The 135,611-nt window shown below is 38.0% G+C and overlaps 1 long non-coding RNA gene across 13 annotated transcripts; it reads left to right on the forward strand.

Moving 5' to 3' along the window:
- Positions 1-13,139: 13,139 nt before the first annotated feature.
- Positions 13,140-109,483, forward strand: LOC137843238 (uncharacterized). Of its 13 annotated transcripts, XR_011089428.1 has the most exons (11): positions 13,140-13,317; positions 19,391-19,655; positions 34,295-34,400; positions 39,257-43,511; positions 48,998-49,113; positions 75,103-75,482; positions 77,940-78,038; positions 87,986-88,130; positions 89,486-89,548; positions 90,067-90,268; positions 105,114-106,431. It is a non-coding gene; the product is annotated as an uncharacterized lncRNA (long non-coding RNA). The 13 variants fall into 13 exon arrangements; XR_011089421.1 differs by lacking the exons at positions 75,103-75,482; positions 87,986-88,130 and adding an exon at positions 107,911-109,483 and having other exon boundaries at positions 105,114-106,207; XR_011089423.1 differs by lacking the exons at positions 75,103-75,482; positions 87,986-88,130 and adding an exon at positions 14,538-14,611.
- The last annotated feature ends 26,128 nt before the right edge of the window (positions 109,484-135,611 follow it).

A 135,611-nucleotide genomic window follows, 5' to 3' on the forward strand; every position in this document is an offset into this window, starting at 1 on the left:
ATATGCAGAAGGGTAGAAAAGCTATTTGATTATATTCAAGAAATTTTGTTCTGTTTTGTTCTGTTCACTGTATTTATTTTGCTACTCTTACACAAACAACTGTAGAGTTTTTGCTTTTACATTTCTACATCCAAAAAGCATTATTTTGAGAAAAAAAAAAAAAAAGTACTCTTTGATATGTCATGTTGGTTTTTTAATATTTATTTTCCTATCTGATGGCAGGGTTTTTGTTGGTGTGTTGTTGTTTGTTTTTGTTTTTTTTTTCCTCATGATTATTTTTGTTACCTTTGGCGGATGAGATTTATTGTCTTATTTCTCTATAGAAAACAAAATAGTCTGTTCAGTTTTGAGTCAGTGGAAAGTCTCCCACAGATATCAGTTTTGGACTTTACTCTTACACCAAAGTAACACTAATTTAAAAACCTGATACAGGAAGCCTGAACTTGAATGACTCTTAAAGTACGTTTAAAGAATGCTAAATTCTGCATGACCTTGTAGACTTATGTGGTTAGCTTTTTTCCTTCTTTCTTCATCTAGTTTTAACTGAGGAGTGTCAAAGTCTTGCTTTCCTATTTTAAGGGACACAAAATTGGTAATGTCCCTCCTCCAATGTGCATTTATAAATTTCAGGATGCATGGGAAGGAATTGATCATGTTATCTCCAAATGGATGGAAACTGTAAGAAACCCAAGGGGCATACGCATAGAAATTCTGCTGCAAGGGTTCATCATGGGTTTTGTTTTTATTTTTAATGCAGTGTGAAATAACTGTGTTTCTCTGTTGCTTGGATGTACGAACAAATCATTTACATTTTAAAATCTACTTCTATTAGTAACCTTTTTATTAAAATAGTTTTCCAATTCAGTCTGTTATGAAGATACTTACCAGTTTTTTAATGGAAGGTTATACATTCTGTAATTATTATAGAAGGAGGAATTAACACAATCACATGGAAATTTTGTTTCTTAACTGGAGATTTACATTGATGGATTGAAGGTTTAAGGTGCAGATTTACATTTAAATTACATATTACATGACATTTACATTTTAAATGATACTAAAACAATTATTTCTACTGTCTCCTTGGTGCCTTCTGAATGTATTTGTAAAATTACTTCATTTAAAATATAACCTGCTCTACAATTTATGTCTGTTTAACCTATGAGATTGGTATGTTTTTGTATGGATGCTCTCTTACTTGGTGTAAATCAAACTGAAGTTGAACATATAATATTCAGGTGTACACATTTAAGATGTTATTTAGTAGTTATCTAGAGTGGTGATTACTTTCTTTTCTGTAACACGAAGTGCTCTCAGGGGGTCATATTTAACAGGATAAAAGCAGTAGCCATCAAGTGCTTGCGTTTCTTGCCCCAAAGCGCTTACAGGAGTCAAAACTTAGTGCGGCTGAAGGCAACCAGATAAGGAATAGCACTTGACTGCAGATACAGCCAAAAGAGAATGAGGTGATCTAGGGTTTTTCCTGAGTACAGAAAAAGGCCTGATGTGGGGAAGAAACACAAATTAAAAGGTGGTTGTGCCTGTCACTAAGAGCAAACCAACTGAGTGACCACAGAAGGCATCTGAGCTACTTTGTCTCATCAAAGGATTTTTTTATTTTTTTTTTTAAATCAGTTTTAACTTCATGAAGATACTTTCAGGCATATAGAAGATAATATATGTACAGGCATGTATTTGCTGGTGGTGAATATTTCATCAGTCTCTGCCATTGCAGCCCACACCTCACAATCAATTTTAGCAAGTTAGAAGGGACTTGGTGTGCACATAATTCTCTTCCCCAAATAGATTTATTTATGCTGTTGGTTGGATATGGCTGCCTTGCAACTATATAAGGTTATGGGTTGGACACAGAAGCACTACAATTCCATTATTGTCAAAATAATTGCTATAATCGTTTTAGCTTTTGAAACCTGCTAAGCTGAATATATTAAAGGGCACGTACCTCTGTGGTGGTGCACCAAAATTCACATGGAGAAGGAGGTGAGATAGTGAGTATCAAATCCCTGAATTTTTTAACTTTGGTTGTCATATCTCTTCTTGAGGTGCCATCTAACCCAAAATACAGATTAATTAAGGGTTCAGGAAAAAGCACCAGCAAGCTTTCCTGAAGATCAGTCTGAAAATGTGTGAAAATTCAGGCCTAACTGTGCAGATAGTGGAGGAACAAATAGAAAGTCTCACAATTCAATTAGCATTGAGAGATCAAGCTGGAAAATTACTTTGGCAGTGCACTTGCAGAGGTTGTTTCAGCTCTGTATGCATATTTTTGAAAAATGTTCATAATGAAGTTTTATCCAGGTGATCAATGGCTACATCTTACATTGATTTTAGTGGCTATTACTTCTAATAGCAGTTTTTTTTTTTAAAAAAAAAAAGTAAAGCCATTCTTTGCAGTTTGAATTTCAACTTTTTGCAGATTATTAGTTCAAGGCCAACATAGCGTTGAAGTCCTACTCAAGACAACTTCAGATAGTTCACAGTACATAACATAAAGAACAAATAAAGCTGTGCACTATTTCTGGAGAAGCCACTGGGAGAAAGCACTAAGAACAATTTTTGTTGTGCCATTGATTTCAATTGGGTTAATTTTGTTTATGATCAACAACTGAAACTTTTATGTTTACAATCAACAGAAGCTGCAGTGCCCGGAGTTTCTCTATTTACTCTTCTGTATATTGTTTATTTTGTAAAATATATTTCTTAAATATGTTGTGGTCTTGAAACTAGGCCACAATGAAATATTAATACATGTGAGTTGTAGTGCCCTTGTCTGGAAGAATGGGTGAGAATGGATAAGAAGTTGGGAGATGCTTTTACACTGTCTTGGGTCCAACAGTGAGAGCCTCTTCAAGCTTCCTCTGGCTGAGCACCTCCAGAGCTGGAGTTAGTTGGAGATAATAACTCTGACGCTGAGCACAAGATTTCTTCTGTGACAATTGGCTGAGGTCTGAATATACCAAGTATGACATAAGTGTGGAGAATACCAGATTGAGAAGGGTTCAGTTGTGCCCTGTTTTTGAAAGGCAGTGCTTACAGAATTGGAGGGGTTAAATACTGCTTTGCACGAGGCTGCATCTCTAGTCTAGGTCTGCGCTGCAGCTGCTGTTCGAGTCCTTTGAATGGAGACTCCCTCAGAGCTTCAGGAGGAGAATCCTCTGCCTCCCAAAATTCAGTAGTCTTCTTTACCAAAGTGGAAGGTTATGTGCCGTACTTAGTTGTCACAGCGTTTTTCTCATCACCACTGTCTTGTATGTTAGTTGCTCTGTTTTTTGCATTCATAAGTAGTAGGGAAGGTTGTAACATGCACAGAAATCTGCATAGAAATACCCCAAATCCAAGCCTCAATCTGATCAGAACAGCTTGTAGGAAGATGCTGTGAAATGGCCTGGCGCTTCCGGTTTAGGATTCTGCTGTACAAGTAATTGAAATCTAGTACATCTTGAGATTGTATGGAGAAATTAATTAGGTCATTTTGTTGGTGGTGGTGGTCTTGTTTAAGTCAAAACAAAACAGAAAAATAACCTTACAGACTGCTAAAAAAAATAAATCATGGAAGTGAAAACTTACAAATTATAACATTTTATGTGCTCCCTACAGAACAGCAAACTGGGAAGAAACTTTTAAAAATAAAAACATATATTTAAATCTTCTTCTGTTCTTCTCTAATAATTTCATTATTTTTATCCTACAGTGTAGTTTAGGATTTATTTATTTTTACTGCAACCTCTGCTCTGTTGGTACTGTGAGTGTTTAGTTTACAGAAGACATAAGTGTCCCTAGCTTCTGCAGTACTGGCGTTGTGTAGCAAATGACTCTCAGCTCAAGTGAGCAGGCTTTCTCAATCACTGTCGAAATTTTCATTCTCATCAAGGCACTGCTACACCTGGGAGTGCCCTGGACACACATGATGCACAGTGTTGGGAACCAGATGGCAACTGGAAGGAGTGCAGGGAGCCGTGCTGGTTCTGCCTTGTGGACAGCTTCAAGCCAGCTAAAGCTGTGCTGCTTCAGTCACTGCAGAAGGCCAACTCTGTTTTAATCTGTACTGTAAAAATTAATATTTTCCTCTACATTTCTAATAGATGTGTCTGAGACAATCACATCCTGCAGATGTATATGCATAGGGCCTGCTTCTGCACCCACTGGTAGTCTGGTGGAGATCTTCAGCAGAATTATCATCGCATTTGCCAGACTGTAGAGCTTGTTTGTCCTCTCCCTCTCCTACTGCTGCTTCCCCTCTTCTTCCATCTGCAGCTGGTAAGGAGGGTATAAAGAACAGTCTCCTGTATTTTGACTTTTGGCTCAAAGCACTTATAGCTGGAGTTTTCTGAAATGTTCCCTAGTAATCCTCTGCAAGTGCTCCAGTTTGTTCGTGCTTGTTCACATGAAATTTTTAAACTTTTTTTTCCACCACCCTTTCTTTCTTTCTTTACTCTTTACGTCAATTCACATATCCAATCTTCCCAAAATTACTGGTAGGCAAGGCTATTATGGCTGCTGTAATTGTTTTGGGGTCATGCATCTTTTCTGTAGTCAGTGCCTGCCTTTGCCTGATGCTCAGATCAGAAAGGAAGACAAAATTAGAAGTTCCCCTTTCCTTCAGGTAGGCAAATGGTATGCTTAAAATGATGAGCGAGTTTCAACACGGTGAAGCAAAGACATGGGAACTCACTGTATCGCAGGCCATCTGATGTGTTTTGAATGTACTTTTTGAGAAACAGAGACGTTGATTGCTCCAGGAGCTTATTGTCAGTTAATGAGTTCTGCAAGTACATTAGAAATCTTAGCTGGGGAGAAAATCAACAGTAAAAGAGAGTTTCAATCTGTGGTCTCTGTATGTCATTTACTTACTTTGATGTGATTCTTCTCAAAGGTGACAACTTTTCTATCAGTATTTCATTGAAGCATAACATTGAATATTAATTTAGTGCTGGGAAGGATTTTGTTTTTGTAAGAAGCTTTTCCAATACCTCCCCAAACTCTTCACAGCTACTTTCTTTGTATCTGATTTAAAAATATAAGAATTTTTACAGGATACATTTTAATTCTACCTCACAATCAGTAAAAGGGTTCTTCGTTAGCATGGGATGCACACAATACAAAATGTGTTTAACTAGAAGTCAACTTTCATTTTGAGTATATATTTTGTGAAAAATTGCTATTATTTTTTAGTCTTCCGATGATATACTGCTGCAGATAATGTGGTGACTTACAAGGACTTTTTGCAAGGAGTAGCACCATGAGGAATTTTGTCTGTTATGGCATTAAACCTCTCTCCAGAGATATCTGGGCACTGAAGATACTAAACAGTAAAGACATTATTTTTTTTGGAAAGAGAGACATGGGGAAAAAAAATCAAGGTAGCTTGGTGAAATGTTTTTCTGTGATTTAAGAGTTCATATTTCATTTTGTCTAGCAATCAGGATGTGTTTTTTCTTTTTAGGAAATAAAAAATTATCTTTTTGGCTTCAAGTTTGAAAAAACAGAAGCCCTACATTTACATATTCCACAGAGTAGAATATTTTCCCCAGTGTTTAATTTTTATATTTGAAAATCATAATTTATATTTAAATTTTGATGTTGAAATCAATTGCTTCTGTAAATTTTTCTGTAGAAAGGATAAAAATATATTCTTGTGTTCAGAGACATAAAGTAAAAGACATGACTCCATGGCTTCTTGTGGTGAAAGAAAAAGTACAATAGCCTCTGTAACTGCAGCATCAGACCCTAAGTAGTTGTCTCTACAGTAGCATTGCATTAGGGCAAACTTTGATGGAGCTATACTTTTTAGCAGGCTTCTGTTGTGTCAGAAGGTGAGAGAGGCTTCCATAAATAACCTTGATTGATTATATTGTCACTAGTGATTTTTTTGGAGTTACTACAGAAGTCAGTATGCTTTTTTTTTTTTTCCTACATCTTAAATAGCATGCAATGCTGTACCATTTACTATACCTTTATTTAATTTGTCTCTTCTGTGACAGGCTCTTCTGAAGAGTTCAAGCTTTAGATTAAAATGTATTTCTCAGGCAGAAAGAAACTGCAGTAAAAGTAGTTGTACTACTAGTTCATCCTATGATTAATAGCAAGACTTGCTTAGAAGTTAGTCTTTGATTTCCTCTGTTTAATTGTAGCCCTAAGTGAAATGGTTTTTTGATTTATAGAAAATGCAAAATTGGGTACAGAAAGTTTTAAATTACAGTAACAGTAAAAAATTTCCCACAATAATCATCCCATATTGTTTCAATTCAAAAGAGCTAAGGCTCGATTTGTGTGGGAAAGAACCCATAGCAGCCAAGTTCCACATTTGAAACTGAGGAGAGGGGAGGATCAATTACCCTCTTTTGAGGGTATAAAAATACGCGTGATCTTCACAGTGTAATACTTTTATCATATATTCCCTCTCTGGAAGGGTGCTTGCCTATTAATTGAGGTAGAATAGCCGTTTTCTTACACAGAGGCTGTGTAAAAGTAAGTAGAAAAAGTTCTGTTAGAACATAGTAAAACAATGGGGGGGGGGGAAGCAGGACCTTTAGGAAAAGTGAGGTCTTCTAATCATGATTGAAAACTAATAGCTACTTTGGGGTAATATTTATGTTGTACAGAATGGTTAGGATACTATAAAGCTTTAATAACAGTAGCTTTAATAATAGTAGTTTAATTCCTAAATACTTTTTGGAAGTTCTGCATGGCTGATCTTGCTTTTGCTTCACCATGTTTATGTTGACTTTTTCTTTCATTAGACCACAATCACTATGCATGTTTACAGCACTAATCCTAGATGTTGAAATTCTGGATAGTTAAAAGATATTCAGTATCATTGAAGCGCTTTTGGGTGAAATGACTTAACTTTAACAGGGTGAGACCAAATTCTGCTCTGTTTACAGGGGTAAATCCTGAACAACACTATTCCAACCCATGGAGGTTTACATCTGAGTTCCTAAGAAATTAGTTCTTTTTTTGTGTACCAAAATACATTTTGAAATCATTTGAAAAATAATAATGCAGTTGTTACTCTCTTGGCCAACTTGATGATCTTTAAAATCCTGCTTCACAGTCTCTCTCACATACAACTTTTATTTGGAACATACTGAGTTTACAGTTTGCTGTTAAAAATGATGCTTCTATTGTATTTGATTTGGCATGACCAAAATTTAAAATTTAAACGTAGTGTAGTATTGATCTGTTCATAAGGTTTTAAAATTGTACTGTACTTCTTGGATAATTTATTGTAGTAGCATTTTAAAGTCAGGTAAACTCTGCTTTTGTGCTATAGTCTGACAGTTTAATCAAGATACAAATTTAGAAACAAATCAGCACTGTCTTTTATATAGTGCCTCTAAATCCATGGTAATTGGTACCAGACCGTGGTAAAAGAAAAGGATCGCCCTTTCATGCTACCAATACCAGTGGGTGTTGCTCCACAGCTGCATCATATAAGATGAGAAGATGCAAGAAAAATTAAAGGATCCCCACATGCATTTTTGTGTAATATACCTTTTCCAGAGTACAAGGTTGGTGGAAAATTCCCTTGAATTCAGTTTGTTCCTGAAGTAAATAGAGCCATATGTTCTGCACACTTTAACTCTTACCTTTTGATAGCACTGGATAATTTTAAGTCAGCTTTCTTGACTTTGTATTTTGAAACATTTAAAAACTAAGAAGCCTGTTCTTAATAAAATCAGAATAGGGAGGGTTGCTAAAAAGTGCTGCTGGTGCATTTGGATTATACTGCTGTAAAGTAGCTAATTTAGGACTCTCTAGAAAGGCCTATTTTGGCTAGTTTTGTTATGTCAGAATGCACATTGCAATGTGAGCTATGGTGCCATTTACATTCCTGCTCTCTATGCCTCGAGTATTCATACTCAGAGCATATACAAGCTATATGAGGCTGTATGCTCTGGCAGCACAGATGGAGTATTCTGTCATTAGGACTGTTTGTTGCTGGTTGGAACACACAGCATATTTCTACCGTGGCATCAACAGTTTCTAAGAACTGAGGTCAAAATAAACAGGTTGCATTGGATACAGGAACAATCTGGGAAACAACTTAAAATTGCTGCTTAGACGTAATCGTATTTCTAGATACATGGGTATAAAGGCACTTTTATAGCAAGGCTTTGTCTTAATTTATGCTGGTATATACAGATTAGAATCAATTTGTATGAGTACAGTTAGGAAGTTTTGTGTGCATGTTGGTATATGCATGCAGCATTGACCATATTTTAAATAAATGAGCAGTAATTTCTCCTAGCAAACGTGTAATATTTTAGTAAAGTGAAAGTGATGTTATAGCACACATTTTAAAAAAATCCGTGTTTTAGCTGGGCTTTGGTCTCGTCTGCAAACGCGGATGTCAGTAATTGCACCAGTGCACACAGTCCCTTTGATGTCGATAGGATTCTTTACAGGAGCTGACAGACAAGCTCTGGCAAACCTTGAAGTGGTTTAAGTTGTTCCTGCCCCAGACTCCCTACTCCACCCTTTCGCTAGGGATTAGTGCTTCCTCAGCAGAATTTGCAGAAGGGAGTATGAGCCCACACCTTAGCTGCCTCATTGCAAAACCCACAGGTTCAGCTCAAACCCTGCAAAATTCATGGCTTTATGCTGCTGGAGCATGCATCGGTCTGCGCTTGCTGATTCAGCGTGGAGAGCCATAATCTCCAGCAGCTGGGAGGAGCATACCACTGTGAAAAGTGACTTAGATTTGTGACAGCAAGATCCACCACAGCACAAATGTCAGTGTCCCTTCTATCACGTGCAAGTATTTACAAGATCAATCCCTGCAGAGACTCAAATTCTAGGTGAAATTTTGTCCCCAGAGGGATGAACAGTGTTTTAGCCAAGGATATCAGTGAAACCATAGTTTCATTTGCAGTGTTTAAAAAGCCAACACTTTTTTATGTAACAGGACAAACACTTCTGATGATTTTGGCTTGAATAGGGACTCAAACAGTTTTGCCTTCTGTCAGAATCAGCAACAGTCACTTACAATGGTTTATTCATATTTGCCTAGTCACCATTCATTTATGTTCAACGTAACTCTCTGTTACCTGTTTATTGAAATGCAAAAACATACATGCATGTCAGACTGCTTGAAGTTAAGCTGTTACTTTTTGGTGCGAGGGTTAAATGTGACTAAAGTTTCAGTAGTTAAAATTGAAAACATAAAATGGTTATTTTTCTCCTTTTCAGAAATGAAATGTTATTAATCTTTATGGCATGCATAGTAGCAAATAGTTAATAGGCATGTATTTTGTGGCAGAAGTGAAGAGAGTTGTCAAGAGCATTAAGAAAATTTATAGGATTAAACTAGAAAGATGTATTTAGTTATTTAAAAGAAAAAGTAAAAAAGAAAGTCTCCCCAAATTCTCCATTAGTACCGGTTTACTGCCATTGCCATTCTTACCCCTTTTGTTAAGGGTTCAGTGTTCTATGTTACAACCAGTATAATAATATCATCCTTTCTTACCTTCCTCCACAGTAACAGGGAGAGAGCTCGTACGGAAAACTTCATGAGCTGATCTTTTTGTCTTGGCCATGTTTTCTTTGTTTGTGTTTCTCTGCTCCATGTACCCTTTTCCCTCATGCACACTGTGTACGCAACAACGTTTTTTGCACCCTTTACAGTGACAAGTATTGTACATCATTCCTCATCCCAATCCACCATCTCTCCTGCTCACAGGCAGCTCCTTGGTCTCAGAATCCTCACTGACTGTGAATGCAGCTGGGAACACGGCCTCCCTCCAACTTTTTTGAATCTGGATCTCGGAGCCCAACGCAGATGGTCTGTACCTTATACATAATAAAGAGTTTTTCTTCTGAGGCAGGCTTCCATAAATGTAAGAAGCAGACACTCTGTCTAGTTTAGACTTGTGTTTCTGTATCATTTTTTTTCTAAGTGAGCCTTGGGAGACTTGTTTGGGACTTCTTAATAGTTTATGGAGCTTGCTTCTACCTTGGTGCCAAAGGTAGAAACCTGTTTTGTCCACTTGATTTTTTTCTTAGGGAAAAATATACACATTAGCAAAATTAATCTGGGACACAGACAAAGAAAAAGAAACAAAACAAAAGCACTCCAGGAACTGATGAAAATCATTTAGGTTAGGAAGATGTCTTCTCATAAAAGTACAGCAGGTTTAAACTTACCATGTTTAGAAATACTTTGGAGTGGCCTGCTTGGATTTTGTATTTTGTAGTAGGAGTTGGGTCTGACTCTTTTTTTTTTTTTTTTTTTTGAGTTCCACTCTGCACTATGTTTAGACTTCAGTAATAAGCTATAAGTCAAGATCTATCCAAATCTTTAGGTAAGAACCAAACCAGAGCATTTTCGAATGTCAGGTGGTTGCAGCTCAACTGTCTTTGTTCCCAGCTTGTTTGTATATTGTCATATTTGCATTTTCAGTCTCTGCATTACAATAGTCATGCAAACAGGTACTTGTGTAGCGATCTATTTAATAGGTCTTGCTGTTCACGTGCTGTATTTTTCTGTTGTGTATTTTTCTGTGGAAGCTGCCTGCCTGCCTGCAAAGCAGTGTGCTCTGGGAGCTGAAAATGTAGAATGCAGGCAGGAAAAAATAATGGTAATACATTTAAACCAGTAGTTTTAGCAGCTGATTTGACCTCCACAGGAAATGCTTGTATGGGGTAGTATTCCTTGAAAAGATAGGGAAAAATGACCAGAATTAAGTTGAATTGTGATGAGGCAAAAAATTTTACAGGTATTTTGTTCCTTCTCTGTTTTGCATCTTGATGCTGTAGGATTACTTATTAGATAGTAACAATTACAGTTCAGAATCAACTCATGGATTTCAGAGCATTTGCTAAAACAATTTGAGATTCAAGTGCCTGAAAGAATAGTTCTCGCAGAAAAAATGCAGCAGTGTCAGATAAGACTCTCATTTGGAGTGTCAGTGCATGAGCTCTAAGGAGTGAATAGAGGGATTGAAATCTCCTCAGTGGAGGTTAACTCCAGAAAAGATGCCAGGTAGGCAGTGGTAATGAGCAACACAAAAATGACAGGATCCTTCAGGCATGGAGGGACCTCAGGTGGGCTCTAGTTGAGCAAGCTAAGGAGTGACAGGAGGCCTATTGGGGCATTGCTGGGCCTCTCACATGCAGGTCCGTGTGATTGTTGTAGCCAAGAAAGGGTTGGTGGCTGCAAGACAAAGATGCTGTTCTCGCCCTGCGTGCCTAAGCTATATGGGTATTTTTGCTGACCATCTGCTGGCAGCACTAACAGGAGCTGGCACTATTGCCTGGCCTCGTCTTGGTCTTCATATTAGGTTTCTGGGTTAACGATGTAGCTTTACTGATTTCAGGTCAGTATCCTGGATTCAAAAATCATGACATAGTTTAAATGCTGTAAGATGTTATCATTTCTTTAATTTGCTGTGTGGTTTTTGAGTGGCTTAGATGCACGGTTTAAGCATGTATCCATAACAGTGAGGGTTAGAGGTATATTTAGCCTTAAAAATTGCCATGTTTTGTAATTGCATAACTGCAGGAGACAGGTCTTTAAGAACAATACCAAATACCATGAAATTTATTTCATTATAAAATTAAGCAACACTTATGAGATCAAGTGTCTGATGCTTTTCTGTTTAGTTGAAACTTTTGTAAAGCAAATATTCATCTAACGAGGATTTTTTCAAATCATGAACTATGTCTAAACTTCTAAAATGGTAGCTGCTGTTATGTGCTCATCTTCTTGGCACAGTAGTTAAGGTATTCAGTAATACTCAGGGACACAAATTTGGAAATATGAATTGAAATTAGTCACCCTGCCACTATATAAATTGCATGCCAAGAATAGCAGCATCTAGTTTCTATAGAAAAGTATGGTTCTATAGAAAGTTATATGTTTCTGTATTATGTGTAGGTACATTTTTAATTTTAATTTTAATATTTTATATTTTAAACGTATAATTTAAATATAAGAATGCATTTAATTTTATCAAATATATGTGGATCCCTCAGTTGTCCACATGCATCTGTGTGAGCAGTGTGACAGGAATTCCTTTCTCTGCAAGGTTTGAATCATCTGAAATGATGAATTTCCACAAACACACTGCAGATGGGGATGAGTCTCCCACGGCACATCAGGCTTGGCCCTTCTCTGGCAAATTGCAGAATGGATTTTGGATTTTTACCTTGATAGCAGCCTCATGGAGAAGGCCTTTCTCTTGTTAAAAAGCACGATCGTTCTTCAGCTGTTAATTAGTCTTATCTGGAGCTAGATTCAAGCCTGTGATGATGATTCCATCTCTGGCTTCCTGAATGCTGCATCCTCAGGATATCTCCAGTCTGAATTTACGGACTGCACGGTTACTGAGCAAGGTACTGGCACTGTCTGAAACACAGCCACTCTCCGTGCTGGAAAACAGCCCTATAAGAAATAATGCATGGCATGTCTGAGAAATGGTTGTATTACTTCTATGCTGGACAATTTATCAGATCAGATTTACTCAGTTATTTCTCAGACTACGTGACTTGTAAGTCAAAAAGCAGGTGTCTATCCTTTTCATGTCGATGAAATGCGTGGGGCGTACAGTTCAAAACAATTCTGCTGTCCTACTTTAAAATGCAGATAACTTCTTTTCTTTTACAGTTTGCCTCACTGTATAGAGAGCAGTCTGAAATATATGTGCACACTGATTGATCTGTTGCATTTTCTTCAGTGGTGCAGGGCAGCCTTCTGACAAAGGCTGTCATTCTGTGCAGTGCGATCACAAAGCTAATGGATTAAGATAGAGAAATATCTGGCAGTGTGGTGATAAAAAGGACACAAAAAGAATAAAATCTTTGTACAGGGAGCTGTGTGAGAATTTCTGCCCTTGCACAGTTCAAATGTGTGCACTGGAGAACATCTTGTGCTTTCCTGCCTACACTTCGATATGGGACCCAATTTTTAAAAATGGGTGTTTCTGTAAAACTTTTATTCTTAGATTTGTACTTTTGTACTTACCTCTTTATATATTTGAGATATAAATGCAATGCACAAGTATCCTTTTTATGGATAACACAAAAGCAGGAAGAGGAAAACCATTATAGACATTTGCTGATTCAGTTGATACATATTTCCATGTTTATGCATAGTGAAATTTTATTTTATTTTTTCGGTGCCTGGATGTAGCTCCCCCGTCTGTGTGAAATCTACAGCAGCAGAACTACAGTTCTGAACTGAAAAAGCTCTTCCTCATCAGAATCATCTTTCAACATGCAGGAAGAAAGTATCTGAAGAGAAGTTTCCTATTGCATCATCTGCAGGACTCCCAGAAAATTATTGTGCAACTTGGGGTAAGATTATAAACAAAACAAAACAACTTAGTTGCAAAGTAGAAGCTGATGTGAAGTGTGAAGGTATAATTTAGGGCAGAGAAGAAGATACTGTTTGTAGATTGACCTTTGTACTGAAATGTCTTTCAGAGCAATTCCATGTAAGAAAATTTTCATGTGGTGTTTCTTCATATGATAAAAGCAGAAGTAACAATAAGTCCAAGTTTATTACCAGGATTACATATATATATTTTAAAAGTGTTTTATTTGCTATTCAAAAATGAAAATATACATTTGTGTTTTCTCTATTTTTATGGTATATTTCAAAGTACAGAAATACTGAACTACAAAATACAACTTTTAGTGGAAGCATGGAGAGCATGAATCTCTAAATAATGCTGTAAATTTTGGCTTGCTTAGCTCCTGAGAAATAGCTGAAATTTTTGCATTTCATGCAGTTAACATCAGTCTCATTCTTAGTGTTTTTGGTTTGTGTTCAGTGATAATATCCATTATCTTACATTTGGTGAATTAAATTATCATAGAATCATATGATAATTCTTCTGGTTTATTTGCTTATTGCAATATCAGTTTGAGGTGTCATCAGGATACCTTCTATGTGACTGCAGTATGTCACATGCAAAATATTTTCCAAAGGATAGTAGTACTGCAGGCATTTACATTCATGGTAGTATAACAAATAATGGAATGATCACTTTATAACTTTAGGAGTTTGGCTAGGGCATACAAACAATTTATTTTTCATTTGTTTTTAGTCAGACAAGCTTATAATTAAGACAGTAGTGGGCAAACGCATTCCTGCAGCCTTTGCATCTCATCTTTCTTGCTGACATCAAAGGGAATATTTGTGGTAGAAAACATTGCAGTTGGTAATAAGTGTTTGTGGGAGAATCAATAGTATGAGGATCCTTTCTTGTAATCTGATTATCCTCTACCCCCTATCATCTGTATGCCTGCAGTGAAGGAAAAGCATGCTTGCATTTTTGTTATCATTCCAAATGCTGTAGATAAAAATGATAGCTGTACACTGGTACTACATTCTGGGCACTCCCCAGACCACCAGAGATATTAAGGAAAATGTGCTTATATAAAAACACATTATATTAAAAGACTTATATAACCATTACACAGTGTCTGATTTTTTAGAAAAGTGTGGTGTGAGTTTCTCTTTTGCTTATGAATTTGTTGCACTGATTGTTGCCTGTATGGTCCAACTATAGATTAAATCAAGAACAGAATAAAACTGGAGGTGAACAGGAATCTTGATGCACTTTGTTTAGTACAGGAGATATAGGTAGGTGAATACATGTGTGTGCATGCTTATGTGTGTATAAATATATAATGGTTTAGATTCACTGTGTCTGAGGACAAAACCCTATATGTAACAGGCCTTGTACCTTAATGGGCTGTGCATCTTTTGCGTCAGTACTGACACAGAGGTTGGTAGATTGTCCTGGATTGTCACTGGTGTGCGAGAAAGAGGGTTGCTAGCAATGCCATTTCTCTAAGGGCCGTTTGAGTCTATGATTCGATTCCACACTGCTTGGCCCTAAACAGCATGTGTTTGTTGGCTGTGAGGATCATGTGTCTCTGCAAAACCTAGGGATGATTTTTGTGGCTTGGATCTATACTTGAAAGGCACTGTGGGGTTGAGTTTCAAGGCTTGGAAATATTTGGACAGAATATTTGGATATTCTGTTGATGAAATGTTATCAGTTTGATGATTTCTCTCAGTCTATATCCTGAATTACATGCCAGTGATGTTAAACAGCTGAGATTTGTGTCCACCTATATTTTACACTGAATTTGATATATAAATAGCTCACCATAAGAGTATGATTATATTAAAAAAAAAAAAAGAGAGAGAGAAAGAGGAAAAACAGTCCAATTAAGAGGTTCATTGTTCTTATTAAAAAAATAGGTATTACCAACATCTGTGGTGTATATAAGTCTGCTAATATATGCATCTCTTCAGAAATAAACCTCAGAATAAATTGGAATATCAAAGACTAGACTGCAGTCTTTTAAAACTTGATCCTTATATGTTTAAAATGAAGCGATCTATTACAAGAACTCTAATGGCATGAAGTTTTGTTAGTGTCTGCAGATCAAGGTTCATTCTCTGAGGAAGAAATGTACCTAATGCTAAAAGGAAGTAAAGCCCAGTGATACTGCCACAAATAATTAAAATAAATTTACCAGCAAACCATCTGCAATTGCTACAACAGATGCTAACTTGTTGAGCAGTAGAGTAACACTCTCTCTCTTTGTGGTTATTTTGTATCACAACTTTCTTAGTAGTAATCTAGTTTCTTCCTGAAAACTAACTACTGTATCTTTGGTTAACTGTCTGACAATCAATACTCTTGTTACTTTCTCATTCTGTTGGTTCTCCCGATTATTTTTTATTTTTATTTTTTTTTGTAACATAGCTCAAAAGTCTTTTAATGCCCAATGAACTTTCTTCAGACACATCTGCTGGATACTCTCAGGGAGGAGAAACTGTTCTCCACACTTCAGGTTTCCTGAATGGGTGCAGTTGACTCTGTCAGCAGTACTGCTGTTATTGCATTGCTCCACGTAAAAATAGAAAGCGAAGTCAGTAAGTCCAGTCTTATCTCACCTGTTGCAAAGTGAGAAATGAGGCATTTTGAAAACAGATGCAAACACAGATTCAGTTTAAGTTTGTTTACTCTAATTTCTCAGTTTTTTTACTGAGGGACCACAATGTTCTTAAATACTCAAACCAGGAGAAGGGAAAGGCTGACTGAAATAAATGCAGCAGTGCTCTCCAATATATAGCTACTTTTTCTGTACATTGTGCCAGTGGAAGAGGACCCTTAAAAAAAAGTGGTTCAGCTATAGTTAACTTTTAAAATAAGAGATTTATTTTGAAGATTCAAGGAACAAAAGGAGCTTGCAAGATGTAAAGTAAAAAGGTAATTAAATTCACTATATAACCAGAAGAAAAGAAGAAAGGCAGTTTGCTTTGAAGTATTTTGGTATAAGTCATTCCTTCTTTCATTTTCCATAAACCTTATCTTTTTATAAATTATCAAACAGTACTCAGAGACTGAAAATATTATTTGAGTACTTCCAAGAATTTGTTTATATTAGCAATTAATGAGTCAGAATTATTAAACAATGATTAGCATATATGAATTCCCGTAATTGGAAACTACATATCAACCTAAAGAGGAACCTGAGGTAGATAAAAATCAAACGTGTGTATAGTTATATTTGAAGCACTAGATGTAATTTGTGTATGGAATGAGGTGAGGTAGGTGATTTTTTGCCACCTACCTCAAAAAGCAGTTGTAGATGGTTTACTAGGAACTTTCTTTGCTCTCATTTACCAATCAGTGCCTAGCACTGACACTTAACTTCAGATAATCTGTCTCATAAGAACCACCCAGAAGCTAGCCTTTATTTTTTCCTTTACTTTCAAGCTTTGATAAGATCAAAAGTAAGCTGTCTTCAGCTGGCTTGAGAAAGAGGGACAGTTTAAATATGCCTTTAAGAAACCAGCTTTAGATGCTGGGCAGGGCTCTAACTATATTGAGGTCATCATTCTGCTGTCTCATTTTTGAAGATGCTAGATGGTTCCAGCCTGATGTGGCTTATGGGGGACTGCAGCAATTGAGATTGATAGGATACTAAGGAGAGGGTGGTTATGTTGGAGATACTGGAGCCTTTTTGCAGGTGGTATCTGGTTTTCTTTGATTAGATCTAGACATGATTTTCAGGATATGTTTTGTGTATATTTTTAATGAATTTGTTTTGGTTTTAATGGTTGAGAGCTGGTCTTGCTAAGTGAAGGCTCCAGTCTGCATGACATTGCTGGAAAGTAAATTTAAGGGCATGTTATTTCTGAAGGCAGTTCTACATTTACATGGTCACAGATGCACAGACTGCTCTAAATTCATAGGTTCATGCATCACTACTGCTCTGACTACAAATACTGATAATACATGTAGATCAAAGAATGTAAAGAAAGCACAGTGTGTTCTTTTCCCATTTTTATGTATGGTTTTGCAGCTAGAAATGAAATTAATGCCATTTGTGGACAAGCTTCACAAGTCGGAAGTGAGTCTGCTAAAATGGTTGACATAATCAGAAGGCACATCTATAAATCTGATTTTTTACAACACAGGATCAAGGAATTATCTGGCTTTTCTGCTCTTTTCTGATTTCAGTTCTCTGGAGGTGGGCATTGCTGGGCAATGAAATTATGTGTCTACAAAGATCAGATTCTGAAAACTGGCCACAACAAAAAATGATTGATATTTCATTATTTTATTTATAAATAATTTTACATTTATATTAGAGTTAATTGCAACAATTTTTTCTAGGACTCTAGAATGAGGCACTGGAACTGACATAAGTTGCTCTGAGTATCCACTGGATTTAAAATTCTTGCTGTTTGGATTCTGTCATGAAATGGTTGGCATCTCAATAATCATGACAAGTGTGTATGTTGGCAAGGAACAAAAAATGGTGGTGCCTCTGAAGTTTTGCAGGAAGTATACTGCCTGGAGATGGTAAACAGTTGAGCCATTACTAATGCCATTCTGTTGGCTGTGTTGCAGCTAATCTCTAAAACAAAGAACACTGGTCACACATTCTAGTTGGTAATAAGAACTACTGTATTTGTGTGTTTTTTTTTCAAGTGTCTTCTGACACTGGAGTTCTCATGTGCCCACTTCTTTTGTTGTTCTTTTGATAATAAAATAAATCTGACTACAAGCTCTCTCTGCCTTTAAACGGAAGTAGGGACTGCTTGAAAAAGCAAGACCCTCCTAAAATTTTTCCCTTCTAAAGGAAATGTCTGATTTTTCATTTGTCTTTGATCCCGTCTCATCAATGCAATTTTAATCCTTCAAAAAATTGAGCCTGCAGTTCATGATAGTGCAAGACCGGATCCCTTCTATTATCATATTTTTAGCAACAATTATTTTGAGCATTTGCAAAATGAAAGGCCTGCATCAATCTCAAATCTTAGCCCTTAAAATTTGCTGTAACTTGTGCAGGAGAGACACTGGAGGATTGAATCCAACACCTTTGTTCTCCTCAGAAAAGACAAGTTAGATGTGAGCTTTTTCTTGTTTTGGCTTGATGATTTTCTCAGTGGCTAAGTCAAATTAAGCGTACAGTAGCCTCTCAAAACAATATCCATTCTCACATCTTTGTTTTCAATATTTCAACTTACACTCTAAAGAACATTAATCGGTGTTTTTTCTTCTTTGAAACATAGCATGTTTACTGACCTAAGAATGCTGTATTTGCTATACTGTGTCAAGCCTTCTGGGGGTTAAGTGTAGCACATTTTGATGTGCTGGGTGTCATGGGAATGGTAATGGCCACCTCCACATCTGAAACAAGAGCCCAAGAGTGATGTGAGGCTGTGCCTGACAGGTGCACCCTCAGCTGGAGGAGATGAGGTGCTCAGCACCTGTGGAGCGACTCCTCCCAGTAGGGAGGCACCAAAGGGGAGCCTTCTTCCTTATGGGTTTTACAATCTTCTCTGAGCAGAGCTTCTTACTGTTTTTCAGAAATTATATACTTGATTGAAACATAATTTTCCTTCTGCTTATGGAGCTCAAATTCTCTTAGAGGCACAAATTAATGGGGAGATAGGTTGTTTGCTGCAGAGTTGAGGAGCTGTGCTGCAGAAAGAAAAATCATTGCTAGGTGATTTGTTAGGCTTAAGCAATGCTTCCAGAAATTTTCAAGAAAGAATGTTTACCTGCAATTGGGACTGACTGTCACATTTTCTTAGGACACTCTCCATTAGACAATATTGAAGTTTCCTTAAATGTGGTCATTATGTTTCTTTTCGTAGACTTCTAATGTTTTACTTAGGAGGGAGGTGAGGGAGACTTCAGAAGATTTGGAGGTTATTGCCAAGGTTGTCAAGACAATCTCCTGCCCCTGTGGCTGTGGCAACTCAACTGGAACTTGGAAAGAGGAGCACAGTTTGGCAGTTAGAAAACATGGAAATTTTATTCTCATTGCACCTGACTGATATACCTATGTATTGTATGTATTAAAGCTCTCAAAATATCTGTTTTAGAGAGAGGCTGCAAAGATATGGAGTCCTCGTGTTATTTACCTACTATGCTGTGCACAGAAGGATGGTTAGCATCAGGCAAGCTACGAAAGACCCACAGAGAAGAAACATCTGATTAACAGGACCTAGAAGTGGGCTAACGAATCCCCTGCAAGGAACTGGACCATTGGGAACACTAAACTTTCAGACCAAGAGAACTTCATACATATATGGGAGAACTGTGGCTGTTACATGACACCAACAATGGGAATAAACGTGGAAAATGCAGGTATGTTTTTATATATATATATATATATATTTCCATAGGATAAAATGAAGAAGTAAAATCAGGAACTCTGGAACAGCTGAGAAAAATATTTGGGGAAAATATATAGCAAGGTAGCAGCAGGATACTTTTCTCTAAATCCCAAAAGTCTGAAGCGGAGGAAAGGAGATATTTGCATCATGGAGCTGAGAATTCTGGCATCCACATGTAACTTTAGAGACATAAAAGATCTCCTAATTAGAGACAGGATTATTTGTGGGACACGTGATTCCAGTTTATGGAAGGAATTGCATCTAATCCTAGCAGAATGAATCAAAAAACAAGAGCAGCTTAACTGTCCAGGGAAGGGAGTAAAACAATGACAGCCACTCCTGCAATCCGCTACATACACTCAAAGTGAAAGCAGGAGACATGACAGAGATAGGCACATGGAAGATGCCACTGTGACAGTGCACAGGTACTGTCTTATGAACGGATAGTGGAAGGAATGTGGAAACCATCCCTACTCAGGCCTTAGTGCTGCATGCAGCCTTTTCTGTGAAAAAGCAGCTGCACATGCAGTTAGGGAGAGATAGCCAAGATATGGGAGAATATCTAAAGCAAGATGTAAGTAAATTCAACATCTTGTTGCACATGTTCACTGCAGAAAGGGCAAGCTGCCTCATTTTTTCAGCTACTGATTGCAGTAACTGCATTTGCGTAGTGTTACTTGATCAGCAGCCACTCGACAGCAGTAGGAGCATGGAGCTTGCAGCGCTGCTGCAAGTCACAGCACTCTGCTCCTCTGTGCTGAGCTGTGCTGAGGAGCAGAGGGCACTACAAGTACCACCACAACACGGTGAGGCAGTGGGGAAATAAAGGCAGTGAATGGTATGGGAAAGGTTTGTGGGAACGGATTCACAAGAGTAGCTTAGCAGTGAGCAGCAGGACTGTGGTGCATGTATAGCTGACACCTCATGGACTCTTCCACCCTCAGTCAAAGACAAGGAGGTCAAGAGCAAAGCCAACAGGCATTTCAGTGGGATACGGATGATAGTTTCAGAGTTCGGCATGTATGAAGGAGTATGAAATCAAATTGGTCAAGGTGGGCTGCTGGTAAAAGCCAGCTTGTAGGTGTCTTTTGGTTAGCAGCCCCTAGCCTGGCTAGTAACCAAACACTTGCTTGAAAGTCACAACAGCAGCTGTCAGAAGGGAAGTTGTGGTGACCTGCCTACAGCTTGGAGAGGACAAGTAGGAAGATAGCATTTGAAAGAGGCACCAGGAAGTTCAATCTGTTTGAGCATGACCTGAATGTTACCCCCATTTGCTGTGTTTCTACATGCCGTTCTCTAAAGAAAAGCCAATTATATCTTGGAAGAATAGATGCCTCTCATGTTGTTATTCATCATGTGGTACATGAAATGCTAACAACAACCAGAAATTGTGAGTTAACCTTGTCCTTTCATCACATATGGTCATCTCAGTTCCTAGACTGGTGACTGCTCAAAGCTGCCGGAAAATAGTTGGGCTCCAGACAACTAAACTTTTATACCTCAGTACAAAAGGAGTAAAGAAGACGAGAAGGAAAAATGATTGTCTCAAGGGGCACAGCATAGTGGTTTGAGTAGTTCTGCTTAGAAAGTCACTTGTGGCTTTTATAATGAGGAACTTAAGGTTTGAATTTCCAGACTTATTAGCTGTACATTTGTTTGTTTTTTATTAGCTTAATATACTGTGTGCCACATTTTCTTTGGGGTATTGAGTCAAGTGATAGATTCATCCAGTTTAGCTCTAAATGCACGTGCTTTCTTTTCCTTAAAATTTTGAACAGCTATGTCTCAAATTTCCATGATGACTTTATTTAGTGCCTGTGAATTTTTGGTACAGCATCTAATGTTTTCTGTCAAGTTATCTTTCTAAGAATGTGCTTCTGGCTAAAGTAGAAGGGTAATGTAGCTTTTGTTTGCTCTCTTTCTTGAGCAGTGAGAATTGTAATTGACTTCTTAGGTGAGCAGACACAATTAAACCACCTCAGTCTATGAAAGGATCACTGGAAGTTTTCAGCCCCAGAGCTCTCTGCTCTAATAGGAAAGAAAAACAAGTTTTAAAAAGTCTGAGAAAGGCATGGCTATTAAGCTAATACAGTATACTTCATCTAGCTGCTAAAACCCCTGACTGTTAACAGTGATTAAATATAATTGCATCAATAGAGATGTTGTTTAAAAAAATATAATTAAAAAAAAAAATAAATCACCCTGAGCTTCGTTAGAAGCTATCTTTAGGAAACCCCAGTTCCTTGAGTTTAAAGAGTTGTATGTAATACTGGAGTTTGATTTTGGGTAGTGCTTTGAAGTTTTTTTTAACCAAGGAATATGTAGAAAGAATAAATAAACCATAGCAGAACAAATACACGTTTCTGAAGTATTCTGCTAGGTTTCATTATATATCTACAGTACACGTGGTATTTTCAAAAAGAAAGTTGTGCATAAAACTGGAAAATTAATGGAAAAATACTCAGACATCTTAAATCTCTGACCAAATAATAAAGATATTTGGAAGAATAAACAAACCACCATGTGCTGGATAAAATTTTCATTGAATGGGATGGAAGGGCTTCCATTACTTTCAGTTAAAGCTATTGAATTCATTCATCAGCCTGCACGTTTCTAGAAGCTATTTGATGTTACTTGATATGTAAAGGAATCAGTTTATTTCACAACCTGCAAAACAAAGTTTCAAATCTTTTTTCCACAGATTTAAAATATGAGTTCTGTCATGTACATAACTCTACAGAGTCTTCCAGAGGTGGTACAATTTCTCCAAATGTATGTGCTCTGAAAAAGTTCTTCATAGACAGTACGCTGTTAACAAATTAATCAGTTTGGGTATTATGCAGAATACCACATGCTCTTGTGTATCTTTGGAGCTGAAGTGGATATTTGCAGATTAAATTTTATTGCACAAATCATAGGAAATAGATGTAAAGTGAAGGGGGACTGTAAAACCTCCTTCAGTAAAATACTTAAAAGTTATGAAATAATCTAATTCTTACTCAGTTTTGTCTCTGCCAATGTTAAATATTACTGCAAGTATTTGTTGCAAGAACCTCAGTTACTACTAAGACAAAAGTATGATAGTGAGTCCTGTTTGCTAAGGGAAATCAGATACTACAAATGTGTTCCAGAGGAATAATCGTGTGTTATTTGTGGGTATTCAAGAGAAGCGATAATTTTTAAGCAGAGAATGCTATTGATAATGTTTTTACTGGGAAACACTGTAAAAATGTATATAGCTATTCCTCTAAAACACCAGAGTTTTATGTCTACATCTTGAGGTGGGGTGAGGTGCTGAACTAAATTTAACCATTGGCAAGTCTTTTTCAAATATAGGCACATTCTGTTCTTTAATAAGTTAAATATATTAAAAAACAAACAGAAAAAAATGAGAATGTGTTGATACTTAGGGCATCTAATGAAATGTTCAAATATAGCTGTGTGGATACAAGGTAGATATGCACTATACAAAATGGAAAGATAGTGTAGATAATGAAAAATGAGTCCCTTGTGAATTTATTATTCCTATTCTGCTTAACTGTTAGCCCTTTATTGTGAGAATCTCACTGTGGAAAAATATTTTTATAATCTCTGTTTGGCATTTTTGGTCCTCATGCAATTTTGATTCATAAGTTGAAATCCTGTTTCCATGGAAATCAGCTGAACTGTTGATCAGCTTTGGATTTTTCCCAGAAATCAAGGCAATGGGGGACATCATCTAGGCTGATGAGTTGCAGTCATCATCACAATTTATCTTTTAAGTTTCTGCTATCAGTCAACCTAATTTTTAGTGAGACTGAGCTGCAGATAATATCCTTTTTGTGTTCCAGAGACTGTTAGCATATTTCAGAGACACCTTTGAATTGAAAGGGACTGAGTGGATGCTTGCTGGACATAAACCTTTCTAGTTACTTTCCCGATATACTGAGCAAGAGGAAAAAACAATGTGTGACTAAGACATGACAAAAATAAAATAAATTCTTTCAGTTTTCTAGAGGAGGAAAAGCAATTTTAGGATTTGTGGGGGAACAGGGTCCACAATTTATCCTGATCACCAGGGTTAAAAGCTGATAGATATGACACAATCAGGTAATACCCAATTGTCCCAAGTTCTCAGGAACATACCACAGTGATCACACAGCTGCGATCTCTCCTTGTCGCTCCTGTGAAGAACTCAGGTACACAGAGTGAATCTGCTCAGATGCTTGAACCTGACTTGTCACAGCATTCTCAGCACTTTTGACCAAAAGTAGTTGTTTGTGGGCAGTTACTGCCTGGTTGTCAGCATCATGTGACTTCTTGTGTGACAGCTGTCAACAATTTCCTTAGTAGGAGCCAGATGATCTGCTTCTTTTCTGTGCTGTCATTGCTAGTAATAGGTGTAGTTATTCCCTGATTACTTTCAGAACAGCTGAAATTACAATAAACATTTTACCTCTTGGAAAGGAGAAAGAAATCAAATCAGTGCTTGATACATAGCTTGGGGGGGGGGGGGGGGGAGGGCTAAGCTGAACTAGTTTTAATTGGAGTAGTAAGGAAAAGTGAAGCTCAAGATGCCAGCTTTGTCATTCCCTTAGCTCAAACTCATAACTCAAAGAACTGGATGTAGTAGAAATTGGCTACTGTGGGAAGGGTGGGAAAATAATACGATTTTTTGCTGCTTTGAATGTGTTCTGTTAGGCATTTGAGTGGGAGGGTGTCAGTGAAAACAGACCCTTCCCTGTACTGGAAATGCCAGGTGCTTTACTTCAGCAATATTCAGATTATGAATTTATTTCTGGCTTTCCTAATCTTTGATCCTGCCATTGAATCCGCAGGGGTGCAAAAATCCACCCACACAGATCCGATTTCCAAATCCTGGCCTTAATTATTTATGGTTTGGTTTGGACAAATTACTGTTCTCCTAGTAATAACCACAGTTATTACCAGAAATATAGAACTATCTAAAATGTATATACATTATGTATGTACATATTTTTTAAGATGTTGCCTTTATTAAAGTGTTTTGAGGCTTCACTGAAATTCTCATTACTCAGTCTTGCACCATGCTGCTTTTCACCTGACCACACTGGCCTGGATCCATAGCAATTAATTTTCAGAAAAAAACAGCACATAATATTTATAACCCAAAAGCAGTCCTAGAACAAAAAAGAAGTACCTCTAGCTTTAGACATTGGAGAAAAGATCCTAGTGTTTTGTTAAACTGCGAATGGGCTGTGCTATTCTTTCTGCACAAAATGGATCCCACATATGCACCTTTTATTTTTTTTAATATCTCTGGGTCCTGTTCATAATACCAACTTATCTCAAGCTAGATGCTTTTCATCTGCATATAAATTGAAGATGAATCCCTTACAGGAAAAACAAACAAAAACTTTTAACCAAGGACAGTATTTCATAAAACAAGAATAAAATCAGAATTTACTGAGCCTAGAAATGCCAACCATTCTTACTGGAGTATGGCAAGTTCAGTGACTTGTGTTTTTCTCAGAGTCATATTTTTCCTGCTTTTTCCTGAATTTCTAATAAAAAAAATAAATGCTACTATATGTGCTGTAATAATGCTTAGGTATGGATTTCCAGCGTGCAAGTGTTGCTTTAAATTTGGATCCTTTGTTTTGTCCCTTAATAGGCCTGGGCCAAAGAAATACACTGTGTTCAAATATTCATACAATTGGACAATAGGGTTTCCTTCCAACCCAAGCCTAACCATTCAGTGATATAGCAAGCTAGGTAATTTCAGTTATCCTCACTTGAGATTCACCTGAAAGTTAGCACAAACCTTCACATAAATCCTGTGTCTGCATAGAATCACGTAAAACAGAGTTATATTAGTAGTTAGCAACCTGAACCCGAGCTTTGAATGAGGTGCAGTCCAGGTATTCTAAAAAAAAATTCCCATTCCTCAAATAGCTTGTCAAGTGTTAGATGGATAACCAAACCTGGTAACAGCTGGACATGTTTTTCTCTCTGTAAGATTTTGAACAGTTGTCCTCCTAAGTGGTGAGGTAAAAGACTTCTCTGTCACATGTCCTATGCTCTCCAAACAGGGAAACTGATTCTGAGGTTAAAGCAATGGGCTTGGGCTGGGGTGGCAAAGGCTGAGCTCCCAGCAATGCTACAGACTTCCTGCACAGCATTGTATGGCCACTCATCTCTCTGTACTGTGGTTTCACCATCATGCTACACTACTAGTTTGTGGAAGATCTCAGTGTTAGTGTTTGTTGAGCACATGGACGTTTTCAGGTGGAGAGCAGTAGAAATGTAAAATACCATTCCTGGGTGTTTTTTTGCTGCCTGCAATGCGCTGAGAAATCACATGCAATAAGTCTATTTGCCATTTATGTAATGAGAGAGAAACATTATTTTGATTTTTGTCAAGTTAGTGTATGTTATAGGATCTGAGATCTCAGTCCAGTGCGTGACTGCTGTGGACTGCGATTCCAGACTCAATGTCCAGGATACTTGCTAAAGTTACAGGCAATCTTTGTTTTGCACATTTTGTTGAGGAAAAATAAATGTCATTAAAAGTGTACTAGAATGGGAAAAAAAATCCAGTAAAAATCATTTTTTGTACAATTGGCCTATCTGAAAATTCTAGAACCTCACATAGGACTGCATATTTTTCTCACAGAAAACAATGTATTTGCCTTTCAATAAATAGTATTTTTTGTAATTAAAACATTAGCATTTTACCAGGTTATTAAATAATGCAAATGACTTTTTTTTTTTTTTCTGTATAGTTAGTTCATATTTCCAAGGCATCTTTCTGTTTAGTATTCCTTAAAAAAAAAATCCCAAGCTTTTGCAGTTGCCAGTTCCATAGCTTTGGTACTCTCGGCAACCTGTGGTGGAACTAGCTGTGTTCTAAGTGTAAAATACAGCTCTTGAAGAGATTCTCAGTTCTCTCCCGGTGGAAAGGAAAAGTAAGCTAAATCAGAAGCTCTGTTTTAGGGCCTTAATGATGAGAAGTCAGTTACACAATGGGGAAGAATTTTGCCCTTAGTACATGCTTACAATATTATTTCCCTATGTAATTAGCAGATTCCCTCCTGGGTTGTCATGGGTATTAGGAGACTTTTCTTTAAAGATTGTGAACCAAGGTTTAAAAATGACTAGCAATTCTGGAAACATCAGTGTTGGGGAGCCTTCCAAAGGTTTCAAAGCATTCAGCTCTTCCTAGGAGTTTCACTGATGAGGTGTCTCAAGTTGGGATACAAAAGTCCGAACTTTTCACTTTCCATTTTTTTTTTTTAATAAGAAAGTGCCATAAATGTATACTTGCTCATTAACAAAAAGCAATGTCTTCTATGTTTGTTTTTTGCATTAAAAAATAGTCCACATGTGTTTTTGTATGGGAAATGTGGGAAATGTTATACAAACAAGAAATGTTTCATCTTTGAAGCTACGAGTAGATTATGGCTTTTCAAAATGTGCAAATTTTCTCTATAAATTAATCTTTTGCTATCTTTTGTTAGTATCTTTCAAGTTCTATCAGCTTCCAGCTAGAAAGCTAATCATAAAGCATCAGAATTGCACCCTTTTAAACAAACAAAAGAAGGGTACGCATCTGTAATATCAGTGTAATGACACCAAATTTATGCATGTATGGTTTAGTATTATTTACCTAAATGCTTGTTCATTGGCATGTAGACAATTTCTTCAATACTTTATCTTCATGTTATGTTTTGCAACACCAGAATGGCATAATTAGACATCCACCCGCAAGCATTTTAAAGATTTTTCCACACAGCCATAAAATTGCACCTTCCTCATTGAATATAAAATCAAGTACACCTGTAATAACAAAGCAGGGGAACACTATGCATCTCTTCCTGGATGTTTAACTGCATTGCAGTAGAGCTGTGGTGGTTTGGCTTCACAGGCTCAGTGAAATTAAAGGTCAGGTCCTAATGCTATGTCTTCCTGTTTAAAATGAATAGCTTGTAAATGTTTATCTCAACTAGAAGTGAGAACGTGGTCTACATTTGTGCTCTCCATTTCCCATTTTGAGAAGCTGTGCCGAAAAAGCCGAAAACCAGCTGCATAGCCTTTTATGTCCTTCTCTTGCTATTAAACATTTATATCTTTGATTTCGGTTCTTTGCTGGGTTTCTTCGTCCTTGTGTTTGGATTTCTAGTTGAATCTTACAGTAGTGCTGTCTAGATTTACACTGGGTTACATTGTTTTCTTCAAAAAAAGAACAAGAGAAAGAAATCCAGTGCAGAAGTACTGAGAATTCATGTACAGCATCATACAGTATATGGTTTCTTTGTGTTTTGCCAATAAGTATTTCAGTTTAAAATGTCTTGAGGCTGGTTGAGACTATTTCTATAGAGAGAGGACCAAAGTATACAGTATATTGGCTGCCATTTTGCTGTTTTTGGACAGTCAGGGTTGCTTTCCATTTCCTACAATGTTCCAATATAACTAAATCACATATACACTGTAACGGAGGCTTCTGAGACCTGAGGCTTCTGTAAAATGTAAAAGAGCAAAGTAGTATTTATACAGTATAATATTTTGATTTGCTAATGAGCTGTGAGGTGGGTGTTATCATGAACTACTGTGCAGCAAGAAAGGTTCCTAAAACATGCATCAGCTTACTCCATCTCCCAATCATTGCAGATAACACAGTGTTTAGTTTCTAATTAGACTTGTGTTGTGCTAATTCTCATGAGTAGTATAAGTGATTGACATTCTGTGTTTTAGTGGCAAGTATTAGAGCAGCTGACTTCAACTCCATGACGAAGCTAGCATACAGCTGCAGAGAAAAGCAAGCCACTTGCAGAAGCTGATTTGCAAGATGAACACGTACTGATTGATACAGCCTTATTCTAAGGGGTAAGGAGGAAATAAGGCATGTAGTCTTGAATTAGACTAATGATATTCTAGTCCTAAAAGGATTAAGAGAGAAATGTTTAACTGGAAAAAAAAAAAAAATCCTATGCATAACATTTCACAAAATGTACTTTGAACAGTATTTTTGCAAGTATATTTGCAATATTTCTCAGGACAAAATGAACATTTTTCTTATTCCATGCTTCAGTCTGCTATATTTAAAATACAAATGATATGTCTTAAGTCTTGTTTTCTAAACTTGTGAGTAATAAACATAACCTACAAGGCAAAATGTTGTGAACTGTTTCTTGAGGGAACATGCATAGGCATTTCATATGGCTAAAATTATGTCTGAGGGATTTTTGCTAACATGATTAGTCAGTGGCCATCTCAAGTGGGGAAATAAAAATAGCAATATGGATTTGATATAGACTGTCTCACTGAACTAAGTGTGCGTGTTGTACAGATTGTGTTATTGTAAGGTGCATTTTCTGACTTGTAGGTTTCCAGTCAAGTCCTAACCCTTTGGTCAGATTCTAAATTGTAAGGTTGGCTTTTTCAAGTAACAATAATTGCATTCAGCAATAATAAAGACTGTGCCTGTGGCTCTTGAATGCCGTTCTTGTAGCATTTGAGTTTTTCACAGCCCTTGAAACCTTACTCATATCAAGCACTGGAAGTGCCTTGTGAGGCAAGACAGTGCAGTTACTCTGTTTAATGGATTAGAGACAACTGACTACGGTTAGCTCCCTTCCATGCGTTACCATGACAGGCAAGGAAGAGGCTGCCTAGGAAGTGCCATTCTCTCAGGATGCTCAAGCTGTGGCCTGCTGCAAATCCCATCTGCCCTCTCTGCATGCAGTGTTGGAGGCCCTTCCTGGAACAAGCTCCTTAGGTGGTTTATCGGCGTGAGGTTGCTGGTACGGTGTCACTGGAAGGGCAGATGGGACGGATGATGGCAGACTTGGACTCTCTGAGTTTGGCAGAGAGCAGATCTATAGATTCAGACAGTAACATTATGGGTCAGATTTTCTATTTAAATGGTATTCCTTGTGGATTTCATCACCCAGTCTAGGATAAGTATCAGTAGTACCACGCAGCTGTTGGGTTTTGAGAACTGCTAGGTGTGCACTAGAGGTTGCAAAGGGTGTGTTTTTACAAGTCATGAAACAAAGGTATCCATTTTTGTCTGGGTGCTATGGTCTGCCAGTAATAATTTCTTTCAGGCTGTTTAAATAAAGTCCTGATTTTGCTGTGTCAGTTGATGTTGGAGTGATTTAAGTTAGACTTGAAAGCCTTGACAATACCTTCGCTAGTAAAACTTAATCACGAGATCAGAATGATAAAATCTGTCATCTGCTATAAAAGGAAGGTGCAGGGTAACCCAAACCTCCCATTAATATCCTCTCTGACCCTGTTTCTTTCTAGTCTCTATTAGAAAATGAAAAAAAATAGAAGAAAGCTGAGGACTATGTGCGAGCATCAGGAAACTTGAAAGCAGTATCATATGACATAACCATTTACTTGACCCAGCTATAGTCAACAAGTTTTAACTATACAAAATTACAGACTGCTAATGCTTTGTTATATTGAGTAAAGATCTGCTGCTACTTTCTTTGCAGATGAAACTTCTCTTGGACTTCACCAGTGGTGGAATCAGGCTTGCCACAGATCCATGTTGTAGATGAGGTCATTTGCTTACATTTCAATTATGTTTTTTTCCAGTTTCTCTTCTGCCACTGTTCTGTTAAAGTAGTAAGTACAGCTGGCTTGAGGGCTGTAGGCAGTGAAAGGGTTGGGGCATTAAAAATACAAGCTTTGGTTCCTTTTTCGTAGTCTATATCCCAAGCATAGTACTTTCATGCTGCCCAAGGAAAAGGATACTGTTTGGTGCACTTAGAATAGCACAAAACTCATTCCAGTGATAAAACTCCACCTATTTTTAATGGGAATTTGCAAGACACATGCTGTAGTTTCTCCCAGAGTAAAACAAAGCTGCAAATCCGTAATACCATGCAAATGAAAAAATGCACACATTCCCTTCTGGTTTTAGTAGAACTAGTTCTTTGATATATGTTTCAGGGAATGTGGAAGTGGTTGGTCATTGAAAACAGCTATAACAAGGATTTGCTGAACCATCCTTATTCCTCCAGACAGATGAAGGGATGGTCTGTAAAACAAGAATTTGCTGTTTCTAGAAAGCCATGCCTGTTCAGTAAAACATTCATGGAGAAAGAAGAAGTAATCATGTCATGTCTATTCTATTTATTACCATGTCTTAAAATGGAAGGACACTGATGCAGGTTTTACCAATAGAAATATACAATCCTCATAAGCAAGGTTTACAGTTCTTCTCTAAACTAGATATTGTAATGGAAAACATAAACGAATCTGCTTTTGGCACCTTCTCTGACAAATCTTGTGTACTGGTCAGGTCTGGGTAGAGGGTGGGCATGAAGAGCATTCTGAAAGTAATCTCCACTCTGTTACCATGCAGAATGTGACTTCGATCAACTACAGCCTGCTCACTCAAATGCCTTTTTATATGTAAACTTCAGGTTACCCAGAAAGAATTGATGCTCTGAAGAGATAACAGATCACATGGCAGTAGCTGTATCTCACTGTGAGCAATGAGCATTGTTACTCAGCTTTTGCCAGTTAAAGTCCTGTTATCTTACTGCTCTGCTTCTCCCGTGGCCTTCTCTGTGCATTCCTCATTAGAAGGCAAACTGTTTTCCTGAATGTCTGGATCAGAAGAGAGTGCAATTGTTTGTGAAGTAGATATACTGAAACTCTTTTTGAAGATGAAGAAGGATCTTTTGATATTACTGATGCAATGTGGACTTCTGTATGTCTTGGTGCCGTATCATTTGCATATTTCAGAAAGAAGCTGCTCTGTATTTGGAGGAAGAGTCTCATAAACCTGTTACTCAGGCACTTACACATCATCCAGAAAAAGACATGAAGTGTGTCTGCATTTCTACCTGGTGTTCTGAGTTTGTATTAGAGTTTAGGGAAGGAAGGACCACCTTCTCTTCCAAAGAGAAGGACCACCTTCTCTTCTTACAAAATTGGGTGTTTCCTTCAATTTGGAAGGTGAGGTGTCAGCAACTGGTTCAGTGTAAAATAATCACAAATAAATCTCTAAATCTAAATATTTGCAATAATGAACTGAATGAAAATGTATCCTGAGTAAGGCTTGGGCAAAGCACAGATTGAAATGCAGAAACTTCAAGGAGGAGATACCTGTCTTTAGAGTTTTCCCATGGGCTTCTCCACCATGAGACAGCAGAACTTGGGCTCCATCAGCAGCTGTTTTTTGTGCACCTACCACTTACTGTGCCTGAGAAGAGATGTAAAGGAGAACCCAACAGTGAAACTTCAGCATTGCTGTGGCTTGCATGAAGGGAAAAGCATGTAGATAAGTACACCTTCCATAAACCCACATCAGCAGCATGGCAGGAGAAAAAAATTTCTCTTGTTCTCTCCATATGAGGTCATCCTTAAAATTCTTCAGAACAATGAAGCTTCTCTGCAAGCTGCAAAGAGCCCTAGGGCCTTGTCAGACGTTCTTGCGCTTCTCAGCTTATTTTGTTGCACCGTGATAGAGATAAGACCAATTACTAGATCTTCAGCTTTAGATTCCCCGCAGTTACCCAGTGCTCAGAGTTTTCATTATCTATTCTTTTCTACTCAAGCCTCACTAGTTTACTTTAGTGTGATTATATACCTGCTGCTAATGGCAGAATTTGGTTACAAGGAAAGGATAGGGCTTTGAAATCCATGGGTTGTTATTGATGTGTAAATCATCAGATCTCTTCCAAATATGGTCCGCTCCAGAACATTTCACAACGTATCAAGCCTTGAGATTGGAAAATAATTAGTGAATTTGGGTTGTCAGCCTCAGGAATCCTCAGAAGGCTCTAAAATCTTCAGAAATTGCTGTAATGAAGATTGCATTTTTCAAAAGCTCAGTGCCCTGGGTTTTGAAAATTTTAGGCTTGCAGCAGTATTCATGAGAAATTCAAACTCACCAGTATTAACGAAAGAATACTCTTATGGAAAGTCCTTTGCCTGCATGGTGGATGCATTTTAGAACCTGTTTGAAATTCATGTGCAGATTCTGATGTTACCATAAAGGCAAACCTAAGCAAACAGAAGCATTTGAAACTGGGAACTGACATGTCAGTCGTCTGGTACTGGAACTGGGTTTGAATTAGACCTACATGCTGCTGTGTGACCTTTGAGCATGTAAGACATCGATCTACCATCTGTTGAAATCGGTATCTAGTGATAAGGAGAGGCAGAGACCTTAAGCAGCAGCAGGTAGTAGAGACTTATATGTAGGCTTGTGCCTGTTACGGGCCCTGGTTGTGCCTAATATGGAGGGCTGCTTACCTTCAATGACAATTAACTTTTGAAGGTAGAAGAAAGCAAGTATTATACACAACTAGTAGTTGTGATTGCAATATGTATGTTTTTTTAACGATGTACTTGCAGTAGATACGAGAGTAAGGAATGTTCAAATGAAGGTCACGTGGATTGCTATTTTTTCAGATGAACAGGAACCTTAAATTGATAGAGCATGTCAGCAATAACTGCTTCTGTAGGTAAATTGACACAAGCCGTCTGGAAGTGATTATGATACACACATGACGACTGGTCTAGCCTGCTGACCTCTGGTGGGGGAGTATTTCAGCTCTGCATCAGGTGATGTCTGCTAACTGCTCTATACCACAGGCTAGCAGGATTTGGAGGAAGCAGTGAGAAGGGGAGTTGTGTTTTATTGAATGATCAAAATTTTGTTTTGACTAGGTCATACCCAAGTTGCTTCCATCAGGGAAAAGCTCACAGTGGCCTGAGGCCCAGGGATGTTGAAGGGGAAGACAGGTTTTGGATTGGGTTTCTGAAAGAAGACAGAAGTCAAGGAAAATATAGGACAATCAAGATTTGCTTGGGACACTGTAACACTTTCATCCTCATCCAGATCTATGTGAAGTTCCAGTATTTGGATTTGTGCTGATTTATCTTTAAGTCAGGGAACTGACTCTTTCACAAAAATTTTCTCAGTGTCCTGGAGAGAATAGTGTTCTCTTTGGACATGTGTTTTTTGGTGGTAAATGTAAAGGTATTTCACAGAGGTTTTTATACATTCAGTGACCAAGTTCTCTGCTTGTATGAACTGTCAGGCCATCATTCTACTCAGTGCAAGCTTACACCAGTTTACATGGAAGACAGTTTGGCCTTGGCATACAGCAAATGGTTTCTGCTTCTCCCAGTTCCTGAACAGAGGAAAGTTTTTTATTTGTTTTCAAGTGTAATTATGCCCTAATGTGTATACTCTGGGTCAGTAGTCTGAAGCCAGGGATGTGTCTGTATATGAAAGGGAAGATGTTGTGCTTGAGCTAATATGCTTTTCTGGTTCAACTGAAGAGGGGGGAAAAGAAGGGGTGGCAAAGAAGCACTGATGAAGCAAAGCATCAGGCAGTGACAGTAATCTTGAATGCAGCCCAGTTCAGAAAGTTCAAAACCCTTGCTTAAAGGAACAGTGAAAAAGTTTTCCATCATTTTCTATGAAATGACATGGTTTGTTTACTGTTTCTTGTTTATCTGCTCTGTATGATATATCACATTTATCAGTAAAACAGACTGTAGGGTGTAACAGTATATATATATAATGTGTTTATTTTATGATGTTTTGGCTTTTGCTGTGTTTATGCTGCATTTTCTGACAGAATTGGTACTCAGCTTTTTCTTCTGCTGTTACAGCGTATCTATCTCAGGCTGCCCCTAAAAAGATGAAATAGTAATCTGGCAAAGTGAACTCAAGAGGCACAAAGAGAAGACATCAGAGACTGATCCGCAAGGTGTTCAGGTATTTGTGACTTCATTATGTACATGTATACCAGTAATTGGTGCACGGTGTGGGGTACTCTGCAGTTTGTGCACTTAAAGGCTTGAAGGAAAATATTCGTGATGACTCACAAAAGGTGATGATAAAAACAGCATAAAATGAGTGAAATAGTTACAAGAAGCATTAAAACTTCAGTATGCCACTATGCAACTTAAAGATGAAGCTATGATTTAAAAGGTACTGTGTAAGAGTTGCAGCTTGAAGCTCAGTACATATTTATGTTGCTGGATATTCCATCCAATCTGTTAGCTAGGTCAGATTTTACCCCGTTACTACCCAGAGAATTGATGGCCATCCTTGGAGCTGTGAATAAAGCTGGCTGTTTTCTGACTCCCACTGTAGCAAAGTGAACAGGCTTACACTGCTGATGGGCTCATTCAGCACCTGAAGAAGGCACTATCAAACTCCCAGTAATCTTGTACTGAATTAGATTCTGGGAACTGCGTAAGTTGTAGGCTACAGTAAGGGTGAAATTGCTGTTGGTGCCCAGAAGGTCTTGTGTATCTTAAGGATTTTATTGAGATTTTAATAGCATAAATGTATTATATACAGTTGGAAAGAAATTAGGCATTTACAGTTATTCCCAATGTAGAATTGGGACTTTGCAGTTGGATAGGAAGGACAATTTGCAGAAAGGTTGTGAATTTATAGATTATAGGAAAAGAGATTTTTTTTATCAGTATGTAAAAGGAAAAGTAGTAAAGGTGTCTGTTTAGTCTGTGCTAAGCATCTTGAAAGCAAGGAGAACAATTGTGTGATTACTTTTCAAAGCTCCTTGTGAGCATTTGATGACAGGTGTGCTATGGATGTGCAAACTGATAACTTAACACTAACAAGTAATAACATACATTTTTGTATTATGATAATAGCGTAGAGACATTGCCTGCACGCAGCTAGGTCCATTTATAACTGATTAATTTAGTGAAGCAAATGGGATTGCTAACAGGCTTAGAGGTAAGAGTTGTGTTTGCAGAATGCATCAATACAAAATACATTCAAAGAAAACGCTTTACTTTTGTAATCGTTACAGTCTTATATTATCTCAGTACAATCATTAAATCATTTTAATGAACATTGCAAGCTGTTGTTCATAATCACATGCTTTAAACAAAACCACAGAAGCAGAGGGTACCTCCTAAGGGTATATATTTAACAGTTATGTCACTAATATGTGAAAAATCATCCTTGTTAAATGTTATTCCATATGTGACTGTTTGAAAAGTAAATATGAGTAAACAGCAAAGTCACTCTAAATATTTTTTTTTTAATTCCTGAACTACACACTGTATCAGCTTCCAGATATTTATTCAAGTTTGTATTTTATTATGTGTGCATTCCAGTGGTTTTGGCAGTGTGTTGGTACACAGTATATGGATGTACTCTTTTGGATTTTGCTACTAAACTGCTTGTTTGACTTTGTACAGTTTATTTCATCTGAGTGAGCCTCAAATGCCTTGTATGCAAAACTGGTATTAAATCCTGGAGCACCAGATCTTGCCACACATATTACAGATGTAAGATGAGGGACTAGTGAGCGATGGTGCAGCATTAGTAGCACTTCTCATTTCACTGTTTTGTCTTTACTGGCTGTTTTTGTAACATCAGTCCTCCAGTGCAAGCAGTTCATAGCAGCAGCTTCTTAAAATGTCATGTCAGTGGTGAAAAATCCTGTTTTACTGCCAAGTGTTTTTGAACCTTGAGCCAGATCACTGGCCTTCAGAAACATCCTCAGTCTGTTTTTGGAGCTACAGTTTTCTCTGTAAGAACAGGAAACTGCTGTCAGAATCTCCTAATGCAGACTTAGAAAATGTTTCTCTTCAACTTTGAAGAGTGATATTGTTTTCCTATAAGAAGATGAATTATATCTAAATAATTTTAACTTTAAAACCTTAAGTATACTTAAGATTAAAAAAATGTTAAACTACTCAGTTACATAATTCCTTGAGAAGAATTAACATCCTAAAATAGGAGAAATGACCCTTATCCAATTTCTATTGACAATAGATAGGAAGAATAATGTCTGAGAACATTCTTTAGCCTGAAATTAAGCATCAATTCTGTAACCAAAGGTGAAAAATTGGTGGTCAAACCAAACATCCAGTATTTTAGACATGAATTACTGATCTTATTAGTTCTAAAAACTCATAATTATGGGGAAAATAGACTTGACTTTGAATTTCAGGTTGTGATCATTGTAGCACATCTGATTCCCTCAAAATAAGAAGAATCTAAAAGTCAGATTTTCCTTTTAGAAATCTCAAAATATATATAACTTGAATAACTATAGGTAACAAGCTACTTTAGAAAGGAAGATTTTTTTTTCTTTCTTTAAGGAAAAAATTACACTTAATACTCATTGCAACCCTTTTCTATTTCTAACAGTACCCCAATACACTATTTTCTAAATAATTTGCGATTATAGTATAACAAAGCTACTAACAAGTGTTCCTCTATTCTAGAGGTGGAAATTTTTATTAATTTTGCTTTTTAGAGAAGGAGTACTTCTATTTCACAAATTTTCTGTAATTTTGGGACCTAAACAACTTGAAACCGGTATATTATCACAGTATTTCTAGATGATGGCATTTTAAAAGGAACTTTTCCTATGTGGAAAACTTTGTGAAAGAAACTCTTAAAGCCCTCGTCCATCTCATTTCAAAACACTCTGCACTGAGTGTAAAACGAATTAGCATGAAAGTACTAATGCAGGACGTGATACGGGATTATTCCAGTTAATTGTATTAACCACTGCTTTCATTCCTGTTTGCTGCATCTTGTAACCAAGGCAATGGTTTCAAAAAGTGAGGGAGTATTGGTTACTTTTTTTTTGAAATTGATCGAGTTTTGAATGGTAACAAAGCTGTCTGGGTGCTGTTAAGCTGATGATGATGTTCAGATAACTCTATTTTAAAATGACACCTTTGCACCTATTATGCAGCCCAAGCATGAGCAGATCTGCAAAATGAAGGCTAGGTAGCAGTGGTAGTTAAATTTCAGCTGTAAAATCCGAATGCAACAGACACTGGGGAAGAAGAAAATAAAAATTAAGCTATAAAGATGATTTAGTTGAGTGCCTTCATGCTGCAAGTTCCTGAACTTGTGGTGTAACAGTTTGTTTTCCTTGGTAATGTTCAAAAAGATAAATTAATTTTACCCCCTCTCCTTTTTTTTTTTTTTTTTTTCTGGGAGGCAGGGCATTAATTGGACCTAAGTATCATCCACTGAATGGTAAAGTGTAATGTGGGGATGGAAGAGAATTTCAGATGTGAATTAAGTCTGACTTATAATGACTCATAACTGACAACAAAACACCCAAGAAGAGACATGAGACAGGATGAGATGAAATGAGACGACATGAAAGAAGGGGCAGATTTATGAGTTATCGGCCTGCAGATGGAATGTGAAAATATATGAGTGGAGAATGAGATCATCACAGGGAAGTACGCTAGGGGTAAAGAAGGGGGTTCACAGGACAGATCCCAGTAGCCTCTTACGGATGGTGGGAGGATTGATTTAAGCCACAGGAAAACCAATATGAAAAATGATATAAAGATGGGTTAGATTCCAAACCTCAGAGGGGCACGCACGCACACACACACGCGCACACACACACACACAAAAAAAAAAAAAGACAGGGTGACCCTGAGCCTCAAGCAGTATGTGGAATCTGTGCACCTTGATGGTAATCCCACCTAGCTAAGATCTCATAAACATGCTTTCAATTTTGGTAATGAAAGGCAATTTTCAGCATTTTAAGGAAAGTACTGCATTGCTTAGAATAAAGACAGGAGGCAAAATTCTCGCTTTCAATCTAAACAAAGCAGTAGATTTCTTAAAACGTTAAAATTTGCCTTTCATTCCTGAAACTGAAAGCATGTTTCCAAGTAACTGTGTCCTTTGTGTTACACTGCAGCCAAAGCGTTTCTTATGGATTATAAGTGGTGGAATTGATTGCCAAGTCTATTTGAATGAAATTTCAGTTGGCACAATTATAATCCATTTCAAGATTCAGCATCTTAAAACTTCAACCTAAAAGATGAAAATAAATACTTGGCTGCTTACAAAGTATTAAATGGCACATACAGATCTGTCAAGTTTCTGTGTTCCTTTAGTCCCGTACCCCCCCACACCCTTTTTCTAATTTTATTCTCATATCCTGTTAAGAGTGATTAGGAGGATCTGTTCGGAGAAGTGCACAGAAGTCTGTTATTTAGCTGAATCTGCAGAATCAGCTGGCAGTCTTATGAGGAAAACTTCTGGTAGAATTTCTTCTTATATCTAGTTCTGATAGGAATAGATTGGCATTTGGAAGAGACAAAAGAGTGATTTTCACATATTCAATCATTTTTACTCCATGTTGTCACTAAGATATTATGGGATATCTGTATTGCTGGTCAAATTGACTTAAATCTCATTAAACTTAGTAACTGACACATATTATGGGATATCTGTATTGCTGGTCAAATTGACTTAAATCTCATTAAACTTAGTAACTGACACATAGGACTGAAGGTAGTCAGTAAAGCAGTTTTGATTTTTTTTTAAATGGCATTGACTTTTGTTTTAATCTTCATTTTGAATATAAAAGTGAACTACATTTAAAATTCATGAAAATGTATTATTCTAAAATTGCATCTGGAGCTACTTATTTTTGGGTGAAACTGAAAAAAAAAGATAGTCTTTTTCTGAAAATGGGAAAATTAAAAATGCTGAAATATTTTGGTTAATTTTAACCAGTAGGCTGAGACAGGATTGGTTAAGCTTTAGTCTTTAGTATTTTACATTTTGTTTATCTGTTCCTCATCATTCTCTCACAGATGGAAGGCGTGAGCATAAGCATGAGCCTATGAGCTGAGTCCCAGGACTCATCCAGCAGAGAGGTGGACTATCCACTCCTTCTGACTGTCACCTGTCCTCAGCACTGGCCAAAACTGAATTCCTAAGGAAGCATGTAAGAATGAGGAAATTATATATCGTATTTCTAGTAAGTAATCCCTCGGTGTTCAGCCATCCCAGAGATGTACTCAGGCAGGCATAGTTTCTTTGTATTTAGTAACCGCAGTGGATTTCTGTTCTGTAAACTTGTACGGTCTTCCTCTGAACCCTGTAAACTCCAAGCATCTGCGTTAGCAAGGAGTGCCACAGCTTAACACGTTATGAAGAACCACTTCCTTTTTGTTTATTTTGAAACTACCTCCTCCTAGTTAAAGATGGAACAATACATTATGGAATCTGACAGCAAAGCTGGTGTAGTGTTTTGAGATTATATTTTGAAATGTGATTCATTCTTGGAAGATGTTAGATTAGTGGTGTAGATCAAGCACAACTAAGTAATCTATGATAGTGTAGCCTTGGAAATTAGATAACTACTAGCTTACGAGGTCTGCACTCCAAGGAAATTTGTCTTAGCTGCCATATTAATTCTAAGCATGGACATGCTTGGAAACAGCAGCAAAATTCATGATAGGTGCTAGTTAAAGGAAGTATTTAAGCATGCCTAGTTCCATTGCTGTGTTTCAGACTAACGATGTTCTAGGGTAGTTTACTGAATCTGGGTCTTATTCTTGAGGTATTTCTGTATTTCTAAAATGTAATTTTGCTGAAACATGTATATTAAAATTACATCTTCGTACCTGCTTGATAAACACCATATACTTTGAACTTTTTGTTAGATTTCCTTCCTCCCAAACAGTTGGGATCTTATTGAGAACATATTTAGTAATTTCCAGCTTTCCAGTGATTGAGATCTAACCAGGAGAGAGAAGTGGGAAGAGGAAAGGAAGGGTGCATCTTGAACACTGACATTTGAAGAAGATAGGAAGGACAAGAATCATCAGTCTGTTAAATACTGAGACCAGATTTCCCAGGGATGTGCTAATATATGCTTAAATACTACTTAAATAGACAAAGAAGATCTGAGAGACTTTTAAATTAACATTTTTTTCTACTTTCTAAGATGGTGGTAGCTTTTCTTTCCTTGTAAAACAGATGTTTTATAGACATATTCATGGATAGTGAGTTAGGACGTTGCCAAAAGTCACAAAGCATGTTTAAGGTGAGACTGTTCTTAAGCTCTTTGGCTCATAACATTAGAATCTGTGTAATGCTGTTGCCTCTGTCCATCAATGAACTCTTAGGTTATGGATAGAATGAGTGAGCAGGTTTATCTATCCTTTGGAATGGGCATAGTGCAGAGCTTGAAATGAGCTGGCTGCAACTGCCAGAGCTGCTCTTTGTTCTCAGACACAATAAACCCTTTGTGGCATCTTTTGCTAAATAAAAAGAATGTGTCTTTGCTGTGTTTGTAAAACTTGTTAAGAGCATTGAATGCAAAGCAGTGTAAAGAGCAAAGTATTAAAATTACTATTTACTCGCATGGTTTTTCAGACTGCTAAGATATTTCCTGCAAAACCAAATGACCAGCCAAACACACATCCTTACAAAATCATGACATTGAGAGGCTGATTTTAACTAAATCACTGTAAAGTCTGTCTGACTGTGGGAGTTTCTCCTTTTTTTTTTTTTTCATTTTGAGAAGGTTTCTTAATGCAAACAGACTTTGCAAGTTTTAGTGCACTGAAACTGAACTGTCTTAAATGTCAAATGCCTTCTTTTTGGCAAATTATTATAGTAAATAGAACATATGACATTACATTATGTAACAGTGGTATTCTTACATGAGTCTTATAGTAGAGTTCCAGGTTGAAACTCAAGGCAAGCTGTGTGTAGTACAATATTTGATCATCTGTATCCTAAATTCCTTTCATGCAAAGATAAAGCCTGGGACAAGGCAAATACTGTTTTTTTTATTTTCATACAGCATACTGGAACACTGAAAGATTAGGACCAGAGTGTCAAAAAATTTGAAATCCTATTTAGACAGCAGAACGAAAGGCTGAACTTTCAAAAATGCTTGGCTCTACTGGCACTGTCTGATCATAAGATTTGAAGCTGGAACTAGTTGATGCTGAGAGCTCTTGAAAGTCTGACATCAGCAGTGGGCTTATAGCACTGAAATATCGGCCTGCAATTAAACTTCCTCAAAAAAAACATAAAAACTATGCTTCAGTGCAGGAAATGAACCTAGACATTCAATCCTATATTTTAAATAATACATTTTTTTGTTTGTTTGTTTCTAAGAAGCAAACAGTAATGGAAATGCCTCAGAAGGAATAGAAAACCATCATAAAGATGGAAAGAAGAAAAAAACAACTGGAGAAAAATGTAAGAAAATGCCATGAGCAAGTACGTTGTTGGCAGTGAAAGATGGAAACCATCAAAAGAAATGTCAAAATTAGCTAAAGATTCCAGGAGAGATAAAAATGGGGATTGTTACTCCTATGATGTGTTCCTGTTGAGGGGAAATCAGAAGGCAACTGTGAGGATCGATAGATTCAGAAAATGCTACTGCCCATCAAGACACTGTAAAAAGACACCATGAAAAACATGATTGTGAGATTGGTTAGGGCTAGAAATGACCAGATTTGTTGTCTAAGGAAGATCACTAATTATTTTCAAATAAGGGAGGAAATGAATTTATTTCAAAGTTGAATTGTTAAAATACTCTTTATCAGCACAATTAATGCAACCTAAGCAAAAAAAATCTCTAATACAAACTTCTAAAACCAGTGTCTTTATATATCTTCTAGTGAGCATATGTCTCATATATACTCAAGGTCTGTACAGATACAATAAAAGTATCTTAACCCAGAATACTTAAGTAATTGTCTGTTCATTTTCTTTCTTGAAGCTGTTTGCTGCATTTAGACAGGTTAAAATGGAGTGTTTTTCTGACTCTTGGGACTGACATTCACCTTCCTATTATGTCATATTAAAGGTTCTGTCAGGTTTGAAAATCACTGATGTTAAAATAAAAACAGTGTCTGGAGGGAGAGGCACAATATGCTTTAGTTTTCCAGCCTGGTTATTTGCAAAGAGTGGGAGGAGAAGCAGGGTCCATCGCATGACTTAAGTCTACATTAGATCCTTCTTTAACTAAAAAGGGAAAAACTGCTTTTTTTTTTGAGAACAGTCTGTATTTGTGTGTACTCAAAATACCAATTGATTTGCTGATATAATCGACAGACATTGCATGCATTTCAAGTCATTGAACAACAATTTGCAGTAATTCTGTTTTCCTTTGTGGAGATAATTAAGCCACACAACAGCTGTCTAGCAAACATTAGCGCTCTGCTACCCTGTCCCTGGAGAACAGAGGCAAAGCAGGAGTGCTATGACCAACCGGCTACAGTTTACTGAATGGCAGAACTGGTGTGAGACTCAAATCTTACCAACTCTTGAATTATAAAGTCATATATGCTACCGCTGAGGAGGATGGGCTCATGTTGTTTATACTTAGAACATCTCAATCAGTGTGCTTTGTGACTGCAGAAGAGTAAGTCATTTTATGTCTGGAGAAAAACTACATAGCCGTGCTAAGCATTGTACAAACATGTAGAGGTAGTCCTCATCTCGGCTCTGCTCAGTCTAACTGTATCAAAGAGACAGAAGTCTTCTGTAAATTTCATTTAAACCATAATACAAGGTAAGCTCTGTACAAATTGAGGGAGATTTAAGCATATGTCTCTATGTCTCTTTTTTTTTCTTGAATCAAGATCATACATTAGCTAAAGAGAACACCTTTCAGTCATAAGTGTACTTTAATACCATTTTTGAAAATGTAGTAGTGTACATTGCATTATTGCACAGAATCACAGCACCACTTGGGTTAGAAGCTAAAGCTTACTGAAACCTCAAATGGTTCGTACAGTATCATCCTTCTCTATAAATAAATAGTATATAACCTTTGTACTCTAGAAGCCTAGTAAAGACCCTGGCAGGACATCACACAACCTCTTAATTTAACTTCCCAGCTATTTGTGGAACTCTGCCTCGGTGTCACTGAGAAACAGAGTTGGAGGTGACAGTTCAGATTTTGCATCCTCCTTCCGGAAGCCATTTCAGTCATGCAGCCAGTTATGTATCTTACTGTGCATTTATAGCTTAAGGGAATCATTTGCTGATGAAAATAGTCCTGGGCACAGCAGAGATGGACAGAGGGTAAAGGCAAAGGTACAGCTTTGTTATTACTTTAAGGATATTGAAATTGAATGTATAATTACTAGCTTTCTGTTCTAATGAAAATGATAAAGATAATAAATGTGAGTATGATATTGTTCAGAGAAGATGCAATTTAGAGTGTTGAAATATTTGTGTAAACTCTCAAATACCATCCTAAGCAGGTATTATATTAATATTGCATATTAAAATACGAATTTTCCCTTTCCCACATACTGTTAGTTACTGTCACTTTGATTATTGAAAATATTCTTAATTATTTTTCTGTTGCTATTTTTTTTCTGCTTAGATAAATAAACTTACAAATCTAATGAATTTAAACTTCTAAATTTAGATGCTTAATCTTCTTTCTCCTTAGATAATTAAAGTAAAAATGTGTAAAATGCAGGTATACCATTTTCACAAAGCCATACTATTTTCAGATGTTCATCCACATTGCAGTATTCAAGAGCTAATGTGTTAATATCGGAAGAAAACACGCGTCCAACTGCAGGAAGGCTTTCTTGAGTCTTTTCATTGGGTGTCAGGGCTCAGGTAAGGTGTTAAAGTTGAGAGTATGACCAAACCTGGCACATGCCAGTCGATTAGCTTTTGTTTACAGAGGTAGTTTTGAAACTCTGTTTGTACCTGCAAAACGTGTTCCCCAAGAGGAGTGGATACTGAGATCCTCCTAGGTTTTTAGAAAGGCCGAATTTCTGCCCAGCATGTATGAACTTGCTCTCTGAGCCACCTGCCATAGAACTCATTCTGTTTCCTCCTTGGGCCACAGATCTCACACCAGCCATGTGGTAGGCAGTGATAGTCTCAGCAGCCTCTGAGGGATACAGAGGCCAGGAGGACATAGTTTTCTAAGCTCTTCTGTACAGACCAGCACGTAGGCAAGCACAGCTTGCTTTTCTTGGTGGTGGAATTGAAACTGGATTTGGGCAACAGATACACTTGTTGCACGGACTTTCATTTTTCTTTTGGCCAGGGTTCAATGGCTTTCTGGTGACTTGCTTCTATGAGATGTAGAGGACCACTTAAAGGCATAATTTTAGTCATATGCCTAACCTCTTCGAATCATTCCTGTGTTGTGCGAGTGGTGAACAGTACAGAGTTTATTGAATTTACCATTTGCATTGTACTTTTCATGGCAGGGGTACAGTTTAGGAGAATGTAGAAGTACAAACGAGAATAAAAGTTCAATTTGCATCACGCTACTTCAGTGACACTTGCTGAAATAATATTAGAATGCAGAATGCAGTTAGAGCAGTTGCTAAATTCAGTGTAATATTCTGGAAAATGTAACAATATTGTGTAAAGCAGTGTTTACCACTAGCTAGGAGAAAGCAGAAGGTGATCTTTTTGTTAACTGAATTTTTCTGGATTTCTACCTGTGTTTAGTAGTGCATATTAGTTGATACATCATTTAGTTTACATATTTCATCTACATCTTTGGAACTAGATAAGGGTCTGTTAGTGTCTAGTAAGTGTGTACTCAGACAAAGACAATAGAAATTCAAGATTTTCTCTTACACTTTGTGATTCTTACATTGTTTTGCTGTTGAATTAATGAATGTTCTGTGCAAAATGACAACCGAAACATTAAACAGTACTGAAAGGGAAACTCCAGTGTATTTAATGGATAGTTTGCTTTTTTTCTTGGTCCTTAGCGGTTATACAAACATTGTATTTTGGGGAGGATGAGAGAAAATGCTAAGGGGGGATCTTGGAACCAGGACACAGACTTCTTTTAGTCTTTTGTCTTTGTACAATTTGATTGCTCTTGAGTTCACTCTCCATCTCTGCTGCTTGGAGTTAAAAATGGTTAGCAGTGTTTCAGAGTCCCAGAGTATGTGGCCTCAGTTATATGGGTATATTCTGCGAGAATTAATAGAGACAGTGGAATTGAGAGTTGTTAAATGCTACTACTATTGTACAATTACATATTACATATTAAATGTTACCTGCATTACCCTCTCAAGACAACACACTGCACTCCCATGGAAGAAACACATAACATGACATGAAGAAAATGAGTACATATTTAAATAGGATGTCTCCAGAACAAACAGTCTAGGGAGAAATTAAACTGGAATTCAGTTTAAGTCTCATGTTAGGTAGATGTACTAGTGAAAAATTAACAATATGGAAGAGCTAAAAGGATATGCTTAACTTGCCATTTTCCCTCAGCTGTTTGCTCTCTGTGTTTGCTCTCTCTCACTTTGTTTTGTGATGAGAGTCTCAGTGATTATTTATAACTCCATGAAAACAGCATCTATCTGCATGAACACCAGGAAGACACACCTGATTTAGTTACACATATGAAAAAAGGGAAATACATAAAATACTTTTAATTCCTCTTGTTAATTCCTGATTGAAATTCATTAAGCATTGCTGTTCTTCTGCTAGTAATGCACAGACAAAAGAGCGGACTGTCACCAACAACAGTTCCTTAATTTGTATTTCAGAGGATATCTGCATTTTATGGATATATATGTGCATAAGTGTATGTTGGTTATAATGGATTGTGATATAAATGAGTGAAGCAGAAGGAAATCTCCAGCAGCATTGCAATATGCACATGATAATTACAGTTGGAGAAGACCTGTTTAATCTGTGAAATGAGCACTTGCTCTTTGTAGGCATGCAAAATACAGTGTAAACACCAGCATCCCCTTTTTTAGGAAAAGCAAGAAGTTATGGTACTTAAGGGGTTGCAGGACACATATGGCAGTTGAAGGTGATAACCATAACAAAGCTGGCTTTGATTCTCAAGAAAAGGCAAGGCATTTTAGGTACGAAGGATCAGGCTCATATTAGGTTCTCAGTAGTGGTGGCATAAAACTATGATTTCCTTATAGAAACAGAGCAGTTAGAGGTGATAGCCTTCATGGTGGATGCTAAGTATTGGTTCTCTTTTTAATTTATTATTTATAATTTAGAAAGTTGTTATTTATTTTTATTTTACAGTATCTTTTAAAAATACTGTTCATTAAAGATAACGTTTAGAATATAGATTTTCAGAAATACTTATGAATCCATTGTGAAAAAAAATGTATGAAGAAAATTTGAGACTTTGATTTGTTCAACTTCATATTGTATGTTTAAGAAAACAGTTATTCTTGAGAGCCCAATTTGTACTGATAATCATAAAACTGATTTTTGGGAGGGAAAGAATGTATCAGAAGCAGTTTCTGGAAAATGTCATTAGCAAAACTACTTACTCCTCCCTTAAAAATCAAATCACAGTAAAGCAGCGGTGAGGGTTTTTTTGTTTTTTTTTGTTTTTTTTTTAGCCAAACCATAACTGTTGGTAGGTAACTACCAGAGTCTAGGCAAGGAATATACAAAAATCTCTGTCTGGATGAGACAGAAGTAGTTAGATACATACATAACCTCATGTGATTTTTAAATTCATATATGTGTTTTCAGTGCAGTACTTTGAGCAATAAAAAATGTTTTACCTATTAAGTACCTGCAGCAGCAGGTTCTTAATGAAAACTGTCATAAATTATATCTTAGGAGTCAGGATCCTGGTATACTCCCTTTAACGTGAAGGACACAATCAAACTAATTGTGAATGATTTTAATACATTGTAAGGTGCATCAGGACGTTTTTTTCAGGTGTTCTGGTGAATAATAACAACAGCTACTGTTTAGAGTATTAATACTACTTGATGTCTTTAGAAACAAGGAAATGAGAGAAAAAGAAATATGAATGCAGTTATTATGTTTTGTTGCTGTAGTGCTACTTAAACCTTTTCCTTTAAGAGAGCAAGCTACATCAGATTATTTTTTTTATGAGGCATACCTTGGGAAAGGTTGAAAGAACATGTGAATAATACAGCAACTGGAGCTAGGTGATGATATGTTAAAAAGCTGTAATGCCTTAGCAAAACGGTAAGCACGTCATAGTTTGAAATTAAAACTTCACAATTTACTAAAAGTAGTAAAACACAAATCAGATTCCGTCATGTGTGTGCTTTGCTTGTTAATTAGAAAATATTTTAGCAATGACATTTACAGGCTTTTTTACTGTTGGATTCGCTGCTGTTTCCATTAGCGGCAGGTTTTTTTTTTAACAGCTCTCACACAGGAAGAATGAGAAAACGTATTTCCGTGTAACATTCTAAAGAGGTATAAGGTAAGAGTTCAGTCACAGAAAAAGGAGGATATCATGTCCTGAATGGAACTTAATCTGTACAGAAGATTTTTAGATTTTTTTTTTTCAGTGTAGATTTTGGCACTAGTTCTTTCTTGAAGGAAGGTTTATTGTTTCTTTTCTTCCTAACAAATTTACAGATCTGAGGGTGACAGAAAAGACTAGTGCTATAATGTGTCCTTACTTACGAAGAGCAGTCCTGGTTCCCTGGAGCTAAAACTACATTCACAACAACTTTCTAGCAGAGGAAGAAGGTGTATTTTTGGTTTTGGTAGTGGGATGTTTGGAGTAATTACAAACATAGCAAACATTTTTGTCTCTATGATTTGATTTTGCAGCTCAGTGATCTAACATTAAGTGCACTGAGCAGTTACGATAGAACCTTTGAACAGTTCTGAGAGGTGGTTTGGGATTGTTCCTAGGTAACAAAGCATACTGTAGAAGTTAGGTGATTTTTTTTTTCCCCACAATCTACATGTAGTTTCTTGCATGCAAAGCAACAGGATTTCTTTACTTCGCATACTTGTGCCAGATATTCTAGCAACTAAGAAAACGGTTGATATAAAATAGAATGTGTAAATTACATACCTGTTGAAGGGATTATCAGAATATTTTATTCTTTCTACAGAGTCCAATATTGCTGTGCAGAGAAGGGGATTCATGATCTGATTACCAATTCTATATGTTATCTTTTTTGATTTATTTAAAAACAGTGGATCGAATTATTAAGGTATCAAATCAAGACCATACAGCACAAGTAGATTGACACTTAGTGTTGCTGCCTTGCAGGCTTACCTGATTCAGACACAAAAAAACTAAAGCTTTTTGCTTTTATTAAAGTATGCTGGTCAGTACGAAAGTGCATGAGCCATGCTGTTCATAAATAAAAAATGTGGAATGAGGGATAGTTTTTGTAATAGTCACAGTGAAAATCTGAAACTCAGAAATTGATATTTTTCCTTTTTTTCTTTTTTTTTCTTTCTTTTTTTTTTTTTTTTTTTTTTTAAGCAATGGTCATGTTTTTAACAGTATGTCACTGAAAGCACGTCTAACAAGAAAATTAATTGAGCTTCAGACTTACTCCTGGAAGTAAGCTGAGCTCTAAGTGTTATGGTTAAAAAGCTTTTGTAGATGAGACCATATTTTAAAATTGCCTTCACTTAGTTCCATCTTGTATAGACTCATTTGGAACTGGATTCTCATGATTTGGGATGTTGTCTTTGGTATCCCAGTGGGATTTTCAAATGTCACTGCTGAATTTTGACACTGCTTATGTTCCTGGAAGCATGGAGAATAAAAATAATTCTGAACAAAATAATTTTATTTATTTTAGGTCCACTGATAAGATGCAAACCAGAATCTGCTTGCCATTGTCTATTCAGTGTCAGATGCAGTGTCAAAGCTAACAAGGGAGCCTGAGAAGTAGCATGACTCCAAAGAGAAGCATTGGTAAGTCAGTCATCTAAGTCCATTAAGAAGTTGAGAAAATGACCTTTCCCATGAACAGATTGTTTTTCTGCTGCTTTGTAGTTAAAGCATACTTTTAAGAAACATTGATAAAAGCATAGTAGGCTATTCACTTTTTGGAAAGTGTTTATGCTTTCTGATAGGTGGCGAATGAAAAATGGCATATTCCTCCAAGGTATGCTTAGTTAGAACATTTAGCCAAAGCCTAAACTTCTAGAAAACTTAACAGCCCCTCAGCATTGCATTATGGTTTTGTTTAAGCGTAACACAATGCTTTTCATATTTATGCAGCTTCCACATTCTTTCAGAATTAATTATTTGCATATTTCTGTTACACAGTAATGTAGGCTGGCCAAGAAAGATATTGTATCTTAGAAGGAATATTTTCATTCATTCAAACTCCATTGAATAATATCATCTGCTTGAGGAGTTTCTCATTGACTTTGAGTTTCTCATTGACTTTAGACCTATGTATTGACTACTATACAGCAAAATTGAAATAAAGCTACTCCCACAACACACACCTAATTCTTAGGTCTTCACTATCTAAATATGCTTCACAGGCTTTTAAGCTCCTTCCTGAACTCTTAAAAGGTTGATTTTTAATGTGGTAGCCATATGGTTTGTAATGATATTAGTTCTTAAATTTACTGATACTCTTATACTGTCATGCACAAGTTCCCTTACACCTTAAGGATTGTTTAATTGTGTAAATATAGCTAACAATGTTACTTGACTTTAATAAAGCCTACTAATGTGTTAAAAGGGATTGAGAAGTCACATGATTTCCCTTTACACCAATAGCAGTCAGTTCTGATCTGTATTTTTACAAACTTACATTAATGTTTATAGCAGAATATATATACACAGGTGACTAAAAGAAAAAGCTTTAGCCTTTATATGTTACTGGAAAGTAGGGTACAGGTATGTACTGTACTCAAGTCAGCCTGCATATGGATATATAGCAATTGCCTAAAGATAAATTTAGTATATGTAGATAGTTTCTTGCTATGATGCTTGAGAATGAGATAACTATGTTTCTGAAGCAAAATAACCCTGTCTTAAAAGTCATCTGGATAAATTCTTCCTTACTTTTCCACTCTGTAGAACTCTTGTACAAGGATCTATCCACCCCACCCTTTTCCAGAGTTTCTTTCCATTTCCCGTTTTGATAACTGCTGCAGTTTCTTGGTGTTCTTTACCCCTATTGGGCCCAAGTAGCTAGTACAGACTTTCCATTAATCATTACATCTTACTAACGACATTTTTGTAAAAGCAATGGAGAACAGATGATGTCTGTTGGTGTACCAGACATGGGAGTATCTTCCTACACTTCCTCGCCTTTCTGATTTTGTTATAGTCACACTGTTCCATAACCTATTCTAGCTGATATTACTTGTCCTCTGGACTGTTGTATATATGTGTTTCCTTCCCTGTACATGCTTTACCTATCTAAATCTTGTGTATCATAAAATAATGCTTCTTGGCAGTGCAGCTGAAAGAACATGCCCGACATGTACCATAACCTGGGATGCAACTAGAAGAATATAGGCGAGATAAGAGGATTCTCAAAATATTGGTGTATTTCTCATGGTTCACACATGAGAAAAAAACACCTGAGAATTGCATCCAATGCAAATGCAGACAGAATTGGGACAGAATTGGAAACAGCTGTAAACCCTGCCTCAGTGAGGTACAGCTGTGGTAGTACGGTAAGTACTACTCTGTAGTATAGTGAGGTAAAGCTGTAGTTCTGTTTCTATAGGGATGCTACCCCAGCAAAAATAAATTGGGCAATACCTGATCTAAGATATTAACGTTGTATTGTCATGATGTTCTTCTGACATCCACACACAATCATTACATTACTACTGCATCAAAAAGGTCATAGTTGCTTAAATAAATAACATTGGTATTTTGCAAATGAGCAATTATAAAGCTTATTTTTGTATAGCTGCTGGCATTGATCCTGCTTTACATTTTTTGACACCAAAGACTCCAGAGTGAATTCCTTTTGTCAGCCATGCAGTGTAGCTTTGCTGTGGTAACATCTTTTGTGACCTTCTCAAGGTCAGAAGACCTTGACAGACACAGAGCAGACTGCAGGCTAATAAGAGTAATAAGTTCTGCACTTATTTACAGTGCAGTTGCCTTGGTTGTCCTCACATCCTCTCTATTCTCTTCAGCACTGGTTTCCTCTGGTTCATAGCACAGAAGTCTTTGGTGTCAGTGCAGTGTGTGTCCTGTGCAATAGCTGATTTCTGTCTCAAAAATCTGCTTTTACAAGACTCCAAAAACATTTGCTGCCTTCCCCACACCTCCTTATTTGTATCTCCAAAGCAAAATACTGCACAAAATTTTGGCTTGACAGAGGTCCCATTACAGTAGTTACCACAGAGGAGAGTGGTAAGCCTAACTTCTGAAGTTGTAAAAGCCACTTAACAAGTAGTAATATTGCAGTTTATCAGAAGGGGTTCTGAGAGGGAAAAAGTTAAAACAGAATTCCTGTGAAACTCAGGATTGCATTTGTTTTTTAAAAAGCATGAGTCAGTGTTTACTGTAAAGTTCTTTTTTGACTACAGGCTGAACAAGGAAGGAAACAAAGTATTTGAGCTCTCTGTGTAAGGCAGCTACTTTCTCTGTGCCTTTGTCTTTCCTCTGTTTAATTCCCAATACCCTAGAGATACAGTTTCCTCCCTTAGCAGGGACTGTGACCTTAAAAATAGCCAGTTCCAAAATAAACACAGCAAAAAGGCCACTTCAATTGTTTTACATACATGGTAAATAACCAAATCTGAATCCTTCCTAAAGCTGGAATTCATAAGCTTTTGGAGCTTTTGTTTCTTGGGAACTTTGCATTACTTTGTGCTCACACTGTATGTCACTGTTTCCAAAGAAATTTGTTAGATCTTAGGGCGCCATTTGCCTGTGATTTGTTTCTATTCTCATCTCTCTTGCAAATTTTCCCAAGGATGTACTTTCACCTCAGATGAGAGCGGGGTGGGGCTCACATCACGCAGGGAAGTGGCAATCCCAGGGCCCTCTCATGCTGGTGGGCATCGCTGCTGCCCAGGGCCAGCTGGAGGAGTCGGCAGCTTATAAAGCAGAAACCTTTTCTGGACACTTTTACTTCTAGTTTTAAAGCTCTGTTCTCTGATGCGGTTGCATGAGGGAGGAGGCAGGCCCGCCCTCTGGATTGCGGCCATGGCAATAACCCCATCCAGGAGACCTCTGGGCTGTCTCATCGCCGCCACTGCCACCGCTGCCTTCATTTCCGTCTGCAATTGGACCAGAGTTCATGTTCATGCAAAAGCCTTTTCCAGGAGAACTTACCATTAAACAGATACAATGGGGGAAAAAACAACCCCTAACTTACTGCATTATCGGAAGGCTTGTGGGCACATGTTAAAGCTGTTCCCAGCTCCCTTGTTGTTAAGGGCTGTACCGATCATTCGGGAGCTCTCCAGTAGTGTACAACCAACCAGTAAGAAGAGAAGGGCAGGAGAAAGGACATTCAAGTCCACTAAATAAATCCCTCTGACAGGCAAGAGGGATCTTTTTCCAAGTCTGGCCAGGGAGCTGTTGTCTTTATGCTGTTGCATGGAAAAGTTAGTCATGTCTTATGAATACTGCTCAGGGGTCGGAAGCTTCTGACCTTGCTTAGAAAGGTGGTTTAAATCTAGTAGAGATTCAAGAGTAACAGGCTGTTGGGTCTTCTGGAACATTTCAAGCCTTTCTCCTCACAAACACCAAGTAGTGCTTGTGCAGACTGTCACAAAATGCAGGTATTCATGGTACTTTTCAAGGCCTGAGTTTATATGGCAGGAATGAATTTTCTTTCTCTTCCCACATGAATATTATGCTAGCTATATCTGTGTGGTATAGAAAATACTTTAGCACTGGAATACTTTTCTCTGAATATAGTCTAAAATCTTTTGTTTACTTATAAAAATGTATTACAGCATTTTGAAGTCTCAGGACAGGACTATGGAACTATTTTGGCTAATGCAGACAGCTTGGTTCTTTAAGGTGTAGGGGAAAGAGGAACAGCTAGCAAATGAGTGGAGGGAAACAGCACAAGAACATTTTGTGTACTTTTCCATCTAAGATGTAACAGGGTTTGGGAAGGTTTTTAACCCATTGTGTTACCCAAATCCACGGGGAACTCATTTTGAAATTGAATATACCAAAGCATTTATGATTTACAAAGAGGGAAAAAATAAGAGCCTTAAAAAATATCTTGTGTTTGATCTATTTGTCACTATGAAAATATTGACAGAAGGCAAAAGAATGGCCTTCATTTAGCTTATTATTGTTGGCTTGCTTTAATGCTTTCTTATTAAGAGCAAACTCCCATTTAGATGTGAGATTAACTCTTTCACTGTTGCAAAGGAATGAAGACTGAAATTTGGAACATAAAACTCCTGCAAGTAAGGATCCTAACCTAGGTAATCTGTATGTGATTCCTTCTCAGAAATGTGTACTGTATGAGAAAGAACCTTTTAAAAGTAATATATATATATATATATATGAAATAGTTTATGCAAAATGTATGTTTCAAAATATCTTTAAAAGCAGCCTCTTCTGTAAACTTAGAAACATGGTGTTAATTACACATTCATAAAAGTAGTTGAGAAAATAAATATTTTACGGGGAAAAAAGGAATATAAAAAATCTTAAACAGAGTTTGCAAATGTAGTCTCAGGATAAGTTCTGAAATAAATAAGGATCTGTCTTCACTGAAGTGTTAACTAGAGACCCAATTCAAATATTACTGGTAACCCATTGTCAGTCACCCACAAAAACCTCCAGTTTTGTCAAGTGCTTTTCACTTGAGTCAGCTAGTCCTTCAGCTTCGGAAGCCTGTTTGGAAGAACAAGTGCTACTGATGTTTAAATTGGTAATGCAATAGAGAAGTGGCGAGAGACTTCAAACTTGAGTTAACACAGTGCATCAGCTGCTAATCCAGTCATGCTGTGCTGCTAATCAAATCATTCTGGTAGTCCAAACTCTGTTTTCCAGTGTAGTCACTGTCACACAAGTAAGAACTAGGTTGAAGTCTGTGCCAAAAATGCGTCTTAGCAATACTTACCCAAACCAGCTTCTGGCTGGCCGGTCTGGGTCCCAGAAACTGTCTGCATGTGGCAGTGCAAGGGATTGGCTTCTAAAACAGATAAGCCAGTCCCTTGCAAACGCCATGCTGCAGTTGCTGTGTTGCTGCTATTAGTAGCCATGCTTGCTAGTTTGAAGCCCACTCAGGTTGTTAAACTCATTAAGGTTGGCAGGAGAATGATTAACTTGCTCTGGGTTAGTAATGTGATGCCTAACGTTGCAGAGGAGGTAAACCTCTTTAGTTTAAGCTGTCTGTTAAGAAGTTTAAGCTGTCGGTTGTTGCTTTACAGAGAGACGGATGCTATTGCTGCCATCCCAAAATTCCTAAAAGAAATTGGTAATTTGAACTATTTATTCTATTAAATTCCCACTGATTAGCATTAATAATAAAAGTAGCTGTATTGTTATCACTGGAGTATCTGAGGAAGCCTTTTGGCTAGAACGTCATATGAACAGGAATGTCTGTTGGGATATTTAGTTTCATCTCCATGGACAATGTGTGGTTGTTCTCTTTTGTAAATTTTCTGTTAACTGTTAGTGGACTGTGTAACTTTGTAGAATAGGTAGCAGTTACTACAGGCCAGCACAAAGCACACAAAAGTGCTTCTGAAGAATGCCAACATGCATGGAGAATTTGGAAAGTTAGCATTTCACTCTAGTGAGCTAGTGAACAAGATGTTCACACTTCCCTTCTCATAATTTCCCACTGGGCTTTGTTTTTTGTCACTGACCAATACATTGCTATGTCTCTGTAACTGAGAGTAAACTTTAGAATTCCTTCTTAAACTATGAGGACCTCTTCCTGCAAAACCCCATCTCCTTTAGCTCATCTGTGTAGTCTTGTTTGAAAGCTGTTTGCTCAGATGTTCAGTATCAGCTCTGCCTCGGCACTTCACGAAGCTTTCATCACTACCTCAAATCAGGGTTTAACTGATGTCTTGTTCACAGTAGGTACAGAGCTCTTAGTGTTTAAGACTGTAGCATTTACAACACTTGCATTGTGCTATGCATATTTTATTGGAGTTCAATAAATAGACATGATTTTGACTAGTTTGCCATGGGGACACAGAATGTGGTTATTGATGTAGTACATGTAGGTATTGGTAATAAAGCTTATAATAAGCAGTAAGCTTGTGTTTGGAGTTGTGGACCAGACATACCACTTCCATGCAAAATTCATTCACTGTGCAGGGTTCTCCTTTTGTTTTGTACTTCTTCATTTCTTTTTGTGTTGTATTTTGTATCTTTGGAGTTAGAGATTTCTTTGTCACAGGAACCTACAGGATTTAAAATGTAGGGGGACATTGCTTTATTAAAACAATTCTTTTAGTTGTCATGGCAACAGGTCTTACATAAATGATGGAGAGGAAGTATATAGAGAGATACATTCAGTCATAGTGATAAATCCACTACTTTTTAAACAAACAAGGAGGCACACTAGGGTTTGGTTTTGTAGTTCATTTTATTCCAGATTATTTTTACAACTTGAGTATTATCCAGGTTCATAGTCAAAATTACAGCACTTGTATACTCACAGTTGTATCAGATTCGCTCTCTCTGGCCTATATAACAATTAAGCTCCTTCATTAGGAAACAGATTTATCAAAAATGAATGCAGAACTACATACTAAAAAGCCAGACATGATACTTTGTGGTTGTCTGCAAAATACTTCTCTGAGCTCCTCCAAAACTTCACTCAGTGATACAGACAGCAACTACAGCATGAGGGAGAATGCTGTAGTGACCCTGAGCTTGTTTGAAGCACTTTTTAACAAATATTTAATTTTCTTACAATTTAGCTGTGTTAAAGGATAATTAGAGACTAGGGAGGGCTTGGAGGGGGATGCTTTTATAGTATCAGCATATATGATTTCCAGCATTTACAAGTGGTTAAGGAATAGTTCACCAAAGAAGCGAAACCCCAAAGCCCAAAACAATGCTGACAAAATCAGGATTTTTTTCTTTCTTTGGTGATTTAAGAGTAGAATCAAATTTAAACAATATTAGTATTTCTTTTCTGCTGAAAACATTTACTACACTTAAAAAGATGTGTCAAAGAAATATGACATATTGCAATTAACATCCTTAATATTTTTATCCCTATTACCTGATTTTCAGTGTGATTTCTGAACTGCTGTCCTAATTTTTGCCTGTCATTTTTCAGCCTCTATTCTCATCTGTCCACAATAATTTCTTTTTTCCTTTCATATTTTACCTTTCATTTTTCCACTTTAAGTCCTTTTCTTTTTTTTTTCTTCATGCCTAAATTCATTTTCTGTTTTTCTCTTACAACTGTAAGATCTTCCTATTTTCAGTATTATTAAGAAAAGCCCTTTCAAAATATACCATAAATGTTTTACAGTATATGATTATTCCTATTCTAATGTACAACAAACCAAAGCTGATATGGCTTTAGACCACTGGTCACGATGCAAATGGTATTCTTCCACACTCATTTCCCTCTGGCTTACAGCGTGCTCTTTAGTGTGACCAGAAAACTTGGGCTGTGCAAAGTTCAGCATCAGCTGGCTAACTGACACCAAGTATCACAGAGATTGACACTCTCAGGAACTAATATGATACACCTCATGGAAATGCTGAAAGTACTTGTTTCATCAGCCTTGAAAACTTGCATTTACAGAGAAACAACTGAAAAGTGCTGTTTTATGATAAATACGGCTTCAAGTCTTAAGCCCATGCAATTGTTTTGCCTTTTTAACAGTTGTCCCAATTTAAGGGCTAACACCAACTTCTCTTTCATGCCTTCCACACTTCTGAAAGTAAGCCTTGGTAGCCTCGGTGTAGGTTGCAGTACATCACGTTTTCCTGTGGGGATGGCACTGTATAATTTCTAGAAATATGTAAGTAATTGCAAAAACAGGAGCGAGCAGGGAACTTAACAAGGACTCTACAGTCTACCCACATGTTCCTCACTTAGGTAAGTCAAAAGTGCAATACAACTGTGCCTCCATCATACCTTCCTTATGTTTTTATTTAAACGAAAGTTGAAAGGTGGGGTGTGGAGACTTCTGGTTTTCTGAATGTCAACAGGTGAAACTCAGTGTGTTCATTTCCCAGGAGCTCATGCAAACATTTTTTTCTTAATCTTTGTCTTGCTGTGTTTAAGTTTGCAGCTGCTGGATTCTGCTTTGAGTCTCAAGTTCAAAGGAGCCCAGACACTCTTTCTGAAATATCACAGAAACCACTGAACTTCACCTGGCTTTGCAAGGAAATCTTGTGAAACCCCAAGTTTCCCACACTTCCAGTGTGAAACCTTATGTTAACTCAGACCTTTTTTCTCCCACCCCAGATCCTCTGAAGGATCACAACCCTTAGGGAACTTCTTCATGAACTTTGGCCTGTTTTCAAGTTTGTAACAAAACTCAAAATTATTTCCATGATTTTGGGGTTTTGTAAGAAAAGCAAAGCACAAATGTAATCCATGTAGCCTTTAAATCAGTGGGTTTAGAGATGGTTCATAACCTTTGAACACAGCATGTGTGTACTAAGCTTGGCAGCCATCCTTATTTTGGCAGGTTCAAGTTTTGAAAGAGCTGTCCCACCTGTTGTCACAGCAGTGTGGCAGATTGCTGGCCCCACCGCAAAGATACGGGACGCTGCAAAATAAATGTCTCAGGGAAATAACATCTCTCATAAAACACAGAGGGCTATATTGTGTTGTAAGACCCAGCCTTCACTGGAGTGCTGAGGGGGTTGTGTAGCAGCTGGGCTCTTCAGACGCGTCTCTCACAGGGCTGACTGCAGCACCGTTTGGAGTGGGACCTCCACCACATGTTAACAGCATTGCACATATGCCCATCCCGGATGGCTCTGGCTCAGCTGAGGGTACAGACTGCAGTAATAATTCTCCTTCTGTCCTCTTATATACACTACAGGTCTAGCCAGCCCAAACAAATCTCCTTTCACTTGCTTTATCTCTTACTTACTTGGAAGGTTCAGTGTAGCTTGGAAATTTCTGACATGTAAAGGCACAGAGAGACACAGTGTTAGTGGTAGATTTGTCACAGTCATATGTAAACTGTAGGCTAAATTCTTCCTTTTTCTGAGAACATTTTACCTCCCTGTCTCTGGGGGTTCAGAGTAGTTTTCTTTCAATGCAGCCAGGCACACCAGCTTCCTCCTGTTTACCACCAAGGGACAAAGTTTCAAAATATGCCTCCACAGACTATTTATTTATTCATCCAGGTAGCTGGTTCACTCTGCTGCCTGCATCCCAGATATGGTGACCTAACTTGTGGCTTCTGAGTGCTGGCCATATCTTCCCATTCAGTTGACCTTCTTCCTTGCCTGCTTTGTGACTTGGTTTGTTGAATGTCAAGTGTTATGCTGGAGTGCAAGTCTTTGTAAGGAAAGAGAAGCAGAAACAGAGATATGTTGCTTTAGCCTAGCCTCTTCTAATGTCAATATACCTGTATAATGTCTGTGATGTTGACAAGCCTCTGTAGTTATGCCTTACCTGCTCTTTTTGTCATCTATTACAGATGCATCAAAGCCAGAAATACACTAAAATGAATAACAACTTTTTGTTATATAATAGTGTTTTTAAACTATATCTCCATTTTCAAACATAATATTAGTCTGGTCTGTTTGCTTGTTTTCTGTCAGGAAACAATGTAAGCAAAATGCCCTCAACCATGTTTGATTTATAGAAGGATGACAAAAACATATATATATATATATTTTTTTTTTTATTAAAAGTTGTAGTTTGAGGTTTTTTTGTTGTTGATTTGGGTTGGGTTGCGTTGTTGTTTCTTTCCCTTAGGGAGCAGTATAAAAGTGTCTAAATGTCTGAATCTTTAAACCTAAAATTTGGCAGGTACCTAAATCTTTAATAAGTTGCATGTGCTCTGCAGTTTTTTTCCTAAAGATTTGCATATTTGTTTCCTAGGATGCATCAGTCGCTAATACCTCTAGGAACAGTCTGGTAGGCACACAATTTTGGTAAAAAAAAAAAAAAAAAAAAAAAAGGAAGGTACTTATTAAATTTTGGATTTTTTTTTTTTTTGCTTTCATTTGCTATGGTATTACCTTATTTTGCTTTTGCTATTCCTAGCTTATTATACACTAGAATGAAAAGTTATCTGCAGAGACAGAGGTAGATTCCCTTTATATGTTCGTTTGCTGTTTTTGGTGAAAGTGCTTTAAAAGCTATGCTGAGCATTTTAAAGTTCCTGGAGCTGTAATAGAAAACATTAGTGTCTGGACTTTCAAGGGAAGAATGTGGTTAGGATTATAGCAACTGAGTCACTGTCAATGGGTGGTCTTGAATCCATATGGTACACAGTAGATAGGAACACAGAAGAGCCTTTGCTTCGATAGGTGAAAAGCTCTACTCAAGATTAAAAAAAAAAAGGACATGCTAGACTATATTTTACCTGCATGGGGCTTAAATATGGTCGGGTTGCGTCTCAGTGTGGCTTTGTTTCAACTTTTCTGCAAAGGAAGATAAAGGATCTGCTTAAAAGCTCAGTAGCTGTAATGTTACGTGCTTCTTTTGGCTCCTCAAATTTCTTCTTTTCATTCAGTGCTTTTCCATTGTTGCATTTAGGCTTTAATGAGACAGTTACAAAATGTCTGCCTCACTCTGACCGCCATCTTGTAGCCTGGTTGTTGGATAATGAAGACTGTGAGAAATAGAAAATAAACAGCATGGCATGGAGGAGATTTCAAAAGGAGTACAAAATCTGCATGTTTTATTTAGACGCTTAATTGTTGCCGACTGGCTGCATTTAAACAAGCGACTTTACAGTGTCTGGAAGAAGACCAGCTCCCGAATTTGAGGAGCTGACCTTGGGCAGATGCCATCAACTGTTCTTTTCTATTGGCATGAACATGCTGCTGGCAGGATCTCCCTGTATCTGCAGTTGCTAACCCGGCTCTGAATCAGAACCTGCTTGCATTGCACTAGGCCACCAAATCATGCTATTTGTTCTGAATATGTTTCACAGCCTCTTCAGTAACAGAGTTTAGATCTAGAATATATAGGATGTTTAAAAATAAGGACCTTCAAAATCGCTATCATTAAGCTTCTCCCATAGAGCAACATATAATGTTAAGAAGAAGGAGTGGAAGGGAGACTCCAAGCTTGCTGAAAGCAAACTGAAAATGCACTGCGGGAATTGAAAGGATACAAGGGAATTGTTACTGTGGTCCTATGGACAGGGTGCTAACTGTGTGAGGAGTGCAGTTAGAATTTATGTGCTTCCTGTATGAAAAACTCCTTTTTGTGTGTAGAACGTGGGCAAGGGGGGATGGGGAAGGACTCCTTACATTCACAGGAGGGTGTATATTCAAAGCTGTTTAAAATTCTTCCGTATCTTAATGATAATAGTTAATCCCAGTATCAGAACAGTACTTCTATTTTTAAAATGCAATCAATCAATCATTTTAATGCATTGTGCCTTTAGTGCCAAACATCTCAGAAAGCAGTGTATACAGTAGTGAAAATAAAGCATGTGAAACTGCTTCTATAGAATCATTTTTCCTTTCTTCCTCACCCATACATGTACAGTAGAATCTCAAAGCTGCAAGAAAAATCTGGAATTGTGTAATAGTGACTAAGTCCTTTAAACAAGACCAGTTGCCATGTAAGGAATGTGGTCGTAGACTGAGCAAGAAGTCACAGACTGACTGAAGATCTCTCTAGAAAAACTGCATATGCTGGGCTTTCTTGGGTTTTGTTGTTGTCTTGTGCGGTAGGAAGTACATTCAGATGCTTGACTTTCTTTTAAGAGGATTACACTGAAAATTGCTTCTTTCAATTTTTTTTTCTCAAGACAGCTTCCTGTATGTCTACCATGCTCTTTCAGAAAGCTGTTCATATGGATGTAATAGAGATTGTAGGTAATTTAAGTTCAGTCCCTGCTTCTGCCTCAGTGATGCACACAAAAGCACAGCATTTGATTATGCATATGTTCTTCACGTGCAAAATAAGGATTAATGCTTCTGTATCATTAGTGCTTATAAGTTAGGTTGAAGTTCCTCCCATGCACTCCAAATCACCTATCACTGTTAGCAATAAAAATGTGAACTACATGACTGTCATGTTAATGGTGTATTAACTGGGAGGATTTTTAAATACTTGAATGTAAAAGTATCAGCCCCATATTCAGAGAATAACTAACTACAACGAGAGCATACTTATATAAGCATATTATCTACATTTTTACTCACATGTGGATTCTCTCAAAAGTGAGCCTTTTCTTCGGTCACTCACTTTCTGAGACTGAGCCTCACCCAATGTATCGATCAAAGGCTTTGTGTTTTTTAACTATCAGCAAGAGACAATGATGTTTTCAGTCATTGAACTGATGGGACCATTGTGCTGGACCATCCTTCATTTTTTCATTGTCTGTTCAGGTTCTTGTCATTCCAAGAGTTCTGCATGCCAGCAGGCCTTTATGTCTGCAGAAGTCATTGCCAGTCTGTATTAGTTCTCTCTTAGGTACTCCAGGAGATTACTTCTTCCAGGTTTGGGTTTTTCTTTGTTGTTGTTGTGGTGTGTTTCTGAAGAGCACTCATAGGCAGAGAAGATATGTAGATGATTTGCCTTTTCCTCATTTACATTACCGTTGCTGCTCTGTTTTGTTGGTGTGGGTTTTTTTCTTAAAGTCAGGGCTGTGCTTTGCACAGTCACTGTGGGGAGTTTCTTAAGTAAAGTTAACTGTATACAGGTATAACAAAAGAGTTGGTATCAACTGTTACCAGTGGTTTCATTTACATGTTCCACGTGCATCTCGGCCAGCTTCCATTTCACAAACTCACTCTGTTTTTTGTTTGCCACTGTTCTAGTCTTTGTTCATTGTTTGTGTTGAACAGAATGGAAACCCGGTGGCACTTGAGTCAGATTTTATATTGATTTCTGATTTTTTTTTTCATTTGGTATTATTTTTTTCTTTCTGTATCTATGAAATACTTCTCCTTCGAGAGCTTTATCCATTATATGTTGCAGTCCTGGTGTACTCACCTAAATACAGCACTGAAGATCAAAATGTGTTGATGTTAGATTTTGAAGAAAGATGTGTTGAACCCACTGCTGTCAATGAATAGTAAGGACAACAAATGCACGTGGTTTGGATCAAGCCTCTCTGCAGACTCAAGCACAAGTCTGTCCAGTTTGTGAATCCTTTATTGCCTTAGGTTGCAGGATAGTGCCAGATCTAGTTGCACAGGTAAAAGAAGAGTCCAAAACTTGGAGCATCTTCGGTGTTCCAAGTACAGAAAGGGCTTCCAAGCTTCTGCAGGTCTCATTCTTTAACTTGCGGTTTTAATTTCATTAAAACCTTCCTTTAAATGCCTGTGCACTTCTGTACACCTGTGTCTTCCCCCTTATTCTGGTCATAATGTCTGAGAACTTCCAAGTCACTCTCTGCCCAAAATCATCTCTCATAAATTATGAGTTAATTTCAAGCATTTCTGTTACCTCTTCAGTAAAGGGGGAAATTCTGAAAGGTATTTTAGATTTCAGCTGAACAGTATTTTCGACAAGTATAAATAACAAAAAGTAACTCGGTGCAAAGCAAGTTCACTTGAGGTGAAATTAGCAACAAAGGAATGAATGATCTGGAAACAGATCATAGGTTACAGAGATAAGACATCTGGATTTCTAGTCAATTTTCTGAAGGTATAACTAGGAGTTATTAAGTTCTGCTTTCCTCTTACAGTAGGCCATTTTTTATTCAGGGTCTCAAATTAGCTTCCTTAGGGGATCAGTAAGTGTCTATTTTTGTAATTAATGGGAAAAAAAAACACCTTGGAACTGCAAGGCAGCTTATGACAGTACTTCTTAGCCTTATGATTTTATAACTGCAATTTTTTGTGATTTCTACATATAAAGTCGTCCTTCCTAGGGACAGCTGTCTCAGCAAGCAGAATATGATCGTTGATGCCAAGATTTGATGCCACTTATTTAAAATATTTCCCACTTTGAAAATTCATATCTTAGGCAGTATCTCAGAAGAATTTTTTTAAGTAGCAATCAGGAGGGCCTGCATTTCTTGTTTGTTTATGGCAGCAAAGGACTGGATCCACTCGATCCATTCCCATTGCATGTTTCATTTTAATAGGCAGCAAGCATGTTCTTCTTCTTCCTTGAGATGTGTCTGCTATCTTGACATCTGGAAAGCAGCCATACAGGGTTCCACACATAGTTTTTGCAAACACCATTTGCTGGTGGAATGAGCCAGAGCAGACACCTCTTTTGGCAGAACTTTGTTGCCATCTATTTTTAGTTGAACTCTACTACATCACATTACTGTGTGTAAGCCACCAAGAGTGTGGCTTGTAGGCAGACACTCAAAGAGAGGGAAGGCAGGTTTTCTGTCTGCACAGTGGCTGAAGTGTTCAGGGGTGAGTTATCCACATGTTCTGTGACTTGCCTCCTTCTCATTAATATAATGTAGCAAACTGTATTCTGTGTTGACAAATTGACATGTAAGTGGGACTTGCACTGTTGTTTTTGTTACCCTCATGGCACATGGGAGCACATACAAACTTTAGAGGACAATGCTGGCCAGAATATGCCTGTTATGAATTAATAGAAATGATATACTCTTAAGAGAGCATGCTTACAGAACAGTGCATACGGTAGCTGAACAGGTAGATAACTCTGGGTTTGGGTCTCTCAGCTGAGGTCCATTAGATAATCTAAGGACAATTGACTATTATTCTGCCCAAAGCAGGAAGAGAAAGGCCTACAGTTTCTCACCCTAACTGACAGGGCAGCAGAAAGAAACTGTGTAGATTCCCTGCAAAATTTCACAGTCTCTGTTTCCATATGAAAATGCCTTTCTCAGATGTTTGCAGAAATAGTTTATTTTTGCTGGTTTTGATGCTCATTATGCTTTTGTATGTGATCGTACCTTTGTATGTCAGATAAATTTAAATTATATGTTTTTAGTTCATCATACCAAAATAACTATGGCATAAATGAAAGACTGGGGTATACTAGGGTATACCGATAATATATGTTCTGATATTCATCATACGGTTCCATGCTTTGCTTGCATGAGTGGTAGAGGACAGGCTGTCATGGTGGAGTGTCAATCAAATGTCTAGATGATTTTTTTTTCTAAGTGTTTTCTGAGAAGATGTTAGGTATGGAAGGTGCATGGCACTCAAAAGTTTGAGTTGTATTTGAATATTCAAAGTCCTGTTTGTGCAAAATATATTTACTAAACAATTATCCAAAGCTCCAAAACACGTAAAGAACTTCCACATTTTTTTTTTTTTAATGAAGATGCTTGGGTTTATTTTGTAATTGATTTTTTTATTGTTGTTTGTTTGTTTTGTTTTGTTTTAAGTTAAGTAAGAACTTTCCCCTTTTGAATGTAGAGCACGAGTTTTTGCCAGGATTTTGCAAGCAATTAGTTTGCACAGTGTTTGGACACTCAGCAGGTCTCTACAGATCAACATTGGCTAGGAATGTAAGCCAGTGGCAGGTGAATGGCTAGCTTTCATTCCTTTCCCATAGTTAATGTCAAAGGGTCAGAGATGATCACATCAGTTTTTTAAACAAAATTGTAAAAATTGCAGTGACTATGTTTCCAGAAGTAAAAAAGCTTGCTAACGTTCAGCATTGGCTGTGTTAGGCTTCCTGTGGTGGTGACTTTTTAATTGGGTATTTTTTAATCTGATTATTTGCTTTTCAGCATTACTTTACCAAAATCATTAATTTAAAAAATCTCAGGGAGAAAACCCTGAACAAATGCTAGTCATTACCATTGTTTCCCCTTGATATTAGACACGTGTTTTCATGTAGCAAGAAGCATTTGTTTCGCTTCTGCTTCATCAGGGCCCAGTTATAATTATGTCTGTAGCTTGAGTAGATAGAGTTTTGATCTGGTCTGGTATCCAGATACAGCTATAAAACTTCAAAAATTATTGTGTATGCTGTACCAGTCTTCCTATCTATATGGATTGCTTTTGGATAACAGATCGTTCTGAGAGCACTTTTCATATTAGAGAAGATATAAATGATTTCTTTGTGTATTTTCTTATGCCTTATTGAGTCAATCCTATGTTCCTATCTTACTCTAGATACTATAAAATACCTCATTTACTTGCTTCATCATTCTTCATGCGTTGTGGATCGTTGAAGTCATGACAGTCCTATTCATCCTTCCTACTTTAATACTTTGTAGTAGGTTATGTTTACATTAGAAAAATCATATTTTTTTCTTCCATGAATTACCAAGTAGGTGAGTGTTGTAGTTGTTATTCACAGCTTAGATGATTCATTAGTGATGGAATATGGTGTTCCCTTCTTAAATGAATGGGCTGCTTATTTACAACACTCAGTGTTATAGCTGTGTTTCCAATGATGACGAGTTGGGGTTTGGTTTCTTTTTTTAGCAGCTAAGGATCATTCTAGCAAAAATTGTTGGTAAGGCAAAAACAAACCTTGCAAGTTCCTGGTTTCCTAGCAGCCTAACCTTTTGTACAGACAATATCAGCTCTCTTTGGAGGAGTCAGATTATCATGCTGCAAAAAGCAAAAGACTGAAATGTTATTGAAGAATTCAGCAAGTCTGAGAGACTTCTGTGAAGAATCTTTGCATTTACAAATTCTCATTCACTTTAAAAAATTCTGTGAAAGTCTGTTTACAGTGGTGATTAAAGTATTGTGCATTCAAGGTGTCTCCTACTGGACAGGTTCAGTCAGCTTTCACTGAAATAAGTCAGTGTCCATCCAGTGGACAACTGTGCACCTGCAGTATCCAGCAACTCAATTAGAGTGTGTTCTGGGTGTGAGGGATTATTATACCCTAGCATATGTAAGTACTTATGTTCTTAGAAGAAAAATTACTTCACTGCAGACTTGCTGTGTCTCGGCTTATCATCCACATTTTATTTAAATATGTGTGGCATATTTGTTAGTTTTGATGAAGGTGCTTTCTCTGTGTACTGTTGATGCTGCAACATGTGGAAATTAGGAAATTTGTATTTTAACTTTTCCACAGCACCATAAAAGATTGTGGAAGATGTGCGTTTGACAACATAACTTGTATACAAAAATGATGCATGTACAGTATGTGGACAAGGAAACATTTAAATGATAGTAGGGAGAGTTACATTTTTAGATTTCTTAGGTATTATGTGTTTAAATGCTGAATTTTGACATTGCATGAATTCTGGATTTTTTTACTTTGCTTTTTCCTCCTTGCTTGCTTACTTTTTATTTTACCGGCACTGATTTTCTAACCACAATAAAGCAGACAGAATTACTCCATGTTGAGAACCTTGTTAATTTTATGGCCCGTTTTCACATGGAGATCAGTTTTTATTTCCCCCCTCACTCTTTATTCTTGATTCAACTGTCAGTAAGGTTTGTTGAGCAAAAACACTGGATGTATTATGGGAAGAAATCTAATCAAGGCAGCACCAAGGGACAGTCCTTCAGAATCCTCCCTAGTGACTGTGAGCCAGACTAGAGGTTACTATGAGGTTACTCCGTCTGACTTTAACCAAAATACCCACCTACTTCTGAAAAGGCTGCCGGCAGCCTTGTGCATGTGTAACAGAAGCCTCATTAATGTAAGCTCCCAATATATATACACCTGTTTTGCTAGCCCCCAGCACAGAGCCTGTGTTTCCTATTTTAAACACTTTGCATGTCTGTCTACATTCCCTTCTGTTTGCAGTTGCTCCAGTGTGGTACTGCAGAGCAACTTGTATGCAGTACCTCCAGGGAATGCAGAAGGCTAAATAAAGTTGTGGCAGATGTCAGTGGACTTTGCCAAACACTATTTTTCAAGTTAGATAGTTTGAAAGATTCATTGACTAAGCCAGACTTTGTAATACAGAATTAGCCTCATTAGTGCATAGCTTCATTAAGTATACATTTCTTTAACTACTCCTCTATGAGGTATCGATGAAGGAAATTGCATTGACAAACATGGGGGAAATTTTTATTTGATTGGCAGAAGTCTGCTCCCAAAACTTCATCTCCAAACCCTAACTCTCATTTTTGTGTATGGAGTTTAACTCCTCTTAGAGTTAAATTCCTTGAAAAATGCAGCACTTCCTTAGGGCTGTTACCTGTTTTGGCTCTGAGTTCTAAGAAATCATTTGACAGCAAAATTACTCTAAGCTGAACTTTTCCTCTTTTATGAACTATTTGTTCAGTATATTCCAGAATAGGGTTTTAACGCAAGAAGTTACGTATCTTCTTTGTTAAAGACACACACACAAAAATAAATAAATAATAAAAAATGGTATAAGATAAAACTGCTGATTCAGCATAGCAACAAAGCCTTAGAAAACCCACTGAGCCATGTTCCCTCTGGCTGCCTAGCTTCATTTTCCCAACCAGTGCACAGGGAATCAGTTGTGTCAATACCTCTGATAGGTCCTTGCCATATTTTGCAAAAGGAGCAGTAAGTTTGTTTCACACAGCTCTCGAGAAAAGCATGGTAGCCCCCCAGGCATGTCCAAAGATGCTGCAAAACATTGATGCTCTGGTACTCGCACCCAGGAGTCAGCAAGGCTCTCCTAGCCATGCAGGGGTTGGTCACGGGGGACACACTTCTGGTAGTTGTGTGGCCCCTTGTTACACCATGTGTAGGACGACATTTCTGTAAGCAGGCACACCTGCTATTGCATTCACACTTTCCATAATTGTTTTCACAATGCACAGTTGATAATGTCTGTTTTATTTTTGTTTCCAAAGCCTTTTCTGTATGAAATTTCAATAGGGTATGAATCCTAGCACTAGGTATTGATGGCTACCAATTTCTGCTGTGAAATCTGCTCTGCAGGGAATCAGAGAGGCACTATAGGAACTGAATTAACTGTACTTCAGTTTTAGCATTTCTCCATCTTCAGTGATGGTCTTGCTTGTATTCTGTTGCAGCAGTTGATTCTGAATTATTACTGCCTGAGAGATATCTGGAAATTTTTATATGCATTTATATTAAGCACAACTTTGGGAAGCACAGTATCCTCAGTTAAAAATCCTAAGAACTTAAAAATTCCCAGTCTGGAATGGACCAAAAGTCTGTCTGGCCTACTGACATGTTTCCAGCAGTGGTTAGCATAAATTAAAAAGTTGTATGATATGCATACATATGATAAACTAAAAATTGTATGTATATGCAATAAACAGGCAGAAGTGGTGTGGTTATTCAAGTTAGTCACACTGCATATTAGAAATCATCTTGGTCTGTATGAAGATTGGCCAGTGGATTCTTATGCTAAAATCTTACTTTAACCTATGGATCTGCACCATACATCTTGTCAAACACTAAATGCGTCTGGGGTTAAGTCCACACATCCCAGCCATTTGCAAATGATCTCATTGTATGAGCTTTCATATTCAATGACAGTAAATAGAAGATTGCTCAAATACAGTTAATAACTATCTTAATTATTTTTAGTAACTTGCTTCTTTATGTAATGGTTTTGGTTTGTCTTCATAGTTTCCTTTTTATGTCAGAATAAGACCCGTTCTTCACAGAATCATCTAGGTTGGAAGAGACCTCTAAGATCACCTAATCCAACCTCTGACTTAACACTAACAAGTTCTCCACTAAACCATATCACTAAGCTCTACATTTAAACATCTTTTAAAGACCTCCAGGGATGATGACTCCACCACTTCCCTGGGCAGTCCGTTCCAATGCCAGACAATCCTTTCAGTAAAGAAGTTTTTCCTAATATCCAACCTAAACCTCCCCTGGTGCAACTTTAGCCCGTTCCCCCTTGTCCTGTCACCAGGCACATGGAAGAATAGACCAATCCCCACCCTGCCACAGCCTCCTTTAAGGTACCTGTAGAGAGCAGTAAGGTTGCCCTTAAGCCTACACCTCTCTGGGCTAAACTACCCCAGCTCCCTCAGCCACTCCTTGTAAGACTTGTTCTTCAGACCACTCACCAGTTTTGTTGCCTTTCTAACGACATGCTCCAGCACCTCAATGTCCTTCTTGTAGTGAGGGGCCCAAAGCTGAACACAGTACTCATGGTACAGGAATTCTTTTAGTATCTGTTGGTGTTTTGTGGATTTCTACTGTAGAAACATTTTTTGTAGTTGATAGAAGCAATGATATGTCACAAAAATTTTCCTTTTATGAAGTGTTTTAGTAAGGTTGCACAATTTTGGTCAGACCACACAGCTAACAGGTGTAGGAAGCAGCTTATAGCTGTCCCACATCCTTTATGTCTTTGAGCAAACATCAGAGTGCTTATTCCAAAAAAGATTCATAGCCAGCACTTTCCTAAAATGGGATTAGCAGTGCCACTTCATGGAAGTCCTACTTGAGCATTGCGTACTGCATTTTCACACAGAATTTCTAGGTTGGAAGAGACCTCAAGATCATCGAGTCCAACCTCTGACCTAACACTAACAGTCCCCACTAAACCATATCCCTAAGCTCTACATCTAAACGTCTTTTGAAGACTTCCAGGGATGGTGACTCCACCACTTCCCTGGGCAGCCTCTTCCAATGTCTAACAACACTTTCGGTAAAGAAGTTCTTCCTAACATCCAACCTAAAACTCCCCTGGCGCAACTTTAGCCCATTCCCCCTCGTCCTGTCACCAGGCACATGGGAGAACAGGCCAACCCCCACCTCTCTACAGCCTCCTTTAAGGTATCTGTAAAGAGCAATAAGGTTGCCCCTGAGCCTCCTCTTCTCCAGGCTGAACAAGCCCAGCTCCCTCAGCCGCTCCTCGTAGGACTTGTTCTCCAGACCCCTCACCAGCTTCGTCGCCCTTCTCTGGACCCGCTCAAGTACCTCGATGTCCTTCTTGTAGCGAGGGGCCCAAAACTGAACACAGTACTCGAGGTGCGGCCTCACCAGAGCCGAGTACAGGGGGATGATCACCTCCCTAGCCCTGCTGGTCACAGTGTTTCTGATACAAGCCAGGATGCCGTTGGCCTTCTTGGCCACCTGAGCACACTGCTGGCTCATATTCAGCTGACTGGCCACCATCACTCCCAGGTCCTTCTCTGCCTGGCAGCTCTCCAACCACTCATCTCCCAGCCTGTAGCTCTGCTTGGGGTTATTGCATCCCAGATGCAGGACCCGGCACTTGGCCTTGTTGAACTTCATGCAGTTGGCCTCAGCCCATCGGTGCAGCCTATCCAGATCCTCCTGCAGAGCCTTCCTACCCTCAAGCAGATCGACACACGCACCTAGCTTGGTGTCATCTGCAAAGTTACTGAGGGTGCACTCAATGCCCTCATCCAGATCATTGATGAAGATATTAAAGAGGACCGGCCCCAGCACCGAGCCCTGGGGGACGCCACTAGTGACTGGCCTCCAACTGGACTTGACTCCATTTACCATAACTCTTTGGGCCCAGCTATCCTGCCAGTTTCCAACCCAACGAAGCGTGCACCAGTCCAAGCCTAGGGCAGCCAGTTTCTTGAGGAGAATGCTGTGGGAGACGGTGTCAAAACCCTTGCTGAAGTCAAAGTAGACCACATCCACAGCCTTTCCCTCATCCACCCAGCGCATCACTTTGTCATAGAAGGAGATCAGGTTCGTCAAGCAGGACCTGCCTTTCATAAACCCATGCTGACTGGGCCTGATCACCTGCTTGCCCTGCAAGTGCTGCGTGATGACTCTCAAGAGAATCTGCTCCATGAGCTTCCCTGGCACTGAGGTCAAACTGACAGGCCTGTAGTTCCCTTGGTCTGCCCTCCGGCCCTTCTTGTAGATGGGCATCACGTTTGCTAGCCGCCAGTCAGCTGGGACCTCCCCCGATAGCCAGGACTGTTGATAAATGATGGATAGGGGCTTGGCCAGCTCCTCTGCTAGTTTTCTCAGTACCCTCGGGTGGATCCCATCCGGCCCCATCGACTTGTGCACATCCAAGTGCCGTAGCAGGTCGCCAACCAGTTCTTCGTGGATAGTGAGGGCCACATCCTGCTCCCCATCCCCTTCCACCAGCTCAGGGTACTGGGTATCCAGAGGACAACTGGTATTGCCGCTAAAGACTGAGGCGAAGAAGGCATTAAGCACCTCCGCCTTTTCCTCATCTCTTGTAACTAAGTTTCCCCCGCATCCAGTAACGGATGGAGATTCTCCTTAGTCCTCCTTTTTGTGTTGATGTATTTATAAAAACGTTTAATAGGTTTCATATCTGAAATGTCAGACATGTGAATGCATTTGACCACAAATGCTCTTTTCTGCTTTTCAGACATTTTCTTACTTCCACTGAGATTATCTTGAACAGGTTAATAAGAAATGGGTTACAGCTTCCCAAGATATATTTAGGAGATCACACCTGCTTTTCTTGAAAGCTGAATAATGTTCTGTAAAGTTAAATAACAAAAGTATAAGATTCAGAAACCTGACACTGAGGTGACCAAATGGCTCATTTAGAGCTCAAATCACTTTTTGTTGACTCAGACTCCTCTCTCAAAATAGCAAGTATTAGTAAACCATTTTAGAGCAATAAACTCCATTCTGGTCATGACAGTAGGGGTAACATCGTTGTAGTTGGTAATACAGATCTGTACTTTCAGTTGTGGTTAGATTGTTGGTTAAGTGAACCACAGTTGGTCTCAGTGAACAAATTCTTTAGTCCATGTGAAACAGAAATGAGCTTTTTGATTCTTTTACATGAGTGTTATTAGTTGGATAAGTTCAGGAATTTCTTTTTAATGGAATTTTAATATTCTTAATAGTAGTTATTTATTTGAAGCAAGAGATTTTCTATGGGAAGATAATCAACAAACTGTGACTTTGTGAAACTTTCATGTGATGTACTAGATTAAATTGAAACCCAATTGCTATAAGCTATGTTGATATTGTATGTTTCTGAAAAGAAAAATTTCCCTAAAGAGAACCACTCAGAGCATGTTCTTTGTACAAATTTGTTATTCATATCAATCCTAGCATTTTCTATTTTAGAAAAGCAAGTATTTTCAGTTCATTAATCAGGTAGCATACACAGGGAGCCTTGGATATGGGAGAGGAAAAATTATAAAATACCTCAAAATAGGTGAGTCAGGAGTCTGGCCAGTACAGGGAGAAGGAGAAGGGAAAAGAAGAACCTGTGAAAGTTGTGAAATGCAATAGTCTGCTCACTTTAAATTGTTGCTCACTAATGTTCTGCTGCATGGAGGAGATAATTCAAGTAAAAGTGAAGAAATGGAGTTCTGCTTTCTGAAAGAAAGCTGAGAGGTAATGTAAATTGAAACTTACTGTTCTTGGTGTCAAGTCCTCAAAAACAAACAAACAAACAAACAAACATAAACATAAAACCATGAACTAAAAAGGAGGAGCTGAGTGTGGCTCTGCATGTATCTGCGTGTTCTGATGTATCTGCATGTGTCCATTGAAATGGACTAGCTGTGCTTTAAGTCACAAACCAGAGCATTTTCTTCTTCTGTTTTTAAAAACATATAGTCCTAAAGTAGACTTTTAAAGCAACCGTTCACATCAGGATCAAGGATATAAACTTATTTTTAAACCTTTATACTCACTACAATATGTACAATTATTCAAGGGTGTTTTTGTTCTCCTGAGTTACATTTTGATGGGTTCCTGTTCTGGGTGTAGGTTGCTGTTTCAGGCTGTTGTGAACAAACTAGCCATCTTTAATTTGTTAATTAACTGAACAAAACGGCCACCATCAGGTTTAATTTCTATAATATAGTGAACATGCATGATGCTTTCTTCTTCTTTTTTTGCCATATGCCTTGTTATAAACAGTAGCAGCCATCAAGAAAGGATGGATTAACCTTGCAGAGTTAAAAAAAGAAAAATTATTCTTTACATCATACGTAAAGTCAACAGTATTTCAGATTGTACACAATCCTTCCCTCCCCCTATTATTTTAGTCTTCTTTTCTATAAGTTACTATTAAAAATACCTTTGTGACCAAACTGATAAATTAGCCCAGATATTTTTAAAATATGGATTTAAGCACATAATAAACAAATAAAAGCAAAAGACAGGAAATGTAAAAGTTTGTGCACAGCAGGGAAGCCAAAAGCTCGCATTACTGAAATCTGCCATGTTAAAAGGGTGGCTTATCCCAATGACCTTCAAAAATATTCTCAGTTTAAGCTAAAACAGGTACACTGATTTCCACTGTCGGCTACTAATCCATGAGGTTGTGTTCAGCACCCTTTTTTGGTGCTTTGGAGGAACCAACACCAGCTCTGGGACTTCAGATATAAATAAGTGTAGAACAGCTTAACTACCTCCTTGTGCAGATATTAAGTACAAAGGACAATCAATTTTACTCTCTTTTCCAGATACACATTATTGTAAATTTCCTGGCTCTCAGGCTGTATCACTTTACTGTCTCGAATACTGCACACTCCTGCTGTTTGCCTTCTCTTTTTTGCTTTTATTTGCAATGATAATGATAAGAACATAGTATTTTTTGATCAGGAAGCAATGTATCTGAAGTTCAGTAATGTCCCAATTCAGAACAATACATAGAAAATTTTAATTTGAATTAAATATATAAGTAAGTCCTTGAAGGCCTTGAAACATAGACTTAATGCGTTATCAGAAAACAGACAGAAGTTTAATATGGTGTTTCTTGTTGTACGTTCTCATGCTTCAAGAAAAGAAATATCTGGCAACTGCTGCTCTTTGATTATGAATATAGGAGTGAGGTGGTTTCTTATTAACTCTCTCAAGAAGGAATTTAAGACCTGGTTATGAAAATACTGACATGACTAAGTTCTTCATGCCTAAACACCTGCAAGATTATAGTCTACTGTATTAATGGAACAGTCTGCAAACCATGTCTATAAAATCTCAGTATGGCACTATATCAACAGATATTCTTTTTAAAGCTTTAAGGCAGTCAAGTTTGCAGCATTTCTTTATCTGCAGTATTTCTGTCCCATCTTGTGTCTGGACTGTTTGCCGTCTGTGGGTTCCCATTTGCTGTATGGTTTGACTGGGGGTAAGGACTATATGATATACATTTTGTATAGTACCTGTATTCTTTTTTAAGGAAAAATATACACATGCATTTTTCCTCTTTATTAATAAACCATGTGACAATTTAAATAAATTATTTCAGCTGTGCAGAATGGCACACAGATGTACTAGCACAGTTCAGAGTAAGTTAAATAGAGAGCAAAGTATTGTGTCACCAAAAGCGTAGAAGAGGAGCTGATCTCTGACCACAAAAGCAAAGTTAAGCATTGCTATGATGTTGGCTTTGACAAAAATAAGCCATACTATTTTACTACTTAGGTGAACTATGGAAGCAGCAATAAAAGAGATAAAAATCTTACCAAAGGAAAAAATTGAGAGGCATATAGGGTAAACTGTGGAATGAAAGAACGATAATGATACAGGTCAAAATAAAATTGAAAATTAGTTTGGGATGTAATGCAAAAAGAAAAAAAAAATTATAGAAACATAACATTAACATGATTGATATCTTCACGGAAAGAGAGGGTTGTAATAGTGAATAGACATTGGTGTGAAAACCTATCTAATATCCACAATGGGGATGCCAATCTGAAATTCTTAGCTCTCCCTGCAGATTGTATGGAGAAATCTGATGCCTTATTATATTTCATTCCATGGCCAAGAATCTGACAGTGGGTAACTCAAACTCTAATCTTTAGGATGCTGTGTCCTGGTGACGGGAGATGTCAAGAAGACAGAGATACTGAATGCTTTCTTTGCTTCAGTCTTTGCTTCAAGGACTCCCCCCCGTGGGACTCCTTGACCCTGGAGGGAGGAGAAAGGGTCTGGGAAATGAAGAGCTCCCCCCTGGTTGATGAGAGAGTGGTTTGTGAGCGTCTGAGTGGGCTCAACGCACACAAATCCATGGGTCCCGATGGGATGCATCCATGTGTGCTAAGGGAGTTGGCAGAGGTGATTGCCAAACTGCGCTCTATCATCTTCGAAAGGTCCTGGAGAACAGGAGAGGTGCCTGAAGATTGGAAGTTAGCCAGTGTCACTCCAATCTTCAAGAAGGGCAAGGAGGAGGATCCGGGAAACTACAGGCCAGTCAGTCTCACCTCTGTCCCTGGAAAGGTGTTGGAACAGCTTGTTCTGGATGCCATCTCCAAGCAATTGGAAGAAAAGGTTATGAGGAGTACTCAGCATGGATTCACCAAGGGGAAGTCGTGCTCAACCAACCTCGTTGCCTTCTATGACATCATCACCAGCTGGGTAGATGGGGGGAGAGCAGTGGATGTCATCTACCTTGACTTAGGAAGGCTTTCAATACTGTCTCCATCCTGCTAGCAAAGCTGAGAAAGTGTGGGATAGAGGAGTGGACAGTAAGGTGAGTTGAGAACTGGCTGACCAGCCAAGCTCTGTCAACTCAGGTGATGATGGGCGATGGGTGATGGGTGGCGCAGAGTCCAGCTGAGACCTGTGACTAGCGGTGTTCCCCAGGGGTCAGTGCTGGGTCCGGTCTTGTTCAACATCTTCATTGACGACCTTGATGAGGGAATAGTGTCTGCCCTCAGCAAGTACGCCGATGACACAAAGCTGGGAGGAGTGTCTGACATGCCAGAAGGCTGTGCTGCCATTCAGCAAGACCTGGACAGGCTGGAGAGATGGGCAGGAAGAAACCAAATGAGGTTAACGAGCAAGTGTAGAGTCCTGCACCTGGGAAGGAACAACCGGACAAATCAGTACAGGCTGGGGGACGACCTGCTGGAGAGGAGCACTGAGGAGAAGGACCTGGGGGTCCTGGTGGACAACAGGTTGACCATGAGCCAGCAGTGTGCCCTGGTGGTCAAGAGGGCCAATGGTATCCTGGCATTCATTAAAAGGAACATGGCCAGCAGGTCGAGGGAGGTGATCCTCCCCCTCTACTCTGCCCTGGTCAGGCCTCACCTGGAGTACTGTGTCCAGTTCTGGGCTTCCCGGTACAAAAAAGACAGGGATTTCCTGGAAAGAGTCCAGTGGAGAGCCACAAAGATGGTCCAGGGCCTGGAGCATCTTCCCTATGAGGAAAGGCTGAGAGACCTGGGTCTGTTCATCCTGGAGAAAAGAGGACTGAGAGGGGATCTCATCAATGTGTATAAATACCCAAGGTGTGGGAGACTGAGGGATTTGGCCAACCTCTTTTCAGTGGTTTGTGGGGACAGGACACGGGGTAATGGCTGCAAGTTAGAGCACAGGAAGTTCTGCACCAACATGTGAAAGAACTTCTTCGCAGTGAGGGTGACGGAGCACTGGAACAGGTTGTCCAGGGAGGTTGTGGAGTCTCCTTCTCTGGAGATATTCAAGGCCCGTCTGGATGCCTACCAGAACCTACTGGGAACCTGCTTTGGCAGGGAAGTTGGACCCGATGACCTTTCAAGGTCCCTTCCAATCCCCTACAATTCTGTGGTTCTGTGATTAAGTCATTAGTGGACTTAGCTCTTTGTCTTGTAGTGAAGGGTATATTGACTTGAGTTTAGATACAGCTTAGGTGCATGTGTAGGTAATTGTTGTTCCTAAGCTGCTGGTATGAAGACAGAAAAAGAGAGAGACTCCTAAGGGGTTGATTCAGGTTACGTATGTTAGACATGTACTACAGATTTTGCCCTGGACCCTGTACCAACTGACACGATATACGATTCTATTCTCTTTAATTAGACAGTTAAGTGCCTAAAGTTAGATGAGGTACATCTTTTCTCTCTCTTCATCTTCTTATTCCATGAGCAAAGACAATAATTTTTCTGCTGTGAAATTGTGAGGGTAGAGTGCAGCAGGAGTTGTGAGGCACTTACATGTTATGGTGGTTATAGGCAAAGAAATGCCAAAATGGGAGGATTCCAATCTCTCCAATCTCTCTTTGGAGGAAATCAGTTTTCAAGGAGATTTGGTGGGCTGTTGTATGTATGCAAATTTAAAGAACATTGTGGGTAAAAGTAACCTTTCTTCAATAAAGTAGCAGAATTAGCTGAAGAAAACAGGATTCAATAATAAGTGAATAGAATTAGAATGCAATCTGCTGAACAGGCAGAGAACAATCATAGCCTCACTTCTTAGGGCATTACCTAGAATAATTTATCTAGTGTTGTGTCACATTCCTAGTAGTATTATCACTATCACAATACAAGAAAACAAAGATTGTTATTTCACTATATTATATGTTTTTTTTTATGTGTAATTAGTGGTTTCTATATCTAAGTATGATTACAAAGTATTTTCAAAGGTATTAATTATATAAATGCATTATCCTGAAAATACTAGTATCACTCACTACTGAGACTAAGCTACTGAATACTACATGTTATGACTAATTTATACCTAATGTATTGATGTCCTTGCCTGGTTGATTAGTCAGAGCGCAGTTAATCTTTCTCCTACCAGTAGGCATAGTAATTTCAAATGATTGCTAACAAGTCCAATATTCAGGAGTAAACATTGAAAAAAATGTATCTGATAACTTTTCTTTAAAATCACCTGGCTGTAAAAGTAAGGAACGCTATTTTACTTGAAGCTTTCAAGGTTAGTAGCAGCTAAATTGTTTAGTCTTAGTAATCTAAACTCATAGTACTTTCCTGAGGGTAAAGTCATCCATCAACAAAGTGCCATTAATACCTCACTTACCCTCAATTGAGGCTTTCAAAATAAGTTTGAAGTGGGATACTGGCCTTCTACTGAAGCACATTCCTTGAATATAGAAAAGGCTTTGGAAAGCCTGCATTTATTATCTGTATGTCAGTTTCTCACTTTTTCACCTCGTAATGATAACATACATATTTTAATTTTTTTTTTTCTTTCTTCCTTTTTGAAACAGAGAATGACTTACTGGGGAACCAAGTTCTAAGATGAGCGCTAACCAAGCTAGAAGCGGAAAGATGTGAGGATTGGTCACCTATGCAAAGGAAATGACAAGGTGTGTGTAGCAATCACACTGGAGGTTATTTCTTGCCGGCATGTAGGTCTTCATGGTAGATTAATTCTGGCAATAAAGTTTAAAAATAGTCCTCTGAAACCTTGAAAAAGGTGTTTTGAAAAGAACTTTTTTCTTTTGTTTGATTGCCAGAGGATGCATATGTTTTTATAAGTATCTTTAAGATACATCTTTAAAGTCATTACTGTGTTGAATTGTAGCTGTAATTTCTAGAGGTAAGAGGCATTCACATCCATGAGTTGTGTTTTTGGCAGAGGCCAGGAAAACAACCCTTCTCCCAACACCAGAAAAATCCTTCCAGATACTATCAATGGTCATTCCTGAGGCTTGCAGGATTATTTAAAATAATTGTTTTATGGATTCATTTAAATCACTGCACTTTGACACTCAGTGCAGGAGTTACACTATTTCCTCTTTTCTTCTGTATATATAACCACTACAAAGAGATGTGCTAGCACGTGTTTTGCACTGCTTCTGAAGAATGTGTTCTCAGAATCTGTTGTTCTGCAGATTTGTAACTCGAGGAATGCAAAATCAGCACTACTGACAACTCATGTCCCTCAAATATTTTCAGTAATGTGAATATATAATATTTATACAGTGGCTGCTAAGAGGCTGGCAAAAGGCTATATGCCACTTAAGATCTGAGGTTAAATGGTACTTCAGTGACGCATAAAATTTGTATTGACCATCTGCCCAGCATTGAATTGAACCCATTACTGAACAAGCCTTACAGTATCACTGTGAGATAGGGAATTATGAACTTGATTTAACAAGTGATAAAAATGAGCCCCAAAGGGCTCATTTCAAGTCATATAGGAAGTATATAATAGCTCACGTGACCTGCTGCCTTTCTTATTTGGACATCCAAAATAATCCCATTTGGTGTTCTTTTCACCATATTCTTATATGTACATATATATTCATATGTATACATCAACAGCTATGCATTCTTTACACACAGCTTTAACAGTCATACTCTCTTGCAGAGTCACTTAAAACACACAGTTAATGTGAACTGTGAATCATGCTCATCCATAAAGAACAATATAAGAGACAATGCAAAAAAGGCCAGCATAAACAGCACCAGATGGCCTTCATAAATTGAGCAAGTTAGTATGAAATGCCAAAAGGGAGATCTGTTCTTGTGACCTCTCTATTTTATTATTATTATTATTATTATTATTATTATTATTATTATTATTATTGTTGTTGTTGTTGTTGTTGTTGTTGTTATTGTTATTATTATTATTATTGCTTAATGCTGAGATCTTTCACTAGTACAGAGAGGAGCTGCTGGTGTAGGACGATTAATGCTTTTCCTTTTGTAATCTTGCTGAACGTCTCTTTAATTCCTGTAGCAAATGTCAGGTCACATGTTGACTGCTTGCATTCTGAAACTGAAGTATAAATCATCTTCTCATGTGAAAGAAACTGTCATTCTTTGCAAAATATTTTTCTAACTGTATCTTATGTAAGTGTTACAGTTGTTGACATTTCTCTAAAAGCCCTGTTCATTTGACACGTAAGATTTCAGTATAAAGCTATAGACTAGAATAGAGAATTCTTTTGCCTTTGCTTGTGCCTGTTTCCTTTACCATGAGTTGAAGAAAAGAATATTATGCATTTCTGAGTCATGCTGTAGAAAGGTACTTTATTTTTAATATCATTAGCATTTTAAAAGGAGAAAAATAAATCATAACCATGGGTGAAAGCAAGAGTTAATATGCTTCAGCTGTAGACAGTTGCTATTAAATTTTGATGGGATGCTATCACTAATACTTCAAATAAAATGTTGATGTGGCAATGTAGAGAGTATGGATAATGAGTTGAATGCTACATTAATGGCTGTTATATTTAGTGGAAAATATATATAAAATATACGATCATTAACCAAAGACGTTCACACAGATCTATCCATAAGAAAATATCCGAGTATGGACTTTTTATGTGTGCCTTGAGTTGTCTACAAGAGTGCAGCCCTATATAGCTGTGTCTTGTCATAGGTTAAGGTTGAAAATATGTAACTTACATTTTAGCGTGCCTGATTCCGGCCTGGTTTAAGGATAGTATTCTAGCATTAATAATCTGATTTCCTTTTACTTGTATATGTCTGCAGAAAGCTGTTGACAGGACTTCCTGATGGGCCTTTTAAATTTAACAAATGTAACAATAACTCTGAAAAAAAATGGCTGCAGAATGTGGAGTCAGTGTGTGTTACACTCCTATTGGCCTGGCCTTTTACTTCCAGCATCTGCTGGATCCAGCTGAGGCATGAAGGAGGATTTTTGCAGGTGTTTCAGGTCACCACCTGTGCCAATATCATTATGGGCAGTGAATTAAAGTGTTTCCAAATGGCTCTGGGAAAACACATTCACAAAATGCTGTGTTCCTTCTGTTGGAATGCTACTTTTAAGCTCCCAGGATGATCTGGGAGTACCAGGACTTTGGTCTTGAGAATTGATACATTATTCCTAAAGCATGCAAGCCCAAATCTTTTAGTTAGGTTTTAAGCAAGCTACAGACCTTAATGAGTAGATGCAGGGAATTTTAAGACACTTTTAGGAGTTTAAAGACAGTTTAGGATGTCCATATAGACATAGAATCTTAATCTCTCAAAACAAGGATTTGAATTATTTGATTGAGTATCCTGTTGCAGTCAAAGAGCATTGCTGAGTTCAGGAAGACAAATCAGATCTTGATCTAAATGCCTCTGCTTTATAATACGATACAGTATTATAACATGCACATTGAACAGTTGAACTCAACACAGACACATGTGAAAGGGGACACTTTTTTCACTTAAAGAAAGCTGTACAAAACTGGCCCAGAGGCTAGAATTCCTGCAGAGTTTACAACAACCTATCCTACCATTGCATCTCATGATTGTGCTTTCAAAGTTTACAGTTCAAAGCCAGAAGTAGGATATGTGTCCCCAGGAAACAGATTCCCCCCGTCAGTCTACATACTGATGTGATCTTACCACTGAAGATTCTCGAAGCTGGTTCATGTACATTACAAATTTGTTCTCCTCAGTTCATAAAGGTAGGAACATAATATTTTACAGGTGTGGAAGTGAAACACAGATGTGAATATTTTAAGATGTATACCCTGGACAGTCTAAACTGGATACTTAAAAGCATTCAGCATGGATCAGCTCATCTTGTAACATTTCCAGGTAGACCAACAGCTGGTTTGTAGTTTGCCTTTGAAAGTCTAAATAGTTACTGAAGCATCTGAATGCAGCAGTACTGTCATTTTTCTAAAATCCTTATCAGGTTATTTGCACAAGAGGATGAACAAAATTTGTTGTTCTATTGTGAAATGAATACAGCTCTCTCGAGTTTCTGAATATCTTCCTCCCACCTCACTCTTTTCCTCATTCTGAAGACTTTTTTTCTAAATTCGTAGAAAACCGTACATCTCTTCAATGAACCGTCCTCATTAAATCTTTCTTTGTCTTGCTACAAGCTGTAATAGAGGGGGACTCCCAATAGTTCTCTCTTGAAAATCCCTAGTGCACATTAAACAATGCTGGGTCCTGAGCCCTGAAGTCTCCAAAGGTTTACTGGATGATCCCCTTTTAAGATCTCTATTGGTACCAGTTGTACAAAACATTGGCTGGTCTCAGAAATCTGTAAGAGCAGGTCTCTGCAGTTTAATATATCTCAGGAGATCGGCTAAGAGAAAGAGGATGATTAAAGTTTATAGCTTGAGAAAGAGGAAGTCAGAAAGAACATTTCCTAGTGTTCTTTTTATGAGAATTTTTAAAGTAAAAATATTTCCACTGACAGGCCTTTCTAATGATTGAATGCGCTGTGAGTTCTGTATTTGCAAGAAGGCCTAGAGGAACGCACTTTTATTTTCTGCTAGAAGACTGCAATCTTTAGCACTCTCAATATTAAGATCATTTGAGCCAGGGTTCCCTGCTGATGTTACTAAAATGAACTTTAATCAATCTTGAAAAAAGACTTTAATAACCCGACTTATGGCCCCCAGTGCTAGATCTTTGATAGGGGTGTGAGCTAGCGGTGTTGATTTCCTCATGATCAGCATTTCTTCTGATATTTTTGCCAGTTGTTAGCAGTGTGTATTCTAATAAAACTTCAATTTATGAAGTGTCTTTTCCCAGCAATCTTTCTGTGTTTAAGTGGAATATTTTTACATCATTCACATATATTTTTCCTCATTTCAAAACAATTACATTTTTTTGTGGAAGATTGTGGATTCCAAAAGCAATCTAAAAATGGCAACTTGCTTCCCTCTCTATGACACAGACCTTGTCAGTCCTACCAGGTGGGGAAGATAAGCCAGAAAGTAGCATGGATAGTCACCAATTTTATTCTTCCATTTTCTCTTTCGCTGTGAGGAGGCAAATTCTTTTAGATTTTCCTAACTCATACAGCATTTTAAGTCTTGGCCTTTATGATTAGAATAACTTAGAGCTGGTTTTAATAAAATAGCCTGGACAGTTTTAGAGAATTCGGAGCTTACCTGAGATAACTGCAAAACTAAAAGAACTGGAAGAAATGGGCTTTTGGCCAGGAAATCTGATGGGGAGTGCACATGAACAGTTTGCTAGTAAAGAAATGGCAAAAAAGCTGAAACTACTAACGTTGCTAATATTTTTCCAAATTTGTGTTGTAACAATGTGTTTTGCAGCAAAGTTCACAGGTGGCATCTTGTATGTGGCTTGCAGCCTTCTGACCTCCTTCTGAAAGGTGGCCTTGTGGTTTCATAGGTTAGCTGTCCATGAGTAAGCTGTTACTGAGCAGACCACTAATGCTTCTCCACAGCACTACTGCTATACCTTTATAGTGACTGCTAAATGACGTGGTATGTACCACAGAGACTACCATCCAGAGGAAAGTGCTGTCAAAGACTGAGAGGGGGTTAACCACAGAATATTTACCATTTTAGTGTGCACTGAAAAAAAAAAATGTGGCTGAAAACAGTATTTTCCTTCTGCTCTCTTTGAGCATTGTGGTTTTACGTTGGCTACAAAGAAGAGTCCATAGTGTTGATTCTCTAAAGAAGATGGCAAACAATGATTAACCAGTTCCTTCCGACTGCTCTTTAATGAGCAGAAACCAAGTTGAACCAGTTACTTCTATTGAATTAAGCTTAAAAAAAACCCATGTAGTTACAAGCTTAAATGTTCTCATCTAAATCTAAACTTTCCCAGAATAGTACAGTTGGGGCTGGATGTCTTTTTTCAAGGTTATTTCTAGTGGCAGAGGATATAAAGAAGTAAATGATAGTAAAATATGATTATCGTTCTTGATTTAATTTAAAATTATTCCACTGAAAGTGAAATACTGATGCACAAGGGTAGGACCACTGAGCCAAGCCAGTCTTATGCAAAAGTAATTTTTTTTTATGCTGCTGTCGAGACTTACCTAGTCATAAACTAAAGCTTCTTTAAGATTTGAGTGGAAACACTGTTCTAGCAGTCCTGTCATAAAATGGTTTGCGTTAGAAGAGACCTTAAAGACCATCTAATTCCAACCCCCCTGCCATGGGCCTGGGCACCATCCAGTGTGGCCTTGAACACTTCTAGGGATGGGGCATCCACAGCTTCTCTGGGCAGCCTGTTCCACTTTGCCACCTTCAGAGTAAAGAATTTCTTCCCTATATCTAATATAAATCTACCTTCTTAACGCCATTACCCCTTGCCGTATCATTACACTCTCTGACAGAGTCCCTCTCCTGCTTTTCTGTATGCTCCCTTTAGGTACTGGAAGACTACTATAAGGTCTGCCTGGAGCCTTCTCTTCTCCAGGCTGAACAACCCGAATTCTCAGCCTGTCTTCCTAGGAGTGGTGTTCCAGCCCTATGAAGGGTTTTAGATGTATAGCATTAAACGCTAAGGTAATAGGACATACATTTGCTGTACATTCACATTCCTACACTGTTTTATGCATGGTACTTCAAGGCCAATAGAGGCCTAGGATAAGATGGTCTTTCAAATTTAAAAATATATAAATACATGTACATAGATAAATAAAAGTAATCTTGATAATTTGAGAAGTGGTGTATATACTGCCATCAGTGAGACAATAATGATACAGGCTGGGGGTCACCTGTGTAGGAAGAAGTTTTGTAGAAAAGTATCTGGGGTTTCTGGTACACAACTTGTACATCAGCCAGCCATGTGCCCTTCCAGCAGAGCCAACTTGCATCCAGAGCTGCAATAGCAAGACTATAGCCATCAGTTCTAGAGAAGCAATCCTCTTCACTTTCTAGCACTCATGAGGCTCCATTTGGAGTACTGTCTCCTGTTTTGGGCTCCCTAGTACTAGATGCCAACCATCATAGCATGAGTTCAGTGGAGGGGTGCCAGGCTCACCAGGGCTGGAGCACATGATGAACAAGAAGCTGAGAGAACTGTGTCTGCCCAGGCTGGAGAAGAAATAGCAAAAGGGAGACCTATTTTTGCCTACAACTATCTGATTAATTGCTGGGTAAGGAGATGATGCCAGACTCTTCTGAAAGGTGCACAGTAGTAGAATGAGGGCAAATTGATGCAAGTTGGAACATGAAAAATTCTAGTCAGATATAAAGAAAAAAATTTTACCAAAGAGTGGTCAAACATGGGGACAGGGGCCCAGATTGGCTATTGGATCTCCATCCTTGGAGATGTCTAAGACTCAGTTGAATACAGACCTTAGAAACCTGATCTAATCAGACCTGCTTTGAGTAGAAGGTTGGACTAGATGCTTCCAGAGGTCCCTTCAAAGCTAAGTTATTCTTTGGTTCTTGAATTCTGTCATAACTAGTACTAAAACAAGAGTGATATAGCAGACTTGGATGACCGGAAGAGGACAAAGAGTTTTTAACATTGCTTAGACTGTCTTTTTAAAATGGCCCTTGTCAGCAGAGTGTATATAGCCTTGTTGGTATGATCATACATGTATGATAAAAAAAAGTCAAGGGTGTGTTTCCTCCTCTTACCTAACTTACCTATTGTACTTTATAATGTTGCTTACAGTATTGACTACATTTTTTTATTTGGGTATGTGCAGTGTGTGCAAGTATGGATAGCGATAAATTCACACTGCCAATCTACATGGCCCATAAAAATTTTGTGCAAGTATAAGAAGAAGTTACTGCAACTGTAGAACCATTTGGGAAACGAAAGTGCCTGTTTCAGCAGTGTGGGTGTGATCCTTCAGTGCAGTCAGTATTTTCGATGACTGCAGGTGCATGCATGATTATGAATTTAGAATGGTCCAGGAATGTTTAAAAATAACAAAATACCTCCATTGTAGAATTTAATTTCTTGATTTCTTCTACCCAAATATTCATAATATACCCTTCCATAAGAAAAGTCAAGATCTAAGAAATCTCTATTAGTATGTTACACCCAATTCCGCTGTTTAGCATTTGTTGTGATTTTAAAGTAATATTAACAACATTTTTTTTGATTCTTATTTGACAAGTCTTCAGAACTCATTTCTTTGAAATGTTTTCCCTATAGTCATGAGGGAATTACACATACTTGTAGAGAATCTGACATAATACATTAGTCCATTAGCTGTAGCATTAAAAAAAAAAAGAAAAAAAGTAACATAAGACTTGTGATTCTGAGAACTGATAATGCTGCTTTTATGATTTAAGAAGACTCTTTTTAATGGAGCATTTATATGCTTGTATGTGAATCCGTTACGTGACATGCAATGTGGTTAGCAACAGCTTTTGTGTATCATGGCTCAGGTTCCCATACACTCCTGACAGTATGTATATTCATGAGATTCATGACATTTTCCTGCATCTGCTCTTATAACAGATTTCATTTCAAAGCAGCACTTCATTGATGTAGTACACTGACGCATTTTACGTATAATTGCTTTTCATCTGGTTGTATGATTATTTTGTGACACCTAGTGGATATATTGATAGTAGTGCCAATTTGAATTTTTGTTGTTGTTGTTGTTTTTTGTTTTTCTTTTTTTTTCCTTTTTTTTCCTTTTTTTTTTTAATTAAGATTATCTTGATATGCATTCTCAATATGATATGCAAACTCAATTCCCATTACAAACACATGGACTCTATTTCTTTCTTGCTTTCTCTCTTTCTCTTTTTAAATTTTTTTCTTTAACTTTGCTTGTGTAATGACTTGTTCATAACTAGGTGAACAGATACACAGCACCAGTTTGAGGAAATTCCATGAATCCCAACATTTGAAATTTTACTGGTATCGTTTAGTCAGAATCTGTACATGTGCAGTGTGTGGTCTTCACACATCAACTTTTTCTACTCTGTCAACTTTTTCGTGTTGTGCTTCAAATATGCTGTTCTCTTAGGGATTGAACATATGTCATACAAATTTACAAAAGGTAACAAAGAAGTACTTAGACTTATTACCTTATGAGGACTATTAGAAATTCAATTCCTTTTCTGTTCTTAAAAAATGAAATGTGATAAATAATTAAAATATTATTCTGTAAACACAAGAATATATTTAGAATATTTGCATCAAGAAACAGTCTAGAAATTCCTTAAACACATGACCTACTTTCACAAGTAATATATATCTTATGAAGTATATGTTAATTTACATGTCATGGATTCTGAGCCTGAAGCTTATTTCAAAGTCATTTCTCCAACAGGAAGATGTTGAATTACTGTACAGTGTAGTTGCTATAAAAGCTGTGAGATAGGAAGGCAGGTATTTTCATATGACTCTATCTTTTATGTTGATAAAGGGAGGGGAATTGATGTATTTGTAGACAGTGGCATCAAGTCTGCTTGCTGTATTGGTGGGTTGATGCTGTCAGTGAGCATGTTTCTAACTTCACAGAAGGTATTATATACTATTTGCGCAACAGGTTTTTAACTCTGAAACCTTCCTGTGTCCCAGTGACAGAACAATAGCTTACATGATAGCTAGGATACAATTTTAGTCCTTAAAAAGGAGCTAAAAGGAATGCAAGGTACATGAATTTGTGAGATTATGTATTTTTCATATTTGGGGAATTTGAATTGAGTTTTGCAGAGGGTATAAAGAAATTGATTTTAAAGACCATCTTAAAGATTTTAGGTTTTAGCTTGTCACTCTTCAGAGAAAATGTTTAATATTTCTGCTCCCAAGAGACTTCAAAATCAGAAAATGTTATACTAAACTGTGTCTTTAATACTAGTTGATGTGGTGTTCTTTTCCTGTTCTCTTCACTGTTGCTCATCATAACATCTCTCTTGTGACTTTCATTTATGTAAAATTAGAGCCTGTAGCAACAGCATCATGAATAATGGACACAAAGGATCTAACACATCATTGAATGTTGGCAAAGATCTCTTTACTCTCCACCACCCGAAGCCATGGTTTGAGTCCATTAATGAGTGTTTAACTAGTGAAAGCTTTAGTCTCAAGTAAAAAGACTTAGACTGGAGTAAATATGTTGGAGCCCCAGTCACCTGAGAAAACAAAAGGTTGCACAGAGGGAACTGAAAACAGTGAGTGCTGTGTGTCTGGCTGTCTGAGCTCCTTGTCTGTAATTCATGAAGAGTGCTCGTTGTGCAAACAAGTGCCATATTGGTGTCTGCCCCGCTTACCCCAGGGCACTCTGAACACTGTGCACCTCTTCAGCTCCCTCAGCACACACATCTGCAAAAGCTGCCTCCCTGGCACTCAGCCTCATCCTGCCCATGCTTGAAGGTAGTGATGCTGAGGGCCATCATGGTGTGGCACACCTGGTCTCATGGCCTCTGAATGAGTGCTGCAGCATGCGAGTGATGGTGAAATTGTGCCCTGGTAATGAACAGCATTTTCTGGTGATTTTTCCCTCAGTTTTTGAAGGCTTGTATTACGTACGCCTGATCTGAGTCATGGGCTAGTCTTCTTGTTGGATGGCTAATGAGACTGGTAATCTCATTAAATTGTGCAGTGAGAGTACATGTAAGCCTTCTTTGCTTTGTCATACCCGCAGCTTGGAGTACTCTGAGTGGAAAATAATGGATCAGAACAGAAACAGAAGAGTCATGACAAAACCCACCTTTTTTTTAATCATAACGCAAATTGAGACAACATCAAAGAGTAACAAAGCTGTTACTGTACATAGAGATCATCTGCTGGTAAGCAAAGAAAAACAGTAGCTAAAAGGAAGAATACATCTCAATAGTTAGCAGTGTTGTTAGTGGTAAATTCATTGAGGTCCCTGGGAGCTGTAGACATGAAACAGGCTCCAAAAGGAAGGCAGAGGAAGGGGATGAAAGGCAGGATGTGAACCAGAGTTGCAGACTGCACAAGTATTTTCTCTATGTTATTGTATGTAAACTTCCAGGCTTCAGCTTCGTGACTATTGGTTGAACCAAGACCAATGGCTCAAGCCAACATACAGTCAAGACCTCAGACCATTGTTCTGAGCTGGAAATTAATTTTAAACTTTTAACAGTGTTTTAGAACATGCTACATAGGTTGTTGATTATACGCCAGTTTTTCATATAATGCTACTCATAATTCCAAATGCTGTGGATCTAAAGTGATCATGACAAATGGAACAGATTTTGTTTGTCTGCCATAATACAAAATTTACTCTTTGTTAGCAGTCAAGTAACTTTATTGTGTTTTTGCTGTTAGTAACTGTAAGTGTGCATTGATGTAAATACAGAATTTTAGGCTAAATTAATGTAATGCTGGGTTATTCAGATCACTGATCTAGTCCTGGATCCCAGTCTACTAACTTTCTCAGTCCTACTTGTCAGCTGCCTGAGCTCACTAAGGGCTAAAATTTAAAATGGAAGTGTTGTGGGGCAAAAAGCAAAAGACATTTTTTCTACCAGCCAGAATTATTAGTGCAGCTGCATTTCTGTAAAATGAATTTTAGTTTTGTTGAGGCTTTGAACATACTCTGTCTGACATTCATTCTTGATGCTTAATTAAGACAGAACTTGCATGTACTGTTTTATTGCATGTTTTAAAAAGGAAAATAATTCCAAGCATATAAATCCTTCTGACAGTGAAAATTCAGCTTTCCCAAAAAGGAACTTGCAGGTTGAGATTGGGGATGGTGGTTTTCAAGAGGACATCAGGTTAATATTGTTTTGACAATTTCTTTTGACTATGGTTGATGTTATTTACCTAACATATGTATGGACTGCAATTAATAAAGCTCCCTATCAGTGGTAGCATATAGGTTAGATGTGACACCATGTGAATTGCAACTATTAACAAAGCCAAGTCTGGTTGTCTTAAAAAGCATATAGCTTATTTAATATTGTCTATGTAGTGAGTGTGGGTTTTTTTGTTTGTTTGTTTTTTGTCATTTGTTTTGTTTGTTTGTTCGTTTTCATCAGAAAATGCTTGGAAACATTATTCAAATAATTGCTTGTGGGATGGCCAAGTAAGTAGCAAGATGGGTTGGAAGATGCTAATCCTGACTGTTCCCTGCATCAGTGATTGTGCCCTGTTGGATTTTTTATTTTCACAGGGCTCAAGAGGAAGTAGGAAAGATACAATTTTGAAGAACTGGGTATTACATGTAAAATCAAAGGTAAGGGTACTCAGTTTAAGTATCAGACTTTATATTCACAAATGTTAAGTAAATCCAGGTGATGTCAGCTGACTTGAGGGAGTTCAGCTCTTTCAAAAAAAAAAAAAAAAAGGTCCAATATTCAACATCCTGAAATAAGTGAATATCTGGGGGAAGGGAGTAATTAATATTTCATTTTTGTGTCATCTGCATGAATTCAATCTGGTATAGAGCATGGAGATTAATTATGAATGTTTAGGAAATGCTTACTGTAAGAAAGGTTTTATTCTCACCTTTTATTCTTAGCCATCTCTGATGAGAAAATAAAACTGACATGCTTTCTTATCTCTTTTCTTAACAAGAAGCAATCCCTAATTTGGCACAGCTTCACCTCCTCTTACTGCAGATACTCATCTCCCAGATAATCCTCCCTTGCTTTTTGGTTTTTATGCCTGCTAAGATGTGAAGAATACCTGTAACATTTGTTTTTCATAAGATGTGTTTCACTTGCCCGTGGTGGATTTGCCCTTTCTACACAGGTTTCAAGTCCCCTGGCTGCTGGCCTCACCCTGATTTCTGGGCGTTGGGATCTGGTAATCATCATTTCTACCATCAAGAGCTGGGAAGTGCAGCCCAGCGTGAGTTCCTGCTGCTGCTGCTCCTGCAGCCGTCCGTGTCACTCCTGGCAGCCATCTTATGCTGGGCAGAAAGCCCACCAGGGCTAGCACAGCAAATCGTCTGGTAAGTGAGCAGACAGAAAGATTATGCTAGGAAAACATCAAGGATAAATATTTAAGTTGTACAAAGCAAATAGCTCGTAATATGCTAAACAGTTCTGCTTTCCTTATGGAGTTTATTTTATATATATATATATAATATATGTATATATATATAAATACATGTATATGTGTGTATATATATATATATATATATATAAAAGTATCTCCTTAAATTTTTATTTGCTGAAGAATACAAGCGCAACATACAAAGTAGCTGGTGTATAGCCCTGGTTTAATTTCTCTTTTCGTGGAAGCTTTGAGGAATGCTGAGTGTTTTCGTCAGTCTCATGAATACTAACTTTTATAGTTTTTTAGCATTTGGAGTATTATATATTATATAAGCAAAACTCAGAAATAAATGCTATAGAAAAGAAAAATATATGGCGGTGTAAGTGCTTCAGTTTGCATAAACAAGAAAAGATCAAACATTATAGAAAAATAAGGTGTTATTTTGATGGAAAACTGTCTTTTTCCTACAACATTCCCCTTTGAAGCATCTTTTTAACATTCAAGACATTTACAGCACTAAGGCTATTAAATGTCTTTTGAACATGTATAGAACATGTCTGTGAAGGTGCTGAACTCCTGTGATGTACACCCAGCTCCAGCTCCTTGTCTTTAGCGCTAGCCAGATCCCTATACACTCATTCAGAACATTAAAGTAGCAATTACTAAGCATGTTCCATTTTTGTATAGTGTTGTAAACCTTTTCTGAAACATGTTACATGAGCATTCATTTCTATGGAGGAATTTCATTGAATTTAGCATGGGTCCAGGTAAGAGTAAGGAATCTCTTGTGCAGGTCTGTAGTAGATACAATGTGGCAGATGGAATTATCTACATTTGTATGTTTTCACATGCTGTTGCCATTTTTTTTCCATACATAGTGTTCAGGATTTTAGGAACATAGTAGGTTACTACAGAGCTCAGAGACATGTAGCCACAGAGTTCTGCTTTATTTCATGACTGTTCCTTTTTGCCAAGTATTTCCAAAGAGTTTGATAAAGACAATGGTTTCTGTGACTTTGTTGAATTATGTGATAGAACCATATTCTAGTACCTATAATGTTCTGTGTATTAATGAAGGTAAACAAAGGTGGACAACTACATAACTGGTGAAATTGCTGCTCAATACAAGCAGTCAGTTGCTCCTAAATTCTATTTTGTTGTGAACGTTTTCTGAGGATCCAGAAATGTTACCTTCAATATCTGTGCATTATAATCTGTGCTGTACTAGATCATCAGGACTATTTTCAAAGCCGCTGAGATCATGTGAAGGCATACTGTTGTTTTCAGCAGTGTATGAATTGCTCCCCAAGCCCACTGCATATTTTTTCTTTTCAAAAGTCTTCTGAGGATTTCAAAGAGATCGTTCCAGAGCAAAACTGTGAACAGGGTTTATAGAAACCAAAAGAGTGCACCTGTACACCGTAGTACTAAGTAACCTCACTACTGAACAAACATCATGACCAGAGCTGATCACCCATTTGGATATTCTCAAAAAGGTAGAGAAAGCTAAGTTTGGTCTCGTATTCACAGTCTCGTTATACTAATGCCTAGTTACAGATATTAAGAACTTAGTGTATGGAGGCTAATGTTCTTTTGTAGCCAGTTGAGAAAGACAAATGCTTGTACAGAGAACTACAGAGAGCAGGGCCTAAGTGAAACAAATTTTAGAAAAACAGCTGAATGTAGAGGGAGGCTGTAGAGACTTGATGCTTTGAATATTTCCTGTTGTACCTGTCTGAAGTTCCAGCAGAATGTATCTTAATTTATTGAGGACAATGGCTCTATGTCCCAGTGAAGGCTGGTGACAAGTTGTGTCCCTCAGGAGTCTGTTCTGGGATGGGTACTGTTGAATATTCTGTGATTCTGTGAATATCTGTATCAATGACATAGACAGTGGGATTGAGTCACCTCAGCAAGTTTGCAGGTGACACCAAACTGAGGGGTGTAGTTGATACAAGAGAAGGAAGGGATGCCATCCAAAGGGACCTGGACAAGCTTGAGAAGTGGGCCCACATGAACCTAATGAGGTTCAGCAAGGCCAAGTGCAAGGTGCTGTACCTGGGTCTGGAAAATCCCAGATGTGAGGACAGACTGGGAGAAGAACTCATTGAGAGCAGCCCTGTGGAGAAGGACTTGGGGGTTCTGGTGGACCAAAAGCTCATCATGAGCCAGCAGTGTGCGCTTGCAGCCCAGAAGGCCAACTGCACCCTGGGCTGCAGCAACAGAAGGGCAGCCAGCAGCAGGTAGAGGGAAGGGATTGTCCCCCTCTGCTCTGCCTTGTGAGGCCCCACTTGGAGTGCCACAGCCAGCTCTGGGGCCCCCAACAACAGAAGTTGGATGAGGCCCTGGGCAACCTCATCTGCTGGGTGGCATCCCTGCCTGTGGCAGCAGGGTTGGAACTGGATGGTCCCATTATGGATCCATGAGGACCATATCTTTAAGGTCCCTTCCAACCCAAACCATTATTATGATTAATGATTATTATATGATTACTAAATTACAGTAAAGTTTCAAAATCAGTGAAAGAGACATCTTAGTTTGCCATCTTAGAAGCAACTTTATTTCAGTAATGAGTTAAATTACCATATACATTATATTTCCAAGGAGTCACAGATTCACAGAATCTGTGTTTGTAAAATACTTTTCACTTCTTGAAGGATTCAAGCTATATGAAAGTATTATGTATGTTATATTTACTTAAAGATACATTCGGAAATACTGTGTGTGAAGTTTGTCATATGTGGATCTCAGGAAACTGTATCCTTCCCTCCACCTGTTGGTTTCTGTCTGAAATCTTCAGAAAAGTTACCTGTGATGGTACTGCTCTGTCACGTCCGTAGCTCACATGATGATGTGTCAGCTTAATTTCCTGCACAGAGTCTATTGGATTCAGTCAGAAAGATTCCCTCGGTCTCAGCATCTACCACAGCAGAACCTCAGCCATCTACCCCACAACCACTCTTAACAGCAAAAGTTTGTGACATGTATAATAGTGAACAAATAGTCTGCAGGAACAGAGTGGTGTCTGCATGACTTTGGAAGCCAGAAGATATTTGTTCTGTGGAAGCAAGCCAGAAAGCACTGATCTGGCCTGCATCCAGACCCTTAACCTTGCTGGGGAATGTCCCTACCTTGTGGCTTATCTTTGAGCTGTGCGTTTCCCCAGTGCAGTCACCGTGCACTTCCTCAAGCACACACCTGGGGCATTTACCTCGCCCCTGGTATCCTAGTGAAGTTTTGCATTTGTAAATTATTCTGAGTTTTGGGGTGAAAGGTGCTCTGAAACTGCAGAATGCTTGTTCTGTGTTGTCCCAGTGTCTGTTAATTATTAAGGCTTTTAATTATATAACAACCCAACTCTAAAACTGTCATCTTTCCTATTACATCATAGAAATAGCAGAGTTGGCTTTGTGCCTTTTTAAAAGTGACTGCTGAGGTATTTATTAACATCTGTTCCAAGACATTTTTCACTGAGCAGTGAGAGTTAGAATATGGAAATGTCATATTTTTCCTAGTATTAAACAGTTGTTAAACTAGAAACATAACTCTTGCCAGATAGTTATTTTGTATTCATATCTTCTTCATAGAAAGAAAGTGAACATGCACTTTTCTTTCATTAGGTATTTTAAAGTTCATCCTTGTTTGGTGATCCAGTCAATTAAAATAAGTTTATGAGCAGCTTGTAAGAGCAGGAGAATAATTAATTTTAAATGTCGGATAAAGCACATTCTTTTCCATTTTTGTTTGCTAGTGAATTCTTTAAACTACTAAAACCCATAATAACTGATCTTACAGAAAATAGAACTACACAAGGTTTATATTGCTTTACAAATAATTATCTAAGTGTCTATGAAGTAACAAATTATTCTTTTTTTGTGGAAGAATGTACATTAAGGCAACATTATGTCAGAACTTCAGGTATGGAGAAGAATCTTAAACATCGTTATCAAAAGCTTAGCTGCATTCAGTAGAAGATAAGTGAATCTTTTTGAAATGTTTCTTAAAAGCTCACAATTTTTTCAAAAGGATGAACATTTTTCAGTCTCCCATTACACCCATGAGTGAAAGATAGGCAGTATAAATCATTAAAACATATCAGGTTTTCCAAAATTTTGCCATTGTTTGGGTCTGTATTTTCACATCTGTCTCTTGGAGTCACTGGAATCAGCTGCAAGGATCTTCATCTGAAATTTCTCGTGGTTGGAAGTGTTTGGGTCTGTGGGGTAGGCTGAGCTTTTCAATGCTGTAAACACATCATTTTTAATGCCAGAAATTCATTCTTTGAACTGTTTTCACTGGACCATCCAGCATAAAGAGCAGTTACACTGAAGTATTACATTGTTTTTCTTCTTACACTCTAAAACAAATGCTTATCCAAAAGTCTCACTTTGAAGTAAATCACACAGTACACAGCTTTCCTCCAATTATTATGTGCTGGTTTATATTTATATAAGCATAGGGTTTGTTTTAAACTATAGCCCTTTCTGTGAGGTGACTGCATAGTACACAGGTACACACCCAGTGTTTCTAAAATTTACCAGCTTCTGCACAGAATTTTAGAAAAGGCTCCAATACAAATTCCAGGCTCCTAGGAAAAATACTGAGATCTCTGGCTGCACACATAAAGAAGATGCTTGTTTTTAAACAAAAAACACGCATGGGAGTTTTTTTGTTTGTTTTTTTTTTAATTTTCAAGTGATTATTTGGAGAGTAATTGACCTTACCCAAAAGCTGGCACTCAGAAAATGTAGGTATTTCAAACTCTTAAGTGTATAGAGAAAACTGTCATGCTTTCTGCTGCAGAGGTTTCCAAATGGCTTTCATCAGTTGAGGTTAGAGAGAGCTTTGTTACTAGTTATTACCAGTTTATGCTAAAGAGATGCTGAAATCTCTCCTACTACACTTTTTTATATAACATACAAAGAATAATTTAATGAATAATTAAATAATAATTTAATGAATAATTAAATAATAATTTGGCCTGCAAGGGCATCAATGTTTTAAGTTGCAAAATCTGGGGTTGTACAGTATTCACTCTCATGCAGTGGTCTCAGAGAAGTCAAGATTACACCGTTCCTGTTTTGTGCCACAAATATGCAACATGTACAGCTTGGAGCAATCAGTAACCTCTTTCTACATGTGGTCGCAGTCCACTACAGTGAAGTGATCTTTGAAGTTGACAGTATAATGTTGCCTTTTATAGATTAACACATTGCTATCTAATTTGGTTAGGCATTTGCATTCTCTTGTTCCTTGAAGGTGAAGTAGCTAATACCTCTGCCTGTCTCTGCAGTGCTCTTAACATTTGAGTCAATCTAAAGAAAATACCTTTTCTTTTTTTCACTGTGCCTGTCTCTTTCAAATTGGGGGTGCCCCTGGGCCTGTGGTATGATTGGGATAGTAACAACTGAAAGAGAAAGCTGGTGCTGTGCATGGTTGTCTTTGAGAAAATGTACAGAGAAGCTGCTCTCTGCTTTTTCAGTTGCTGTCACTCACCTTATAATTATTTCAGTATGCATAGAAATGAAGATGATACATGCATTTTCTCTTGCTGCTCTCTTTTTTAGGTTCCCAAATCAATTATGCTAAGAGCAGTGAAAGATCACTTCAGTTGCCCTGAAATGTGAACTGCCTCCTTTGGGGTGAGACCTGCTTCATAGTGAAGCATGGCTTTAGTTTCTGTGTTTATCATTTATTGCTTTCTTTAGCTTACTGTTAACAAAGACTAAGTTAGCTTGTGAAGTTAGGTTATTTGCTTTGAAAGTCTGCTTATTAAAGTGGTATTTATATTACAATATGGACTGGTATTACAGTTCTTTTCACTTCTATGGATTTTCCCTCAATGGGATGTGTTGTTGTACATCAAACCAGACGGCAGGCGATAACAAGCTGGTCAAACTCTAGCATAGGTGTGAGATTAAAGTAGATTATACTATAGTGGCAATTTTGTTAGTCATATTAACAAAAGTCTATGTAGTACAGTAGTGTATGCTTAGTTTGGCCATTGATTCAGAGCTGATTTACTGTCCTTTGAGGAGTAGCATGTTGCTTAAGTAAGCCTTAACATTTTCTCACAGTCTGGACAAATTCTTGATTCAGTCTTACGGATTTACCCATGCAGAACTTGGAAAGTCAGTCAGAGAAACTCAGCTGTTCCCCATTAGGGTAATAGAGGAATATCTAGAAGGCAATGTTAAACAATCCCTCTAAATCAGCGTCCACTCTCTAAGTCATTACAATGCCTTTCTTAAAGTGACAAAACTGGTTTGACAAGATGCAGTCATGTCAGAGCTGGAAGTACAAAAGTGCATTTATTAAAAATGAATGCTGTATCCTCTTTCCCCTTGTGTATCTTGTCACTGACATGACTTCACAAGTTGCAAATCTATTAAATGTTTCAAATGTGAAACTAGAGCTCATTAAGCAAAATGTCAGCTGGTATGTAGCAAACTGTTTCAGACTGTACACTGTTAATATTTATCTCCAGAGTTTTCTGTCTTCTAGGTTGTCACCAAGTCATCCAGCTGTCTGGGAATATAGTTTGTCTTTCGTCTGATCAGAGTCTGACTGTCCTTTGGGGTGAGGTAGTAGGTTGTATAGTTTTAGGGTTATGCCCTGCCTGTCAGATAACTATACAATCTACTGTCTTTCCTGAAGTGGCTGTGATATCATCGCTGGATATGTCTTCAAAAGGCAAAGTAAATATATTTCAATTGTAACATTCTCTGGCTCTGACTACATGTTGAATTTGGTTCTCATAGCAGGGTTATGAAAGAACACAAATGTCCTTATATTGTTTAAATTCCTGGATCTGGCATTTAGATTCAAAATTAATTTCCTTTTTGTCATCTTCTCAGAGGAGGTGTGTCACAGGGCACAGAGGTACAACCCAGTCTACTGTGGATTTGCTCATGCTCAGCTTTCTCCAACTGCCAGCATGCTCTTTAGAGTGGCTGTTTGTAAAAACCTGACCCATTTCTTCATTACTTTGTGGCATTTGTGTTTATACTCAATGGAAAATGCCAATTTTGATTGAGAAGTTATTTAAACCCACTTTGCATAAGCTGTTTGACAAACTAAGTGATGACTTGGATAATAAGACAAAGAGGATGTCTTCCAGTTGCTCGTGTTCTGCCCTGGAACCAGTAAATGCAAAGTAAAAAGACCCTACATCTCTTAACTAACTTTAGCAAAATCCTAAGTAAAGAGATTTTTAAAAATCAGTTTTTGAACACTGATTTAACTTACTTTTGTATTACATAATGCTAACTTGGGAAGGCATGTGCTTTCCACTGCAGTTCTGTCTGTGGAGTCACCTGACCAATTCTGATGAACTTCCAGAAAGAACACTGAGGAAGGGTTGACAGGACATAATTATGGTCTTTTTAAGACTAAGATACACGTGGGATAGAAGGTGTTCAGGAAATCTTACTTGCAAATGATGAAATGCTAGTATTCTTCAAAAGATCTACTTGATGCTCTAACAGGATGAGGTAGTAGGTTGTGTGGTTTCAGGGTAGTGATTTTGCCCCAATCAGGAGATAACTATACAACCTACTGCCTTCCCTGATAAGCAGCATAACATCAGTGTCTTAATTCACAGAAAATCAAGGGCTAAAGTAGACTTCTGTGACCAGCACAGTAAGTCTACATACAATTGTTGTTGCCCTGTCCCTAATAGCTCTAACTTTCATGTCTTGCTTTGTTTTTAATAACTGCTTGTGAAATAATGATCTTTTTTAAACCATTGAGAAAAAATGAATTAAAGAAATTTTGCTTATTCCAAAGTTTGTCTGTTCTTGATCTGTTTCGTTTCTGATTCATTTCAGTGGAATGACGTTATCGTGGGAAATGATTCCAAAAATGCTGTTGAACGTGCATTCAAGATGTTCGTGTTTCCTTGACATCTTAGTTTGAGTGCAACAAATTTTACTAGCAGAGCACTGTTTTTGTTCAACCCTCCGTGCCTCCCAGGAAACTTCCAATGTTTCACAAATAGCAGATTAACTCACACAACACTCTTCGACAGATCAGCTTTGTATTACAAATAACAAGCTATAACAATTAAAATCAAGGACCAGATTTAAAAAAAGAAAAACAGACATTGATTTTTTTACCCTCAGTTGCTCATAGGCAGTCTCATTTCATGACATTGAAATGGTCCCAAAAGAGAATTCATTGAGTATCTAAAAGGAACAAATTGCACCTGGAAAACTGGACAGAAAATATTAGATCCAATAAAGATGCTTTGAGAATACAAACTGTAGTCTTACACCACCCCACCCCCCCAAAAAAAAAAAAAAATCTGTGGAAGAAGGGGAATATAGCAATAAGGTGCTGGTTTTAGTTCTAGGCACTGAAATCATTCTTCCATGTGCAAAAAGTACCAGGAAATATGAATCATGTAAAACTTAAGGTTACCTTAAGATCAGGGTTATCAAGCTGGTTATATAGAGTCATTTGTGTATATTTTGATTATACAGCATCTGATTAATGTAAAGCGGAATGAAAATTTTAGTTAGTTGTAATCCTCTATTCCTATCTCAAATGCTATACAAAAGAAAGTCTTGCTCACATAAAAACCATTACTCTCTTACATATATGTAGGCAAGCTCAGACATCCACGGTAAGAAAAAACAAAGAACCCTGATGTTACATTCAGCAGCAAAACTGGGTATTTTATTGCTTCTCTCATCCAAAAATATCACACATATCTAGACTCAAAAGGTTTTTGAGGTCACTCAACACTTCAAAACAGGGCCATTTGTTAATACCTTTAATAAATGGCTAGGAATGTTACTTGATTCTTGTTCATAGGAATAAAGGCAGTTGGTAGATGAGGAAAAATTACTGTCTGAAAAACATAGAATAGGCAATACTGTGGCTGCTTTTAATCTTCTCTTTTCTTCTTGCTGTTTAAAGAGGATCTCTTAATTTAAAACTGCTGTAGGGATACTTACCATGCTGGCCATGTTCAAGGGCTCCAGGACATGTGTTGCAGATCCTGAACTCTTCTACTGAAAATGCAGACTCACAGCTGCAGCATAAACATCTTAGATGAGTGAGAGTAGTGATTGCACTGTGTGTAGCTTAAAGCATCCTGCTCCTCTCCAAGATGCAAAACTGCCTGGAAATTTGTAGCTTAGTTTTACATTCAGTAAATACATAGCAAATATTCTGTACTGGAGAAAGAGGTGAAAAGGCGGAAAGTACTCTCCACATTCTACAACAGCCTTTTAGATCTTGCCTCTGAAGTCATTTTAAAGTCTTCTGTCTCTGTCTGGGTCAGCATTTTGTTCTTGGTAATGAGCTGTGAGTTTTCAGATTCTAGTCATCCTAGCAATCCCATTAAAACAAAGAGCCCAAAAAATCCATAGCGTTCTCTTCACTGGGATCTACAGTAAATGCAAAAACATGTGCCTATATTTAGCAGTGTGCAAGCCTGCGGTTAATCAGGTTTGTCCTTAGCAGTAGGTGTCATTACAGCTAATGGGAACAGCAATAGAAACTTGAAAGAACAACTCTATAGTGCCAAATATTTTCCAGAGTTATATACAGAAAAACTTTGTAACAAAACATTAGTAGCCTGGGCTAGAATTGTTATGGAAAGTGTGGGTTTTTTTGCTTGTTTTTTTTTTTTTTTTTTTTTTTTTTTTAATTCAAGTCAGCATTTTGGGGGGAGGGGCATGTTTTGGTTGGTTAGTTGGTTGGTTTGGTTTGTTGGGTTTTTTTTTGAGGTCATGCACTGTTCTGTTGTGCAGACTCACTAGGTGTGAGGAAAGCACATGATCATGAGCTACGTAGCATGCAATTTTATAATCTGTATCTGCTTAAACATTGTTTTTTAGTCCAACAACAGCATTAAGTGAAGAGAGGCTGAGTATTTCTTGCTGGGACAATGCCTGTGTATTTGGTTATAACAGACTAAGCGAAAAGCAGTGGGCACAGAATTTTCTGTGAGGCCAGGATTTCAGTTGTTTGTTCCCCTTCTCTGCCCAGGAGAAAGTACACATATATTCAACATAAACATCAACCATTTCCCTGCCATCAAGGCCACCATTTACAAATTTTAGATCTCTGCTGCAAGTATGTGTGGAACATTACACTTCTTATTCCACAAGGCTGGTAAGTTTTTGAGTTTTGTTTTAACATGTGCAAACTTCCTTATTCTCCAAAAACAGATGTCCAGCATGAAAATTTTGACTCCACTTGCTAAAAGACTAAAACAAATGTAAATGTTTTTAGACAAGCTGGGTAACTCTAGCAAAAGTCTGTGCTACCAGCCACACTTGCAAAAATCTCTACTACTACTGTGCATAGGTACCATGAGGTGCCCGCTGCAGGGCTGTTCCTCTGGAGCCACTCTGGAGAGGACAAAAGCCTTGAACATAGTTACTGGGAGCTTGACTGAAAAAGCAAATTACAAGGGGGATTTATAGTGGGAGAGGATCCAAAAATGTGCTAAGACCATAGCTGGTATGCCAGTCAGCATTGATACAGATTCAATGTATTGCACAACATACTGCAAAACAAGAGTTGCACCTGTGGTTACAGGGAGAGAGCTGGTGAAAAAATGCGCGCCTTCACTTGTGCTCGAAGAGCTTCCCCAAACTGCCTGTTCCCAAGACTGTTCTTCAAACAGGAGACAAACATTAAATGAGAACAAAATAAAATTTTATCTGAAGTCATCTGTGATAAAACAGTATGCACCATTCAGAGAAGGTGAGGTCTGAACATATTGCTAATTACCATGAATGTGATTGTGCACAGCGGTTACCTTAGAGATGTCACAGCTGAAACCTGTTTGGGCTTGGAGGTTTTCTGTAACTAACGCTATGCAGTTCTCAGAATACGAATGCATATTAGTTATGGGAATAATGGTTATCAAGATAACTAAAGAAATAATTTCTGTCATGCAGTACAAGAGCAAATCAAAGGTGGGAAGGGATGGGAGGATGCAGAATTAGATTAAATCTGAAAAAGTAGTTGGCAAAAGCAGGGTGGGGCTATACAAGCCGGAATTTGACCAGTGTCTGCAGTTAAATCACATACTTTTTGGACAAAAAAAAATACCACCAAATGATCATCCAAGTAGGGGTATTCTACCTCTTACACTGACCTCATGTTTTCTGCCAGGCAGACAGATCAGAAGCAGACATCCAGCTGAAAGCTGGCCACATACTTTTGCCTGTCAGGAGGCAGGGCAGCAGCTCCAATGGCCACATCTAGCAGCTCCCCACACATCTTGCATCACTGCACACAGAGCGGAGAGACATCAGTGCACTGCAGGGGTGACACAAGGTGTGTTTGTGACTTCACATCTCTCTCTACATGAGGCATGTTTGCTCTGCTGGGCTGTTCCCTTCTAGCTCTACACATTGGTCTTTGTTAGTACAGGAATTAATATACTTAATGGAAATGAAGTTCCATCTAGGCACATACAAAGGCCAGTCAAAAACAGGATGAAACAAATTGTGCCCCACTCACCTATTGTGTTTGGAAGTTTTTGAAGTGAAAATACTGGAAACCAATTTTACAAAAACATACAAGGAAAAACATCCAAACTATTTGCTCTTGTGATTTGGTAACTTCATGAGGATTTTAGCTTTGAGGTGACAACCTACTTCTGTGCACCATGATAAATCCTGCTGATGCCATTTATTTTGCACAGGTGCAGCTGGGGCTGGAGTAGACGACACTGAAAAAGTCCATTTAACCACGTGCACAAGCTCCAAGAGCATGTGTGCTTACAACTGCCAGCCAGTCCTTTGGTACCACTGCACTGCCATCAAGGCAGGCATGCCTGTTCTTGGCAGAGAGGGGTGTCTGCCAGCAACACCCAGGATGTGCTCGCATGGTCTCCAAGCACAGCCCACAGACCCTGATTGCACCCAAATGCCACTGTCTTCTATAGTGCTGGAACCCACAGTGGCCAGGTTTGGTCTGTAGCACAGCCCAGCTCCTCCAGCCCAGGCTCATGGGTACAGCTGTCCGCAGTAAGGCTGGAGTGCTTGGTTGTGCCTGCCTGCCTTGTTCTCACCATGCTGTGCTGGTGTTTCACAGGGGGTGATGCCAAGGAAGGAGAGCTGCTGGGCTAGATACCTCCCACACCGTGTGCTTTGCAGAGAGATGTGGGCTGTGGGCAGCTGAGCTGCAGAAGTCATTGTGGCTGCAGTGCAGATGCAGCAAGTGGAATCAGCAAGTGGGATGCATCAATGCAGCAAGTGGGAAAGAATACAAATAAAAAATTAGGCCTGTCCTAAGAGCAGCATACAAAATTTGAAGGACAGGAGGATTAATAACATATTTTAAAGCTGCCCTGGCATGGCTCTGATAAGTGTGTCTCTACTTAATCCATGAAGGTAACTTCCATTAGAACACTGCAGTGGATAGCATATTTGAAGATGTCTGCAAGGGTATGGTACTCAGTGACTTGGATGTCCAGATCTTACCAAAAAAATCTGTGCCAGCAGTGCTGAAAGAGCAGGACAACAGCATCAAAAAACTAGGCCAAAAGTACATTGATTTTCAAATAGATCTGTGCTCTTAAGTCACTTTGGCACTTTTAATTGTTTTACAATTTACAGTAATGATTAACAGTCATGCTCAGCTTTTGATCGTAATAAGGCTTTTGTCTGGTTGTGGAATACTGTTCATGCCCAGTCTCCAACACAAATCAAAACCATATGAGTAAGCAGGTTAAGAGACAACCAAGTTGTAACCAAGTTGCCTGATGTGGCTTAGTTTTGTATTCCAGCCAGGGCCTGAGGTTCTTACTAGAGGTTTTCCCTGTCCAGCTTGCATATTCAAATGTAAATAATAATATTTCCATCCTTGAGGAGCTCATGTGAGATTTTATAACACAAACAAAGGCATTAGTGTGTTAAAAAGGTCTCTCAATCAACTGAAAGTGTGCAGCAGTTTATATATTAGTACATGTTTTTAATTAACACTTGGAAGAGAGAAATACTTGATGCACTTAAGAGTGACACAAATAAAAGTGCCTTTCATACATTCTCAGTGTAAACATCTAAACTGAAAATAAAATTATTCCTGCTCTCACAGAAGGCAACTGGCATTTAGCTTTTGTGAAAAATGGCAGCTTAGTCTTTTTTTTTTTCACACTGCCAGACAGGTTTTTCGACCGACTTGCTTTTAGTGATGAAAAAATCTGACTTCCTGTGCAACTGTGAAGAGAAAACCCCCGTTTGCTGCACCCCAGGGCATGGGGGGGTTCCAACCTCATCTCAGCCTTCACAGTCCTTCCTGAGCAGATGACTCTCGTGTGGCTGCATTCACACGCTCCTCTCTGCATTTCACCCGAGTTTGGTACTGTGTCTTTTACATCTGCTAAAAAGCTACCCTGTGAACTTGCTAGATGGTGTTCCAGAAGCAACTATCTGAAAATCAGGTGGGGAATCCCAGAGGTCCCATTTTTGTTTAGGTTTGGCTTACTGTCACATCACAGTGACCTCCACTACAGTTAGGCATATGATATCAGGTAGAATGTAAAAAAAATAATAATTTTCCCCTCAAGTTTGAACATGTCCTGCAGTTATATTTTCTTTTTCTCTTCTTTCCATTTACCACAGGTAAAATTTAATGGTTGATGGTCCAGAATTTAGAGATTAAACTATTATTCCCTCTCCTTATCAAAATTCAGAAATGTTTTGAATTTTGAATTGACAAATTAGTTTCCACTTCATTCCCCTGTGCAGTTCAGTATTGTTTCCAAAGTTTAAGTTTTAAGATCTTCTGTCATTGCAAAAGGAAAACTTCTGAATATATTAAGTCTTAGACAGTCATTTCTGTCACATTGTACCAAATGACAGAAAAGGTAATAAAAAGAAATGATCATTCCCAAATTTTATTAAAATATGAGCAAAAATAAAATGAGAATAATCTTCTTTAGAAAGTTCCCACACATAGAAGACTTTCCATATTAGAGCAAAGAGGAGGAGATTGTATGATCCACAATATGGTACTGTGTCTTTTATTCAAACTATTTCCAAGTTTCTAATGGGGGAGCTGCATCTACATTACTTTGGGTAAGTAAGTGAACACAAAATAAGGAACAGTTGTTACTAACATTAAGCTAAAATAGCTGCAGAAAGAAAATACCCTCAACTGATGATCATGTGCTCCTGTGTACAGCTACTTGAACTGTGCAGAACATCTGCAGTGGGGAGAAAAGAAGCGGTTTGACTGTATGTGAGTCAAAGTACACGATGACTTAGTTTGTGCAGGTACTGCCAAGGGGAGGTAAGCACGTCACAGTACTTGAAGAGAGCAGGGGCTGGAGTTTGCTTCAGCTTGCTGTTGCCCACTGAGTACAGCACTCGTGTTAAGCAGCGGCAAGTCTCATTCAGCATTTTTCCAACAAAGTCAGTAACAGAATGAAGTGCAATTTTTCAACAATATTTAATACACTTTTATCTCCATTGTCCAAGCCTGAAGAACCCTAGAAATCTTTTTTGGTCAGTTGTTTTGTTTGTTTTTGGTTCTGATTAACCAGTGCTTTCTATCATTAAAGAAAGAAAACAGAAAAAAAAAAAAAAAAAAAAAAAAAAAAAAAAAGCAGAATGTGTTGGTTGTTTACTACTTGCAATTTCTAATTTAATTCACTTTGTGAGGTCTTTCCTCTACTGTTTAGCTGTCCTGATGAGTTTGGGAGGGATCGACTGAGGGAGAGGATGAGAAGACCAGCATGGCATTGCGCTGTTACTGATGTGGGAGAAGATTATGGGGAGTTGTGTTGAGGTTACATTTTTTTTTTTTTTTTTTTTTTTTTTTTGTAGGGGAGGAAGAAGAAGAAGGAGGAAGATGCCACCCAGAAGTTTGCATTATCAACTTTTACAGAAGTCTGCTCATGAGGCTGCCTACAGCCCAGTCCCTAAATACACCCAAAAGTGGGCAGGCCCAGAAGCAGAAAGCTAAACTAGACTGGTTTAGCTTTCTGCTAAAAGCTAAACCAGACTAAACACCGTCTGGCTGCTGGTGGCAATGCCTAGGCTGTGGCCACCCTGGTCTTGTCTGGCCTTGGGTGGGTCTTGTCAAAGCTTCACCATGTTGAGTGTATGTAAACATAGAATCACAGAATCATAGAACATCCCAAGCTGGAATGGACCCTTAAGGATCAGCGCCTGGCTCCACACAGGTCTACTCAAAAATTCAGACCATATGACTAAGTGCACAGTCCAAATGCTTCTTGAACTCATACAGGCTTGGTGCCGTGACTACTTCCCTGGGGAGCCTGCTCCAGTGCGTGACATCTCTCAGTGAAGAACCTCTTCCTGATGTTCAGCCTGAACCTCCCCTGCTGCAGCTTGACACCATTCCCACAGGTTCCATCAGTGGTCGCTAAAGAGAATAGGTTGGTGCCTGCCCCTCTACTCCCTGTTGTGAGGAAAAGAATTAATGATCAAGTCATATCTTATATGACTAATTATTGCCTATATGTTACACATGCCTATTCAATTAGTGTTTTTTTTTTTAGAACAAAATCCTATAAAGAAATTAAAAACATTGAATGAATACTTTAAGTTAGAAAATGTGAATATTTTTCTAAAATGTTTTCTTCCTTTTAAGAATAACCTTATATGATGATTATTCTTTCAAATAATAAAAGTATTTAATTTTATGTAGTTGATTTCATATAGCTGAGACTGGAGGAAAATTAAACAAACAAGGTACATCTGTGACTTCAACTGAAGCTTACATGAGTTCCAGTCAGCAAACTGGACATGGCAAAGCTCATCTCAAAAGAGAGAAAGGGAGAAAGAGAAAAAATATAAATGATTGAAAATCACAACCATGACGACAAACAACTTTGAAAGGATATTACTTCATGGAAAACACCACTTTTAAGAGAAATACTAGGAAACTAAGAGTGGTAAGAAATGCTGTATGATCCCTTTTAGACCTTTTTACCTGGCCTCTTTTCTCTTGCCTCATGTATGTCATGGGTATTCCCTGCAACTCTTCCAGGCATCTGCCTGTCCATGTCCCTCCCACATACCTGTACTTTCACTACTCTACCTTCACCATCATACTTGTAATTCACCCCTTTCCCTAAACTCCATTTAACTGTGATTTCATTTATTCTTTTTCCCCTAAGATGGTCCTTGCTTTGCAGCAGGAAGGCCACTGCAGGTGGGCTCTCTCCAGCAGCCGGGGGCCACCAGAGGTGGGCAGAGAGAATGGGGAGGATGGCAAGTGCTCTCACCTCAGCCTCCAGCCCACTTCTCTAGACGAAGCTTTGCTTTGCTGATTTATGACTGCTCCTGAGCACCTTGGATGGAGTTATAGCCCCATGTATTACACAGTGCCTTCTCTGTTATTCTTGCTACAAGCCACAGATTTATGGTGGCTTTTAAGCCAGGCAGTGCATGAAGAAATATGATCTTAACAAAACATAGAAGGGACCAAGGGAGGTCAAAGTGTGGGGGCTGAACGCTCTGTGGTGATCCAGGATTTCCCTTTATTTACTGCTCACACCTTTTCAATCTCAAGTGGATTTCATCTGTCTTGGACAGCCCTAGCCAACAGATGGGGAGGAATCTGCAGTCTGGTGAGCTGAGAGGCTTTGCCATCAGCGGATGACTTTTATTATGATTTAGCACACATAGGAAATCCCAAAATATCATTGGTGAATTAAATCAATTTACACACAGAGTGCCAGAAAGATGCATAGCATCAACAAAAGCAGGAATCTCACAGTACGAGTGCCGTCTTGTACTGCGTCATCTACCTGTGTTTTTCTACTTTAACCATGTCCTACAAAGCTCTACTTTTGATACTGAAGGAAAAAAAAAAAAAAAAAAAAAAAGTGATAGACTTTTACAGAGAAGTGAAGCAAAAGCTATGCCTGATTTACTCAGTATGATGGTGTGACAAGGAAAATAATGCTGTAAGTAATTTTCTTTTATAGTATTTTTTACATGTATTCATAAATTATATGAAAACAGTAACACAGAAAAAAAGGCAGGCACTCTTCTTAATGTATAGATGGATAATGTGAGTCTGAGCAGCACGCACATGAGGACACGTGCGTAAGGGTAGAGCTGCAAGGAGTCACCTGAAGGACCACAGGCTGCTCTGAACCCTCTGTGTCAAGATGCAAAGTGAAACAGCTGGCAAAGGGGGAAGAAAGGTGTAATTACAGCCAACAAATGACTCCTGAGCCAACACCAACTGATGAGGCCCTGGTCTCAAAACAGAAGCCAGGAACAGGAGTTTTTTTCCTCCTAGGTGAGTGTCATAATCCCCTCCAGCTACAGCATCATTCTCTTTTTTAATAAGACAGCTTCCTCTTGATCAAAGATTTATTATCATTATTTCTCTATCCAAGGAATGAAATTTATCTCCCTTCTGCTTAGTCTAGGGCTATAGCAAGAATCCTATGGCACTTGGTTTTTGAAAGGGACCCAGCAATCCAAATGGGCACCTGCTCTTCCAAGCTTCCAGAACAACAGTCTCTAATTCTCAGATACATCATGCTGCAAGCTCTTCCTAAAGCAAGGAAAGTCAAAATAGGCCAGGCCTTGGATACTTTTTGGTAATTCTTTTTGGTAATTTTTTTATCCCTTTGTGCAGAGCCTTGAAGCCTGGGCTTTGCCTTTGAAGGTCGTGGGTGAGGTCTTCTCATGAGATGCATGGTCTCCTCCAGAATGGCATTGAAAGAATGGTGAGTGATGTAACTTTGCAGGAAGGGGAGATGTGTACCCACTTGGGATTCTTATGTTCCCCAGCTCTCTGTTTTCCAAATAATTACTTTTCTCATGCTTGTTTCCTCACAGTACATGCTGTGTATCATGATGTCAAGAACAATAGATTTTTCAAATATTAACACTGCAGCAGGCATTGAATATAATGATTGTGTATTGTGAATACATTATATTACGAACATGACATATACCCAAACCTCTCACAATCTGAACATGCTACCTCCTGTTTTTTCAATGTTATGATGACTTACCTCATCTGAAGATCCTATGTATTTTCTAAGTGGAGTTTCACTCAGCCTAGTCTTTGATTATTATTGATGTGGAGAAAGCAGGGAACAACAGTGTCCTGCTTTATGCAGTAAGAGACCTAGGGAATGCCAGGTTCAAAATGATCAAAAAGAGATGATTCTTCCCAGCCTGTTGAGGTTAAGCAGTGGAGATCTTTTCTATTAAGTGTACCATGGTGCCATTGGCAGGCCTACAGCAGCAGCTCAAAGAACAATATGAGTGAGAGAAGTATGTGGATGACCACAGCAGATGTAGCACTCCTGTCTCAGCTTGGGATAGATCCTTGGAGGGGCAGAGCCTAATTTTGTGAAATGGCTTTTTCACTTTAGTTAAAAGTTGTCAAAGGTGTCTCTCATGGTAGGAGCACTAGCTCAAATGAGCTTCCTCAAGAAGCAGTATTGAACTTGCTTTTGTTTAGATGGCTTTCCCTTTGACATGCTTGCTTTGCAATAGAGACTTGGCTTGAAAAGAAGATTCTAAAGATGAACATGGTGAAGATAAATCTTAAAGCTACTGCAACTATGGGGGCATTCCCACTTTGGACAGGAAGTAGACTTACAGTTGAAAACCATCTCAACTTCATAGCAGATTTTGTGAGGGTTGAAAGTTAGTTACTTTTGCATTAAGCTTCAGTACTTTAAAAAATAAGGTGCTCAGTTTATGCAAGAGTCATGAGGCAGTTCCTCTGATTCTGTTCTTTCTGTCAGGAGCCTCTTGTCCTTGCACTTGATTTGTGTGCTCAATTATAGCTGTTCCAGTGGGATACATAACTTAGATTTTATAATAGACTGGAAGTACAAAGTTATAGCTTAAACTGTATTGCAGTAGCACTTCTTGCTGGCCTGTTATGCATATTTCAATAAAGAAAGGTCAAAATACTGCACCACCACAGAAGGGGGCTCATGATGTCTTTATCTGTAGTATAGGGAAAATATTCTTTGCTTATGTGCCAAAACTTGCTGTAAATTTAGAAACACAAAACCTGAAGATTTTTAGTATGGCTAAAATACATTGTGACAACTGCCAGATCTGCCAGATCCAGATTAATTACCAGTGATTAGGGGAGTGGTGGAGGATGAGCGGGAGTGTGTGAGCCTCTTATTCCTGGTATTGCTGATCACTTAAAAGTTTCAAATGAATGCAGTGTTTTGTTTCCTGGGGGGGGGGGGGGGGGGGGGGGGGGGAAGAGGGGGGGGGGGGGAAGATTCTAATATAGACCATGCTGCTGCTGGAGTAATGAAATAAATTACTGGTTAGTTCTGAACTTTGAAAACGATCATTTTTCTTTTAGTGGCAGTTCTAGATCAGGCTTCTACATGTGGAAAACAACAACAACAACAAAAACCCATCTCCTAAATATAGCTTTAGTTTTCTACTTCAGAGCTACAAGCATAAAATACCCATGAATCAATAATGGAGGCCTGTAAACACTCTTCTGGCTCTATAGTGTACTTAATGTCAACCAGGGGCTGTAGTAAACCACAATTTCCTAGCTGCAATAAATGCTGCAAGCTCCAGAGCTGAGCACAAAGTTTAATTAAAAGCAAACAGATATATATAAATCTGCTGACGCAATCTCTCACTCTTGCATCTGAAATATATAGAGGCCTCTTCCTGGAGACATTGGATGATTTAGAATTCAATTTCACTTAAGAAGCCTCTCAAATATACTATCCAGCGAGTCTCTGCACATTACATAAAGACATCCTGTTATCTAAGTGCATTGATCTCCCATTGGTTTACATGCCTAGTGTATCAGCTGTTGAGTTATTTGGCTTAAATTAGCCAAATGGCTTAAATTAGACAAACAGAGACTCAGCAACATTTTCCTGTGCTCTAAATAGACAGACATCCTTGAACTTTCAGGAGGAACTACGTTTGGCAATTAATGGGTATGACAGCACTAGTGCAGTATATTATATTTTAGCTATAAGTAAGCTTAGCAGTTTTGAGGAAATGTCCCATTGATGCTTATCTCCAAACAAGCTCTGCTTGTATTAGCCATGTTTGACAAGCTATAAATGTTCTATAAATGTTTAATGACATGCAGTTTCTTGTTGATTCGTGTCCTAAGTCCTTCCTAGCTCTGCACACACTTTGGCCTGAGCTTACTCCTTCTCCTCCTCCCCGTGTTCTCTGGTTGTTTGCTGGATGTGGCACTGCAGATCCCATGTCTGCTTTGCAGATTGATGGGGAAATCTGAGTTACATGGGACCTCTGGACCTGTTACAAACTGCTGTTGAAAACAGAGACTTAGATTAGGTTATCCAGGGCACTGTCAAGCAAAGTCTTGAATATTTTCAGTGAGAAAGGACCCACAGCCTCTCTGGGAAACATGTTATGATGCTCAGTTGTTCTCAGGCTGAAAAATTACTCTTTTTGTTATATTGAAGGAGTTTCCCCTAAAGCAAGTTGTGTCCACTACCTCTTATCCTGCCACTTGCCATCCTTTTGAAGAGAGCATCTCCATCTTTTCTACCACTACCTTCTGTGGGTATTACAAGGCACTGATTAGATCCATCCTGAGCCTTTTCTTCTGCAGACCGAACAAATCCAATTCCTTTAACTTTTCTTTGCATCTTATTTTTCTTAACTTTTTCTTAACCTTTCTTAACTTACTAACTTTTCTTTGTAGTTCTCCAACCCTCTGATCATCTTGGTGACCCTCAGCTGGACCTTCTCCATTTTTCTAATGTCTCTCTTGAGCTAAGGGCCCAAACTGGACATTAAATTCCAGGTATAGCCTAAAAAATCCTGGGTAGAACTATAAATACATCTGTCTGACTTTGAACTGACTTTAATGCTAATTTTTCCAAACACAGAAAAGGTGGAGGATGACAACTGTTATGGGACTTGGGAATAAAATGAGACTTAGTTGGCTTTGCTTTCTCAGCACTTGTTCCTCATAAATTAAAAGTATCTAAAAGTATACATGACACTAGAGTTCTGGAATAAAGTATATTAAAGCAATATTCCAGAGGCAAAACAGCTTCTCACACAATATGAAACACGCTGTTAGTTCTCAAATAACTACCTCTCAAAGAGTTAGAGTTCATTTATACTGGGGACCAAACCATAAAACCTTTGAACAAATATTAATCTCTTCCTCTTGTTTTATTTATAGTGGTCTTTGTATATTTATATCCATATGGTGTTTTGGCTGGCATGCAATCTATTGTTGCATTGCTAAATAAAAGTGAACCATGAAGTCTTCATAGCCAAAACTTTTCTTGCATTCTTGAGGAGATACAGTGATGCATTTGTTGCCAATGTGCACCTGGCTGGATCCGTAAAGACAGATCTCTCATTCATGGATGTTTTAAGAGGCCTCCAGAAGCTTACTGAGTTAAGGATATCCCAATCAGCTACTGCTAGACTGAAAGAGACTACCACATTTTGCACTAAAGGAAGGCTTTTAAAAAATTAAAACAACAACAACAAAAAACACTAAAATTTGTATGCATTAACTGAAGCTCTGTCTTCAGCAGTAAAGATACACAAATCAAAACAACAGGAGATACTGCCTGCAGTTGCAGAATTTTGCTTTAGATGTGCTTCAAATTTGCTTTCATATGGAATAGCAAAACCAAGAATTTATGGAAAAAGAGATTAAGAGACCACCTTGCAGTTCTTAAAACATCTAAAACTTAGCTTGGAAATATGGAATTAAGTTCTTTGTGTACAAAGACAAGTTCAGAACCACAGCTCAATTCATGCAATTTTGCAAGAAACTAGAACAAAGGTGAGACATCAAAACAAACAAACAACAATAAAACACACCACTGAACAGTAGTTATTTCATCAAAACATAGGCCTTAAACCAAATTTTGTCTTTTTTGTCTTACTTACTTTGCCTGTTTCATCTTAGTCATGGCAGTTGTCTTGTCATGGTTAGAGTGACACGGGGGGTAAAGCAGAGGAAAATGAGTTCAAACTGCATCATGATACAATCCAAATATTCAAAGCACAGTAATATGTTTAAAATACAAAAATTAATTAATTTTTGGGGGGAAAAATTCTACCTGTCTTTCTAACATTTTTTACTTTTTTGATTGAACAATAAAGTCAATGTATTAAAGTTGCACTGGCCTTTATTTTTATTTCTGCATTAACTAACTACAGTAGTTACTGAAAACCAGAATAAAGTCTGGATATGCACTAATGGACTAGTATTTGTAATTAATACCCTGAGATTTGTCCATCCTGATGTTAAAATCAAATGTTTAGTGGGCTAGAAGTACTGCAAGCCAAGATAAGTTTGATGTTTGTCCATTTTATCCTAAATGAGGGGGGAATCCTGAAAATGGAAAATAAAAGAAGGAGGAAGCAAGGACATAGGGAGTGACTCAAGAGGCCATGAAAATGTAAGTGAGATTGCATATATGCAACATGATCAAGTTGGAAAAATAATTTGGTAGGAGGACTGCAAGATGAACTAGTTGTGGAAGAAGTCACTTTAGTCAGGAGGTAGAAATCTGATGCTGGAGGGAGTCTGAAGATGAGTCTGATCAATCCATTTTTATTTTTTCAAAACATGAATTATTCTTAGTCAACAGGACATGATCTAGTGAACAGAGTATACATTAGCTTAAAACAACTCCATTTGAAATGGTCTTGAAACTAAAAGTTTGTCTAGAACAGTATTTGAACTCTCAAGTGTGTGAGATTCTGCAAGCCAATTGAGAGCCAGAAGGATCTCCTGCAATTCAATGTTCAACAGCTATTAAAGCTTTTATTTTCCTAGTGTGCAAGAGTGAGTCACAGAAAAAGAGTCAAGGGAAAAGAAATTTTAGAACTGTTCCTGACTTAGAGGTGTAAATATCCAATGAAGACTGAAGTAAATATGGGGGAAATGGCAAATAGGACTAGGAAAGAAACATGGAAGCTGAAAAAGATAATGTTTCAGTGCTGTCAAAATTGTCAGTGAGTATATGAAGACGGCAAGTATGGAAAATGAAATATTGGTTTAATACATCACATTGAAATAAAGTAGATCTGAAGAAAGGCTAGAGAAAAATCTGGTAAGGTCATCAGCAGTCACAGCAAGGATGGGGATGTATGACACCTACAACTGCATCAGAAATGTAAAATGAGGGCTTCAACTTCCAAACACTAGGAAACTGTTTTTGAGAGTCATCTGCTAGTCTTACCTGAGATTCTGGGATATGCACATGAAGCTTCCTAGCAAAGATAGAAACTGAGATGCCTGAAATTTTAGGGAATATTATCTACAAAAATCAATAAAGAAGCAATAGGAACTGTAAAGATAAGCATTGAAACTTAGTTATCGTGTCTTGCAATCCCAAAATACGAATGTCTTAACATCTTCCTTCCTCAGTTCATATAAATTTAATGTATTTTCCATGTACAATAGTGCCTTTATACAAAGTTTCTCAACTCTTTTGCAGCAAGTGTTACTGCCTAAATATAAAGCTGCTCTTTGAAAGAAGAGTTACTTTCCCTTTTGGCACTTCTGAATATTTCTGTTTCAATTTTCTGTTCCTTTCCCCCTAAGATCTGAGTTGAAGAGCTGCTTACTTCAGTCCCCAGTGTAGGCCTATTTGTATTGGCTTTGATGTAAGCAGTAAGCTTCTTGGTTTAATTTTAATGTTTCAGGGGAAGAGTTTATTCACATATGAATTACACAGCATGAAATCTTAAAAGCTTTAGTTAGATGCTCATAGAAAAAATGCATAATGAGTTTGGTGGGGAAAAATATTACAGAACTGATGTTCTCCTAGTCTAAAAAGACAATGTGCTTTTGGGAAGAGAAAAAAGAGTGAGCAAGATGGGAAAGACTTCAGCACAAAGAAGGCACTGCAGATTGGCATGTAGTAAGCCTGTTAGGTCAAATATACATGTGCAGACTGGAATGAGAAATGCTACATGGGGAGAACAAAAATCCCAGATTTCCAAGCAACAAGTCCAGCGTGTAGTCTGTTGAACTAGCCACCTTGCTGTGATCTTTAGCAATGCTGTGTGCAGGAGTAGGATCTTGAATACCTCGTAGGCATTACAGTTATTTTTTGTCATGTCATGAACCTCTGGTCATTTGTTTAGTACCAGCAATGTGTATCATACTTTTTATTGCCAAGAGTGGCAATAAATTTTTCTGCTTGAGGCTGGGTAGCTCCCACAAGCATGGTATCTTTGATCCTTAGGAAGTCACAGAATGAGCTTCTTGAAAGTGTCTTACTGCAGTGCACAGGTAAAAACCACAAAAGAAATCTTGTCAGCAGTGCAACTGCCACAAATACAGGAAAAAAAAATACAATCTATTTTGATCTGGTCGATTATTTAAGAATTGTTCTATAAAGTCACTGTAATCAAACTCATCAGTACCCTAAAGGCCTGGGATGAGTAGAGGATGAGAGATAATATCCGACAAAAAGGATGGAGACGTGCTCATGTGTTTGCAAAACCCATCCCGAGCCACTGGATGGCGGCAGGAGCAGCTGCAGTGGCTGCTCACAATGAACGCAAAATCCAGTGCAGAGCAACAGGTGGTGATGGATTAGCTTCAATTAGAAGCATTTATGAAGGGAAATCACTTGGGCCTGAATCTAACGATGAAAAATAGCATAATATATCCATGGGTCCCAAGAAAACATGGAAGAAATTAAAAGTTGCATGAACAGCAATAATGTGTTAGCTTTTTTGAGTAAAGTTGGGTAATGCAAATAGGAAGAAGAGTATAATTAATTTGCTTAATAGACATCACAAAGTAATGCAGAACAAGCAAACAAAATAGTTTGATGTGGTGCAAGGAGAGAGACATGACAGCCTGTGATGTAAGAATGAGACTCTCAACGTAAATTGTTGTTTTTTGGGGGGGGGGGCAAAAGCTACATGTATACTTTGAGTAGGTTCCCAGAAGTGTCTAAATCAAAGCATTAGGAAATAAGCCTGTAAAAAAAAAAAATAATAATAAAAATGCTTGGATTATAGAAAAGGTCTGTCTTCTGTTGCAAGGAGGTAGAAGGGGAAAAAGCAGCGTGTGCTGCTTCCTGGTGCGTGGGCTGAAAGGACGGGTGGGTTTGCCAGAAGATCCTCAGCCATGGTCCAACTGTGGTGTGAGGGCCCAGCTGTTGTGCCAGGCTGCAAGGGGTGTGTAGTCGACATCTGGCAGAACAGTCCCTTGTAAGGTTTGGAGGACTTCAGTAAGACATAGCTACGATGCCAACCACGGGTTGTCCAAAAGCACATAAACATGCTTTGGCCACCATGCAGATGTTAGGGTCTGGCAGTGACACCAGAGCTTGAAGCCCTCCAGGCTCCTGGCTCTCAGCTGAAGCCATTGCCTCTCTTTGCTGTGTCTCCTCTTTCTACATCCCCTCAAATAAAACAGACACACCTGCATCTGCAAAGGTTTCTCAATATTATCCTGCCGGTAACACACAAGGAACATCTTCATCTGCCATAAATCACACTCAAACTAATATAAATATTTGTTAATCTAGGTCCCTTTCAAAGCTCTGTTACAGCTCTACCTGTAATTCTCATTAGACAACACTGCAGCTTATATCTGCAATAACATCTAAACTAGTTGTTTTTCTGGAACATCTGTGTTCAGCTGGGGGAGGTGGGAGGGAGGGAGAGAAAAACACAGTCTTACTGATGTAACTACACAGCTAAAGCAAGTTTCTGCCTCCAAAAGCTGAAGTCGTGGCAGTTATCTGTAGCTGTGTGACCTCTGGATTGGTGAATATGGACTTTATCCTGTGGAACGGTCAGCTACAAGTTAATAGAGGAAAAATTATTCTTTGTCCTTTGAATCATGTTATCCACAGAATTATGGCACTATTTCTTTCTCCAACTACTTTTCTGTAGTTCCTAAATTCCAGTTCAGTTCAACATCAGAATAATTCCATCCAGACTGAATATGAATTTCAATTTCAGCTCAATCAAAATTCTTGTTGGTCCAATGCCCTTTTCTTGTTGTGATAAACATGTTGTTTAGGACTCAAAAGACAATCAAGGTAGTTGAGTACTAAGATTATGTTCTGACTTTTTAAGACTCACATGGTTGTATCTATTCCAGCTTTTAGGCTTTCATGACTATTGGAGCAAGAGTGAAGCATCATCAAAGTGTGTATTCTATGTAAGCCAGATAGGATATCAGAAAAACATTAAATAACTCCTACAGTACTACTTAGAAATAAAGGAGGTATATATTGCCAATATGAGAAAAAAACAAAACAAAACAAAAACAAAAACAAGATTAAAAACGACTAGCTTTGGGTATTCTGACTCTTAAATGTTCCAATCTAGACTGAAATTCTGTCACCCAAACTTCCCCCTTCCAAAGCCCGAATTTATTTTGAAATTCCAAGATGAAAAGAACCCAAATGTCAACTTCCAAAATGAAAGTTTTTCAACCATTTTTCTATCAGGTCAACAAAACTGTGAACCAATTACTAAAAAATGTAATTAAGTGTTTCACCAGAAGAGTCCAACTTGTGTGTGCCCAAGGATCATTATACTACTTCAGACCACTAGACTGATTTAAACATCATATTTCTAAATTAAATAGTTGCAAAGTGCTCACTTTTCATACATGTTTTGCTGCAAGATAAAATCAACTGAAATGTTGATTGTCTCATTTGTCTCTCAATTTCCCATATATATATGTGTGTGTACATAAGCATGTATGTATCTTCAACAGGAATAGTTCATGCTAGAGCATAAATTCTCAATACATTCTCCTTTTACCCCCTTTTTGCATGTAATAATATTAACAAAGGCTTTGATTTTGTACTGTCTGACTTCTATATAGGCAATTACATGTGTAGGATTGTGTAAATTTTTCAGTGTAAATCATTACATGGAGCATCACTGTTACTTTGGGAGGATGGCAAAGTATTTTGGACTTAGGTAACTTACAACTGTGAACTTTTTGAGTGCCAAATAAAACAGAACAAAAATATATTCCCTCTGTGCCTAGCAGTTGCAAGGCCTTCACAAGAAAAAACACAGCAATCTAACTATAAATAGCAACTTAACTAAAATTAGATAGAACTGGCAGGCTGTAATATATGAATGGGAGCACTGTTACTATGCTCATCAGGTATTGGAAGGGCTCCAAATCTGACAAGGAATGCTACAGTGCAAACTTGCTGTGCCAGGAAAAATGAACAGAAATGGCTGAATGAATAGGGCCAGGGATGTTTTCATAACTGGATAATAATGCCAGAGACTGCCTGACTAGGTTGATTAAATTTAAATAGAGTACTGCAAGTAGGAATATTTCTCCATATTCCTTATTGCATTGGTTTGCTTATGCTAACAGAAAAAAAATACCATTAAATCTAATGAATAAAGAAATGTGGGAAATCATTTAGGGGAAAATTAATGCCAAAATACTCAGTAAAGTTAAACCAAGCTAGGTAATGGTGTAAATTTAAAGCGTGTAACCGCTTTTGTATGTTTTCATTCAAAAATGGTTAAGTCCTCTCTACACTCCTAAACGAAGATAGGAATTTATGGTACCCCAGATACATGTACTCATCTGCTGCTTGACCGCCTGCTATAGAAACACCAAAAATGCTTTCGCCTCAAGTAGCTTTTTCTAATTCACACTGTACCCTGCAGTGCCATTATGGTCCCTGAATGGTAGAGAGACTTCAGTTAAACAGATGATAGATGACGACCTTCCTTCTACGTGTAAAACCACTGAAATACAATCACTTCTGCACCTGCTATCAATCAGCCTACACTTCCATATATAGCTTCCATTTTATTTTACTTTTTTCCTAAAAATAATTGTTACCTCATACAAAGGCACCTTGAGGGCATGCTATATTTCCACAAGGGAAGTCAGAGCAAAGTAGCTGATGAATTGTGAATTTACACTGAGCTTATTGTACAATGTCTCTCCCATGTTGATATACCATCAGTTTATTTCAGTGTAATTCATTCTGAGCGTGAATTAAGTTAAGGTAATCACGTCCAGCTGACTCCTAAATGAGTGTCCATAGAGGAACTATATGTGTGCTAGGTATATTCACTTTAAATTCACATCTTTTCTGTTAATTCACTTTGATATCTTGTGTAGGACAAGCCATTGGATATCTTGGGCTTCTGCCAAAGTACCTTGAAGATAAGGAAGGAGATTTTGAACTAGTCTCAACAGATAGAACAAAATCTGTTTCTCAGAGGCTTCTAAATTAAAAATATTACACAAGTTTTTCTATTAAATAGAAAATATATAAGAGGATCAAGCATAAAAATATGTTTAAACACAACAATGATAATTTAACTTTTTTATTATTATTATTTAGAAATATTAAAATTAAAAAAATTAGTCTTAGTCTACACCTTTTTCAAATCAGTGTTTGTCAAACATATGAAAAACATAAACTCACCTCTATTATGTCATAACTAATCATTTAAATGGGCTACAATATTTTCTACCATGGCTGTTTTTACAGAAATCATATCTTCATATAGCTGTACTAACTTGTTTTTAATGTACAAAATTATTTGAGTCTTACATAACTCAGTTTTCATTCTGGCTTCAGGAAATAAGCATAAGTTATGCTAACTTGAACTCTAAAAATAATGAACCTTTGAATCTGACATTGCTCCAGCCGGTCTGCAGATTTGTCACCATCACATTAACAAGACTGTTTCACTGGCCTGAAGCCTTCGTAAAGCTGTAAGGAAAAGTGTATTTAGATTGTAGCTAATGTTTTTGGCTTAGGAGAAAGTTTGTATTGTAGTGATGCAAACTAGTGCTTTGAAATTTAATCCTGCAGGGGTTAAAACAACATTGTTGGCTCTCGTTGAGGGGATTAATATTTAGATTAGCCACACAATTAGGAAGGCTATGACCTTTGTTTATGGAATAGCTACTGTATTTTTAGTCCAACAGGAATGCAAATTTTGATGTACAGAGTGCTGATAGTAAAGCATGTATTTTCACTGGGGAAATGTTACATGTCAGTTGAGGAGAAGGAATGAAGTCTAGTGAGGATTCAAATGCACTTGTTGAATAATTGTGTGTCCATGGAAGGAATCATCCTGCTCAAGAAACTTACTAAAAACTTTCTATGTGAAGTTATAAAACTTACTAGAATGTTGCTATATTTCTTTTGGAAAACCTCTTTTTGGAAAATTGTTTGCACATTAATTAAATGAAGTAATAAACACAAAAGATTCAAGAATATAAGCTTCAGAAGCAATACTATCCTGGATTCTGAACTGTGATCTTGATGGCAAAGATATTTAGACAAAAACTAGTAAAGCAATTTATGAAAGTGCAGGCTACCTTTCACAATTCCAGCTTATTTTTTAACCATTTTTCCCCTTTTCAACTCCTTCACTTCTTTCTCATATTTAAAGCATATTCTGAGAAAGCTGCCACTAGAGGTCAGATGTTTATCATTATCTTTATTGTCATTAATAAGCACTATATATTTGGAAAATAAAATTACTGCAAACTGGTTAAAATTGTTCTTTTTCTTATATGTTTATGATGAAAATATAAAGGCAACAGCGAATCACACCATTTAGAAAGCAGAACACTTACAACTGTTTAGTTAGAATTTTTTATAAAAAATTATAGTTTGATTTCCATTGAAAGCCAGTGTTCCTGTGTAATTCATGCCTCGGGTTGATGTCCTAAAAACAAAAAACAACCAAAAACCACCAACACCAAAAAACAAACAAACAAGCAAACAAACAAAAAAGCCGATCTGGACTATTAAGTATTTTAGCAGTCTCCGTGGAAATGCCACTTGATAAAATTTTGTGAGGGGTGTTGTAATTTGCTATGTATGAAGAGGGAATTTCCAAACAGGTGAAGAAGATAAGTGCATTAATGTGAGTTATTGATATACTAGACATAATAGAGAAATTATAGCTTTCACATTAGTAATGGTAATGAAAATAATTGTTAGATGCAGTATTTCTACTTTTTTAATTGTGTATGGCAGTTATGGCAGTATTTTTATTTGGAAGTTTTTTTATTTATGGCAGTTATTTGTGCTAGCCCAAAGTAGATGAATGTGCTTCTCTTTTGGTGGCAGATACTCATGTTCCTTGCATTTAGATAAGGTTCTGGTGAGATTATGTGGACCTAGCAATGTAGACCTCATAGTCAAATGTCAACCAAAGTTGCCAGGGGAATATTAAATTCAAATCAAGTCCCCACAAAAATGCATTAAAGAATGGCAACTGAATAGTTAAAAGCAATACAAATTATTGTTTACCCAAAGACTGGCACATATGTTAATACAAAGGAGAGTAGCCCACTGCACAGGCAGCATGAGCATAGGAACAAACCAGCATCTCCAAAATGAGGGATATTAGAGAATTAGCATTCAGTGTAGGGGAAAGAATAATACAGAAAAGAAAGGAAAGAGCTAAAGGGGGAAAAGAGGTGGCTAGTTGATGTATAGAAATAGTTCAAATAAAGTAAGCCCTTAAATTTTCCAGCTTGTTCCCAAACACTTTATTAACTAGACAATCACTAAAGCTACTTTGTATAAAAATACAAAGAACATAGAAATTTTATTGATTTTGCTCTTTCCCAGACTGCAGTAGATGCACATATGTTTTTATACAGGACAATAATATAATTTTTAGGCTCAGAAGTGCCAAAGAAAAATCAAAAAGTTAATTTATTAAAATAACACGTTAACTAAAACAGCAAGAGGGGGGTGACCAACACAATTGCAGTCTAGCCCTGGAGAATTCCACTTGTGCCATTTCTCTCTCAACATCATGCGTTTCCCTATGAACATCATTAAATAATCTTATGACAATGCCATCTACAGACCAATGACTTACGATAGCCCGTGCAACAGGGATTTAGTAAACACACTTCCAGTCACTTGCAAACACATGCAGAGGACATCCAACTGATTAATGGTGTTTCTTAAAGGACCACATCAGCTCACCAAAAGGATACTTCTCAACTAACTCTTCCATGAAACTATTTCCATGATATGTCCTTATTATATAGATCTAAGCAAGAGCATTGCTTTTTTGCTTTCTATAGAGAGACAAAAATCATCTCTGCTATCCTTTCCTTAAGTAAAATGTTGGGTTCCACATTTTGTCAGAAAACATCCAGTAGTAAAATGAGATCTGTAGGCCATCTTGACACAGCCTTTTGGATGTGTTCTGAGCAGTTCCAGGTATCGCAGCACTTCAAATTTCTGGTTTTACTAGCTTTTCATTGGGGACATTTCATTTTCATAAATTTTCTCAGGAATCTTTGGAGAGAATTCAGATTCACTTTAAAATGTATCCCACCCAATATGAAGACTACCTCAGGTAGACTGCACAAACAGAGAAAATTTTCTAAGCTTACTCTTTCCTTCACTCTCTTTCAGCATGCAGTAAATTCTCTCACAGAAGTTTCTGCCAGGAACAGCTAACATTAGCCATGTCCCTGAATGCAGTCATTCATTCATTGTCATCACTGCATTTTAAAATTATTTTTCAGGTGTGCTTGAAACACATCATGTTAATTTGCAACCCAGCCTTATACCTCCACCCAAAGCTGTAGAGGATCTTCTGTGCAATGTTTTGGCTTCCCACCAGGGTGAAGGATGTATAAATTTTACCACTGAAGAACTCAAAGTGTGCTGATTCCAAATTTGAAAGAGATATGGCTTTGTTATCATTGGATAAATGCAGTAATGGATTAGAGACCTAGCAATCAACTTGCAGAGGACCTTGCTGTCTTCTCCAAGGAGTTACCCTTTTCTCTTTCCTATCATTTATCCTGATTTGTGTTCTTTTTGATTAATAGAGAATTGAGCTCCAGAACAATAAGACTCTTGACATTACGGTGTAAAGCCATAGGCCAGCAATTAAACCAAACCTTTATCATTTTTATTAATATATATTAATCAGTAATTAATATATATCAACTGATTTATCAACTTTTCTTATAAGAAATGCAGGCCACTTCAGAATGTCTTTGTAAAGCTGGTACCATCATGTAGTTTTGAAAATCTTCATCAGAGGATCACTCTGCCCCCAGGGCTGATCTGGAGTTCAGGGAGCTGTGACAGATCAGGTTGCCAGTAGTTAAAGGGTAAACCTGTAACCATGTTGTTAACCTTCATGACACAGCTGAACATGCTCTTCTGTCCATTTCCCCAGGTGGCTCAAGACTCATCTAAGTTACCTCATTGTATTTTAAACTTTTTTTTTTTCATTTGGTAAAAGAATTCCTGTGCTTTTGCTAGTATTTTACAGTGGGAAAAAAAGTAGTACTTCATTTTATTGCAGGAAGGTTCACTATGATTATTTCATTCTGCATTGAATGTATAAGAAAGCCTGTTTTTTTCTTTTTTAGCTTTACATAGAACTATGCTTTTAAATGGAACAATACAGTGAACATTTAGAGAGCTTCAGTATTTCCCAGTTCTCTGAAATCAGTAAGCCTCAGAGCCAGCTGTAAAATTAATCACATCCACAGGTGAATTATGACTTTTGTTAGAGATTTTTTTAAACCTTTTTCATTGAGGAGAAAAAAAAAAAAAAAAAAAAAAGCCACCTGGAGATGGTTGTTTCCTGGAGTTACTGTTTCCAAGTGAGCAGAGGGAAGAAAAGGAATGTACGGATGTTTTTTAAATTGCAGAAGATGAATCAAGACATCAAATTCATGTGGCTCCAAGTTCAGGATCTGCACATGGGGAGACTGTACCCCAAGGTTATGTGTGTTATGTTACCCCAAGGTTATGGCGTGTGTCAGTCTCCCCTATCTTCAACATGGAGAGATGCTTATTTTTTTGCTAAGGCTTACAACTTGGAGTGCACCATAGGTTCAGAATGTCTTTTAGAATCTGGCCCAATATGAAAAACCTCAAACAATATCCAAGACGGACTGCTGCTCTTTCTGCTACAGAACTCTCTGCTAGATGATTTCTGGTGAAGTAATAAAAATTGCAAAGCTCTGAGTATCAGTCCAATGGACTAGAAATAATGAAAGTTCACAGTTAGGCAATGTCCATTTACTTCATGCAAATATTTTTATTATGATAGGATCATTATTTTCGAGGATGGCACAATTGTCCCGTTACTATTTTAAGCCAGCTGTTGGTAATGTGAAACTATTCACAGAGTACTGTAGAATAGTACCTTATGGTGTACTATAACTGGGGGTTCTAGGGTTTACTTGAGTGGTTTTGATGACTGATTTGCTCAGATCCTGCCTCGTATGCATCTGAGAACATCCTCAGAAAAGGGAATGCAATGTTTTATTCCTACCAGAGAGTAATTTAAACAGAAAATATCTCTTTTTAGATTTAAATCATTTCTGGGGCAGGTATACTTTTTTATTTGTAGAGACAATATATTCTTATTAGAAAAAAAAATACAAGTTTAAGGGAAATCACCTATTTGTATTCTTGTCATCCTGTAACACAAATAGAAGGAGAAATATTTTTAAATGATAGGAAGCTGGTTCTATTAAATCTAAAATTGATGGTTTACTTTCCAGTAAATCTGAATATAATTTAGGTACTGCACTGATCTTCATTTGGTGCAGACAGTGCTTGCTAAATGGTCATGTAATTCTGTCAAACGTTTGAAAGTCATTCTAAAATATCACTCATTATATCAAATTCCCCCTGATTTGTCACTGGCCCTGGAATCCCTGCAATGTGTACTGTGTGTGGTTTTTACTACTTTTTTAAATTGTAATTTTTTGTTGAACAATCTGAACAATCTTTTGTTCAGAAGTACGTCGGTATATGCTGAACTATTATAGTGAGAAATGCTTATCCTGGCAATATGTTTCTTGACACCACCACCATCTCTGCATTCAATCATAAGAGCAGTGAAGAAGAGAAAGCCAGTTTTATTTCTGTACTATGACCTTGCAAAAAGTTCTGTGTTGCAATTAACAGAGCATTCAAAGCTCCTGTTTAGGGCATTTGCTAGATATTGTAGAGAGTGTATCAATGTGCTTACAGCATGATACTACAAAGCAATTTCTTTTGCTGTGCTTTAGATGTAGTTTCCATTTGTGCTGAAGGACCAAAAACACATGCCAATTGATCCCTTAGGATCAGAACCATCTCATGTGAGATCTGAGGCTATGTTCTGCCTGATGTGAACAAAAGGTGTTTTTGTTAGTTAGGTATTATCCTTTTTTTTCCTGAAAAGCAAGGTGTTTTTTCTTACATTTAATGCTACCTTCTCAGGTTAGTATAAGGTGATGTGTTATGTATTCTCTGCTTCTGTCTTAATCTCTCTAAATTCTGACACAGATTTTTGGAGGCATATCGATAAAAGGTGGATATATACAAGAAATATATGCATCCATATATGTTACTCCTGAGACAGGGATTATGACTTTGTTACACAATCTGCATGAAAACTGACCTCTTATTAGCTCTCTTACAGGCTATATTTTTACCATGTTGACCACTGATACTTTTTGGTAATGATATTGGAGAAAGATGAGAATATATTTTTCCTGATTATTTTTGGGGGGTTTACTTTTTTCTCTCTCTCTCTTTTTTTTTTTTTTTCTCAATAATTTTCTGGGTTTGTATCTCTTCTACAACCCACCCCCCCCCCCAAAAAAAAAAAAAAAAAAACAACAGATAAAACCCTGTCATTTTGCACAAGTCCCCGTGGGGCATGAGGTGGACAGGTTGTGGAGACTAAAGGGCTAAAATGTCTACAGTGTCCTTCTGTCTCCTGTCTCCACTCAAAATTCTCCACTGCTGACAACATACAGTATGAAGGTCTCTGTTTCTTCCACAATATCTCTGCATCTGGTACACCTCAGCAGTACATTCCCCTTCCTTATGCCAGCTGCCCACTGCTGAGCACCTATAAAAATTGATGGAGCATGTGAAGTTCAAAGCAGTATTAGCCAAATATACATGCCATGTCAAGCTTTCATCATGACCTTTAATTTGACCCTCATGTTCCCCCACTCCTCCTGGGTGTTATCTCCTGCTATAGCATAAGATCCTAGGGGAGGAGATATTCCTTTACTTGCTGTAGAGCATTCTGCTCTCCTGCTGTGAATAAAAAATAACAATGGTGGGTTTGGTGGGTTGCAGCATGCATGGCATGAATTACTTGCCTGCCAAGAACTGAGGCTTGATCCTCACGATCCCCCAAAGAACAGTTCAGTGTATTTAGCCCATTGCTCTGAGTGAGTAATCCAATGGGAAGAAAAAAAAAAAAAAAAAGAACATTTTGTTGTTGTTGTTAAGGTACATGAATATTTTAAAAGTAAGTTTTAATTTTGCTGAAGCACCACAAAGCCTTGGAATTGAATTATCAATTTTTTTCTAGCCCTATGATGACCTGTGACCAGGAATGGAAAAAACAATATAATATAGTATACTGCTGTATGAAACATATTTGTCCAATAATCTTTGGTATCCAGGAGCTTATCGGAAACCTGGTATCCGGTACAGGCTGCTCTGGGTACAGCCTGGTGTTTCACATTGGAGCTGTATAGAGTCCAGCCACACCTGTCCAGAGAGCTGCAAACAGACACAGCAAACATTCAGGGTGGATTTTCATACATATGTATTATCAAACTTCTCTTTTAATGTATGTTTTGTCCTTTCACCATGGAGTAGCTATAACTGGAGGCTATTTAGAGAATAGAACTGATAGGCTTGGGCCCATTTGACATTAATATTTTTTTACAGAATAAAAAAGCAGAGCCACCAGATTAGCAACTAAATTAAAAATAGATGTTGAAGTACATCCTCAGGTAGATAATATACGTTTTTCAAATGTATGGACATGAGCAGATGTCTGAGAAAAACATGAAAACAACCATAATTTATGCAGAGACAGACAGACTTTCACGAACCACAGAGCCAAAAAAAAATGTGAATGCCTTCCAAAAGAAAACACTGTAGTTAGGTCTCAAAGGTAAATAAAATCTGTCTAGATTAATTTAAAATCTGTAGGCATATTTTTAAATCAAAGCATCGTTAGTGTAATATATATACCAGCTGTAAAGTTTCTATTTCTGGAATGAAAAAATAATAATAATAAAAAAAAAAAAGTGAACATAAGAGGTAGAAACAGAAAAAAGAATAATGAAAAGAGGTTGGTTGTTCCAACTGTTCCTCGAGGAACTGCACAGATTTTTAAAATTCACTGTTGTATTAATCTTTTATTTTTAATCAGAATTTAATTGCTTTTGGATTAAGGATACTTTGATTCCAGTGTTTGACTCAGATATTTTTTAAACGTATAGTTCAGCTTTATTACTTAATGACATAAATTTTCCTGTATATGGTTCAGGGGACTGATCATGGGATAACAACCAATTCAGATCATTGTCTTTTCTCCAGCTAGGTGCAAATGGAAGCTATTAAGGTGTCTTGGACTCTTTTGCTTTGGCAAAACTAAAGATAGACAGATGACATGCTACAAAACTGGGTTAAGTGTAACATTTTTGCCCCCCAAAACTGGTGTGGTTGCTTAGGCTAACAGGAGCAAGAACTCTGGTATAATTATGTAAATGGTAGTCAATAGAAAACAGTAATAAAAAAAAAACCAAAAATTACAAAAGAAATAGGGCTTTAAAAAGGGCATCTAAAGAGGACAGGAAAGGACACTGTGTGTTTGCTAAGGGGGGTGTTGCCCCAGTGAATAGGTTTGGAGACAAGGGGGAAGAAAAGAGGAATAAAACTGATCTTGGTTGTATCAGAAACCAAGCCACCCAACAGTGATTTCAACCACTCCTTGATCTACTTTTAAACATCCCCAGTAAGTGGCCTTTGCCACCTTCCTCCAAGGTGTGGTTTAACAAACATCTGAACTGATGTAATGTCTTACAGCTGTGACAGGGAGCATCTGGCTTCCTCTTGCCTGGTCCTGAGGACCTCTCCTCTTCTGTGGGCCAGCTCTGTTGTTAGTTGCCTCCTGGATGAGTCAGCCCAACCCACTAACCTACAGAAAACTACTTTTTGCCAGTTTAGTGAAGCAAATTTTGATTCACTAAGGGGGCTGAAAAACACCAAAGCCCAAAGAAGGTAAATGGCAGGGCTATAGGCCTGAAGGAAGAGTAAGAGGAGGGAATGGGATTTTCTATTTTCAGTAATGCTGAGTGGCAACATTGGCATTATTCCAAAGGATTGCTCTGGTGCCCTAATACCAATAAAGTACAGTTCTGAAGCCTGAGACACCTTGGCTTGAGGAATTGTTTTGGGGCCTCCCTCATTGGAGATAATTAAAAATCTGCCTGGACAGAGTCCTGGGCAGCCTGCTCGAGGTGGCCCTGCAGGAGACTGGGCCAGATGACCTCCAGAGGTCCCCTCTCACCTTGGCTGTTCTGTGATTCTGTGACTCAGTTTCCCCTCTTAAAATTAAGCTATGTCATGGGCCTTTAAAAGAAAAAGATGAATTTTTACTCTGTGTTGAAATGAGAGTTTTGTTGGATTAAAAAAAAAAAAAAAGGTTCTTGTTTTTATTTACACCAAAGCACTTGTCTTAGAGCACAGTAATATGTAATAGCTAATCTAACTGCAAAATCTTAAGTGGAGAGACAGCACTGCCAGGCAATTAAGTGAAGTCAGCACACTCACACCCTTGGTTAATCTTAGCCTCATTTACCCTATGATAACATAACAGTGCCTTGTCTTCACCCCATTTTCTCAGTGGTGCAGGGAGCTCACTGCAAGTATATTGGTATATTGCATTAAAGGATTTTTTTTTTAAAGATGACAGACCTGTTGACATGTGTGAGACTGACAGGGCACATTTTCTTTTGCATATCTTCAATGGGTAAACTCCTAGAATGTAAACATTTCAAAAAGAGACATACAGGGTAGGAATACAGAAGATAGATTTTTTCTTTCTAGATTAATTGGAAATAAATTAAAGATATATTGAGTGAGCTGATACATCTGAAAATCCTAGTCAGGACATTAAACAAATATTTGTAGTACTGCTCCCCAGGATAAACAGCAAATATTTTGAGTTCTTTAGCAAATATTTGCAGGCATACATGCAGATGGATTAGGTAATCAAAGAAACTGCAATTGGGTAGCATGACTTAAAAAAGATGTGAAATCTATGCAAAGTCTCTAATTAAATGCTCTTGTATTCTGCTTCGTGTACTTAGTTTCTTGTAGAATGGCACTTACTAGTTTTTCATGTCCCATTCTTGCTGCTTCCCAGTGGCTTGGGAACCTCTGGGGTCTCCAGCTATGGTTGTCAAAATAGGGAACCCAAATAAGAACTGCATATAAACTCCGTGAGCAGCAAGTAGCTGATAGGAGAACATCTTCTGAATATTTGCTCCTTTGCATACTAACAGGATGAATTTGGTCTGCCAGTTCCTATAAAGTGTAGCAGCAGACTGAGTGTTACCTCAAGGCATGAACAGAAGGTGAAAGGGAGAAAATTATATTAATATAGATAAGAATTAATAACAATTTAAAAAAGTAGGAGAGGCCCCCTAAAACAATTCAGTGAAAAACTGAATATCTGGTGACACTAATATACAGAAAAGCAGATTAGAAAGGCCTGCAACACACAGAATGCTTTGCTGTTGCCTTTTTTAAACTATATATCCAGATTTTTATCCTGGCACTCACTGCATTTGGAGCTAAGTGATCTGAGAAAATAAGGTTTCTTTGTGTATTTTTTCTTTAACAGGCAAGATATTACCTTAGGAATTATTACCAAAAAACAAATGATCAAACAAACAAACAAACAAACAAAAAAACCTGCACTAGATTTGGATCCAACTCTGAATGCAACAGGTTTTATTTCTCTCAGGTTCAGTATCAGATTATTTCCACAAGGTTTCCAGAAGCGAAGGAAGCGTTTCATACACAGTTTCACTAAAGAGAGACAGGTCTAGCTGCACAAGGATCTGTCATGTGCAATACTGTTTACTTCTGTCTGTTTGTTAACCTCAGACTTCAGTGAGTCATGGTATTTTTACTGCCATACTATCCATTCCATAGGCTTTAGCACACTCCTCCACTTAATTATTAACAAAGTCCAAAGGTATCCACCCCTCTCCCACACAGATCTTCCAGCTAAACACGGCTCCATAAGCTCTTCTTATTTAAAGTTGTTCATTACAGTTTGGATAAATACAGTGTTAGCAGTGGATGCTTTGGTGTTGCTGAAATACTTCCTTTCCTGGTTTCTAAATTCAGAGAGTTTTGAACATCACAGCTCCTGCTGCTGTTTACATTTTTCACATCCAAGTAAAGAGGGCAACCCCATGTGCTGGTTCTACAGACATCTACCGATTTTGTTCTTCATCCATTTGAGAATCACCTTCTTTTTCAGGATTCCCTGTAGCCACCTTCTAACAAAACAAGCTCTTCTCTCTCTTTCCTGATTCCTCAGCTCACCTGCTGCTGTTTTCTCCTCTGTTTCTCTGTTCAGGCCTGACCATGGTTTGGGGCCAGGCAGGTTTCAGAGGTACCACAGATGGAAGGAATCAGTCAGCATTCCTTCATTGCAGCATGACACCTCTCCGGTACATGGGGGATGTGCCAGGAATTAGGTCAGGAAATGATTCCTATTTCCTGCAGCTTTTAAAAATTATTTTTCAGCTGACCAGGCCTCCTGATCTGGTTCATAGCACGGCCCTGCAAAGAGCTGGTGGTGGGAAAATGGAAGGGTGATGCAGCATTGCATGAGGATAAGAAAAGGTAGGCCACAATATCAGAAAACTATGGTCTTTCTGCTGCTGGCCTCAGATGAGCCTGCCCTGAATGTTTGCAAATTATTTTGTCAAACATTTTAAGCAATTTTTGAGGTACTGTCTTGCTTTCAAAAATCTCTTTGGGAATTAATTATGATATTCACATGACAGAGCTGACTAATTTAAAGAATGGTAAGAAATATCTGAATGAGGATGTGAACAACTGAAGTGTGAAGCAAGAAGTGGCACCTGAAAAGCATCAGCCCAACTGCATGTATGCTTCTTTTGCTTAAAAATCTACCTAGTAGGTATGTAATAATTGAGCAAAGGGTCCCAAAATGAAATATATGTTTGTTCTTCATAAAGTGTTCTTCTAGCATATGCTCAAAATATCAGTCATGAATGCTGGAAAAGATGGGTGTAGTACAGTGGGAGTTAGTCATGGCCTGAAAACATTGTAGGAAAACAATTTAAGATGAATAGTTACTCAGCTAATTGCTTTGAGTAAGTCTCAGATTTCACACACCCTAGCACCCAACTCAAATTTTTTACTTGATACAATACACTTAAAATGACTAGGAAGAGAAACCCCTTGCATTAAGGATCTTGGAGCTGTGCAAAAGTATGGTTTAGATGGGCTCTGGAAAATGCACTGCAGTGGATACAAAGTCCTAGTAATGCCTGGTGTGTTTTCAACCTGCTTGCCACGTGCTGCCAATCTCAAAGCAGCATGCAACCTGTACTTTCCCTTTAATTGCCTCAGTTAAAAAACAAAATAAAAAAAAACTGAGACTTAGCCTTAAACTCACCTTCAAAAGGAGCTTAAGCCAAGTCACTGGACTTTGCACCTAAACAAACATAAGTGCACATGATTCACGCTGAGTCTCCTTGGGTGCTCTGGCAATAACACAGCTTTTAAAATCACAGCATCTGCTTGCTAAATACATGTATTTATACCTTTGGTGCATGAAGAATGAAGTGTATGTGGTTAGTATGGAGGCAAACATAACTTCCAAGTTCAGTTCTAATTTCTGTGTCTGGACTGAATTACTTGCAAAGAGCTGAGATCATGGGAAGCTGACATTTACATGGTAATTCCTTCCTGAACTCTGCATAATACATGAGCAAAGGCATAGAAACTATTGAACCTTAGATTAAGGCTACAACTAAAGCCAGACGAGAATAAATAAGTATTGACTGAAGTATGCTGGGAGAATTTACCACTTGGGGTGTACGCCAATCTAGGCATGCAAGGGCATACGCACATGCTGCAGAGGTATATAAATGAATGCAGTACACTTTCTAAAGAAAACTAGGTATAACTTGGCAGTAATTGTATTGAGAAGCAAATTCCACCATGCATTCTTTTTTGCTTCTGTGTTTTGTCTTGCTCTTCGGGAAAAGTGTAGATTTTAGCATGACTATTAAGGGACAGCAGGCAGTGCACACGGTCTTATGGGAAAGAAGGGTTGATAATTGGATGCAGCCATCAGAAAGAGGTACAGAGCTGGTGCAAATGCTGAAGAGGCTTGAGAGGGACAGTAAAGAATAGCTTTGTCTGGAGAGTGGGAAGAATGGAGGCCAAAAAAAGATGTTGCAACAATCAAGTAATGAATAAGATATGAAGCACAGTTATGCTGGTGATGACAGAGAGATTTTAAAGATGTCACCCAAGAAGAGAATCACGGCATGATAGATAAAACACTGAATGTGAAACAGAGACGGGAGAAAAAGAGGCAGCAAAGACTTCACTGAAAGAACAGAGCAAAAGCTGGAAGAAGTGAGAAGCCTGGAGAGGAAAAGAAACACTGTATTTGAAATAGGAAACCTTCAAATAGTATTCAATCTGCTTAGTGAAACTGAAATGCATAGAAAAGGAGTCTTACACTGGACGAAGAAGGGATTCGGATGACATTGTAGGGTGCATTTCGTAAGGAACAGAACAGCTGACTGTTAGGAGTAATTGTTTTTTCCCATACACTATTTGCAAGCTGATACTTTCCCCTACGGTTCCCCTGCAGATGGGTCAAGTGTGAGCTTTCCCTCAGGAAGACCATGGAGGGGGCTGTTTATCTCCTCTCTTTCCATTTACCCTTAATGTGTGCATCCTTTGTTACTGTAAGAGAGGTGCTTGCATACCACTAACAGCTTTTCTTCAAAAAAAACAACTCTTTTTCATTAAAATGGAGAAATGAAATGGTTACTTATAATGACGGGAGAACTATCATGTTAGAAAACAAACAAACAAACAAAAAATAACAAAACAAACAAACAAACAAACGTAATTCCACAATTTTCTCATCAGAAGAGATGTACTGACATCTGGAATGTCTGATCTTGAGACTCTGACAAATAATGAAATATTTCACCAGCAAATAAGGGGTAATGATAAAGTCACTTTCAAATATGGATAGAGATGATTTGAATGGCTGGGTCCACACTTTACATTGATGATATGTCATGGTAAACATCCATAATGAAAATTAAATATAAATAAAAATTTTAATCCCTTATTTTGTTGAAAAATTAAGCCTTGGTTTAGGCTAAAAATAATCTAATATATAGAGAGTTTTGTGGAAAATTAGACTTGTGTAAACCTGTAACCTGTACCCCGGTTCTCTTCAGAACCAGTCGTATTAAAATGAGGCACGTGAGCCTGAGATGATTTATCTTAAACCTGTTAATTTACCTGACATAGAACTTTGTTCTAATCCAGCCCAGAGACCTGCATCTAAAACCAACCAGCATGCTCTAAAACAGCAACAAAACCCAGCAGCACAGACCTTTCAGTAAAACAACTGCTATGCTGGGACAAGGCTTCAGCAAAAAAAAGATCAGGATGGGCACGTCACAGCTCTCCTCTGTTTCAACAGCTCCTTTGCTCATTTAAGTGGGTTGATTTGGAGAGAGGACTGCTCTTTTAACAGTAATCTGCCTACTATATATGCATATAAGCCATGTATTTAACTGAAAGAAATCACGGCATCATCTTCCATTCATTATCACTTGGGACTTTTGTCTTTGAGCTATTCTGACCAATCACAAAGGAGAGGATTCAGCCTGCACAAAAATATGCATAGAAAGTCTTAAATTACACTCAAAAGTTTTTATATACTTGGTAGGGACTTCTGTTCATGAAGCTTGCTCTTGTGAGAGCCTGGCCACTTACTTTAATAATTCACTAATATTAAAATAATTTCAATTGAATAAACAGTAGTTCAGTAAAACTTTGGTAGTCACATAAAGAGAAACTGAACCACGTATGTGCTATTCCACCTTATGAAACGCTGGATATGCTGTTTTTCTGTTCAGATAAATACCTAAATGGGAAGGCCCCATTTTACTTCTTATCCTGACCTTGTTAGGAAAGCCTTTCGTGATGACACAGCAAAACTGAAGCACATTGTCTGTTAAAATTCCTATCATTGGATCAGCAAGAGAAACCACAGCAAATATTTGAGCACAGGGGCAGCCCACTTCCTGCATGTCACTGGGAGCTGGAGGAGGTGGTAAAGGCACAACAAGCTTTTGCTGTTCTCTTCCGTTTCCCAAAATTCTGATCCAGTCTGGCTGAATCTGCTCATCTCCCACATAGCTGTTACAAAACTTCCTGCCTGTTGTTTAACAACCAAACAGGCATTTTTGTTTTACAAATGAAAACATTTTATTACAGAAATGCTGTGTGTGACCTCTGACAAAACCAGCTGGATGCTGAAAAGATGGAAAATCAGCTACTGCACAAGTCTGACTGCTTGTTTCACAACTGTCAATCTGTTAGGCAACACCAATACGGTTATTGCATATTAATAGAATATAACAGTAATTAAAGCTTATTCCACCTAAAAGCCCAGTAAATAATCTAATTTCAGATTTCTAAAAGCTTGCACGTTTAAGTAGCTAATGGGTGTTTACAACATTTAGTATGTTATTAAGATTCAAACTGCGATACAGATTTATGCAAGGTACACACAAAAATCACTTTCAGCACCAAAGGAATCGATCTGGTCTCCTGGATAATACTTGAAATGTGGGATACACTTTCCTTCTTTACTGCAGATACGTTCTGCAACACCAGCCACTTACATGGACAAAACATACACAACTTATTGAAAGGAAAACATTTCCAGTGCAGGGCTGAGTAGAGTTCTCCTCCATGTCTTGGATATTGTGGTCGTCTTCACTGACTGTGCTGCAGATGGAGGCTGCTGTGATCTTGATTGTCACGTGGTGGGGAACCTGTAGTTTGTCAACAGGAAATGGCTCACAGATCATTTTAAATTTCAATAAATATTTTCATGGTTTTACTGAATTGGGGATCACATTATGTGTGACCCAGTATGAGATGAAGATTTCTTTCTTTCTTTTTGAGAATTTCACCATAGTGCTTGTCATCTCCAAGACCAGTAGTAGTCGCATGCATGTGGACAGACCACCTAAAGCTAGTTCACTGTAGACACTTAGTGTCCTCACTCTCCACAGCTTCCTTAACACAACAAGAGGGGAAAGAGTTCTGTTTTTAAGAGCTGATCAAGTACCCAATCTAAACAATATGTATTTGTAATTGTACAGAAACTCATTATGTTTGGATATATTGGGGGGAGGAGGGAAGGTAGGGATAGGGAGAACAAACAGAAACAAAAGCATACAATACAAAACTCATCTGCTCGGATAAGATCTTTTATAGTCCCTGATCCTCGTTATCAGCTGAGCTCTCTTACACACACACTGTGAAGAAATATGTAGGTGTTAAAATTAGGAATTAACTTTCTAAACCAGCTGATTCTTGCAGCATTGGGTGTTGGCCTGGTTTGGGATGGAACTTGGAGCAGCACGACTGGTTGTGAAGTCAGGCTGTGACCAAAACCACTTTGAAGAAGCCTTAACTTACTATAAATGTGTCAGCTTTCCTTAGCTTCAGTTTTCTGCTGTTAATAGTGCCTTTTACTACTTTTCACTGAGACATGCCTTCTGGATGTTTTCCACCCTCTTTTCATTGCTGTTTCTGTAGTGAATGCTCCAGCATCCAGGTCCAAGTGCTTAACCTAGCAGCTAAGAAATGTACAGAACCGAAGATGGCCCAGATAATCTCGGAGGTCTCTTCCAACCTTAATGATCCATGGTGTTTGCTGCAGTAGGGTGTCTTCAGTGCAGAGCACTTTCCTTCCCTTCTGGTCCCATTTCTGTTTTCTGAGCTATCATAAAGTGTGATTCTATGCAGTAAAAATAAGCAGAAGCCCCGTGTGCATGTGCAATACAAGTAAATGAACTTTCTGTTGTAAATGCATGAAACAGGCCGTGTTCTCTCCTCCTGACATCCCTGTCTTTAGCTACTACAGCCAGTAATGAGTGAGAACATGAAAATAAAAATGTAGTTTACTATTTAAAAAGTAATCTAGTGATTTTTTTTCTGTAGTGATAACCACAATTGCGAGGATAATCGAGAAACACGGTATGCACGGAGCAGTGAACAAGCAGAAGGGGGATAAGCCAAACCACAGCGCTTGCGGCTTGTGCTACCTCTTGAGGATTTACGAGAGTCAAGAAATCAAAGGCCTTCACACAGCTTTCCTTGGGCTTTTATTCAAGGGGTGCGTGTGTGTGTGTGTACCAAGTGCTGCCTGGGATTAATTCCCAGCACACCAAGCCCCTCGGGGCTCTCCTCG

The sequence above is a fragment of the Anas acuta genome, chromosome 1 (assembly GCF_963932015.1).
Source record: "Anas acuta chromosome 1, bAnaAcu1.1, whole genome shotgun sequence".
NCBI classification, from domain to species: Eukaryota; Metazoa; Chordata; class Aves; order Anseriformes; family Anatidae; genus Anas; species Anas acuta.